This window comes from Prunus avium, chromosome 6, assembly GCF_965620075.1.
Source record: "Prunus avium chromosome 6, drPruAviu1.hap1.1, whole genome shotgun sequence".
Lineage (NCBI taxonomy): Eukaryota > Viridiplantae > Streptophyta > Magnoliopsida > Rosales > Rosaceae > Prunus > Prunus avium.
Window position 1 is genome coordinate 3567278 of NC_142289.1, and position 139407 is coordinate 3706684.

At 37.2% G+C, this 139407-nt stretch overlaps 17 protein-coding genes, 3 long non-coding RNA genes and 2 pseudogenes across 31 annotated transcripts; 8 read left to right on the top strand and 14 right to left on the bottom strand.

The window, feature by feature from the left end:
- The first annotated feature begins 1429 nt into the window (after window positions 1-1429).
- On the top strand, window positions 1430-3966 carry LOC110770602 (uncharacterized). Its single transcript, XR_002528760.2, has 2 exons — window positions 1430-1592; window positions 3611-3966. It is a non-coding gene; the product is annotated as an uncharacterized LOC110770602 (long non-coding RNA).
- Window positions 3967-5553: 1587 nt separating this feature from the next.
- Window positions 5554-9397, top strand: HASPIN (Protein kinase superfamily protein). Its single transcript, XM_021974773.2, has 15 exons — window positions 5554-5631; window positions 5714-5801; window positions 5908-6009; window positions 6352-6454; window positions 6588-7138; window positions 7257-7380; window positions 7464-7573; window positions 7703-7814; window positions 7991-8083; window positions 8166-8227; window positions 8304-8434; window positions 8533-8603; window positions 8687-8739; window positions 8861-8927; window positions 9122-9397. Exons 1-15 carry the CDS (start codon window positions 5616-5618, stop codon window positions 9245-9247), a joined length of 1809 nt encoding a protein of 602 aa, XP_021830465.1. The 5' UTR covers window positions 5554-5615; the 3' UTR covers window positions 9248-9397.
- A 2233-nt stretch (window positions 9398-11630) lies between these two features.
- Window positions 11631-14498, top strand: LOC110770606 (uncharacterized). The gene is made up of 4 exons (XM_021974780.2): window positions 11631-11848; window positions 12064-13521; window positions 13641-13827; window positions 13906-14498. The coding sequence occupies exons 1-4, from the start codon at window positions 11719-11721 to the stop codon at window positions 14090-14092; spliced, it is 1962 nt and encodes a 653-aa protein (XP_021830472.1). The 5' UTR covers window positions 11631-11718; the 3' UTR covers window positions 14093-14498.
- A 1029-nt stretch (window positions 14499-15527) lies between these two features.
- Window positions 15528-19892, bottom strand: LOC110770589 (nuclear envelope-associated protein 2). The gene is made up of 6 exons (XM_021974758.2): window positions 19624-19892; window positions 18470-18691; window positions 18201-18308; window positions 16368-16829; window positions 16170-16271; window positions 15528-15961 (listed from the first exon to the last, which is right to left on the bottom strand). The coding sequence occupies exons 1-6, from the start codon at window positions 19705-19707 to the stop codon at window positions 15797-15799; spliced, it is 1143 nt and encodes a 380-aa protein (XP_021830450.1). The 5' UTR covers window positions 19708-19892; the 3' UTR covers window positions 15528-15796.
- A 1014-nt stretch (window positions 19893-20906) lies between these two features.
- Window positions 20907-24131, top strand: LOC110770554 (uncharacterized). Of its 2 annotated transcripts, none has more exons than XM_021974705.2 (2): window positions 20907-23587; window positions 23672-24131. In XM_021974705.2, the coding sequence occupies exon 1, from the start codon at window positions 21097-21099 to the stop codon at window positions 23281-23283; it is 2187 nt and encodes a 728-aa protein (XP_021830397.1). In that variant the 5' UTR covers window positions 20907-21096; the 3' UTR covers window positions 23284-23587; window positions 23672-24131. The 2 variants fall into 2 exon arrangements, with proteins under 2 accessions (XP_021830397.1, XP_021830396.1); XM_021974704.2 differs by having other exon boundaries at window positions 20907-23549.
- Window positions 24132-25692: 1561 nt separating this feature from the next.
- LOC110770586 (uncharacterized) lies at window positions 25693-29831 on the bottom strand. 2 transcript variants are annotated; one of them, XM_088255225.1, is made up of 5 exons: window positions 29594-29831; window positions 29290-29351; window positions 28505-28851; window positions 26453-28416; window positions 25693-26080 (listed from the first exon to the last, which is right to left on the bottom strand). In XM_088255225.1, exons 3-4 carry the CDS (start codon window positions 28846-28848, stop codon window positions 26466-26468), a joined length of 2295 nt encoding a protein of 764 aa, XP_088111351.1. In that variant the 5' UTR covers window positions 28849-28851; window positions 29290-29351; window positions 29594-29831; the 3' UTR covers window positions 25693-26080; window positions 26453-26465. The 2 variants fall into 2 exon arrangements, with proteins under 2 accessions (XP_088111351.1, XP_021830444.1); XM_021974752.2 differs by lacking the exon at window positions 29290-29351 and having other exon boundaries at window positions 29594-29830.
- Window positions 29832-30490: 659 nt separating this feature from the next.
- LOC110770561 (putative L-cysteine desulfhydrase, chloroplastic) lies at window positions 30491-32623 on the bottom strand. Its single transcript, XM_021974711.2, has 3 exons — window positions 32446-32623; window positions 30881-32323; window positions 30491-30749 (listed from the first exon to the last, which is right to left on the bottom strand). Exons 2-3 carry the CDS (start codon window positions 32318-32320, stop codon window positions 30735-30737), a joined length of 1455 nt encoding a protein of 484 aa, XP_021830403.1. The 5' UTR covers window positions 32321-32323; window positions 32446-32623; the 3' UTR covers window positions 30491-30734.
- Window positions 32624-45074: 12451 nt separating this feature from the next.
- LOC110770583 (putative L-cysteine desulfhydrase, chloroplastic) lies at window positions 45075-47696 on the bottom strand. 2 transcript variants are annotated; one of them, XM_088254208.1, is made up of 3 exons: window positions 47501-47696; window positions 45942-47392; window positions 45075-45814 (listed from the first exon to the last, which is right to left on the bottom strand). In XM_088254208.1, exons 2-3 carry the CDS (start codon window positions 47379-47381, stop codon window positions 45800-45802), a joined length of 1455 nt encoding a protein of 484 aa, XP_088110334.1. In that variant the 5' UTR covers window positions 47382-47392; window positions 47501-47696; the 3' UTR covers window positions 45075-45799. The 2 variants fall into 2 exon arrangements, with proteins under 2 accessions (XP_088110334.1, XP_088110333.1); XM_088254207.1 differs by having other exon boundaries at window positions 45942-47696.
- A 265-nt stretch (window positions 47697-47961) lies between these two features.
- Window positions 47962-49963, bottom strand: LOC110770601 (putative L-cysteine desulfhydrase, chloroplastic). The gene is made up of 2 exons (XM_021974775.2): window positions 48364-49963; window positions 47962-48240 (listed from the first exon to the last, which is right to left on the bottom strand). The coding sequence occupies exons 1-2, from the start codon at window positions 49897-49899 to the stop codon at window positions 48226-48228; spliced, it is 1551 nt and encodes a 516-aa protein (XP_021830467.2). The 5' UTR covers window positions 49900-49963; the 3' UTR covers window positions 47962-48225.
- A 419-nt stretch (window positions 49964-50382) lies between these two features.
- On the bottom strand, window positions 50383-52737 carry LOC110770603 (putative L-cysteine desulfhydrase, chloroplastic). Its single transcript, XM_021974777.2, has 3 exons — window positions 52452-52737; window positions 50946-52337; window positions 50383-50822 (listed from the first exon to the last, which is right to left on the bottom strand). The coding sequence occupies exons 1-3, from the start codon at window positions 52506-52508 to the stop codon at window positions 50808-50810; spliced, it is 1464 nt and encodes a 487-aa protein (XP_021830469.2). The 5' UTR covers window positions 52509-52737; the 3' UTR covers window positions 50383-50807.
- Window positions 52738-54589: 1852 nt separating this feature from the next.
- Window positions 54590-57010, bottom strand: LOC110770576 (putative L-cysteine desulfhydrase, chloroplastic). The gene is made up of 2 exons (XM_021974734.2): window positions 55486-57010; window positions 54590-54859 (listed from the first exon to the last, which is right to left on the bottom strand). The coding sequence occupies exon 1, from the start codon at window positions 56840-56842 to the stop codon at window positions 55490-55492; it is 1353 nt and encodes a 450-aa protein (XP_021830426.1). The 5' UTR covers window positions 56843-57010; the 3' UTR covers window positions 54590-54859; window positions 55486-55489.
- A 1137-nt stretch (window positions 57011-58147) lies between these two features.
- On the bottom strand, window positions 58148-61151 carry LOC110770577 (putative proteasome inhibitor). 5 transcript variants are annotated; one of them, XM_021974738.2, is made up of 8 exons: window positions 60474-61151; window positions 60206-60374; window positions 59993-60094; window positions 59756-59839; window positions 59057-59144; window positions 58796-58934; window positions 58522-58671; window positions 58148-58394 (listed from the first exon to the last, which is right to left on the bottom strand). In XM_021974738.2, the coding sequence occupies exons 1-8, from the start codon at window positions 60652-60654 to the stop codon at window positions 58372-58374; spliced, it is 936 nt and encodes a 311-aa protein (XP_021830430.1). In that variant the 5' UTR covers window positions 60655-61151; the 3' UTR covers window positions 58148-58371. The 5 variants fall into 5 exon arrangements, with proteins under 5 accessions (XP_021830430.1, XP_088110158.1, XP_021830429.1 ...); XM_088254032.1 differs by having other exon boundaries at window positions 58796-58898; window positions 60474-61139; XM_021974737.2 differs by having other exon boundaries at window positions 58491-58689; window positions 60474-61138.
- A 149-nt stretch (window positions 61152-61300) lies between these two features.
- LOC110770579 (uncharacterized) lies at window positions 61301-63206 on the bottom strand. The gene is made up of 3 exons (XM_021974744.2): window positions 63035-63206; window positions 61832-62032; window positions 61301-61613 (listed from the first exon to the last, which is right to left on the bottom strand). The coding sequence occupies exons 2-3, from the start codon at window positions 61977-61979 to the stop codon at window positions 61471-61473; spliced, it is 291 nt and encodes a 96-aa protein (XP_021830436.1). The 5' UTR covers window positions 61980-62032; window positions 63035-63206; the 3' UTR covers window positions 61301-61470.
- An 849-nt stretch (window positions 63207-64055) lies between these two features.
- Window positions 64056-67861, top strand: LOC110770575 (aspartic proteinase). Its single transcript, XM_021974733.2, has 14 exons — window positions 64056-64231; window positions 64681-65029; window positions 65113-65173; window positions 65252-65346; window positions 65454-65566; window positions 65692-65860; window positions 65961-66000; window positions 66220-66284; window positions 66370-66483; window positions 66571-66635; window positions 66976-67132; window positions 67230-67349; window positions 67455-67543; window positions 67639-67861. The coding sequence occupies exons 2-14, from the start codon at window positions 64682-64684 to the stop codon at window positions 67721-67723; spliced, it is 1521 nt and encodes a 506-aa protein (XP_021830425.1). The 5' UTR covers window positions 64056-64231; window position 64681; the 3' UTR covers window positions 67724-67861.
- Window positions 67862-67998: 137 nt separating this feature from the next.
- Window positions 67999-73008, bottom strand: LOC110770578 (D111/G-patch domain-containing protein). Of its 4 annotated transcripts, none has more exons than XM_021974741.2 (9): window positions 72856-72958; window positions 72595-72646; window positions 72016-72094; window positions 70096-70306; window positions 69665-69819; window positions 69292-69435; window positions 69085-69188; window positions 68819-68969; window positions 67999-68303 (listed from the first exon to the last, which is right to left on the bottom strand). In XM_021974741.2, exons 3-9 carry the CDS (start codon window positions 72082-72084, stop codon window positions 68226-68228), a joined length of 912 nt encoding a protein of 303 aa, XP_021830433.1. In that variant the 5' UTR covers window positions 72085-72094; window positions 72595-72646; window positions 72856-72958; the 3' UTR covers window positions 67999-68225. The 4 variants fall into 4 exon arrangements, with proteins under 4 accessions (XP_021830433.1, XP_021830435.1, XP_021830434.1 ...); XM_021974743.2 differs by having other exon boundaries at window positions 70096-70291; window positions 72856-72957; XM_021974742.2 differs by lacking the exon at window positions 72595-72646 and having other exon boundaries at window positions 70096-70291; window positions 72856-73008.
- Window positions 73009-79897: 6889 nt separating this feature from the next.
- On the top strand, window positions 79898-84236 carry LOC110770608 (uncharacterized). The gene is made up of 3 exons (XR_015836799.1): window positions 79898-80104; window positions 83398-83453; window positions 83844-84236. It is a non-coding gene; the product is annotated as an uncharacterized LOC110770608 (long non-coding RNA).
- On the bottom strand, window positions 81409-82396 carry LOC110770607 (agamous-like MADS-box protein AGL80 pseudogene; annotated as a pseudogene).
- A 22146-nt stretch (window positions 84237-106382) lies between the features above and the next one.
- LOC110770584 (agamous-like MADS-box protein AGL80 pseudogene) lies at window positions 106383-107114 on the bottom strand (annotated as a pseudogene).
- Window positions 107115-108757: 1643 nt separating this feature from the next.
- LOC148293503 (uncharacterized) lies at window positions 108758-109941 on the top strand. Its single transcript, XR_015836394.1, has 3 exons — window positions 108758-108896; window positions 109564-109591; window positions 109725-109941. It is a non-coding gene; the product is annotated as an uncharacterized LOC148293503 (long non-coding RNA).
- A 129-nt stretch (window positions 109942-110070) lies between these two features.
- Window positions 110071-111206, top strand: LOC110770585 (anaphase-promoting complex subunit 11). The gene is made up of 2 exons (XM_021974750.2): window positions 110071-110189; window positions 110917-111206. Exons 1-2 carry the CDS (start codon window positions 110132-110134, stop codon window positions 111030-111032), a joined length of 174 nt encoding a protein of 57 aa, XP_021830442.2. The 5' UTR covers window positions 110071-110131; the 3' UTR covers window positions 111033-111206.
- A 1486-nt stretch (window positions 111207-112692) lies between these two features.
- On the bottom strand, window positions 112693-116533 carry LOC110770565 (hydrophobic protein RCI2B). 2 transcript variants are annotated; one of them, XM_021974715.2, is made up of 3 exons: window positions 113548-113926; window positions 113320-113416; window positions 112693-112963 (listed from the first exon to the last, which is right to left on the bottom strand). In XM_021974715.2, the coding sequence occupies exons 1-2, from the start codon at window positions 113635-113637 to the stop codon at window positions 113333-113335; spliced, it is 174 nt and encodes a 57-aa protein (XP_021830407.1). In that variant the 5' UTR covers window positions 113638-113926; the 3' UTR covers window positions 112693-112963; window positions 113320-113332. The 2 variants fall into 2 exon arrangements, with proteins under 2 accessions (XP_021830407.1, XP_021830409.1); XM_021974717.2 differs by lacking the exons at window positions 112693-112963; window positions 113320-113416; window positions 113548-113926 and adding exons at window positions 115779-115970; window positions 116099-116198; window positions 116347-116533.
- Window positions 116534-118347: 1814 nt separating this feature from the next.
- Window positions 118348-119096, bottom strand: LOC110770567 (hydrophobic protein RCI2A-like). Its single transcript, XM_021974718.2, has 3 exons — window positions 118917-119096; window positions 118701-118800; window positions 118348-118533 (listed from the first exon to the last, which is right to left on the bottom strand). The coding sequence occupies exons 1-2, from the start codon at window positions 118995-118997 to the stop codon at window positions 118717-118719; spliced, it is 165 nt and encodes a 54-aa protein (XP_021830410.1). The 5' UTR covers window positions 118998-119096; the 3' UTR covers window positions 118348-118533; window positions 118701-118716.
- Window positions 119097-139407: the final 20311 nt, after the last annotated feature.

Here is a 139407-nt window from a genome sequence, read left to right on the forward strand (position 1 = left end):
TTATTGGTTGAAAATCAATATTAATTATGCTCCAAACGAATTAAAATTGATGAAAATGCGTTCATTTTTAAAGGCATTTTTAATTGCACGATTTGATGGAAGGAGCAAAAGTGCGTGTTGAAGAATATAATAAGTCCCACATTCGAAATTTGACAGAAATAAATATAATATAAGTGATTCCACTACTAATATCACCAAGACCTTTTGAGATAAAATCTCACATATATCAGACTTTGTAAGTGGTTAAGTTGAGAATAATATCGATGTTGTTAGTAGTGGACCACTAATCTATTTCTCTGAAATTTAACATAATACCCATTAAAATCAAGTAATATATATATATATATACACACACATGCATGATATAACATATAAGTAAATTACAAAACACCCTTGAAAAAGAAGAATTTATAAGCAGATATAACCCAACAAATAGAAATGGCCAAAAAGAACCAAACAAATTAGTGAACAAGTTGTGGTGAGGCTTCTAGGATTTGCTAGACAACAAATGGCAAGACAGAGAAGCACAGGGTAGCTAAGCATTACTTAATGGGTTTAAAACTTTAGTGCAAACTGGCCATTTTAGAGAAACTGTCAATTGTGATAGAGATAATTAGATGGCACCAATTTTTTTCCTTCCCAAACAAAGAAAGTGATATTTGCTAATAAATTTCTCAAGCAAAAGGAAATATTGACGCATCATTGTTGAGAGCTGTTCCAATTAAAGCCAATTGAAGAGCTAAAAGACACACTAAATTAAAAACACTAGGATAAGCTTAAGCAACAGGTCTATATCAAATGGAGCTTGGAAAATATATATCTTCTCTGGGGATGGCCAATAACAAGGTTGCTAAAATTTAGTTAATGCAAAGCCATATGAGCATGGAGAGATGCAAATTTGGGGAGCTGAATACGGGAATGTAAAGGATGTCTGAATTTAAAAAAAAAAAAGTTTGAATTGTTTAAATAGAGTTGTTACAAAGAATTTACAATGAGGCAAAATAATAGATCTAAGCCGTTTTCCATATGATCGTGGAAAGGAAAGAAAAGAAAGGCTTAAGTGAGCCAACTTTTTCTATAATCGAATCTTGCGTCATAAATAATATTGGGCTATAACTTACTTATAAGCGGATTTACTTCCTATAGAAGTAAGTTCAATCCAATCCAAGTAATTACTTATCACACATTTGCACATAACAATTGAGTGGAAAGAGATTCTATGGCTACCCTAAAATGTTCTTTGAACACCTTACAGTTTTACTAGGCTACTCAGATTAAAAATGTAACCACTGAAAAAGACCGAAAAAAAAAAAAAAGGAGACACAATCCAGGGCTAAATTTGGGATTTTAAAAATCACGACTTGTTTGGTGGGCCAAATTGGACCACACTTCTCAAGTCCTAGTCATTTTTTATGGGCTTAAGTTTGACTCAGACTGAACATGGCCTCTCGGGTCTAAGCCCAAGCCCGGACTCTGGAACCCAAACGACGACGACGAGGGTGAGGGCGAGCGTCGTCTTCTACATCGATTTGGGGCTTCGCCTTCTTCTCGTTTTCTCTGTTGAACGTCCCGTGGCTCCGATTCTGCCCTAGGTACGTTTCCATGGCTGGTTTTCTCTAGATCTTACAATGATGACAACATTGATTTATATTTTCTGGTATTATATGATGCCTTTGGTGGTTTTAGATTTTGTCTTAATTTTGAGTTGAACTTGATATATTTAGGGCTGATTCGAGATTTTATTATATGGTTTTTTTCTTCTAAACTTGAAATGCAATAATCCTAAATCAAGTTTAGAAGAAATATAAAGCTCCTCACAAAACCAAAGTCACCGTTGTGTTGTGGGTAGTGGCCACTGGGCCAGTGTGGCTGCCAAGCTCATTGCCTTTAACACCCGCAAGCTCTCTTCTTTTCGTGGCATTTCTCTTTTATCATTTGTTTTCTACATTTCCATTTTCTTTTTAGATGCAATGCAAGTCATAATTTTGGTTTATCCATTAAACTTCTATGTTTGCATTTGGTTGCTGTTGAGAAACTGAATAAATTCCTAAAGAATGTTGTTGTGCCAATCTGCATTTTCAAATTTCATTTGTCTGCCAATGCCAATAAATAACATTCTTCAATTAACTTTTGCAAGCCAAAACCTTTCAAATTTAGATTGCAGAAAAAAGATCATTCGAATTCAAAAGGATGACACAACTTGAATTTGAAAGTTGTCATTGGGCATAAGATTGCTGGAATGACAGTTTTGTTGCATTATGCTATGTAATAGCACCCTCAGAGTATGTTTGTTTTGTCTGAATTTTGTTTTGGTGCATTATGCTGTGTAATAGGCTTCTGAGTTTTGTTTCCTGAGAGTATATCTTCGCAAAACTGAAAACAATGAAGAATTATAGAAAGAATTACAGAGACAATTGTAGAAGAAGGAGATTGTTGTTATTTCTGATGATAATGAGAATTTTACAAGAATGATTAACCCTTATACAGTTAACACCTTCATCTTTAACTAATTAACCCAACGAACTCTCTAGCAGACTTCTAACAAACCCATATAAGCAACTAATCACAGAATGACACTAGTCAACATTTTATAATGACAAGTGTCCTTGCTACACTATAAATAACTCATGGAACCAAACAAAGTTTATTATCATTCACTTCTCAGTTCGTTATTCAGTTCCTTTCTTTTAAATGCAATACTTTATACTATTTATAACTATCATTTAAATTTTCCTATTCTTTCACTTCTATGATGTTAACCTTTTTGCATTTATTTAATCACAGTAGAATGAATTTTAGCTTGATGGTATTATTGAATTTAATATGAATTGGCTTCGTCAAGAATTACTGATTTTTTATCGGCTTTAAAATTTTACATTGTGATCTTGTTTGCTAATTCATTTGCCTATACTTGAAACATGTTTGTTGTGAAAGTTATGTATTGCACACATTGTATAGAAACAGTTTTCTCTTGACAGAACTCTATTTTCGAATATACGCTGGGCTTTTCAAACACAATGTCTTCTTTATCTCTTCTCTATCTTTTATATTTGTTAATCAATTTGGAACTAATCAATTGCTGCAGGTGTAAATGTGTATAAATTTAACTCTTAAGTACCCTTTTTTGGCATATGTTCTATTTCGTCTACTTCTCTGGAGTCTGGAGCTCTAATTCTTATCCTTTTTTGGGATATGTGAATGTGTACGAGTTTTCTGTTCTGATTTTTGTGGGGGTCTTGCTTTATTTCTCAATAGTATGCAATATGCAGTTCATTGTTAATTTACAAGCATTGGCATTTGGATTTTCTTTCTTTTTCTTCTATGAACTACCCAAATATGATTCAAATATCTGGAGTCGGGTCTTCTGCCGACACCTTAGAACATCATGTACATAGTCAAACCCTACATTATTGTTCTATTATCAAGAAGGCCAACCAAATTGCTTACCTTACATGCATTGATCCGACTAGATTCGGACATTTCACATTTTGCATTATCAGTCTGATTTGTGTTTCTTGGTTTATAATTTTTATTTGATATTAATTATTCCGTTCATTTTTGGTACAGCTTGATGATAATTCACTAAATTGCTTGTTCATTTATCTTGCAGTTTGTGGGGCATGCAACCGCCGGTTCCATCTTCATTGCATCAATGGGTAAATTCACATGCTTCGCAGGCTTTTGCCCCATGTGTCGCAGGAAGTGACAATTCAAAGATTGAGAAAAAAACATTGGAATCACTCTTAAGTGCAGGGGTTGCAAATGCAGGCTTGCAATTGTTATACTGGTTGATATAAAGCGAACACCTCCTCTGTATATCTATTGAGTATTAGTTGATGTAAACTAAAGTAGCTCCATCTCTAGGTTTCAATTTTTTATCGTTTATTGTATTCCTCCATAAACCGCATTTTTGTTTATTGGGTCTGATAAGCGATCCCCAGTGAGCATAAAAATAAAATTTTGATAGGTAGTCCCTTTAAAATTTGTGATCCAATTAAGATACGGGTGTGGGAGACGAATTTTAAAGTAATGCTGACTTTTAGCGGCGGTTAAGTATGTCGTCGCTGAAAGAGTTTTTACCTACGGTTAGGGGCCAAAAAAACCGTCGCTAAGCTCATTTTGCCTAGATGTAGCATAAATTTTGTCAGTAAAGGTCCGTAAACCGTCACCAATCGCCGCTAAACCTCAGGAACCGTCATTTATTACCAGATTAGCTACAATATGCTGATTAAAATGATTTCTCCTCCTGTTTTTCGCTAGATATTATTTTCTTTCTTCTAGAATACCCCAAGCGATGTAGAAAACTGCGAAAGAACAATTATTTATCATTTACCACAATATAAATTTACAAAATAGAAAAAATTATGGAGTGTTCTTATTTCATGTTACAGGGAAATGCTTGTAAGTTTTGGTATGTTTCTAAGTTTAGACAATGAGTTCCTCCTATATAATGTAATTTTGGGAGTCTTTTCCGGACTGACAAACAATATCATTTCTCAAATGGTTTGTAGATATAAATTACATGAAAGCTTTTTTTGAAACATTTACCGGGAGTTTTTGCGATAGGTCCTTGGGTGTTAGCTGATACCACATCTTGAAAATCTTAGAACTTGAATATGTATATATGGTCTAATTTGATCACACTATTCTCAACATCCATATGGTATATGGTTTGGTTATGTAGGATACTGGTTAGGTGGTTGTGTTGTGTGTAATTGTCCTTTCGAAATTATTTGAGTTTTGATTATAAAGCTTAAAATTTCCCCTTTTTTCTTGCTTGAATATCAATATTAATTATGCTCTCCAAACAAATTAAGATTGATGAAAATAATGCTCAGAGTTGAGCAATATATATCCATGCATGATACAAACATATTAGAAAGTCACAAGAAAAATACTTTTGGAATGAAATATAATAAGCACCTTAAGAAATGGCAAAAAAGAACCAAACAAATGAGTGAACAAGTAGTGGTGGTTTCATTATTGTCTACGCAGAGAGGCTTCTAGGCTTTGCTAACCAACAAATGCCAAGACAAAGAAGCACAGGGTAGCTAAGCATTAACAAGAAGGATGGGTTTAGTGGAAATAAACTATTTTAGAGAAGCTGTCAACGATGATAGAGATAATTAGATGATAGCAATTTTTTTCCTTCCCATAATAGTGAATCCGTCCCCTTACATCCAAGTTCGAATTTCCTTTGCCGAAGATCTAATAAGTTGGGCCAAGACCGACTTTAAGCCTTAAGCAATGGTTCTATATCATAGGGAACTTGGAAAATAGGGTTGAACAACAAGGTTACTAAAACTTTAGTTAATGCAAATCCACAAATAAGTTTCTCTTTCATCTTTATTTGGAGGATTGAAATCCTGGGCTGTAGACTGTAGGGGTTTAAAAATTTTAAATATACAATTGGAGACCCAAAACTCCAAGAAGCACCATCCCAGCCCAGCCCGCTGAATAATGCCATCTACACCAAACGCACCGTTTAAGTCGTAAGAATGGTGACTTATAAGCCATACCTTTTCTCTTTCCACTAAACGCAACATTTCTTTTATCTCTGCCTCGACTACAGTTCCCGCCCAAAAGACGAAGCATTCAAAATCCTTCTCTCTCTAATGGACTTCAACGCAGGTACTGAGAGAAAACCCTAATTTCTTCCATTAGTCTTCTTCATTACCCAAGTTAATTTCCATTATTAAGGAATACATTTCAGGAGGTGAAGTCTCCGATCAACGACAACAGTGTGAAGCGATTTACAGAAGAAGAAAGCCCAACAAACCCACTCAAGATGTAGAACCTTCGTATGTTCAAATCTAATCTCTGTTGTGTTTATGTGTTTTTGTTTTGCGAAACCAAAAAGTTTCTTAATTTGTGCTCTCAATGTGTTTTTGATTTTGCCTATCTCAGAAAGCAGTCATGTTCGGCTCGTTATGTGGGAAGGGTGAGTTTGGCTCCTGCTGCTGGAGCTCTCAACAGGAAAACCAGTTGGACCCGTTCCCTTTCTACAAGGTTCATTTCAAAGCGCCCACCTTTTCTCTATCTCTATCTCTGTTGGACCTGTTCTCTTTCTTCCGAGATTGCTGTTGAACTTGTGTCTATCAGCGCTGTCTTGTGAGCTTTGGGTTTGTGTTTATTATGATTCCTTTTGTTTTCCGCTTCTGGATTTTGTGGTATGAGCTTGATTACTATGTGGTTAGTGGTGAGGGGCTGTTTGGGTAGCACCCATTTACTGAATTTCTTTTTTGATTCTATAGATTGAGCTTGTTATAGTTAGTCACTATTGTAACTTTTGCTTAAATAATGTAGCTGCTATCTCATTCCAGCTTTTGATTGTTTTTTTGTGCTTGATAGAGGGAGGACAAGTGTTGCTGTTGGTGTTTGCTTTGATTATCATCCTCAACATAAGGAGCCTAAAAGAAAAGGAAAGAGAAAAGGAAAAGCTGCTCTTCCCAAAGTGAGCTCCTTTTTAAAGAACAATTGTGTTTCTGTTTTGCATGTTGTTATTAGCATTGCAATGCCTCAATTGCATGTACTCTATTAAAGTTTAAACACAATTGTATGCCGTTTTTAATGTTCGGAATCTCCAGGGGAAGTACAAATTTGAAGAGGAGAAGGCTTACTTTCAAGAGGTTGATGCCTTTGAGTTGTTGGAGGAGAGCCCCTCTCCCAAACCTACTACATGGGTTGCGGGCAACCAAACTGATACTGTTGCATTACCCAAGTTGTGCTCTCCATTAGATAAATGGTTGTTCAAGAAGCTAAACTTCACTTTCGAGCCTTCCAGCACATTGTCTAAGATACTGCAGACTTCAACCATGCGGCCCATACCTTCAGAACCCATTGGTGGTAACAATTTGAAATCTTCAAGTTTGAAAACCCCAAAAAATTCTAGTAAAGTCAATTCTCGTTTGCCTTCTGCGCAAAGCAGATTTGAATTGAGTTTGGTTGATGGAAGTGTGCTTGAAACGGTGCCGGATGTGGGCAATGACGGTTGTGAAGATATAGTAGCTTCTGTAAAGAAACTCTCTCTGGCATCATCTTCATCAGATAGTGAAGATTTGGATCCATTTCGTGCTCTATTAGCAGTATGTGGACAGTCAGTTCCCTTAAAATTTAGGGATGTTTTTTCTTCCTATTGGTAAGCTCCTTGTTTGTAATATGTTTGCCTTTACAATTTGAACTCCCCTTTTCCCGCAATATTTTAGCTGATCCTCTGCTTCTGTAAGCTAACATAACATACAAATTTCTTGAAACAGTGACCTAGACAAGATTACCAAAATCGGGGAAGGAACATTTGGAGAAGCTTTCAAGGCTGGCAACTATGTTTGCAAAATAGTCCCAATTGATGGTAACATACTAGTGAATGGGGAAGTGCAAAAGGTACTAGCTGCAGTACTATGCCTTCTAGTAATGGGATTTCCAGTTTTGTTGAATGATTCTGTAATGAAGTTACTGTGCTCCAGAGATCTGAAGAATTGCTAGAAGAGGTCGTACTTTCCCGCACTCTTAATTACTTAAGAGGACATGAGGGTGATTTTCAAAATGCTTGCACCATGTTTATCGAAACCATAGAGTATGTATTTACTTTAAAGTTCTATCATTCCACAACTGCTTAAGACTTAATAGAATTGATTACTTGAATGATCGTATCAGTTGCAAGATTTTTATTCTGTCATATTTCTGTGATCTGATTCCTTTACAGTTTGAGAGTGTGCCAAGGCTCTTATGATACTGCTTTGATCAGCGCATGGGAGGATTGGGATGAAGACCATGGTTCAGAAAATGATCACCCTAAGGCGTTTCCAGATAACCAGGTTTTTCCTTCTCTACTTAAACTTGTCTAATATTCTTTTTGGTGTATAAGCTATATGTCGTCCTAATAATCTTCCATAACTATGACTTGGTGATCTTCTCAAGTATAAATGATTCACATACTATGAGGTTAACGTTACTTAGACTTATTCAATGCAACTCACAATTTTGCATACAGTGCTATGTCGTGTTTGTTTTAGAGCATGGTGGCAAGGATCTGGAAAGCTTTGTACTTCGGAACACTGATGAGGCACGGAGTTTATTGGTCCAGGTAAAGTATACACTATAACAGAATTCTTGTGGTGATTCCTGAAACTTCAATTTGTTTTTAAATGATTGGATTATCATTTCAGGTTACAGCTGCCCTTGCTGTAGCTGAAGCTGCATATGAATTTGAGCACCGTGATCTTCACTGGTATGGTTGTGTTTGTGAGTATAATGACTTTGGAATCTATGAGTGCTGCTGACTTAGGAATATACATTTTTTACAGGGGAAACATCCTTTTAAGTCGGAATGATTCTGTTACAATGCCGTTCACTCTTGAGGGAAAACAGATGTTTATCCAAACATTTGGATTGGGGATGTCAATAATAGATTTCACTCTTTCAAGAATCAACACTGGTGAATTCTTGTTAAAATACTTTTGTGATGTGTTTGGTATGGTAGAGGATACATTAATTGTTGATGTAGCGTACTTAACAAACATCAAATATGCACAGGTGATGACATACTCTTTCTAGACCTATCTTCGGATCCTGAGCTCTTTAAAGGTCCAAAGGGCGATAAACAAGTAAGGAATTGAAACTAAAGTTGTACCAGTAAATTTATCTTTGTTTTATGAAATAAAATAAATGATAGTTAAATCATTTGCAGTCAGAAACATACCGGAAGATGAAGGAGGTAACAGAAGACTGCTGGGAGGGAAGGTATGGTTGATATATCAAATTTCATTATCATACACAAAAAGGGAAAATGTGTTAGTCAAAATTGAAAAGTAAAGAAGAATTTTTTTAGTGCTGAATCATTGTTAACTTTTGATCTTTATAGCTTCCCCCGAACAAATGCACTGTGGTTGATGTACCTGGTGGATGTCTTACTGCTAAAGAAATCATTTGTAAGTTTTTCTTAATTAATTTTAGAAAACTACTTACTATTGTAATTTTTCTTATACAAATGCTACAACAGCGGCAGGGGTATGCTGGCAACCACAAAGGGGGTGAAAACTGATCAATTTTAAGTCTAATGTTTTAAAACTATGCACTGTAAGAAGAAATGACTTATGCTTTTGACTGATTCATTCTATGCTAGGAACGAACTTCAAAAGACGAGAGAGATTTCCGTTCATTGAAGAAGCGTCTGGACAAATATCAGTCAGCCAGAGAAGCACTTCTTGATCCCTCTTTCAGTGATTTGTTGGTTGAAGGTGGCATTTGAGAAACAACTAAGAATGACAAGATGTTGTAATTTTGCATTAACAACTGTAAATATTTGAGGCTCCAATGAGTAGGAAGAATATTGTGAATATGTAGTGAAGTGTACAAGATACTTGATGGAGTTAACTTTATGAATGAAAGATATAAGATAAGTGCAATAGTTTTGATTTGAAGAAGTTAACTTTATGAGCAACCAAACAAAACCACAAAGCAAATCTGCCATATTGAATATGCTCGTATGATATATCCTGACTTTTGTCACCCCTTTTCCCCTCATATTAATCCGTGGCTCCTTTTCCAAGTTCATATTAAATCTATCAAACTTATATAACAGGTGTGACTGTTCTCTCTCTCTCTCTCTCTTGCTTGCTTTCGGCTTAAGACCTCGTCAGACAAGCTGCTTTTGATTCACTACTTTGAAATTTGAATGCAGCATAATAGCTTATTCCACATGGGTTGTCTTTGTCCACTCTTACGTTGCATGTTCCATCTTATTTTAAATCCGCAGAAAGAAGGTGGCTCTAATGGTTGTGGTTACTTTTTCACACTGTGCTACTTGGAAATATTAGATTTTCTCTTGTGTCCTTATCATGCATTTGAGAACATGGTGCCCTGCATTTTCTTGATAGCTTTCACCTCAAAACGATACATGATAAATATAAAGCAGCAGAAGAAATCTTGCTGTAAATTTCACATGGTTTGTTTGTGTATGTGGCAATGCACTATCCACATTCCACAGCCACAACAAGACCTGTTGTGGTCCGGTTGCATCAAATTATTCATCTTCTTTATTCTGGAAACGATTCGCTGATCCGGATGCCAGTTGAACTCAAGAGCTTCTGACCTTGACAATAGCACGTAACTAAGAAGGAAACCCTTATCCAAGAAGGAAAGGCCAAAACCTAAAAGTGAATTTCTAAGCCTAATCTTCTCTGGAAGACTTACCTTTCAATTAACTTTTGTTTTCCTTTTATTGATAATCATTCATTAGTTTTTGGTTATTTTGTGCTTGGCTGATCTAAGCAAAATAGCTAGACTTTTGTGCCTCCTTCCTCCCTCCTTTATCATGCTCCAACCAAATTCAAATCTTTAACACCCCATTAACTAGAGGCCAGCTGTTTGATGCTGATCACTCCTATTTTATATGCATTTTTTTATCCATAAAATACTTAAGCAGCCGGGGGATATTAATTTTATATGAACTTCTTTAGCCCTCAAAAGAAATTATTCTATTCGGTTCATGAAACGGATTTGAGAGGAAATCACTTTTCATGTCATTTCCCAATATATGAGAAAATGAAAATTTCTTTCCCACGTTTGGTAATGTCGAGAAAATAAATGGGATATATCATTTTATTGCATTTCCCATATTTATTTTGACTAGGAATGGAAAACAAAGATTGTATAATTTTTCAATTATATCCGTAGTAAATCAAATAAAAAAAGAATGCATCTAATGATATATTGTAATTCTAAATTGTTAATGGGGACAAAATGATCATAAAAAATGTGCATTTAATGTTGGCTAATTTTCCCAAACTTTCCCATGAGAGGGGAAAACAAAACCAAAATTAGGAGGATGGCTTCACTTTCTCTCTACTTTCTCATGTGTCAGACAACTATTTACCATGACTGGACTTATCAAACATAGGAAAGCAATTGATTTCCCATCCCCAAACCTCCTTTCCCATGAACTAAACGAGGTAGTGGGATGAGAATATGATATCTAGGGTTATGGGTATCGCATGTGGGGGAGAAAGGTGTAGGAAGGGATTGTGGAGGTCCTCAGATAATTAGGTTAGTTTTTTTTGTTTAATATTTAGTTATGGTGAATTGACGAAATTGCCTTCCAAAAATATTACATACAACTTTACTTAATGTAAATTTTAACAGAGTTAGACATAGGTGTTTAATTTAACACTTTACAAAGTTCAGGTGGTTAATAGTTAAAATTAAAAGTTCATGTGATAATTGTATGCATGCTTAAAAATTCAAGTGATATTTATGCAAATTTCTCATCCATAAAATACTTAAGCAGCCTGGGGATCTTAATCTTATGTGAACTTCTTTAGCCCCCAAAAAGAAATTACCTGTAGTGGGATGGGAATATGATATCCAGGGTTACGGCATGTGTATTTTTACACATCATGTGCCTATGTTTTGCCACTTGTTTAGACTACTTTATATCCTGAGCTTATATCTCTTTGGGAAAGAAAAAAAAAGCACAAAAGCATAGTTGATTCTTTCTACTGTTTTGCAGACACAAGGTTTTCAACCCCATATCCTTAGTGACAAAGCAAACATATTTTCTTTATCATTACAACTCGTCACCTTTCTTTTTCACACTTTCTTTTTTTGTCCTTTTTCTTTCCTGACCTTTATTTTCAACACTCTGCTCTCTCTCTCTCTCTCTAATGGGTGCTTATATTCACTCCAATTCTATCTGCAATGTCTTAAAAGCATTTCCATTTTATGAATCACATTAAAAATCCAGCTTGGTCTCTGCCTAGATTCCCAGAAACACTTCACATAATCATGGCCAATGCAGCTTCTAAGTGCCTCTTCTTGTTCTTCCTGTCTCTTCTCTCTAGCTGTTCATCAGGTAAGTAAAAACTATTACTTATACTTTTTGATCTTCTGCTTTTCTGAAACCATGGTTCTCTTTATGAACATCACACTAATTAATGTGAAGTTGGATCTACATTTTTCATATTCTGATCAGGCTTTTTTTATAAATTGGGTTAAAACTAGTTACAGCTAAAATTACAAGTTAAAAGTAGTTTGAAGTTTCTGTCTATTTTTTTTCACACCTTACAGGAACTCTGGTGGGTTTCTCATATCATGCAAGTGGAAACACTACAACTTCATCACCTAGTAGAACCATATCGTTCTTGAAGCAAAACAAGATCACCCCATCTCAGATTCAAGTCTTCGTTGAAGATCCTAGGATTTTAAGTACTCTGCCCAACACTGATGTTACTGTTGATCTATACTTGAATGAAAATATGATGAGTTCCAAATATTCCTCAATCTCATGGCTGAAAACCCGTGTAATTCCCTTTCTCTCACAAGGAAACATCAAAAGCAGCATAGTAATTAGTGGCAGTGACTATGCAAGAAAATCTAGTCTACCTATGCTTTTATCCACCCTGAAATACATGCACTCAGCAGTCCTTGCCAGTCTTCCTTCTGACAGAAGAATTAAGGTCTCAGTAGCATTTTCTTTGACATCTCTTGAGAATTTGAGAAGAGGACATGAAAGATATCTGCATAGGATTTGTACTTATATCAATGAAGTGAGATCTTCAGTCATTGTAGAAGCCAATATTGATGGAGAATTGAGTATGGGTGATAGGTTTGTTCAGTCAGTGATTGAGAGAGCCAGCCTTGCAAATTCTGTTCTTCCTTGTAAAGATGTCCCCATGGTTTTGACAATCAAAAGTCCAGCAGCTCCCAGTGCATCTGAAGTAGCCGAATTCTCTGTTAAGGTTTTGAAAGCTTTAGAAAGCAACACTCAGATTACAGGTAGGTTAGTTGGGTTATATGCAGAAGTAGCTTCCATGGATGATTTTGCACAGAAAGAGCTCAAAAGGGAAGAGGAACAGATTTTTCCTTCTTCTAGGAGAGAACTCTTAAGCAGTTTCCATCTGAAAACAACTTCACATGACACATTTGACACACCAACAGTCTTCCCTACAACTCCCATATCAACACCACCACTGCCTACCACCCCTCCATATAACCCTACACCAACCATTGTCACTGTCCCTGCTACAAACCCGGTAACAGTAACTCCGGTCAATCCTGCCGCGCCAGTGGAAGTTCCCTCCACCACACCCGTCACCATACCCCCCACAAATCCGGTGAGCTCACCAGTTACCAATCCAGCCACAACCCCCATCACACCCGTCACCATACCCCCGACAAATCCTGTGACAACTTACCCGCCACCATCTGGAGGCGTTCCAGTCACAACACCTGTCACAAACCCAGTCTCACCTCCTGCAACAACTAATAATACTCCTGCAGTTCCAGGACAGAGCTGGTGTGTGGCCAAGAGTGGAGCACAGCAAACAGCACTTCAGGCAGGATTGGACTATGCATGTGGAATGGGAGGCGCAGACTGTTCACAGATCCAACAGGGTGGAAGCTGTTACAATCCAAATTCTCTTCAAAATCATGCCTCATATGCATTCAACAGCTATTATCAGAAGAATCCAGTGTCAACTAGCTGTGACTTTGGAGGGGTTGCCACAATAGTTAATGCTAATCCAAGTATGATCATAAATTTTTGTTTCTTCCATATGATTTAATACACGCTATACGCTAAACAATCATCTAAACCATATAAATATATATGTATATATCTGACACTCTCCTGAAATTTTGAATAGGCACTGGTTCCTGCATTTACCAATCATCATCATCATCCTCAACCCCAACAACTCCAAATCCAGCATCAACAACTCCAACACCCACATCAACAATTCCACCACCAACATCAACAACTCCACCATCAACTTCAACAACTCCACCACCAGCAATAACATCAATTCCACCACCTGGGGAAGGTGTATCAGGGTATAGTGTTCTGTCTCATGACTTTCAATCTCTATACTACATTTACCAGTTTATCACTAACTTCATCTCTACTTGCAGCTCCGGTACTCCACCTTCGGTGTTGAACTCGAGCAACCCGGCTTCAGGATCCATGCCAGAGTTTGGGAGTGACAGCCCTCCTGGTTTTAACACAACAACATCCACTTCAGCTAGTTTGCGACCGTCTGTTGGTTGCGTCTTTTTGGTAACAACCTTAGTTACTAGAAAAATTGTTCTTACCATGTAAAAATATGACCTCTCCATGTAAATTAACGGGTGATCAGATTCCTCAGAAGCACAATTTCTCACGACGAATCACGGTTGTACATAACCGCATATGCAAGCGAAGAAAGCTAGGGGAAACATGATAGTTAGTTACTGTCTTGCATTAGCTTTGGGATGTAGAGATGGTTGTGGGTGAAGTGAAGGTAAGCTTCTCTACATCTAAACCTGAGCTGGTAGGAAACAACAATTTTACTCTGAGGTTGAGAGGTGCAATAGAGATTTGTGATCCTGTATCTCTTTTAGTTGGGTATTGTAGGTCTGTGTTTGTGCTCATACTATTAGAATTAGAGTTCATATTGCTCTTCTATCTAGAAATTTAGTAAAGTTGCATGAACAGAAATTTATGCTATTTATTGGAGTCAATTTCACTCGTCTGATCTGCACTAAGGCAACTGGCATGGTAATGATTTTCGAGACATAATATCCATGAATGGACTGATTTTACTTTCACATTCCATTTACAATATTAAGTTACCTGATCATAACATCATTACACATGGAGCTAAATTCCACATTAATTGTATCCGGATCAAGCTCTTCTGATCATCATGATGTTCGATCCATGCCCGTCATTATCATGACAAGTAATAATCATCAAACTTTATGCATATTTTTAGTGTCATAGATTAGCATTTCAAGCTAAACCCATATACTAATTTCGAATCTAAATTACTAAAATACCATGCATACATAGTAATCGTCAGCCTAAGTTCCATTTGCTACCTTCCCAAGTTTCCATCTTTTTACAAATTGGGTTTTATCAATAAATTAGTTTATGGTTAATTAAACTGAAAATCCACACAAAATCTGGCCTTTCCTTCTCACATTTTGACTGGAGGAGATGCTTAGAGTTAGAACTCAGAAGACAACACCATCTAAGATTTGGTTACTTAACTATTGGGTTGGAGATGAGTGGCCAAATTGAATACTTCATTGTCCTTTTTCATTCATGAACGCATTTCAAGCTAAACCCATATACTAATTTCGAATCTAAATTACTAAAATACCATGCATACATAGTAATCGTCAGCCTAAGTTCCATTTGCTACCTTCCCAAGTTTCCATCTTTTTACAAATTGGGTTTTATCAATAAATTAGTTTATGGTTAATTAAACTGAAAATCCACACAAAATCTGGCCTTTCCTTCTCACATTTTGACTGGAGGAGATGCTTAGAGTTAGAACTCAGAAGACAACACCATCTAAGATTTGGTTACTTAACTATTGGGTTGGAGATGAGTGGCCAAATTGAATACTTCATTGTCCTTTTTCATTCATGAACGCATGTCACGAATTGAAGGTTCCCAACTAGAAACGTTAAACATTAATTAACATGTCAAAAAGAAAAGTCTCCTATAAAATTATATAAAAAGAAAAGAAAAAAGGATAGACATCTAATTATCTACCAAAAAAACAAAGATAAAATAAATCCAATACAACATTGTTGGCAAATACAGTGTAGCCAAGATGCCATACATGGATTCAATTTCCATACACTAATGTGGATTTAACAAGAAAAACAAAATTGCATTCTCTGATAATGTTTACATAATAAGAACCTCTACAATGAGCATTTCTACTGTGGCCTATGCACTATTCCTAATTCCTTGACTAAAAACTACAGATTCATGTTCTTTATACATCAACAGCTCAATAGTGCGACTATTTCATCGCTTTGAGAACACCACCAAGATCAACATGGACATGGACACCACGATTTTGAAACCAGAGCTTTCCCAGAAATTTTGGCTTTCAGCAGCTGAAGCTCCACCGCCACCCTGCTGTAACTGATCTTTGAGCTCTTTCAAAGCTTTGTCTCTTCGCTCACCCATCTGTCACAATGAATATGTTCTTATGCTAGTTCAATATATAGTTGCAGAGAAAAATTGATTGATAAGGACCTAATTATTGCTAAATGAACACCAACACTGGCCCGTGTAATTGCTTAAAGCTCTGCTATGACCATTTGCAGGCACAAGGTTTGAACTAAAATGCAACTTCAATAACACAAACAGAGTAAAACAAAATGTTAGTGATTACCCTTTGAAGCTTTCGTGTTTGAGAACGAGCTTCCTGGAGACAAAACTCTAATTTCAATACCCTCTTTTTCAGTTCCTGATCTGCTCGCCGTTGTTTCTCCAACTGTTCCCAGAAACAGGTTGAAGTTAATAAAAAAATTTATTAACAAGGACTTTATACAAGCAAACTGGGGACAAAGAAAGCATATGATGAATGTACCTGTGATTCAAACTCCTTAGTTTTGAGCTTCCAATGAGCAGACATTACCCTGATTTCATCTCTCAACTTTGCTATTTCTTCATCCTTTGCAACTAAAAGCTTATTAATCTTCTCAATATTCTTTGGAGAAACCTCATCTAATATTTTCCTCAGCTCACAGTCCTTGTTCACCCCTGCTTTTGCAACAGCTTGCATAATGTCATGCTCAATTCTCAAAACTTCATCTTTCAGTTGCTTCTGGGAAAACTCTCGTGCCTGAAGGTCCTTCTGCAGATTATCTAATTGCTCTCCTAGCCTAATTACACGATCATCTTGCTCTTTTAAGGAGCAATTCTTTTCATCTAATTCCTTCAAAAGTGCTAAACACTGAAGGTGTGCCGACTGAGCTGATGCAGCACTAGCATCTGCAGTTGCCTGAGTGGTTGCAAGCTGTGATCTCAGACCATCCAATTCCATGAGGTACTGCAGTCGCATTAACAACACCATAGTCAGGGAAAATTGTACACCAATAAAGTTCACAACCCTAACTACCATAAACTATGCTCTGCAAGCAGTTACCTTGCTAATTAATAACTAATTAGATACTTCAAAGACAGTAGCTACTGTATATGCTCCAAAATACAAACATATCACACTTGTCTATTGGCTAAAAACTCATAAAAGTAAAATAATAAATTTTCTTAATACTCCAACAATTACCCAAATCTTTTTTAACAAATGGTAACAAGCAAAATAAGCTCCAGCATACAGTTATTTTAATTTAAAACAAAATGCACCTGTCTTCATTTTGTTTAATACACATCATCCCTTTAAACTCCAATTTACTTTAGTTATTAACAGTCCACATATCTCACAATGGTATTCTTCACTTCTTTATGTCTAGTCACAAATAGAAATCCAAGTTGAACTTGGTTTTCTGCCTTCAGGACAACAGTTATGTGTTGCATCTTCTGTTTATAAATGCAACTATTATGTGCCTACCTACGTGTACATTTGCAGAGACTTGAAAAAGAAATTATTTGATCTCCCAAGTTTTGAAGACAATTCTATCATTTTATTCAGGCTAAACTATTTAATGTGTTGATATGGGGAATAACACTAATTTAGCTTCTTTTAATCTGAACCCATTAGGACTTAATGCATACAAGGAAAAAGAAATAAAGGTTTAGGGGGAAGTAGATGGTTATGAGAAGCAAATTTTAATCCCATTTGTTTCTCATTCGGAATTTATCACTCCATATAATCACTCAAAACTTCTATTGGGAAAACAGTTAAGAAACCCTAAACTTGGCAACTCCTTAATGCGAGGTCAAGTATGTAACAAAGGTTGCACAAAGTTTAATCTTGAGACTTATGTGGAAGAATTAACATCATTGGTTGTTTACTACAGTTCCCAAAAGTTTGAACTGTTAGGAGGGTGCACTCCCTCACTTTCCTAACTTACCACTATATCTTGGCATACTAGCAAAAATTACTTGAATTGTTCAAGCAACCAAAAAGAAGGAAACAATTATATAAAATCATAAGACCTGGTCACCTTTTCTCCTATGGGCTCCGACAAAAACAAAGAGGAAAAGCCAAAAGGTATCCCCAATGATGTGTATGAGATGTGCGTCTTGTTTGATAATTTCAAAACAGCAAGATGGAATAAAAACAACTAATTAAAGACCTCATCAACTTAGGAAAGAAAAGCTAACAACCGTAATTAGTTAATCATGTCTTAAGTGTGAGGATCTACCTAAAAGAAAATGATAATTTTTTAAACAGGTAGCCAGAAATTAAAAAAGCTAATGAAAAATTATACATAATCAAGAACTGGGATGTGAGTGGGACCTTTTCAGCGGTAGATGCTGAAGCCTCAAGCTTCTCATTTCTATGTTCCAATCTCTTCTGCAATCTACCAATCTCCTCTTCCAAGTTTTTAGCCTTCATCTGTGCTTCCTGTAAAAATCCCCAAAAAGCACTTAGAATTGCATAAACAAACCAAAATGACCCCACAAACACAAACACCCAAAAAAAGAGAAATGATTGATTTCAAGACTCAAACCATGTCATATAAAATACAAAAAGAGCCTAAAGTTATTAAATCAACAACTACTTGCCTGTCTTGTAAGTGTTTCTTTTACAAATGATTGCTCTTGAGAAGCTAAGCGGTTCCGGGCCTCCTTCAACTCCGATGCTAAAGACACCACGTTCCGCCGAAAGCTCTGCTTTTTCTCGTTCAAATCTTTTAACAATGGATCAAACTCTTGGACCGACATCGATGACAATGACGAGGAGGAAGAAGAAGGCGAGCAGGGCAGTGATTTCTCTGAAATTGACATCTTAAATTCCAAATCTTTTTAGCCAAGTGAGATTGATGGTGAAGATCTGTATGGCGTGAATACAGTTAATAAAGTCGTAAGGGCCCAAAGATCAGAGGTTGGTCCTTACAGTGAAAGCTATTAACTTCATAGCTGCATGTGAAAGCGGTCGTTGTGCATTAAATTTTCATGGCCTTCAAGAAATTGAAATTTAAAAAATGATTATTTAAATAAATTGTAACTTTAAAAACACTGTAAATGGTTTGACGGATTCAACTTTTAAAAAAAATGAAAATTCATGCCAATTTTGTTTTGAAAAATGAACAGTTCTACCAACATCATTTTCTCGAGATAATCTAGTCCAAGATAATTGCACATATTTTTGAAATTTTATCATGCAAATAATACAGCTCCTCAGAACGTCAACCCAACTATTATGAAGAGAGAGAAATATTAAGGAAGTGGTAGAGAGAGAAGCATGCCTAAGGTGCGTCAATCTCAGCCAATAAATAATATGGAGTTAAGAGAGAGAGGCATCAACTGGGTCTACTGAATTTAAAGAAATCTGAACTGAAAAGTCTCAAATTTGAAGCTCATACCCAGAAAAATAAAGTAAAACAAAATTCACCATTCAAAAAGTTTAAGTCCATTTGAGTTTACAACTGACCCACATATCAAATTTCGCAGGAAAAAAGAAAGCATAAACAAAACCATAAAAAGTTCCAATCTTTTTCAATAAACTAAAAATTGAAAACCTCCTGACCTCTACATGCAAATGGGTCTGCAAGTAAGTTCCTAAAAATCCCAAAAACAGATCCAAAGACACTAAGAAAACTGCAACTCTTACCAGTCACCAGCATCAACAACATGAGAACACAAAGAAACGTTTTTTTTAAACCAGCAGAAACACGCAGTAGAGAGAGAGAGAGAGAGAGAGAGAGAGAGAGAGATACCAGGTGCTGAGTGACACACCCAGTTCGAACAAAGAGCTGCTGAGCAAAACCCACTTGGGAATCTCTTTGTCTTCTTCCCAACATATGACAGACAGACAGATAGACCTCAATCAAATACTAATACTCTGTTTCAGCCCAAGAACAGAGAAGGTAACACAATCGGACGGCGGTGAATCAGCTTTCGGGCATCATCCAAGGGCTCAAAATGGAAACCAACTTAGCATCAATAAACCCGTGAAATTAGGGTTATTGATAGTGGGATTTTCTTTACAAAATTATAATTTTTTTGTCTTTATTCAGTGGAAGTTGCTGCGTTTAAGCGAAATGTCGACGCCCAGACGGAGGCCTGATTGCTTTGGTTCGGAGCTTCCGAGCCTCGGGTTCGTAAATATGACGATTCTCGAAGCTATCGCTTGGTCCTCCTTTATTTTCAGTTTGACCCACAGCGCGGCAAATCCAAATTTTCTACACCGCCAATGGGGTCTTGACACGTTGGCCCTATTTGGACCATTTTTGGATCTTCCTGTTTTAAACAATGACGGGCTGGTTCGCTTATTAAACGGGCCATGCTTTTGGGCTCTATCTACTTGTCTTTGTTTTTATTTTATTTTTTCGGTTGACTAGTAGTTTAAAATATATTTTCCCACACAAATTTAAATGATCAATTTTCTTTTTAAAGATTTAATTAGGACCCCATGTCAAGTTCACTTTATATATATATATATATAAGTGATATTGGGTTGAGGGAATCAAATCTAGAACTTGGAGTGCATAAATAAGTGTTCTTAACTACGTAAGCTACAAACCCATGACAATTCATTTTCTATATTAGCCCATAAAAATAATATTAAACTCTCCATAAAGAACTTCATCCGAAATTAAAAAGCTCAAATTTATGAACTTAAATAAAGACCATAACAAATATAACAAATTATAATTTTTTTTCCCTAAACATTAGTTAAAACAAAAGGTCAAAGATTAAGAGGCCAGTCGAACACTAATGTGAGAAGTACTAAAAATTACAAGAACACAAATTTAATTGGAAACATATTATACGATAAAGAAGACCCAAAAAAAAAAAAGATAAACAAAAGTAGACCAAAATTGACCAAGCTCACCAAAGTAGTATCAAGACAAGCCCAAGTAGCTCTGCCCTAGACAAGGTCCCAAGGCCCAAAAGTCCCAAGTCAATTATCAGTCCGAAGGCCCAAGAGGCCCAAGTCACTTCTCAGAGAAACAAAACTCTCTGCCCTTCTTCACGGCAGAACCAAGAAGTTCACAGAGTTGACACAACCTGGTTACTTCGCTCTCTCTTTCTAAAATCCTAAGATGTCAGTTTTTCATGTCATTCTCTGCCTTCAGTTTTGTACTTCATTTCTCAGGTCAGTGATCAATCTTTCGTTAATTCTCTTTTACATATAAACTTCTTGTTTTACCGGAGGAAATAGCACAAACTGTTCATGAACTCTTGCAATGCTGGTAAAGCTTCAGCCTTTGACATTTTCCAAGAGAATCCCTTTCTGGGTCTGCTCAGGTGCATGCATTTCTTCAGCTTCATGTGCTAAAACCGTTGAATGTTTCCCGGGAAACAATCAAGACCCACCAAATTCATCCGACTTTGAACAAAATATCCAGTCTTTGAGGAATAAGCTTGTTCCTGATAACTTAATCCGGGTTTTAGATAACACTGATGATTTGAGCTCAGCAGTGAAGGTATTCAAATGGGCTTCCCTCCAAAGACGGTTTAACCACACCGCAGATACGTATTATCGGATCATTTTGAAACTGGGTTTGGCTGGAAAGGTTGAGGAAATGGAAGGGTTTTGTCAAAATATGGTGAAAGATAAATGCCCAGGTGTTGAAGAGGCTCTTTTGGCATTGGTTAATATGTTTGTTAAACATTGTAGGCAAAGTGAGGCAATAAGGGTACTTGTGAATATGAAGGCAGGTGGCTATAGGCCCTCAATTGAAACATTTAATGCTGTATTGGGCGCTCTTGTGAAGGATAAGAGAGATTTTCAAGAGGTCTTGTTTGTCTACAAGGAGATGGTGACGGCAGGGATCTTACCAACTATTGAAACTTTGAATTATTTGTTAGAGGCATTGTTGGAGACCGACCACATTGAGTCTGCTTTGGGTCAGTATAGGAGAATGAAGAAGAAAGGGTGTAGCCCTAATAGTAGGACCTTTGAGATACTCATAAAGGCGCTTATTGCAAAAGGTAGAGTGGATGAAGCTGTTATTGTTTTAAGTGAAATGCTTGAACTTGGTTGTCAGCCTGATTTGAGTTTTTATTCCACCCTAATACCTTTGTTTTGTCAGAATAATAGACCCGAGGAGGGAATCAGACTGTTCGAAATGATGAGAGCTTCCAATTTTATGCCGGATTCATTGATTTGTGGGGTTCTGTTACAGTGTTTATGCAAGAACCTTTGTTTAAATGATGCGATAAAGGTTCTAGAAGATATGATGGAAACTGGATTGACACCAGCTAATGATGTGTTTGCGGATGTAGTAAATGTGTTCTGTAAATTAGGGAAGATAGATGATGCTATGAAGTTCTTGGAAGATAAGCATATCTTAGAAACTTCTGCCTGCAATGTATTGCTTGAAGGTTGCTGCAGTGCTGGAAAATTTCTTATGGCAAAAGACCTACTTGTGAAAATGTCTGCAAGTGATGTAGCTGATTGTAATTCGTGGAATATCCTTATCAGATGGCTTTGCGAGAATTCCAGGATTAGGGTAGCGTTTGAAATTCTAGGTAGAATGGTGGTGTCTTCTTCTCTTCCTGACTGTGCCACATACTCAGCTCTAGTTATTGGAAACTGCAAAATAAGCAACTACAGAAATGCTCTGGATTTATTTCATCACATCCGTGCCAAAAGCTGGGTTTTGGATCCTACATCTTACTCTGAGCTTGTCAAAGGCCTTTGCCTAGTGGAAATGACTCATGAGGCCACTGAAGTGTTCTGTTACATGTCTAGTAATAGGTGCTCTATCCAGTCTTCCTCGTTCAATATGTTGATCAAGGGTGTATGTGAGACAGGAAAGGTTGATGAAGCAACAAGGCTACAAAAATTGGCCTATTATTCTGGTACTTCTTCTACCAGTTCAACTTACTCAGCTATTATGCTTGGATTGTCAAAATTAGACAAGGCAAAAGATCTGCTAGTAGTTCTCTCAAAAATGTTGGTGGAGGGTTGCAATCTTGATCTGGATGCATATTGCATACTCATACAAAGCATGAGTCTGCAGAATCGAGTAAAAGAATGCATATTGCTTTTCCGTATGATGGTCAACGAGGGTCTTATACCTGATTCAGAGAGACTATTTAATCTACTGTCTTGTATAGCCAACCTTTCTCAGCTGCACGTGATTTCAGATTCAATTGATAAGCTTGCTTCTAGTAGCAAAGCTCTGAATTCAGCAATTTATAATGTACTGATTAACGGCCTCTGGAAAGAGGGTTATAAACGTGAGGCCTGTCGATTGTTGGATATAATGTTGGAAAAGGGTTGGGTCCCAGATGCTAAGACTCATGGATTGCTTATTGGTTCTGCTGTTAGCGAAGAAGTAGATTGGAACGTGTTGGACTGTGATAATTGTACTGTCCAAGATACTGTTAGCAACATCCTTGCAGAGGGATTAGATGTGACATGAATCATGATACTTCCAATCCAATAATCAATTCATGACCTGTTCATCGCTCAACTACCTTGGTGAAGTGTGCTTTTGTTACATGTTCACTATTGAAGATTTTGTCTCCAAAATCAGTCACAGCTGAGCTAGTTTGTAGCTATGGTGCCTAGTGCAATGGATCGGGGGTATGATTGTTGCCTACCCTGTTCAATAGTTTTCTTCACCTTCATGTACCATGTGCATTGATCTCTTGTACAGATTCTAACCCTCAACCAAGACCAAGAAAGGTTCGTTGTTATACCAATATGTTCCTACAGCTTCAAATGTAATTCTTTGTCGATGGAATCTCTGTGGAAGTTTTATTGTAAACTGTTTGTTTGTCTCTGAATTAACTTTATACATGTTTCAGCAAAAAATCCTTCAAAAAGTAATGGATGCGGAAGACAGAATGCAGAGTATTTATGTCCTATTTGAGCTAGCTGCTCGGGGAAGCTTTATGTAATCAAAAGAAGTTGAAGCCACTTCAAATGTAGAAGATTGCCAAGTCAGAACCAAGCATCCCTAATGAGACTTGTTCGGACCTCACTTGTTGCGTGGTACTTTACTCGTAGTCCAAGAAGGGTCAAGAATGAAATGATAGGCAAACTGAGGTGAAGGTTGGGATCGAAGATTCAATCTGGGCAGCTTTTCCCTGTGCAAGTGGTTCATGAACCCTCCTTGTTTTGCTTTTAGTACTATAAGTTTGAACTGATAAAAGACATAAAAAATAAGTGTAAGGAGGAAATTTGTAAGTGTCATTCTTCGGATAGACTTTTCAGAAATTTCCTCCCTTTTTAAAAATAAAAATAAAAATTCTTGTTGGTTCAAAATTAGCGTAATTTTCTTTGTTATTTATTGGTTGGTTGGATGGATATCGTTTTATTCTATTTCATTGTGTAATTTTTCCCAAAGAATAATTTTAATGTTGGTTGATTGATTGTATTTTTTCCCTGAATTAGTTGCCTTCAAATGACTCAGTCAATGTTAATTAATACGAGTCTTACCAGAGTTTGCTTAAAAATAGCAGTCAGAGGAAAAAGGCTTTGAACTTCTAGTATTGTGTTACCAAAAACAAACTACTAAACTAAATGCAGTTAAGATCAGTTCTATTTCTTGTTGCAGGCGCTGTTGAGCCTCAAATACACGCACACATATTAAAGGAGAGAACTAAAGAAGAACAAGCAATTTGTGCCGTCATCCCTTATTATGTCATTAATTCCTAATGGATGAAGATCAGAGAGGAATGAAATTCTTAGCAACATGATAGTGATCGGGGTCTCCTTCGTGGTTATCGCTGCGGTTGTGGTGCTTGTCATGGTGGATGTAGATAGCCCCAAGAAGACTACAGAACACCCGATGAACAACACAGGCATCCACATGAGCCTTGACAACATTTGTGGCAAAACTGCTTACAGGGGACTTTGCCAAGACACTCTTAGTCCGGTTGGCAACAAAGCTGATGTGGTAAAATATTTTACAGCGGCTATCAAAGCAACCCTTGCTGCAATGAAAATTGTGGCACACAATAAGCCAAAAGGTGGTGATCACCAAAAGGGAGAACTTGGTTGCTTTAGACTGATAGACTTGGGGATTGGCCAGCTTGAATCTGTGTTAGCCGTTCGATCAGAGGACTTGTTCGGGAGAAAGTCAGCTGATGTTAAGAGCAGCCTGAATTCTGTAATCTCATACCAACAAAAATGCCTTCAACAATTGCCTCCTGGAAAAGCCAAACCAGTTCTTCTTGATCAAGCGTTGAAGAAGCCCATTGAGCTTGCAAGAAATGCATTATGCATGGCACATAGCCGATGAGTACTTTGCAAGAGACGTCAAGAGGGCTAACAGCTTACACAAGCATCAAACAATTCTTTTATATAATTGAGGGAGGCAATGACTTGAGCTTGAACGTTCACCCAATATGCGTTCTAGCTAGGCTGCACGCAGATTCTTTCGTGTACCTTAATCCCAAGAAATCCAAAACAAAACTGATTCTTTTTTTTCTTCTTTTTTCAATTCCTATTGGCCTATTTTCATTTTTCATATTATATAAACATTAATCAGTCACTTGGTATGACTGGTCAGACCCACCAAGTCGCCATTTTTTTCCAAGAGTGGTGGCCATTGCTTTCTGGCGTGGTTGCCGGAGAGTGGCCTTGGGGTTTCTTGGGGGTCGATCCAAATGTTCGTGTTGACACATAATCATCATATAAATAGAGTCCACAGATCACATGTTGGCCTACAATTTGGTACCACTCTCCAGCTTTCTCATTCAACCCACATAATATAACATTTACAACTTTACAAAGGGAACCAGTGCACCGTGGTTTTGTGATCGATTTCCCCTTCTCAGTATCGCTTGTATATCGGAATTAAAAAAACGGGCGAAGCAAAATGTTACACATGGAGAACTTGTATTCAATAAATACAAGTTCAAGTCAGCTGCTTTTATCATTCGTCAACTGACCAAAAGGATAATTTACAAGAGAAAGGACATTTTGGCATCTATTCATGCCATTCCAACTTCCATGGACCTTCAAGTAACTCTAAGAACATGCTCCTCCTACTAACAATGTTATAGTCATCACACTCGTTACACTAAGTCAAACTAGCAAATATCCAAGTTAGCAATACAACTACCAAAAGGGAATGATAATTACAACTACATACGTCAGGTTCCATGGCTTGGTTATTTTAAACTAAGAAACAGGTCCCATTCTGTCTCTGAGGTTCCACTAGTCTAGTACAGATTGTGATGCCCTTGCCTTTGTCTTCTGATGCAAACCTATTAGGGGAAAAAAAAGAGCAAATTTAATTATTAAGGTATATTTAAGCTAAAATACATGTCAGCCAAAAATACATTGAACCAAAAAAAGAAATGTAATCCTTAAAGCCTCATTAGCAGCCAGGGAACTCTATTTGAGACATCAAAACAAAAGCTGGTGCTAGCGCAAATTCAAACAAATGCAAGACTATACAAAGAAGCCATACCTACAATGCACTTGAATACTAATGTGCAGCCACCACGTATACTCATCAATAAACCAGTAAAAACATGGACGCATCGGAACAACATGTTTCTTTTGACAACTATCAAAATTGAGATGTAAACTGGGTAAAACATTGAACATTATTCACAAAAAAGGTTGATACTTACAACGTCTAATACTCTACAATAACTCTTTGCAAGTGGACTTGTTGTGCCCAAGACCCTTGCATCTGCTGCACTGGAGTTGACGCTTAGACATCTCTTGTGGTCCATATTTCTTTGTAGTAGGCCGGCCAGGTGGCCGGCGGGTGGGAGGAGGGGTTACTGTCACTGCTAGCTGAGAAGAAGCCTTCACCACAGGCATGTCTACATTCGGAACAGGATGTATTGACTCTGAGTATGTCAGTCTGTAGCTCTCGGTGGTAAAGTATCTTGAACAATAATCATACGGGCTCCGGCCCATACAACCAATGACAGCAATTGCATGGCAGCATGGTAAACCAGTTATCTGCCACCCTCTACAACTACAGTCCCAGCGATCAACATCAACAACTTCAGTGGAGTCACCACGAACCTCAAAAGTGTTACCAACCAAAAGTAGCACTTGGAGGTTTCGGACCTTCTGGGTTTCCTTATCTAGCTTTTCCTCCATGGATGGAGTCAGCCTTGTCAACCATTGATTAGATTCTGCCCTTCTTGTGTAGATCAATTCCATAATCTTACCCCTGATCACATCAACCATCTGTGTTATTGGTAACTCATGTGCATCTGATGCCCAACTATAGAACAGCTCTCCAAAGTTGGATGTCATATGGTTATATCTAGCACCTTGAAAGAATGAATTTGCCCAGTTCTGGGGCTCACTTTGTACAATCCAATTGTAAGCCTCCAGTGAGATACTTTTAATGCTTTCAAGACAACTTTGGAAGTTTTCAGGCCTAGGTGCATAAGCAGCAGCATAAAGATCCTCAACCATGAGTCGCTTCACCTCATGAGAAAACTGCCCTTTCAAGTCTCTGATAAGTTGCTCGGTTAAGTATCGCAGGCAATAGCCATGGTATGAGTCTTTGAATATATCAACAATTGATTCTTTTAATCCCTTCTGCCTGTCTGCCACAAATGTTATAGGGCAAGTTATTGAGAATGCAGATTTTAGTTGTAGTAAAAACCAATGCCAGTTATCATCAGTTTCTGCATCAACCACAGTGAAAGCAACAGGGAAAACCCCATCATTCCCATCTGCAGCTGTTGCCGCCAACAATGTGCCTTGATATTTTGATTTCAAGGGTATGCTATCAAGGAAAAGGAGAGGCCTGCAACCTTGCTGGAAACCGTACAATGAGGCATGGAATGAGACAAATAGGCGATGGAAACTGGAGTCTTCCTTAGTCGTAAAAGTAGCAAGACTACCCGGGTTTGTCTCCATTATCTTGTCACAGAAGAACGGTAACTGGTTATATGCCTCTTTGTATGAACCTTGAAGCTGCTCCTTCGCTATTTCTTTCCCACGCCAGGCCTGAAAGTAGTTTAGCTGTATTCCATATTCCTGCTTGATGTCGTTCACAATATCCTTGGGCTTATAATTGGGTAAGAATTTTAACTTCTCCTTAATTATACTAGCCACCCAACTCCTTGTTGCCTGATGCCCCGTAGTTGCAACAGCCCCTTCGCATGTATGTGTTGGATTCATCTTCTTGATACATATTAACTGAGTGGTTGATAGCCTTGATGCATGAATTCTCCAAGGGCAGCCTTCAGCCTTGCACTTGACAGTCACGCGATGACTATCATTCTTCTTATACCTAAAGGCAAACTGATGTGCAATGGCATATTTACGCAACGATTCACGAAATTCATGAACACTGCTGAATCTTTGGCCCACACCCGTAATAGCATTCTGCCATTGCTGTGCACCTTTAGCATGCTTCTCATCGTTGGGGCCAAGAAGAGGGAAAATGGGTGATATTTCATTGGGTATATCAATATGTGCATCAATAGGGCTGGCATCATCTACAATATCAAGAGAGGCATCAAGTGGGATATCAGGCTGGGTGGTGTCGCCCACAAAGTCCACAACATCGAGAGATGCATCAACTGGAACCACAGTTTCTGATAGAGTTGTTCTGCTCGACCTAAAAAAATCCATGAAATTCTAAAACACTAAAAAGAAAATTTCCAAAACAGTAGTTAAAATACTAGCATGCATATCAAGAGAACTACCTACTGGCAGGCATGTTGGAGACGTCAGGAGCAACTATTTCTTCTATGACATAAATATCAACGGTTGCAAAATCACTGTGGAATTTGATCATGCGCTTGAGATCCTTGTCATTGGAAACAGTAATCAGGGTCTTCTTGTTGCCAGGGAGGAAGTATTTGATGGACATATTGTCATTGCTGCAACTAAACATTTCAGTCACCTCTGTTTTAAACTCGTTAAATGTCATCTGGTCATCAATGTCAATTGCATGAGCGTCACTGCCCCTATATGACAATGTACCATCTTTCTCAGTCAAGAATTCCCCCCCTGACTGACAAATTGCTATGATTTTCTTTCCCTCCATGATCTGTCTCAGTCAAACACAACAAACAAATTCGTATCAAATCATCATAACAGAATCAGGCAATAGATATTATCTACAGTACATTGTCTGTTAACTGTGCACAGTGTCATAAACAGGAGTGCCTCTCTCACCAGACATCATGTCACTTCATATTACAGCAATAAGGGGAAAAGTACTAGTTTAACTTCAGATTTCATTGCTAAGAAATTTAATTGAGCTTAAACTCAATACATAATGCATACTAAACTTAAGCGATCAGACTTTAACTTCTAATTAAGATAGGGGTGTTTCTGGTTACTAACAAATGCACAAAATGTAAACAAAATTAAAATTTCCAGTCTTTAAAACTCATTATTTCATATTTATTTCTATAAAAAAAAGTAAAACAGTCATACAAAATTGCTCCAAATCTAAGTCTTTGGCAGCTGGGAAGGACCTAACCAGACAAAGGATTAAACTTTGTTGCAGATGCAAACTGAGAAAGGCAGCAACTTTCAAAGGCCCTAAAAGGAATTTAACAATAAACGAAAGCATAAGCAAATGGGTACCTAAACTTCGATCGAAACAAATTGGAATATCAAGTTATACCCTAAAAGAAAGAGCCGATACTCTATGAATACCAAAAATTTAGACTTTTTAAGTGAAAAATTTAATCCTGCAGAAGGTATTCTGAAAACCCTAAATTCTGTAATAACGATAGATCAATATGTGAAAGAAAAAAAAGATCGGAAATTGAGATGATCACCTTTTAGAATTGAGACTGAGGTCTCAAACCCCAATGCCCAATTCGATTTTGAAATTGCGATATTGGAATTGGGCTCGCAGCTACGAATTTGGGGAACGCTTAAGTATGCGTGTGAACCCACAAAATCATACCCAAAGAGGGAGAGAGAGAGAGAGAGAGAGAATGGTGGTTAATATGGTTTGTTTGGCTTACTGTTTCTACGTATTTTGGATATATGAATACGTTACATGTGGAATGTCAATGGCACTGGGCAGGGGATATGTGTGTATATATGTATTCTATTTGGTTTCCCACCAGTTCATACGTCTTCTTACTTCACAACCCAGTTTTTTCTTCCTCTTTTTCTTTTCAAAAAAATAGAAAAAAAATAAAAATTTAAGATTTTTCTTACTCTTAGTGAAATAAAATAAAACCACTACATTTCATACTAAATTTATTGTGAAAACCATGTCAACTTTGTTTGCTTACAAGACCTACCTTGTGAATTAATTAAGCAGAGGATGAAACTTTTTTTTCTTTGTTCATAGAAGGATGAAACTTTTTTTTTGGGGAGGTTTTAGTTTTGTATGATTAGCTTTGTGAAGCTATATCATAAATAGAAACCAAGAAAAATAAGTGAGATGTTAATTTCATAGGTGACACATAATGCACATAACAAGTTATAATCTTCAAACCCTTGGAAGAAAGAAAAGGGTACTTTGGGAGTTGACATTTTAAGTTGAAACCCATTTTCGGTTCATAAACCACAAAGCTAATAGACATTGAAGTTGAACCCCAATCTAAGCTATTGGATCAAAGTTGACACATTCAAGTTTTTAAAGGACACATTTATGTCACATGCTACTTAAGAATTTGAAGATATCATGGCCGTACTACTATAATATTCTTAAGTCAATGTTGTGTTCGAATGGAGTCCATTAGTAAGTGGTTGTCGAAAACATCTCTGGAAATTACATTACTTGAAGCTGACTGACAATTGCTTATGTATTCATACACCAACATTTCTGCATATCAAACCCAAAAAACCAAAAACAAAAACAAGTTCATAAACTTTTCTGCATAGATTGTTTGCGTTTCAACTAGCAAGCATGCAGGAGACAGAGAACTATATATATAGCTCTTTTTTATCGAACGGATTTCTTCAGGCCTCATTGAACTGCAGATTAACATAAAACCCCAGGTCAATAACAAGTAAGCAAACCAAATTCAGGAAATTGCAGTGTGTTGTGTAGTATGTCTAGGCTCTAGCTTACAAACCAATAAAGTGGATGAAGGCAATATGTATACCTCAAGAGCGCAAGTGAACCCGTCATGAACAAGTTGATTAATTGCATCTCTGAGCTTGTAATAGTCATCAACTTTGTTGTAAATCTGATGACAAATTCGAACGTACCCTGTTGTCAACACAACCTCTCCATCTTTGGGAGCTTGATAATGTATCCTGACTTCAACACCAAATTTCTTGCGTAAATGTGCCCATAACTTCATAGCATCATCATCACTTGAAATCCCCAAACAAGATGGTAAACCAACCATGATCATGCTAGCACACATATCAGGAGGGCAGCCTAGATTGGTTCCCCAAGCTTCTGCCAACATCTTCCCCATCTCAACAACAGCATCATGATTCATTTTTCTGATTCCCTCAACACCGCCTTCGAACCTCTTAACGAACTCCATAGCTGAAGGAAGCACCAGATATGGAGTATAATCCCTTGTCCCAACCCAAAAACTTTCTTCAGCCAACCCCATACCATACCTATGAGATACAACAGGGTGATGCAATTGCAAATCTGAATATGTAGCTGACTTCCTACAATACAGAAATGCAGCTGCAGGTGGGCAGAAGAACCACTTATACAAAGTACTAGCATAAAAATCTGCCCCAATTTCTTGCATATCAACATCTACGCACCCAACACCATGAGCTGCATCTATGAAAACTTGTTCAACACCTTCTTCCCTACAGATTTTAACCAATTGCTTAACTGGCATTATAACACTTGGCATGCATGTGACATGATCAATCACAGCCAATCTCACTCTCCTACCATTACCCTTTTCTCTCTCCAATGCTTTGCTAAATTCACTTATAATTTCTTCATTGGAATTCAATGGAAAATTAAATTGAACTTCGATAACATATCCACCAGCACGTGAAAAGTAGGCCTTGATTGAGTTCTTCACCGCGCCATAAGCGCAGTGAAACATAATGACAGCATCCCCTTTGTTAAATTTCCCTTCAGCAAAGGCCCATGTTGCTTGCTGCAGGACTATGGCGACAGCAGTGGAGATGTTGTCTACAATGGAGACTTCATCCACATCTTCTGCGTTGATAAGGTCTTTGATTTTGTATCTTGATTCAAGTATCCTGTTCTCAAGCTCATTAAAGTAGAAATGGTCCGGTTGGCTGAGCAATTTGAGCTGCCATTGTTGCAAGGCAGAGATGACAGAGGCAGGGCAGCAACCGAAGCTGCCATTGTTCATCCTGGCAACACCAGGAGCATGGTGAGCAAATTCAGATTGGATTTCGGAGTCTGTAATGAAGGAAGAAGAGAGCTTTGGCGCAATGGGAACATGGTTTTCGATGCCCTCAGCAGCATCTAGGTTAGAGGCCCTTGAGACTTGAAATGAAAGCTTGTGGTAGATGAATTGGAGGGTTCGATAAGGAAGAAGAACAATAAGTAGAACATAGTAACGGCAAAACATAATAATCTTCTCGGCCATGACCTGCGTTACTCAAAAACACAACAACGCATGCACAACAAAAAACATTAAAAAATGAGGATCAGAGCCAAATGTATGGTTGACGCAAGAATTATTTAAACATGATTTTTAATAATAATAAGTACCCTAAGCCGTTGTCGAAAGTAGTTTTCTTTCGTGGATGATGTTGGAATTTGATTATAATACTAGCTGCAAATTACTCCAAGAGATGCAAAGATAAGAGAAAGAGAATGATAAATAGGGAATAAGAGCTCAGAGGTCTGCTCCAGATTCTGAAGCTCAGACTTGTTTCTCTAAATTTCAATTAGGCCTTTCAGTTGTTGACTTGGAGAGAGCAGCCCTTTCTTGAATATTGCATAATTGTCAACATTTTGGTCTGCTGACCAACTAAAGTCTAAAGTGAAGGCTGAAAACAGCCATTACCAATAATGACCTGGTGTATCACTGCGCCCATTTTTTCCCCGTTGGATCAATTGTAATCAATGGCTATTGACAAATTTTTGGAGCATGAGAGAAAAGCAAAACTAAAAAAGGTTTTTTAAAAGAGCCTAAATAAAATATATCCATTAAAAAAACAATTAAACCCCACAGCTCCCCCAGCCAGCCGTCCCTTCCCATTGGATAATTCCACTTCTTTTTTTTTTTCCTTTTGTTTTTGGGCTTTAAAACATTTTTTTTTTTTTTTGCTACAAGCTTTAAGTGCCAGTTTGGCATTGCTTATTTGGAGTGATAAGTGATTTTTTAAAAATTTTGGGAAGCCCAGTCCATTTTTTGATTATAAAAGAATCAGTTTCGAAGAGGCTCTAGGTTTAATGATTATGCAACAATAATTTTCTAATTATGTGGGAATCAGTGCCAACAACACTTTTAACAAACTTATATTTGTTTGTATTATATTTTCTTTTTCTTTTTCTTTTTATACCATGCTTTATATTTTCTTTTTCTTTTTCTTTTTATACCATGCTATATATTTTCTTCTTTCTTCGGTTGTCATGTGTCGCCATATACCATTTAATTTAATTTTTTCTTTGATTTAATTTCTATAAATTATAATAAATAAATTATAAATCTAAAAAATACACCAAAAATTACTACGAACTCCTTGTGACATTCTATACTCTCTCATGCTCCAAAAATATAATTTTGACATTTCAAAAAAATAAAAACAAAAACAAAAACTCATGTTTGTTTCTAAACAAATCAAAACACTAGTTAGTGTTCTATGAACTAACACTCTTGTTTCTTTGATCCAATCATTAACTCAAATACTTGGAATCATGACTTTAGAACTCCATAATCAAAGATAATGTCGTGGGAAGTTTGTAGCAATTTTATTTATATTTTTCTATTTTTTTTTAATGAATTCTTTAAGATAAAAACACACAAAAATAAAATAAAAATTAAAAAAAGGACACGTGGTACAATCATAGAAGGAAACCCAGCAGAAACACTAACGCCACCCCATTATACGGCTGCCACATGTTGCCATATACCATTTAATTTAATTTTTCCTATGATTTAATTTCTAAAAATTATAATAAATAAATTATAAATGCAAAAAATACCAAAAATTCCAACTCCTTGTGACATTCTATACTCTCTCATGCTCCAAAAATATAATTTTGACACTTCAAAAAAAAATCAAACAAAACTCATGTTTGTTTCTAAACAAACCAAAGCACTAGTTAGTGTTTTATGAACTAACACTCTTGTTTCTTTGATCCAATCATTACCATAAATGCAAGTACGTGGAATCGTGACTTTAGACTTCCATAATCAAAGATAATGTCGAGGGGAGTTCGTAGCAAGTTTATGTATATATATTTTTTATTTTAATTAATTTTTTATGAATTCCTTAAGATAAAAACACAAACAATTAAAAAAAGAAACGTGGCACAATCGTAGAAGGCATTCAATAGAAACACTGATGTCGCCCTCTTAAGCTGCTGCTATGTGTCGCCATATACTATTTAATATTATTTTTTATGATTTAACTTCTAAAAATCATTATAAATAAATTCAAAAATTCAAAAAAAATTACATCGAAAATTCCTACAAACTCCTTGTGATGTGACATTCTCTATGCTCTCATGCTACAAAAATATAATTTTGACCCTTAAAAAATAAAAAAACAAAAACTTATCTTTGTTTCTAAACAAACCAAAACAATTGTTAGTGTTCTATGAACTAGCACTTTTATTTCTTTGATCCAATGACTTTTATGAACTCAAATACTTGTAATCATGTTGTTAGACCTCCATAATCGAAGATAATGTCTTGAGGAGTTTATAGCAATTTTAGGTGTATTTTTATGATGTTTAATTACTTTTTTTTATGAATTCTAGAAGATAAAAGCACAAAAAATTTTAAAAGGACATGTGGCGCAATCATAGAATGACACATGGCCGAAACACAGACGACGCCCCATTAAGCTTCTGCCATGTGGCACCATATACTATTTAATACTATTTTTCTATGATTTAACTTATAAAAATCATAATAAATAAATTAAAAATCCAAAAATTAAAAAAGAACACGTGGCACAATCATAATAGATTTGGGTTCATATTTACAAGTTTTTGCACCATGATTACAACTTTGGGGTTCTTTATAATCCATAATCTTGTAATACTATAATTTACATTAGAAATCATCTCTCTTATAATGTTAATGGAAGGGTGGACCTTAGAGAAGTAAATGCGGTCCTTATTCTTGTAAACACAAGGGTTTACAGTATTAAGGACCTCTTTTACAATGTTTTGGACCTCCATGTTCCATAAACATGTAAAGTGTATCCATAAACTTGTAATATCATAAATTACAATAGAAAGGATCTCTATTACATGGTTAAGGTAATTGTGGACCTTGGAGATGTAAAATTGGTACTTATTCTTGTAAATGCAATGGTTTATAACATTAAGGACTCGTATTACAATGCTTTGGACGTAAGCTTTCCATAAACTTGTAACGCAGATCCTTAATCTCGTACATTACAAGATTTGGGTTCTCATTTATGATTTTTTGCAACATGATTACAAGTTTGAGGTTCTTCCTTATCCATAGCGTTGTAATATCCTGATTTACAATTGAAAGGATCCCTCTTACAATGATAAGGTAAGGGTAGACTTTGGAGAAGTAAATGCGGTCATTATTCTTGTAAACACAAGGGTTTACAGTATTACGGACCTCTTTTACAATGTTTTGGACCTCCATATTCCATAAACTTGTAAAGTGTATCTATGAACTTGTAATATCATTAATTACAATAAAAAGGATCTCTATTACAAGGTTAAGGTAATGGTGGACCTTGAAAATGTAAACTTGGTACATATTCTTGTAAACGCAACGGTTTACAACATTAAGGACTCGTATTACAATGGTTTGGACGTAAGCGTTCCATAAACTTGTAAAATGGATCTTTAATCTCGTAGATTACAATATTTGGATTCCTATTTACAAGTTTTTGCACCATGCTTACAACTTTAAAGTTCTTTATAATCCATAATCTTGTAATACTATAATTTACATTAGAAAGGATCTCTCTTATAATATTAAGGTAAGGGTGGACCATGGAGAAGTAAATGTGGTCCTTATTCTTGTAAACACAAGGGTTTACAATAATAAGGACCCCCTTTACAATGTTTTGGAAATCGACATTCCATAAACTTGTAATGGGGATCCTTTCTATTATAAATTAGGGTATTATAAGATTATGGATTATGAAGAACCTTAAACTTGTAATCAGATTGCAAAAACTAATAAATGAGAACCCAAATATTGTAATCTATGAGATTATGGATCCACTTTACAAGTTTACGGAACTCTTGCATCCAAAGCATTGTAATACAAATCCTTAATGTTGTAAACCATTGTATTTACAAGAATAAGGACAAATTTTACATCTCCAGCGTTCACCTTTACCTTTACTTTGTAATAGAGATCCTTTCTATAGTAATTTATGATATTACAAGTTTATGGATACACTTTACAAGTTTAGGGAACATTGAGGTCCAAAACATTGTAAAAGACGTTCTTAATACTCTAAACCCTTGTGTTTACAAGAATAAGGACTACATTTTACATCTCCAAGGTCCACATTTACCAATTCCTTGTAATGTGGACACATGTCCTTGTAAATATGGGATTTACAAAGTTATGGATCGCATGAACATAAACATTGTCATATAGGTGCCAAAACTTGTAAATGGTTACCCAAATCTTGTAACCTACAAGGTTAGGGAGCCTCTTTACAACGTTATGGTACCCTCGTATCCAAAACATTTTAACACAAGTCCTAAAACTTGTAAACCCTCATATTTACTAGAATATGGACCCAATTTTACATCTCCAAGGTCCATATTTACCAATTCCTTGGAATGTGGATCCATATCCTTGTAAATAGGGGATTTACAACGTTATGGATCGTGTGAACCCAAACGTTGTAATACATGTGCCAAAATTTCTAAATTCTTACCCAAATCTTGTAACATACAAGCTTAGGGAACCTCTTTACAACATTCAAGTAAGCATGGACCTTGGAGAAGTAAATATGGTCCTTATTCGTGTAAACACAAGGATTTACAATAGTAAGGACTCATTTGACAATGTTTTGGATGTCCACGTTCCATAAACTTATAAGGTGTATCCATAAAGTTGTAATATCATAATTTACAATAGAAAGGATCTACATTCCAAGATGAAGTCAAAAACGAACCTTGGAGATGTAAACTTGGTCCTTATTCTTGTAAACGCAACGATTTACAATATATTAAGGACCTATATTACAATGATTTGGACATAGGCGTTCCATAAACTTGTAAAAATTTACCCTTAATATCGTAGATGATAAGATTTGGGTTCTCATTTATGCGTTTTTGCACTGTGATTACAACTTTAAGGTTCTTTATAATCCATAATCTGTAATGTTATAATTTACATTAGAAATGATCTATCTTACAATGTTAAGGTAATGGTGAACCTTGGAGATTAAATTTGGTCCTTATTGTGTTTACAATATTAAGGATATTTTTTACAATGTTTTATACGGCAACGTCCAAAATGTTATAGAACTTATAGACCTTGTGTTTACAAGATTATGAATATACTTTACAAGTTATGGAACACTGAGGTTCAAAGCATTATAAAAAGGGTCCTTAATACTGTAAACCCTTGTGTTTACAAAAATAAGGACCACATTTATACAGCCAAGTACCAAGGCCTTGGGAGAAATTTGAACAAGTTTCACATACTATGCAATTGCCAAACAGGCGATGTTAATTGCATATTGTAATGTAATTGCCAAACAGGTAATGGTAATTGCATACTGTAATGCAATTGCTAAACAGGCAATGGTAATTGCATACCGTAATGCCCTTGGTACAAATTTGAACAAGTTTCACATACTATGCAATTGCCAAACAGGCGATGATAATTGCATACTGTAATGTAATTGCTAAACAGGCAATGGTAATTGCATACCGTAATGCAATTGCCAAACAAGATATGGTAATTGCATACCGTAATGCAAGTGCAATATTGAAAAACATGCAATTAATGTCTCCTGGTTTGGGAAGTGCTCATTATGTTGCCAATCCACCTTTAACTCCTCCCATGTTATCTAAATCCCAAACAAATGGTAAATGACGATTTTGTCTTTGAAGGTTAGTAGGAAATTATAAGTAATTTGCAATTAGCAAACGAAGATAGAGTAATTGCGTTTATTAGCTTGCAATTGCCTTTATTTATGCAATTAGTATCTCCCTGTTTGGCAATTATAGGTTACCTAGAACAAGTTCAAATTTCTTGAAGTCTTTGTATTTTATGCATCGTTATCCCAGTTCAAGTTGGTTTCTAAGTTTAGGCGATTACAAATTTATGAATTGGGGTGAATCATGACGTTCTAATTAGCAGGAAAAACTGTGTAAATTAGGACCGAAGTCTTGTAGCACATGTAATGGAATGAGATTTGGACAGTGATTCCAAACAGAGTGTAATTGCATTTGCGAAGTGGTTACCCGCATGCCATGGCCATTTTGCACGTAATTAGTGGCTCCAGCTTGAAAATTTGACATTATTTGAGAGACATTTTGGACATTTATCACATTGACCGCCCCACACCCTCATCTGCACTTCCCGTATATTATTAATGACTAAACTCATAGAAGGTGATTCCTCGCAATTACCAGACAGGGAGCTAGTAATTGCATATGGAAATAACTTAATACATTGCAAATTGCATTTTTAATGGCATTTTCATTCTTTAACTTGTTTCGATGGTCATATAGAATTTTATGCCGCATAAAAAAAATATAGAACTGATTCCTCCAATCAAGAACTGAAACCATTGAAAGCATTGCATAGATAAATAGATGAAAGAGGTATTATTCAATTAATCACAGAAACATGGAAAAGAAATAATAACGGAAAGGAAATGATAAAAGAAAATTGCTCAATACCCCGTGCATGAGTCAAGAGTATTGATGTCCCAAGCAAGCACTAGCAGAAACCATTTCCAATTGCAGGTAAAACCTCTTTGAAGATTACATAAACACAACCAAATTAAAAGTGATTGATATGGGCATATATAAGCATTTGCACCAAACCTGTAAAAAAAATCTCCAAATTCTCACAATCCAAAATTCAGAGATTCCAAAACCAACTAAAACAATCTCTAAACCATTCCTCAAAATAAAAACAAACAATAACAGACCAAACAAATTTTTTTTTCTTCTTCATATTTCCAGCTATATATCTCTGACAGTTTTTGTATTTTTTTGGTCATTCAAGCTTGCTTCATTAAAGCATCAACCAAAGACACCAAAGGAAAACAGAGAATGACAAACAAACAAAAAATATAAACTCAAGGCACCCTGCACAAGAACACGAGCAGGTTAAGTAATAGCCCAAAAGGGAACCCCTCATGCACACTCAAGGCACCTTGAGAAGCATTGTTGGACCAACATGAGTCATTCTTGGTAGTCCTTCGCTCAGCACACTCCCTCTAATCAAATTAAATTCACCAAATTTTGACAAGAAATACCTAAAAATCTAAGCTTGTTAAGTGGACCTTGGAAGAGGTAATTAGAGAAAAAATTCATATTCAATGGAAATTTCAAAAATTATGAGAAGATCATCGTTATATAATTTAAACACTAGTATAAAGTTCAATAGAGAAACAAGTTATAGATATTCAAACTGACCCACCAAAAATTGGAATTTCAATCTAAAATTGCATACCAAGTGGATGTTGAGAGTTAATTCAACTAAAAACCTCCAGCAAAACATAAAATCTAGAATATACAGCAATAACACATCATACCTGGGCTGAGATGAGATCGAAGATGGCGCGCGCAGTTTGCATCAAGCCGTCTTCACTATCGAGAGAGAAGAGAGCTGAGCAAGCTGTAAATGGGAGGAAGACTCCGTTGTCGAGAAATAGAGGAGTTGACAGTTGAGATGGGTGGATTTTTGGTTGCCGTCGAGAGAGTGATAAAAGAGCAGCTTTAATTGTTTATGCATTCATACATGAACTTTACTGCATATCAAACCCAAAACAAAAAAAACAAAAATATATCAATGGACTTTTCTGCATAGCTTGTTGCCTTGGAAGGATACCTTAAGGACTTAATGGTACCAAAACCATTGCAGCTAGCAAAGGATGTAGGACACAGAGAGCTACAGCCCCTTTTATTCATCGAACGGACTTCTTCAGGCCTCATTGATCTGCATATCAACATAAAATCCCATGTCAATAACAAGTTAGCAAACCAAATTCAGGAAACTGCAGTGTGTAGTATGTCTAGCTTATAAACCAATAAAGTGGATGAAGGCAGAGCATATATATACCTCAAGAGTGCAAGTGAAACGGGCACAAACGAGTTGATTAATTGCATCTCTGAACCTGCAATAGTCATCAACTTTGTTGTAAATCTGATGACAAATTCGAGTTGATTAGTACTATCAACTTCATGCCTTGTTCTAAGTTGTACAATATTTTCGCCCAATTAGTACTATCAGCTTACCATTTCCCATGCCTTAGTTTTTAATAAATTTATCCACTGAAATTTTTACTCAAAATCATATCAGCTGGTTAACAAGTGCAGTCAATAGCAGAATATAAGAGCTGAGATCAATTGGTATATTTCAATAATAATGTTTACAGGTACAGGTCTATGATTATATACAGTTTGAATACAATCCTAATAAGGTAAATACAATCACACTTGAGTGACTGAATCAATCCTAATCAAATAGAATAGGAAAGACAGCTTAGCATATATATCACATTTGACTTTCATACGGAGGAGCCGATTGTGTTGTTGATGGAGCAGATTGAGTTGTTGATGAACTGATCTCCTTTGATATAGGAGATTCCCTAATACGCCCCCGCAAGACGGTGGCACCATCGGAGACACCGATCTTGGAGCGAAGGAGATGGAAACGGGGACGCGGCAAGGGTTTGGTGAGAGCGTCAGCAAGCTGATCAGTAGTAGATACATGAGACACTTGAAGAAGACCACGAGTGACACGATCCCGTACAAACTGAAAATCAATTTCGATATGTTTCATACGGGAATGTAGGACAGGATTAGCGCAATAGAACATGGCTCCAATGTTATCACAGGAGACAACTGGTGTTGTGGGGAGAGGAATGCCAAGTTCAAGCAATAAGGACTGAATCCATGTGAGTTCAGAAGTGGTGGCAGCAATGGCGCGGTATTCGGCTTCGGTGGAGGAGCGAGAGACAGACCGCTGTTTGCGGGAGCTCCAAGAGATCAGATTTCCACCGAGGTAGACAACATAGCCAGTCGTAGACTTGCGATCATCATGATCACCAGCCCAGTCAGCATCGGAAAAGGCATAGAGACGATGAGAGGGGCGGCGACAAAGATGAAGGCCAAAGGAGATGGTACCCTTCAAGTAGCGAAGAAGACGCTTGAGTGCCTGCCAGTGAGTCTCGGAAGGAGAATGCATGAATTGGGAGAGCTTATTGACTGCGAAGGAGATGTCAGGGCGTGTAAGGCTTAGGTATTGAAGACCACCAACAAGACGACGGTAGGGAGTTGCATCCGTTGGGGGGGAGCCATCATGGAGCATAAGTGAGTCAGTTGTGGAGAGGGGCGTACTGACAGCCTTTGCACCATCCATCTTGGCATTGACAAGAAGATCATGAATGTACTTTTGCTGAGAGAGGAATAAACCAGTGGCTGTGGGAAGAACCTCAACACCAAGAAAGTAATGTAATGAGCCCAAGTCCTTGACAGAGAACCGAGTGGCTAAGAGTTGAATGAACTTCGCCACAAGTGAGGAATTATTACCTGTAATAAGAAGATCATCAACATAAACCAAAAAATAAATTACAGTAGTCCCATTTTTGAAGAGAAAGAGCGAGGCATCAGAGATGGCATTGACAAAGCCATGGGAGAGCAAAAATGAGTGTAATTCCTTGTACCACGCCCGTGGAGCCTGTTTGAGGCCATAGAGGGCTTTCCTCAATTTACACACATGAGATGGATTATTAGCGTCAACAAAACCAGGCGGTTGGACCATATAGACATTTTCACGGATTGTGCCATGAAGAAAAGCATTATTAACGTCCAACTGACGTATTGGCCAACCATGAGTCACGGCAAGATGCAAAACAATTCGTATGGTAGTAGGTTTGACCACCGGACTGAAAGTGTCTGAAAAATCAACACCAGGACGTTGGTGAAAACCCTTGGCAACTAAGCGTGCCTTGTACCTGTCAATAGTGCCATCAGGATGCCGTTTGATACGAAACACCCACTTACAACCAATAAGATTTTGAGAGGGGAGTGAAGGAATGAGCTCCCATGTACCATTGCGAATTAACGCATTAAACTCATTGGACATTGCTTGTCGCCAAAGGGGATCCTTAACGGCCTGGGAAACACATGTCGGTTCAATGGAGGAGAGAATGGGGTGTTTAGTAGCAGTCATAGCATATCGGGGATTAGGTTTGTGGATACCTGCTTTGGCACGGGTGACCATGGAATGATCGGGGAGCACAGGGGGTACGGGGGGGTTATAAGGGTGCGGGTCAGAGGATGGAAAGGTGACAACAGTCCTATGAGGGTTTCTAGTGTATGTACGAATTGGGCTGAGGTGGGGAGGTGGCTGGGCTGGGTCAATTTGGGCTGGAGAATGTGAGGTAGGGGCTGAGGCTTGGGGGTTGGGGGATGGTAAGAGAGGAGCAGCAGCAGCAGCAATGGGGGCCAGGGATACTGATGGTGACGGCTCCGAGACGGGGGCAGATGCTGATGATGAGGCTGATGTGACATGTGGTGGCATCGAAGAAGAAACAACCGGTGCAACAGGCATGGTGGGTGAGTGTATAGGAACATAAGTAACTGGAGGAAGAGAGGAGACCCAAGTGTGAGAGTTATCAACAGTGACATGGGGAATGGAGGAAGGGAGGTTGGCAAGAGGAAAAGTGGACTCATCAAATTGAACATGCCGAGAGATAAAAATTTTGTTGGAGGAAAGATCAAGACACTGAAAGGCACTTTGATTAGGTGAGTAACCAAGGAAGAGACATGGGCGGGAACGAGGAAGTAATTTATTTGAATTGTAAGGACGTAACCAAGGAAAACACAAGCACCCAAAGGTACGAAGACGGGAGTAATTGGGCTGTTCATCAAATAGTTGAGTGAATGGGGAGAGATTGTGGAGAAGCGGAGTGGGCATGCGGTTGATAAGATAGGCAGCTGTTTTAAAGGCATAAGACCAATAGGTGAGAGGTAAAGAAGCTTGATGAAGAAGGGTGAGACCGGTTTCAACAATATGACGGTGTCGCCGTTCGGCGACCCCATTGTGTTGCGGAGTGTGAGGTGGTGTAAGAAGATGGGTGATGCCATTGGATGAGAGAAAATGTTGGAGTTTGATGAATTCTCCCCCACCATCAGTGTATAATCTAGTGATTTTTCTTTTGAAGTAATTTTCGACAAGTGCTTTGAAGGTGACAAAAGTGGAAAACACATCAGATTTCTTTTTGAGAGGGTAGAGCCATATGTATTTTGTGAAATGGTCAACAAATATAACATAGTAGGAAAAACCATCAATAGAAGAGTATGGAGCAGGGCCCCAAACATCACTGTAAAGGAGGTCTAATGGACCATGACTAGTGAGAGACGAAGTACCAAACGGGAGCCGATGGCTTTTATTACATAGACACGAATGACAAACAGACTCGGACAATTTGGAAGACACATTAATGGAAGATAAACGAAGGACTTGTTGGAGAGTTTTGTGACTGGGGTGACCAAGACGACGATGCCAGAGGTTGGGAGAGACCACCACACCCACTAGAGCTTGCGGTTGACAAAAGGATTTGGGAGACCACTCGTACACATCATCCTTATTCGGGCCTCGAAGAAGAACCGCCCCGTGCTCAGATCCTTGACATGAAAGAAATCAGGAAAAATTTCAATAGATGTATTATTTTGTTTATTAAATTTAGAAATAGAAATAATGTCTTTTTGCATAGAAGGAACACAGAGAACATTGGATAAGGTGAAAGATTGAGAGGATGAGGAGGGTAAAGTGGTTGAACCGACATGAGTGATACCCAAACCTGAACCATTACCAATAATTATTTCATCAGGACCATCATATGTAGAGGCACCAGAGAGAGTGTTGACGTTGGAGGTAACATGGTGAGAGGCACCAGAATCAAGCAACCATGTTGGAGAAGAGGTGGGCCTACCATGGGTGGTAGGATTGGCCACTGGCTGACTGTGAGGGCCATATTGGAGTTGGGGGCAGCGTTTGGCACTATGACCTTGAGTGCCACACCATTGACAGAAACCACGATAACCTGTGCTGTTCATGTGGGTAGGGCAACGACTATTGTCAGTGAAAGCTGGTTGGGTGGGCCCATAGGAACCACGAGAAGGATTGCGAGAGGCAAAGGACCCACGGTTGGAGTTGGAGTTGTTAGAGCGATAGCCACGGTTTGAGGTGTGGGAGCGAGATGTCTGAGTGACATTGGCAGTGATCACTGGGGCAGCAACAGCGGTATCATCACGCTTGAGAGCGGCTTCATGTTCAACCAGCTTGTCATGGAGGTTTTCAAAAGAAATTGAGGTGTCGCGGGAACGAACCACCGCAGCAATTTCCTTGAAGTCAGATCCAACACCATTAAGAATGTAGAGGAGGAGATCGTCATCGGAGAGGGGAACATCAATGATGGCGAGCTCATCTGCAATAACACGGACTTCTTGCAGATACTCAGAGACAGGCTTGTTCTCACGGCGCAGGAGAGTGAGGCGTTCTTTGAGACCAAGAACGCGGGCACGAGCTTTGCTAGCAAAGAGATGGAGAAGCTTGTCCCAAGCCTCCTTGGATGTCTTGGCAGAGGCGATAAGGGAGATGACCTGTGGTGAGACGGAAGCAAGAATCGCATGGAGGAGGAGTTGATCTTGCCGAATCCAAAAGGTGCGAAGCACGGTTTGAGTGGTTGATGGGCAGAGACTAGAACCGTCCACATAACCCATGAGGTCGTAGCCGTAAAGGAGGGCGTTGAATTGAGCACGCCATGATGGATAATTGGTGGGTGTGAGTTTTACGGGTAGTTGGGCTGTAGCGTTGATTGTGATCAAGGTGGGAGTGGAGGAGTTGATCTCTGGTACAGGGATGGTTGCAGAGGCGTCAGTGGCCATGGATGAAGACAGAGAAGAGAGGAATCAGGAAAAAAAATTTGCTCGTTGGAGTTTTTGGGCTCTGATACCATATAAGAGCTGAGATCAATTGGTATATTTCAATAATAATGTTTACAGGTACAGGTCTATGATTATATACAGTTTGAATACAATCCTAATAAGGTAAATACAATCAGACTTGAGTGACTGAATCAATCCTAATCAAATAGAATAGGAAAGACAGCTTAGCATATATATCACATTTGACTTTCATACGGAGGAGCCGATTGTGTTGTTGATGGAGCAGATTGAGTTGTTGATGAACTGATCTCCTTTGATATAGGAGATTCCCTAATACAGAACAGATAGCATTTGTTGCTGCACCCGCATATAGTACCACACTGCTCAAAAGGACCTCACACTGCCCAAAGTGACAGTTAACACTCTATATTACAATTTCTTTTTTCTTTTTTATTCTTTTGAGAACAGTTACAATTGCTTATTATAAAAATTTAAAGGAGAGAGAGTTGAGGGCATGTATTTTTAGGTCAGTGCTGTGTTCAAATGGAGTCCATTGGTGAGTGGTTGTCTAAAACATCTCTGGAAATTACATTCCTTGAAGCTGACAGACAATTGCTTATGTATTCATACACCAACATTTCTGCATATCAAACCCCAAAATTTCGTCCCAACAAAAAAAAAAAAAAAAAAACCAGTTCATAGACTTTTTTGTATGGATTGTTTGTGTTTCAACTAGCAAAGCATGTAGGAGACAGAGAACTATATGTATAGCTCCTTTTTATTTATCAAACGGATTTCTTCAGGCCTCATTCATCTGCAGATTAACATAAAAATCCCATGTCAATAACAAGTAAGCAAACCAAATTCAGGAAATTGCAGTGTGTAATATGTCTAGGCTCTGGTTTACAAACCAATAAAGTGGATGAAGACAATATGTATACCTCAAGAGCGCAAGTGAACCCGTCATGAACGAGTTGGTTAATTGTATCTTTGAGCTTGTAATAGTCATCAACTTTGTTGTAAATCTGATGAGAAATTCGAACATACCCCGTCGTTGATCCAACCTCTCCATCTTTGGGAGCTTGATAATGTATTCTGACTTCAACACCAAATTTGTCACATAAATGTGGCTGTAACTTCATAGCATCTTCATCACTTGAAATCCCCAAACAAGCTGGTAACCCTACCATGATCATGCTAGCACACATATCAGGAGGACAACCTAGACTGGTTCCCCAAGCTTCTGCCAACATCTTCCCCATCTCAACAACAGCATCATGATTCATTTTTATGATTCCCTTAAGACCGCCTTCGAACCTGTTAACGAACTCCATAACCGAAGGAAGCACCAGATATGGACTATAATCCCTTGACCCTACCCAAAAACTTTCTTCAGCCAACCCCTTACCATACCTATGAGACACAATAGGGTGATGCAATTGCAAATCTGAATGTGTAGCTGATTTCCTACAATACAGAAATGAAACAACAGGTGGGCAGAAGAACCACTTATACAAAGTACTAGCGTAAAAATCTGCCCCAATTTCTTGCATATCAACATCTACGCTCCCAACAGCATGAGCTGCATCTAGGAACACTTGTTCAACACCTTCTTCCCTACAGATTTGAACCAATTGCTTAACTGGCATTACAACACTTGGCACGCATGTAACATGATCAATCACAGCCAATCTCACTCTCCTACCATTTCCCTTTTCTCTCTCCAATGCTTTCCTAAATTCACTTATGATTTCTTCATTGGAATTCAATGGAAAGTTAAATGGAACTTCGATAACGGACCCACCAGCACGTGAAAAGTAGGCCTCGATTGAGTTCTTCACCGCACCATAAGTGCAGCTAAACATAATGACAGCATCCCCTTTGTTGAATTTCCCTTCAGCAAAGGCCCATGCTGTTTGCTGCAGGAAGATGGCAGCAGCAGTGGAGATGTTGTCTACAATGGAGACTTCATCCACATCTTCTGCGTGGATAAGGTCTTTAATTATGGTTCTTGATTCAAGTATCCTGTTCTTGAGCTCATTCAAAAGGAAATGGCTCGGCTGGCGGAGCATTTTGAGCTGCCATTGATGCAAGGCAGAGATGACAGAAGCAGGGCAGCAACCAAAGCTGCCATTGTTCATCATGGCAACACCAGGAGCATGGTGAGCAAATTCGGATTGGATTTCGGAGTCTGTGATGAAGGAAGAAGAGAGTTTTGGCTCAATGGGAACATGGTTTTCGATGCCCTCAGCAGCATCTAGGTTAGAGGCCCTTGATACTTGAAATGAAAGCTTGTGGTAGAATAATTGGAGGGTTCGATAAGGAAGAAGAACAATAAGTAGAACGTAGTAACGGCAAAAAATAATAATCTTCCCGGCCATGACCCGCGTTACTAAAAAACACAACCATGCATGCACAACAAAAAACATTAAAAAATGAGGATCAGAGCCAAATGTATTGTTGAGGCAAGAATTAATTAAACATGATTTTTAATAAGTACCCTAAGCCGTTGTCGAAAGTAATTTTCTTTCGTGGATGACGTTGGAATTTGATGATAATACTAGCAGCAAATTACTCCAAGAGATTAGTATGCAAAGATAAGAGAAAGAGAATGATAAATAGGGAATAAGAGCTGAGAGGTCTGCTCCATATTTTGAAGCTCAGACTTGTTTCTCTAAATTTCAATTATTAAGTTGGAGAGAGCAACCTTTCTTGAAATATCTATTACAATACTGATAGCACTCGTTAAGCTATATTCATTACAAATGCTGACCCACTTCTTGGTGTGCTCACCAACTTATAAAGTTGACAGTTTAACACTATATGATAAAGCTGAAGATTAATTATTTGAACGCCTTTAAGGGTTAGAATTGCTTTTTATAAAATGTAAGGGAGAAAGTGTAAAGGGCAAGTATTTTTAGGTTTATCTTGTTGGTTGTTTAAGTTTTTGGGTTTCACAGATTCTCAAGTGGAGCCCATTGGTCAGTAAACATATCTGGAAATTACATTCCTTGAAGCTGACAGAAAATTGTTTATGTATTCATACATGAAGTTTTCTATATATCAAACCGAAAAAAGAAAAATGAAATGTTCATGAACTTTCTGTATAGCTTTTTTGCCTCGGAAGGAGGACTTTAGGACTTAATGGTACCAAAACCATTGCAGCTAGCAAAGGATGTAGGACGCAGAGAACTACAGCTCCTTTTATTCATCGAACGGACTTCTTCAGGCCTCATTGATCTGCAGATCAACATAAAATCCCATGTCAATGACAAGTTAGCAAACCAAATTCAGGAAACTGCAGTGTGTAGTATGTCTAGCTTATAAACCAATAAAGTGGATGAAGGCAGAGCATATATATACCTCAAGAGCGCAAGTGAAACCGTCATGAACGAGTTGATTAATTGCATCTCTGAGCCTGTAATAGTCATCAACTTTGTTGTAAATCTGATGACAAATTCGAACATACCCCGTTGTTGGCGCAACCTCTGCATCTTTGGGAGCTTGATAATGTATCTTGACTTCAACACCAAATTTCTTGCATAAATGTGCCCATAACTTTATAGCATCATCATCACTTGAAATCCCCAAACAAGCTGGCAAACCAACCATGATCATGCTAGCACACATATCAGGAGGACAGCCTAGATTGGTTCCCCAAGCTTCTGCCAACATCTTCCCCATCTCAACAACAGCATCATGATTCATTTTTCTGATCCCCTCAACACCGCCTTCAAACCTATTGACAAACTCCATAACTGAAGGAAGCACCAGATAGGGACTGTAATCCCTTGTCCCAATCCAACCAGTTTCTTTAGCTAGCCCATTGCCATACTCATGAGACACCACAGGGTGATGCAATTGCAAATCTGAATTTGTCACTAACTTCCTACAATACAGAAATGCAACTGCAGGTGGGCAAAAGAACCACTTATACAAATTGCTAGTATAAAAATCTGCCCCAATTTCTTGCATATCAACATCTATGCACCCAACAGCATGAGCTGCATCTATTAAAACTTGTTCAACACCTTCTTCCCTACAAATTTTGACCAAATGCTTAACTGGCATTACAACACTTGGCATGCATGTGACATGATCAATCACAGCTAATCTCACTCTCCTACCATTACCCTTTTCTCTCTCCAATGCTTTCCTAAATTCACCTATGATTTCTTCATTGGAATTCAGCGGAAATTTAAATGGAACTTCGATAGCATACCCACCAGCACGCAGAAAGTAGGCCTTGATTGAGTTCTTCACCGCGCCGTAAGCACAGTGGAACATAATGACAGCATCCCCTTGGTTGAATTTCCTTTCAGCAAAGGCCCATGCCGTCTGCTGCAGGACTATGGCAACAGCAGTGGAGACATTGTCTACAATGGAGACTTCATCCACATCTTCTGCATTGATAAGGTCTTTAACTATGGTTCTTGATTCGAGTATCCTGTTCTGGAGCTCATTCAGGTAGAAATGGTCTGGCTGGCGGAGCAATTTGAGCTGCCATTGATGCAAGTCAGAGATGATAGAAGCAGGGCAGCAACCAAAGCTGCCATTGTTCATCCTGGCAACACCAGGAGCATGGTGAGCAAATTCATATTGAATTTCGGAGTCTGTGATGAAGGAAGAAGAGAGTTTTGGCTCAATGGGAACATGGGTTTGGATTTCATCAGCCTTGAGGTTGTGGAAATGGTGGTTAGAGGCCCTTGAGACTTGAACTGAAAGCTTGGGGTAGAGGAATTGGAGGGTTTGATAAGGAAGGAGAAGAATAGGTGGAACATAGTAGCGGCAAAACATAATAATCTTTTTAGCCATGATCAGCGCCGATTGTATTGTCGAGGCAAGAATTAATTGAACATGATGATTTTCTTGCGTTAATGATCTCTCATTCATAGTCATTGTTCAACTTATTAATTTGTAATATCCTTGCGGACGTCTTGATATGTCTCAATGCTTGTCTTGACTACAAAAGACAAGAGAGCTACGACCAAAATCACTTGTTTTATATATGACATTAGGGAGGTTTAAATTGATTAGGTAGAAAAATAAAAGATTATGACGTTGATATTAAGATTTGGGTCACTAAAAGACAATCTTATAAAGTTTGGTGTATTAATCTAAAGTCAGCTTCCATATTTTCATGCTTTTGAATCTGGCTATCTACATGTGATGTGCTGGAAATTATGCATGGGAAATGGAATTCAAGAAAACCATGGACTTAGGTTTGCCTTTGTGGCAAGAAAAACATCACTTTATTAAATATATCAGCTTATTAACAAATGCAGCCTATAGCTGAACTGATACCATTTGTAGTAACACTCACATAGTTCAAGTGAGCACGGTAACTTAAAAGTTCTGGGATTAAATCACTGAGCTCAAAGAGACAGTTTAACACACTATATTAGAAAGATGAAGAGTAAATAATTGAAGGCCTTTTAAGGAATGCATCAGTTACAATTGCTTATTATAAAACTGCAAAGGAGAAAGAGTGCAAGTGCTTTTAGGTAAAGTCTTGTTGGTTGTTCAAGCTCACATTGTGTTTCACTTATTGTCAAACTGATTGCATGAGGTGCTGTGTTCAAATTGAGTCCTAATCTCTGCGAATCACAACCAAACCGACAGATAATTGTTAATGTATTCATACATGAACTTTTCTGCTTATCAAACCGAAAATTCATGAACTTCTCTATATATATACTTGTTTGCTTAGGAGCACTTCAGAAGTTAATGGTACAAAATCCATTGCACAACTAGCAAAGTATGCAGGATACAGGACCATATAGCTTCTTTTTTTCATCGAACAGACTTCAGGCCTCATTGATCTACAGAATAACATAAAATCCCATGTCAATAACAAGTAAGCAAACCAAATTTAGCAAGTTGCAGTGTCTAGTATGTCTAGCTCACAAACCAATAAACCGGATGAAGGCAGAGCATATACATACCTCAAGAGCGCAAGTGAATCCGTCACGAACTAGTTGATTAATTGCATCTCTGAGCTTGTAATAGTCATCAACTTTGTTGTAAATCTGATGACAAATTCGAACATACCCCGTTGTTGATCCAACCTCTCCATCTTTGGGAGCTTGATAATGTATTCTGACTTCAACACCAAATTTGTCACATAAATGTGGCCGTAACTTCATAGCATCTTCATCACTTGAAATCCCCAAACAAGCTGGTAACCCTACCATGATCATGCTAGCGCACATATCAGGAGGACAACCTAGATTGGTTCCCCAAGCTTCTGCCAACATCTTCCCCATCTCAACAACAGCATCATGATTCATTTTTATGATTCCCTTAAGACCGCCTTTGAACCTGTTAACGAACTCCATAACCGAAGGAAGCACCAGATATGGACTATAATCCCTTGTCCCTACCCAAAAACTTTCTTCAGCCAACCCCTTACCATACCTATGAGATACAATAGGGTGATGCAATTGCAAATCTGAATGTGTAGCTGATTTCCTACAATACAGAAATGAAACAACAGGTGGGCAGAAGAACCACTTATACAAAGTACTAGCGTAAAAATCTGCCCCAATTTCTTGCATATCAACATCTACGCTCCCAACAGCATGAGCTGCATCTATGAACACTTGTTCAACACCTTCTTCCCTACAGATTTTAACCAATTGCTTAACTGGCATTACAACACTTGGCACACATGTAACATGATCAATCACAGCCAATCTCACTCTCCTACCATTTCCCTTTTCTTTCTCCAATGCTTTCCTAAATTCACTTACGATTTCTTCATTGGAATTCAATGGAAAGTTAAATGGAACTTCGATAACGGACCCACCAGCACGTGAAAAGTAGGCCTCGATTGAGTTCTTCACCGCACCATAAGTGCAGCTAAACATAATGACAGCATCCCCTTTGTTGAATTTCCCTTCAGCAAAGGCCCATGCTGTTTGCTGCAGGACGATGGCAGCAGCAGTGGAGATGTTGTCTACAATGGAGACTTCATCCACATCTTCTGCGTTGATAAGGTCTTTAATTATGGTTCTTGATTCAAGTATCCTGTTCTTGAGCTCATTCAAAAGGAAATGGCTCGGCTGGCGGAGCATTTTGAGCTGCCATTGATGCAAGGCAGAGATGACAGAAGCAGGGCAGCTACCAAAGCTGCCATTGTTCATCATGGCAACACCAGGAGCATGGTGAGCAAATTCGGATTGGATTTCGGAGTCTGTGATGAAGGAAGAAGAGTGGTTTGGCTCAATGGGAACTTGGGTTTTGCTTTGGTAGAAGAATTGGAGGGTTCGATAAGGAAGAAGAACAATAATTGGAACATAGTAACGGCAAAATATAACAATCTTCTCGGCAATGACCTGCGTCACTCAAAACACAACCATGCATGCACAACAAAAACATTAGCAAATGAGGATCAGAGCTAAATGTATTGGTAAGGCAAGAATTAAGTAAACATGATTCTTAATAAGTACCCTTAGCCGTTGTCGAAAGTGGTTTTCTTGCGTGGATGATCCCGCATTCCTGGTCATTGTTCAACTTATACAAGAGAGCTTTTGCCCAAAAAGGAGAAGAAAAAAAACTTAGACGAGAGAGCTAGGAACAAAATCACTTGCTTTATATGTGATATTAGATGATTGCGTTGATTTGAATGGAATCTTAATCTTATCTGAAGATTTAGGACAGCAGAAGCAAGTCTTAGTTTTGCTTACTATATGAATTGTCAGATGTTTAAACTCAAGTCATCTTCAATCTTATCATGTTTTTGAATGTGGCTTGAATTTGGCTATTATGCATGGAGTTGGACTTAAGAATCATGAATTTTATTAATCTCGACAAGTGATAGGTTCGCCTTTGTGGCAAGAAAAACATTATTTTAGTAATTTATAAATATGCATGTCAGCATATTAAAAAAAGAGTTTGCGTCTGCGACTTGCAATTAAGTTTGAATCTCCTTTTTTCGTAGATTAATTTAATTTAGAGTAATTTAGACTATCGCTTATATAAAATTAAATAAAATTTTAAAAATTGTATGGTAGATAGGTTCCTCTGCTGCTGAGCTCGTGATGTATCAATGGTTGTCATGACTCATGACAAAGACCAATCACCAAACTCACTTGTCTTTATTATTAAGTGGGTTTGAATGGGAAATTTCAAACATGTGTGTTGTTTGAGTTTGAGAATATGCGTGCAATGTTGTCTTTTCAAACTAATCCATCACAGGACACAAATATATTACTTCACGAAAATAATGGCGGTGGATAATATAACATGTTCTATTTTGTTGTGTGGGTGTCGATGGAGACAAGGTTTCCATATTCGTGGTGTTTGCGTTGGATAGATAAACATGGGGTCGCATTCATGGGGTGAGAAAAAGAATTCTTCTTCTTCTTGTCTTGTCCCTGTTTGATTCAATTAGTACAAAAGCCGTTTGATTTTCGCTTCATCACTCTTCAACGTTTTCTTTTGCAGAAATGACATGCCGAATGAGTCACGAGTAAATCATCATGATTCATGGTGATTATTAATCCTAGTCCTAAGAATGTTCTCAAATTATTAGATGTCTGGCGATAATGAAATGGTAGGGGCTTTGGTGCTAGATAATGGAATGGAATATGAGTCACGTGGTGGACGACTGACCGTAACGTACCTCTTTATAATAATGGATAATTCGGGTGGGGTTAACAATTTTTTTTCTTGATAAGAATAATCATAAAAATTAAAATTGTCTGTCTAGTCATGTTTGTCAAAGGTTGCTTCATCTAATGGTATCATGAAGCGTAAGAGACTAAAAGAGCCCGCATAGGATTGGCCTACTCAACTCATATATCTACTAAGAATGCTTGCTTCAAACTTACGAAAAGGCCTATGAATTTTGAATAGGCTGCAAATTTTGAGATAAAACATTTGCTTTCTTAAATAGCTGCGCCAGCCGCCGGTGGATGTAGCTGAAAATGAAATGTGGGGAATAAGAATAAATCCTAGAACGACCCAGCAAAGATTTCAAATTCAAAACCCCGTTAACAATTGAATATAAAAGACGAATATGAATGAGAAGAATCCAGAGGAATATGAATATGATCAAACCAAAAAACACAAGAAATCAGAATAAAATCAAGATGGCCAAAAACTGATGGCAGAATAGTGGAGAATCTGGAGACCAGTCGCTTCTTTGTCTTGCCTTTTCAATATTAACATTTTAAAAAACAATTCTTTTCAGATCCAGCATATGGATGGTAGGGGGGGTGGTCCATGGTGGATACAATCTCCTCCAATCAAGTCTTCTCAAGGTGCAAAATTTCAGTACATCCAGTAGCCATATTTACATAAAAATATCCCCCTCAGATAGTTGCAACATGCCCTAACTAAAGAATAGTCATGAAGTGTTACAATAATTTGCAGGAGACAACTGTGCAAATGCTATATTGAAAAAAAAAAACAAAAACAAAAGAAATCAGACAACTAACAATCCCTAGTTGATGATCCATGACAAGGCAATTGCAATTGGCAATATAAGCTGGCAGGTCTTACTCTTACCACAATAAACATTGATGCAACAGATACTAAGTTTGTCTTAAATGGAAACTATGTAAGAGTTAAATAAGCATGCAAATGATGACAAATAGTCATTAAACATTTACAACAACAACAACAACAACAACTCTGACAGCGTTCAACAGACAGTTAACATCTCCAGGAATCCAAAACACCAAAATCCATGAAGAAAATTGTTTCTGCTTTGATACATGCACCCAGCAGTCTATTTTCTACTAATTTTAGGATTTAATGGTACCGAAACCATTGAAACCATTGCAACTACTGAGGCGAGGCAGATAACCATGGATGTTATTCATCAGAAGAACTTCTTCAGTGCTTTGTCAGACTACAAATATACAGAAAGTTGCATGTCAAAAACAACTTAAAAGTAATTAACACACATTCACAAAATACTGCACAAATTTCCAGAGAAAATCTCCAATCACTGGGTGTACTCAAAATGGCTCACCCAAGCAAGCCTCTTAGAGGTACCAAATAATACAAATAAAGCTCCTCCTTGCATATCATAAACTGCAAGCACACATAGGGCAATTCTAGGGATACAAGTTATCCAGAAGAGAATTGTTAAGCAATAAGCCTCATATTTGATAGCTAACAATCGTCATACGACATTAATTTTGCCCTGCAAATAAACATCTTCTAAGTTCTAAACAAATCACCTCATTATCTACCACCATAGCCAATAGACACAAATATACTGACTACCAAAGCAAGAAACACCAGCTAACTATAATTGCACTTCTGGAAATGGTAGTAAGACCACTTGGGTTCATCACAATATTTAACTAGCATTTCAATCTCAGTATAAGACAGGGAGAACCTGATTCTTGATGCAAAAGGGAAAATGGAAAGGATATGGATCTTCATATTGGAAAGCCAAACAACAAAGAAATTACACTCCTTAGTATTTCTTACTTCAAAACAATTAAAATGCTTGAAAGCAGAGCATACCTCATCAGTTAGAAAGTAAAGCACAAGTGAACCCTTCGGAAACAAGTTGATTAATTGCGTCTCTGAACTTGTAATAGTCGTCAACTTTGTTGTAGACTTGATGAGAAATTCGACAATACCCAGTTATTGACTGAACCTCCCCATTCTTGGGTGCTCGGAAATATATTGGGACTTCAACACCAAAATTCTCCCTCAAATGTGTCCTTATCTTTTGAGTATCCTTCTCACTTGAAATCCCCAAACAAGCCGGTAATCCAATCATGATCATGCTGGCGCACATCTCCGGGGGGCACCCTAGATGTGTTCCCCATGCCTTGGCCAACATGTTCCCCATCTCAACAACAGTCTCATGGTTCCTCTTTCTGATGCCCTCAATACCACCTTCAAACCTATTGACAAAATCCAAAACCGAAGGAACAACCAATTGTGGACTGTAATCCCTAGTCCCAATCCAAGCACTTTCTATGGCCAACCCATTACCATACTCATGAGAAACAACAGGATGGTGCAGCTCTGGACACTTGGGGGACTTCCTACAATACAAAAACGCAATAGCCGGCGGGCAAAAAAACCACTTATGCAAATTACTAGTATAATAATCAGCCCCAATTAGCTTCATATCAACATCAGTACACCCAATACTATGAGCAGCATCTACAAAAACCTGGTCAACTCCCTCTTCCCTACAAATCTTAACCAATTCTTGAACAGGTATAACCACACAAGGCATTGAAGTAATATGATCAATCACAGCTAGCCTAACCCTCCTACCATTGGCCTTCCCTTTCTCCAAAGCTTTCTTAAATTCAGTGATAATCTCATCATTAGAGGTCAAAGGAAAAGGCAAAGGGACTTCAATCACATACCCACCAGCACGACTTATGTAGGCCTCAATCGACTTCTTCACAGCACCATAAGCATAATGAAGCATAACCACAGCATCTCCTTTGTCAAATTTGCTCTCTGAAAATCCCCAAGCGGCCTGTTGAAGCACTATGGCGGCTGCAGTGGTGGCGTTGTCGACGATTGAGACCTCTTCGACATGGTCGGCATTGATGAGGTCCTTGATGATGGTTCTGGATTGGTGAATTCCCTTCTTGAGCTCGTTGAAGTAGAAATGGTCAGGCTGGGCCAGGTACTTGAGCTGCCATCGTCTCTGAGCTTCGATAACGGAGGCCGGGCAGCTGCCGAAGCTTCCATTGTTGATTCGGGCGATATTGGGGTCATGGTGAGAAAATTCGGAGGCGATTTCAGAGGCTGTGATGAAAGCAGGGGAGAGTTTGGGCTTTTTGGGTAGGTGGGTTTTGCTGTCCCCGTTGGGAGTGTGGTTATGGTGGTGGTTAGGGGAGGAGGCCATGGGGAATTCGGGTTTGGAGGGTTAGGGTTTGAAGGGGGTGATGATGAAGCTGCAGCTGAAGATGAGCATGGAATGAGAAAAAGGAGAGAGAGAGGAGGAGAGAGTGTATGTGGGGGGGAGTGAGTGTGGTGGTGTGTGATTGGTCAGAGCCTTTGGGAGAGAGAGAGGGGCAGGAAAGAAATTAATTAATTTCCATTTAATTGAAGATTAATTTTGGGGGTGAAATGAAATAGGACAAGTGGGGCTCATTGGATGTGCCATTAACTGAATTAACTAGTCAGGTGGCGCCAAATAAGACACGCTAAATGACTCAGCTGACCATTTCCATTTGTCTGGTTTCTCCCACGTGATATGCACGTGATTTCCCACCTACAATTTCTTTTTCCTTCACTACAGTGATTTTCTGTCTTGATTTCCAAATCCACCAGAAATTTACTATTTATTTCTTTGCTTTTTTTAAAAAGTATGGCTATGGATTCAACCCATTTCACCACTTGACTCTCTGTTCTCTGCTGTGATAGGTCTCCTCTCAGTCTCAGTGTGAAAATCACTTTTTAAGAGGACCCATTAGAGAGAGAATAAAACTCTTCAATGAGGGAGAGGACAGTTACTATGAGTCTATGAGCATCGCCGTAAGGGTAGTCTTTACTCCAGTATCATATAATAATTTTTCTGTTACAAACACGAGCATGAGTTTGATTTTTGTTTGCTCAACCTAAAACACATTATACCAAAGTTCTCTCATTAAAATTGTTATCATCCCTTTGGTGTGTAAGGTTCCAAATCAACTATTTAACTCCTCATTGTATGCATTGAATCTAATAGACCAATAAAAGACACATACACATCCGTGTATAGAACCGCCTACGCAATTTACATGCTTGAATGATGGATAACATTGTCGTGCCAACTAATTTGACATTTTGTGTTACAAAATTGTCAATAAAAGCAACAAATTAATACAGGACCATTGCTAATTTAAGATAATTGGGATTTATATTTTTGTTGATTCCGTCGTCTTATATTTGTCTTATTGTTTTGCAGCTGAAAATTCCAATGTCAATTTGCCAAAACATGAGGACAATATCATTATTCGTCTTTAGTAGTTTAGTTGGGGTATCATTTGCATCCAAGAATTCTATAGTGAGGGTATATGGCCTTTAGTTGAGATTCTATTTTTAAGTCGTTAGATCAAATTGATCCAACGGTTAAGATATAGGACCTCACCTAAGAGACATATATAAGACCCTCACTATAGAATGACTTGCATCCAAGATTTGCGTTTTGTTTTTGTTAGGTCTCAAATTTGTTTTCGTGGAATCAACAACAGCGATGTGTGCCACGTGTCACATTATTATTAGCTTCAATAACTATGGGCTACAAACCCAAAAAAAAATAGAAATTTGATAATATGGGCTAGATTTATGTCTTCATGTTGTGAAACTTGGGCGCAAAGCCTCAGACTAGTCCATTCAAGTTTCAGGCTTCTTTTGGGCTCTTTTCTTCTTTGATTATTTTCCTACATAGCATCACCGTCTCATCCTTTTACCACCTAAAGAATCCAACAAATATTTGCATCAACATCACCTCGTACACAAGTTCAAATCTACCTCTCCCCCGTAAATTAGACTTAAGTTAAGACTATCACCTTGGTATACAAGAGAAAGTTTGGGCCTAACCTCGGTACACTTCTCCATCTTGGAGATGGCGAGGACTTATTTTCTTCAGAGGTGATGGTAGCATCTCATCTGACAAATGATGGAACTGGGTTGCAGGCACAGAGTCAGCAGCCTTAGAAGCAGGGACGGGCTCGGCCATGAGGGCAGTAGCTGGAACATAATGAGGCTCTACATCAAACCACAATCAGATTCAAATAATAAGTTCATTGAAAAGCAACTACAAAATGAATTTCTTGGACATAAAAATAGCTAAAATGCAAGCAATTATACTCACCCTTAATATCCGTTTTCTTGTCCTCAATCAGTATGCCAAGACCATCTGCTTCATCTGACCCTGTACCTATTTTCTGCTTCACTCGCCTTATGCTGTACACATGCTGCATAGAAACTTTATCCTCTTTGAAGTCTTTCAACTTGACACATTAATTTGCAAGAATGTAATGTGAGGAGATGGAGTATTTTTCCGAAACTTTTGAGCAGACAAATGGATGACAATGATAGATTATCAATGGGGGAGAGATGATAAAAGTATTACTTTGACAGAACCGGCCACGGCGACATTGGTGGTGTTAGCTGGAGTTTCCTTCTCCTCACAGAGAGTAAGGAGCTCCTTTCTTTTGCGTCTGTAGAAAGATGTAATGAATTGAGTGGGATGTATAAAAGTGAGCCACTGTGCAAGCATCGAGCTGTTTTATACTAGGGCTTGTAGACCTGCATTTTTCTTTTCTGCGTTGCCTATGCTTATAATCTAATCTTGGGGAAAAGAAGAAAACGTGACAGATATATAGAATTCTGGTAGTTATCTGAGGTGGAACCAGGCAACAATAGTTTGAACCCAACCCAATTCCCATTCTATCTATTTCCCAATTCACTTAGGGACATGAGAGGAAGAAAAAAATTAGGTAAAAGAACCCACCTTACACACTACCCCTCAGTGAAACCCTCCACCACATAATCAAACTAGTAACTAACTTTACCACCAAATGCAGAAGGAAGGACCTACCACCAACCATTAAACTTCAAACAGTCTCAGCCTCTCAGGCCTTACAACCTAAGCTGTTGATTCTTTTTGACTCAATAAAATTATAGAAACAACTCTCAAACATGAACATGCTAGAATCACATTTATGCATGTATAGACATACAAAAAACATCTCGGACTGAAACTGAACTAGTATGGAAATATAAACAAACTGCAATTTTCACATGAGAGACAGAGAGAGAGAGAGCAGACCCTGAAATATGAGTTTGTGGAACAGGACCAGAATGAGATTCAATTTTGATCCTCCTCACACAGTTAGTCTCACTTGTTTCTGAACTTCAACAACAAAAACGACAAAAAGAATCCATAATGAGTAATGCAGTGATAAGTCCCCTTTGTAGGCATAAATTTCGTTTTGTATCAGGGTGACAAAAAGAATCCACAAACATAACCAAAATGCCATCCAAGATGAAACCCAAACCCAAATACCTAAAATGCTGCAGAGACTCCAGACGTGTCACTAGCATCTCCATATTCTTGAACTGTCTGGAGTAATTGCCGCCTCCATTTTCCTCAACATAGTTGCCAACACTGCAAATGGTTAACAAAAACAACACCCAAACGCCATTAACAAGCAAGAATTGATGAAAAATCACCCAATTACTCAGAGACACAGAGACTTATAGGACAACAAAAACTCACTCAAGTTCCACATGCTTAGAAGACCCATCAGTCAAAGCATAATAAACATGCAATTTTCCCTCCATTACAAGACACTTCACAAGCACCTTCCTCGAACCCTTTTCCGGTTTCACATAGATGAAGGCGTACTGGTCGTCAAGCTCGTTCCAGTCCTGAATACCCACTTCATCTGCAACCAAAAAGAAACAGACCAAAACCGATTAATTTGAGAAACTTGTATCCGTTAATTTCCAGAAAGAACACTGCTTTTATAGAGTAGGGTAGGTACCTGTGGAAGCAGAGGTGAGGCCAGAGGGGTTGAAGGCAGGGGTACCTGTGGCGGTGAGCTCGTAGCCAGAAGCTAAGAAGAAAGAGTGAACGGCAAAGGCGACCTTGTCGTTGTTGTTGCCGTTGCGAAATGCGGGCTTCAGGGCTTTGATCAAAGCCATCACCGACTTCCCGCTCGCCATGGCTAGCTACCTTGTAGCTAAAGCTTTCTCTTTTCTCAGCGAGATTGAAACTTGAAAGGTGGGTTTTCCCTAATGTTCTGCAAGGAAAATAAGGAAAACACTAAAGCGTGGCTTTACGGCTAGTTTTTATCTTGGGAAGGAAGCAGTCTGCTGCGGCGTTTCAAAAATAAAGGAAACTCATTTGGAATGTAAAATTGTATTTTTACAAGTAAAACATATTTAAAGCTCAATTACTCACAAGCAAAGCTTTTGCCACCCTAATTTGAAGAGTCTTTTTTTAATATTGTTTCTTTCGATTTTTTGTTTTGCACCTTAGCCTATTGGGATCTATTGTTTTGCACCTGAAATTCCCATGCCAATTTGCCAAAACATGAAGACAATACCATCCAATATGTCTATAGTGGTGTTCCCCTTCAAGATAGAAGGACCAAGGTTTTTCCTTTTCCTCTTAATTGCCAAACTTACAAATTGTTCAAGCCTTCGCAGGCACTCAAGAATCATTTTTGCATTTGCTCATTTTGGAAGGAAAAAATCTTACAAGTTCAGCTGTAAGGGTTTCCTATGAAAATGGCAGGAACAAAGATTTTTTATTCTAAGAAAATTGTTGATCTTCTCAATCGTTTGGAAACATGTTGAACTAGGAAGGTGCAAAGATCTTATGAATCTGTTTATTTCATAATCAAATGGTGCATTCATTTCAAGGAAAAAACATGTAGCATAAAACCAAATATCCATATTTGAATCACTCCTATATGACGATTAACAAACCCAACCGAACTCGCTTAGAATAGCAATACAACTTCCATGAACTTAGTGCTAATTTCCTTTGTCATAAGTAGCTATGTTTTGGGGCTCGCACTCCGGACTAAATAAGCGAACCAGCAAAGCAGTGGTTGAGCTCATAGAAACTGCGCCACATGCTGCCCAACGAAGACTCCTAGGAACTGTAATTCTGGGTCCTGAAAGAGCACAAAAGCAACAACATAAGCTATGGCTTTGTGTTCATCAACTAGAACGGATGAGTACATTTGTTTTCGGCTTAAACTTCGCATATGATCATAATGATCAAGAATCAAACATAGCAGGCACATATCATGGCATTGAATAGAGAAAGTGTATGTACAAGAACAACAGAAGCAACAATAACAACACCATAACTAGTAGAAGTAGGACAGACCATAATGCAGTCTACAAAGGATCCAGAATCCCAATGCTCCGCCAACACTGAAAATACCGGCAGTCTGTCTCATCAATCTGGAACAAGGTTTTGCATCCGACCTCATCAGCTCGCCATCTGAAAACCCTAAAAAGCGCCTCAATGCCATCTGTATAACTTTGTGCTACAATTTAAAGCTTCTTTCCCACCTAGGAAGTTCCACTGAAAATTGGTAAAAGCTTGATTCAGTTGCCAAATTAAACTTTGGAAATTTGAGAGTGGGAATGACACTGACTTGAGTGAATGACACAAACCAAAATACTAGTAAGTCAGTACGTCAAATTGAATGCTACCAAAACCAAATACCATGCTTGTTTCAACAACTTTTATATTGCACAAAGCCTTGAACTTTACGCATACTCATTAATCACAAACACAAAGTTTTTATACAACGGTAAATGTCAACGAATTCCGATGTGAGAATAGAAATTTGTATAACAAACACAGTTTGAGATCACACCGACCCACCAACCATCATTGTACAAAGCATCAACCTCTGAAATGATCAACAACAGTTTCGGGCATACAAGGTCGTATGTGCAGCGTATCAATCTCTTCTCTCAAAAATGCTGAATCATCTTCTGTCCTCAAGCTCTGGTATTCAATAAGGAACTTGTCCTCCCCCACAGCTTCCACTATAGTTGCAGCAAACCAAGTACGATTAAAACCGTCTTCGTCACTGCCAACCTCAACTTGCGTTCCCTTGGTAAAAATCTCATGAGTTGACACTTTTGCAATTTAGAAATCTCACCTTGTCAAATGCGAACTAAAGATAAATGAGATAAAAATGACCAACAGTAAAAAGAAAAAGAATGTGTAAGCTGTGGGGGAGGACAAGTTCCTTATTGAATAGCAGAGCTTGAGGACAGATGATGAGTCAGCATTTTTGAGTGAATTGATACGCTGCACATACGACCTTGCCCGCCCGAAACTTTTGTTGACCATTTCAGTTTGCTTCAAGAGGTTGATTCTTTTTACAATGATGGTTGGTGGGTTGGTGTGATCTTCTAATTGAAAAGCTATCTCAGTGCGTCAATTTATCGAACACAAAAGGGGCAGTTTGAGATGAAGTTTCGCATACAACACAATACAGCACAAATCCGAGCCACTACAAAGAATTAGAAATAAGACTACGGAAAAAGAAAAGCTCGTGTAGGAAATTACCTTTTGGCCTTTTGGGGGAGCAAAACAAGTGTGAAGATTGAGCGACAAAGTGTGGGACTTTCGGAGTGGGTGTGAGACTGTCTGATAATGATTAATGATCGTGAGAGGCGAAGGAAGAAGTGAAGAAGAAGGCTGCATGGGCTGGGCTGGATATTGGGCTCAGCTAGAAGGGCTTGGGCTAGCTAAGGCTTGGCCGGGGAGTGAGTAATGTAATTTTCTTCCTTTCTTTTTCTTTTTCCTTTTCTTTCTCTGGTGGTCAGTGTAATTCATTTGCTTTTCTTTGTGTTAAATTATGGTTATTAGTGTCTAATTATAATAATAAAATGAGGGTTGGTATGGTTTTTTCTCATGGTTCATTGCAGACCACCTAAGCTATCATATATGCCTTGGAGTTGGAGATGATAAAATACCTAGGTCAATTTCATCGTTCACGAATTCGTACATCAAATTAAATTTCGAGTGACAAGATAGTAGAAAAACTTGAAAACCCAATACAAGGCTCAAAATAATTGTGTGTTAAATCGTACTACTACTAGAGAAAGTGTGTCTGGAACATTAGCCCTTTTTGCAAGTGGTGCATGATGATTGCACTTAGAAAGTCTGGTTTTTTAATTGTTTCATTTTTATATATTGTCTTTTGATTTTGAAAATGGAGTTATTTGCAAAAAAGACGAGCTTTGAATTCGAATGCCACCTCGCTCCTTCCTGAAACTTCTGGGTAGCTTCTGTTTCATCAGATATTATTGCATGGCTGTTACATCGTGATCGTACCTACCTTTAGGCTTTAGCCATAACATTTCTCAGTCAGATAATAATTATAATTATTATTTTCTACAAAACTGACAGTGAAATTATCTTTGGCTAATTTACAAGGGAATGTCCTTAACAGGCTTCTATCTATAATGAAAACAATAATAAAATTGTGAAACTTATTCAGCAAGCACAAACTTTTGATTTCACGAGCTAGAAGGGCGCGTGGCCTTGTGATTCTGATGCAGACAGAGTGAGCAACTAATGCTGGACATTGGACCACGTTGTATATAAGAAGGAAGGGATCTCCTGGACTCCTACTTTACTGGATTACATGTTCTTCTGGACACTTCTTGGTTCATCAGTTTCCTACCATCCCAGCTTGTGTTCTGTAGCAGCAGCAGCAGCAGCAGCTCCACCACTTTCCCAAAGCTAAGCTGACCAAAGGTTTGACTAATTACTAAATCTTCATGATCATCATGAACATCATCACTACATCAACCAAAAGATTGATTTCATCACATGGCTTCATGATTTTATGCATAGTCCTTTTATTTTTGCGTAATAATTTGCTGAGTTTTTTTTGGGAGATGGGGTTCTTTGTGAGTGGTCTTGCCTACTTGATCAGCAAACCAGCTTTGTTCTGCTTCAATTATACTCTGTTTTTAAACTTACCCAACAACAGCAATTTACTTCTTGTTATAGTTGAACTCCCTTAAATTTGGAAATTTTAAGAACTTATATCATCAACTCCCAAAAAGACCGATAGCTAGGGCCCTTGAGCCAATGTTCTTGATGCATCCTAATTCGGTTGCTAGATATGGTGATCGATTCATCCTTTGATTCTTATATGACTTCTGCAACATTCAGTTTAATTTTGTCACTCTTTTTAACAGGATGTGGCACAAATACCTCTTGGTGGCTGTCTACTTATGGGCCTTAACATGTTCACTTGTTCCTGCTTATGGCCTAGTGAGAATCGGTCTGAAGAAGCGACCCTTGGATCTTCAAACCATCAAAGCTGCAAGAGCAGAAAGGGAGGCAAATTACAGAGGAAGTCTAAAGGGCATGAATCAGAATCATTACTTGGGTAGTTCAGATGAAGATATAGTACCTCTCAATAATTACATGGATGCTCAATATTATGGCGAGATTGGAATTGGCTCACCTCCTCAGAACTTCACTGTCATATTTGATACTGGCAGTTCCAATCTTTGGGTTCCATCATCAAAATGCTATTTTTCTGTGAGTTTTGGTTAACTTTACCTTGTCATGTTCCATAATCTCCTGTTTACCAAGTAACTAATTGTTTTCATAATTATATGCAGATTGCATGCTATTTCCATACTAAGTACAAGTCAAGCAAGTCCAGCACATACACCGCAATTGGTAATGTGATATGAGTTTAAAGGGGTTACCTTTTGCTAAATGTAAGTTCAGATTTATAATGGTTTCCTTGTGGTTCAGGAACGTCGGCCAAAATAACATATGGAAGTGGATCAATTTCTGGTTTCTTCAGTCAAGACAATGTTGAAGTTGGAGACCTTGTTGTCAAAAATCAAGTGGGGTTTTGCTTTGTTTTGTTCTTCGTTTTCATTTTCAGACTAGATGCCTATAGTGTCTGCAGCCTTTGTGATGCTTGTAACCTTCATCTACTTTGTAAATTCAGGATTTCATTGAGGCAACAAAAGAGGGCAGCCTCACATTCGTTTTGGCGAAGTTTGATGGACTTCTTGGCCTTGGGTTTCAGGAAATCTCTGTTGGGAATGCCACACCAGTGTGGTATTGTTATATTTAAACTTTGTGTTAAATCTATATTGTCTCTTTCCTCAAAATTATGCTTTGTAGGTTTTGTTCTCTATAAAATCTCCAATGCCATGGATAGTTGATTCAGTTTAAGATTACAGGCAAACCATGGCAGAACAAGGTCTTTTAAGCGATGATGTCTTCTCATTCTGGCTTAACCGAGACACAACTGCAGAAGTAGGAGGTGAACTTGTTTTCGGTGGTGTTGACTCAAAGCATTATAAAGGGAAGCATACCTATGTTCCAGTTACTAGAAAGGGTTATTGGCAGGTGCTAGAAGTTATATGTTTGGACTATTTGCATCTTGTTCTGTTCTTTATTCTTGGAGATTAAATATCTAATGAGTTAAACATCTCTTCCCTATTTTCAGTTCGAAATGGGCGATATTGTAATCGGGAACTTGTCAACAGGTGATTCAGTAGCACCTTAAGCATAGACATGCTCTGATACCTTGTTAGATCATGGAGAATTCCTGCTATATCAACTGTGGAGGAGAAACTTTGGGATATTTTTTCTGATCATTGATTGTTCGTGTTGTCTTATAATCTTTAGAAAAGTAGTCTAATATCAAAATTCTGAAGAAAATGCAATGAATTTATGAAACTTCTAAAGTTAGTGCTTGTACCCAGGTGTTTGTGAGGGGGGTTGTGCTGCTGTTGTGGATTCAGGAACGTCCTTACTCACTGGTCCAACGGTATGTGCTTCCATCCATATTTTCTACTTTTTTTTTACTTTCAAAAGGACTCCATGCTTGATTTAATATTGGCTATTCTTTTCAGACTATTGTGACTGAAATTAACCATGCTATTGGAGCGGAAGGAGTAGTGAGTGCAGAATGTAAGCAAGTTGTGTCTCAATATGGAGACTTGATTTGGGATCTTCTAATATCAGGGGTGGGTTGTTTTCTATCTTCAACCAAATATTAACCTTTCATTTCAACTCAATATGTCCAAGGATTATCCATGGTCTGCATTCTGCAGGCACAACCTGACCAAGTATGTAAGCAGCTTGGTTTGTGTGTTTTCAATGGGGCTCAGTATGTGAGGTCAGTATATTCTTATACTTACATGATCCTTTTATTTTTTATGTTTACGGTATGCCTGCAGCATATCGATGCCTTAGACTATGAAGGTTGTTTAATCTTAAGAAAGCAGTTTCATGGAAGGTGTGGCCGTGGTAGTGAAAGTAGGTATTCTAGTGATCAGCCTTACTTTTAGGGGGAGAAGTTATTTGTTTGAAGGTTAAGCGCAGCACAAATACTGGAACTCATAATATCAACCGGGTTTAGTTGAAGGTTTCGTGTGAAAACCCTGTCTGTATCAAGCATATACCCTTCTCTTCTCTTTTTATGTACTGTTGATGGTCTAAAACCCAATTCTGGGCAGCACTGGGATTGAAACAGTGGTTGAGAAGGAGAGCAGGGAGGGCTCATCTGCTGCTGACAGTGCTTTGTGCACAGCTTGTGAGATGGCTGTTGTTTGGGCCCAGAATCAGCTCAAACAAAAAGGAGCGAAAGACAAAGTCCTAAGCTACATCAACGAGGTGAGTTGCTAGTACCATGTCCTGTTCTGGGAAGCCAAAATTATAAATAAATTTCCAAGTTACGCTGAGCATTGATGTTGGTACAAAATTTTAACAGCTCTGTGAGAGCCTTCCAAGTCCACTGGGAGAATCCATAATCGACTGCAATAGCATTTCGAGCATGCCAAATGTGACCTTCACCATTGGAGATAAACCTTTCGTCCTCACTCCGGAACAGGTTAGATTTTGACATTACAGCTTCTTCTTGTAGTTGATACTTTCTTGCCTCTGTAAGCTGTTTTTGGAGAAGTAATTACTGGTACCATTTGCCATATTTTTCCAGTATATTCTGAAAACTGGAGAAGGCGTTGCTGCTATCTGTATCAGCGGGTTTGGGGCTCTTGATCTCGCTCCTCCAACTGGGCCTCTGTGGTACCTTATGAAAACCTTACCATTCATACACTCTGCATCTTTTTTAAGGTTTCTGTTACTGTGGCTTAGGCTTAGCTGACATTATGTGCATGCAGGATTCTTGGAGACGTATTCATGGGGCCATACCACACCGTGTTCGACTTTGGTGACCTTCGAATCGGATTCGCAGAAGCTGCTTAACAGCCTATCATTTTGGTTCTTTGTATCCTGTGATCTTCAGAAACTTTTAAGACGGAGATGATGTACATTGTGATCAGATGATGTTCTCATGTTTGACTCCCTACTTTTAAGCTTTATATAGAAGGTTTTTTATTATTATATTTCCTTTTCTTTTATTACGGATCTTTTTTTTTCCTTCTCACTTTGATTGGAGATGTTTTGCAAGCACGCATACATCACTTGGGTTAACCTCATTTAATCGAATTGTTTCCTTTTATCAATCGGAGCTCTGATACTTTCATAAACAATAGTCAACTTATCATAACAAATAATCTTTACAAACCAATCATTCATAAGCATCAATGTTTTTGACTTGGATTGGGCTATAAAAACACGATGTTTCATCTCGTGAATCACAAATGTCTATAACTGTGGGTGTAGGTCACATAAACTACATAATTGCGAAGGCAATGCAAACTTTATACGGTACAAAGCTGATGGCTGGTTACAGTGGCGCTGTCACTTATTCTTCATCGCTATCATTTCCAAACACTGAGGCCACAGGAACTTTTGGCTTCTTTGCAACACTACCGAACGAGCTCTGTAAAATGGGAGAAAAGTACCAATATTGGGTATAAAATTAATCATTTGGAGCTGATTGCCTTAATAACAAATGCCAGAATCACATTGCCATGAAATATGTGTCCCATGTAATTGTTTAGTCACAAAGCTCAGAGTGTGATATGCAGAGTTCATTGTCTGACAAAAAAGTGTTGGTGGTGGCAGTGATACTTGAAGCATCGGAGCCAAGCAATGAAAGCAAACATCACAACATATTTCAAGTATCACATATACAAACTTACCAAAACAAGAATATCACATATAACCAGATATACTTCGACAGAGTTTAGAAAGGATTATTAGCAACAAGTCATTAAAGGAACTCAAAAAGGAAGATTTCTTAGTCTAAACACCCATGCTTCACAGAATAATCACTCGTGTATGGAAGTTGTATGCTAAATACACCATGAAAAATCAGCTTCCTCTTTAATCAACTCATCTTTAAAACAAACAGTAAGAATCAATACTCTAGATCCATAACATCAGTACGCATACCTTAGACGTGCCACCTTTAGAAGAAAACCCAAATTTCAAAGCCTTCCGTTGATCCTGGTCTGCAAGTGTAGTAGCACTTGTCAGTTCAGTGGAACCCGGGGCTGACCCAGATTCTTCTTCTTGCTGCTGCTGCTGCTTCCTAGCGTCCGCACTACACAGAATTAAAGAAGACAAAGAAAGAGAATGTTATAACAATGAGATTATAAAGAAGCAGATAAAAAAATGAATCGTGAATATAAACCAGGGAAAGGAAAATGATTGTATACATCTGAACAAACTTTGCCATTTCCTTTTCCTGACGCTGCTGCTCTCGTTTCTGGCGATCATCCCGACTACTGGAACCATGCATTTCTTTCATTTCTTTAAAACGCTGCAAGTCTCATTTAAGGATTTGCCGATTCAGACCAAATTGGAAACAACCCCATAGACAAAATTAAGTCAAAGAAATGTATAGATCAACATAGGTCACTTACCTTTCTGTGATTGTGATCATATGAGCTCAAGTGAGCTTCAAATTCCACAGCCAACTTGTATTGTTTGTTGCAAAGATCACAGTAGAACACCTTGTGTATTTCTTTCACCTCAGTTTGAATTTTCTGCTCACGTTCTGCTAACACCTGGATTTTCATAATGTGCACGAAGCAGGCAGTAGAAGCCACCAGGTAATAAAAACTGCAGGAAATTCTCAGGACCTTCGAAAGTTGATGGTCCTATTCCCTTCAAAAGACACACATATATGCTATATGCTGCCTTCTGCTATTAAATTTGGGTTTAAGAAAAAGTAAAGCATCAACCTCAATGCTATCTATAACTTAATACTTATAGCAACTAAGATCAAAGCCATACCTCCCGCTTCTTTGCATGTTCCTCAGTCTCTTCAATTTCAACATCAAGTTTTCTTCTCTGGATATTTTCTTCTGCTGTAAAATAATCATCTTCCTCTTGTTTTCCAACTCCTAATTTTGGATCTCTAATCCCAGATTTTATTGGCTCAGTGATTCCTGTATACGAAACCCCCAATAAAACATTATGAATGTAGAACACCAGAGCTTAAGCAGTAAGACCAACAATAGCAAGAACTAAAAGGAATTACGGGTCAAACTAAGAGTATAATGAGTAAAACCAGCAAGACATGAAGTGTGATATAACTTGAAGGGACTGAAATAAGCTGACAAAGAAGTTATCCATGAAAGAAGGTGGTCACTTTCTATAGATAATAATTAATTACTACAGAACACGAATAGCACACAATCATCAATATTTCACTAATAACAAACCTTGCTCATCCTTCCCAAGCCCCTTCCCTTTCCACCCCATCTTTTGGAGAAGCCTAAAACCAATGTTAGATGATGCTATGTGTGTGTCCAATGATGCTTGTTCCACATTTTCCAGATTGACATTTTCCGTTGGCCTGTGATTAATTGGCAGTCGAAATTCCTCGGCTAGATCATCAACTAGTGAATCCTGATATGCCTGTACAATAAAGTCCTAGTAATGCACCATAGCAAGTTGAGAATTACAAATCCCTATGCACACATTAGCAAATAAATAAGCCAAAATATTAATGCAAAAATTAGCTAAGTACACATTAAAGTAATCCAAATTAAAAATAAGGGTAAATTTCACTTTACTACCCGGAAGTTTCCTGAAATTCAGACTTTGCTACATGAAGTTTTTTTCGTCTCAGTCTCATACCTAAACTTTGATTTTACTACCACTTTTATACCTCCATTAGTTTGACTGTCAAGTTTTCCGTTAAACAATGACATGGCATTCATAGCTCGACGTGTACTCACACATCTTGTGCCACTTGGACTAATAAAATAAATATAAATAAAAAAGTAAATCTAATTAAAATAGAAAAAAAAAATCTAATTAATATATCTCTCTTTTTTTAACCTTTTTTTCTTCTCCCACATCCAATGTCAGACCCCACCATCTTCATCCCCACAACCAAACCCAGATACACCTTAGCACCCTCTCCCCTAACCCTCACCTTTGCAGCCTCCCGCCCTCTCTCTGCAATCACCTCCACCTCCAGCCACAGCCACACCCCAAGATCTCCGTGACCCAACCCCATAAAATCAGATCTGGATTATCTCTCTTCATCTCCATACGACTTCTTTGCCAAATTCATGAACATACTTTACAACGATTCCACATACGACTTCTCGTCGTTGTCCATACATGGCAAGTTGTTGTGGATAAATGACATGGTGTGGATCATCTCGACAGCGCATGCCGCCTGCATGGCCTGCGAATGGGCATGGCCTGCAAGTGGGCAAGGCCTGCAAATGGGTTTGGCTGGTTGAAAGGTTGGGATCTGGATCTGCCTGCTTGGTTGAACATTGAGCAGGTTTAGATTTGAACCCATGTGCTCAGATTCAAGCAGCTCATACATTCTGGAATTTTATTTTTTTTTGGTTTTTTTTTTTCAATCCAATTTGCTCAAAGATGGTTGCTTTGCTCTGAAATTTCAGCAATAGTGGGGTGGATGGATAGATGGACTTACGGTGTCATATTGGTGTGGAGGGTGATGGGTCATAATAGGTCCTTCCAATTTTGCAAGCTCGCATCCCCATTTTGTAATTCCGTAGAGAGAAAGAAAGAGTGGCCGTCTAGAGAGAGAGTGTGCGAGTGATTTTCCAATTTGGCGGGGTTGAGGGTGGGTGCAGTGGTTGAGGTTGATGATTTTCCGATGGGGTTGGAGTGGTGGTGGTGGTGGTGAGGCTTTGGTTTGGGTGGTGGTTGTGGTAACGGTGAAGTTAGAGGAAGGTGAAGAGACCAGAGAGAAAAAAAATTATTATTTATTTAATTATTGGTCCCCGTGGCGCAAATGCAGTGGGTCAATGTGGAACTATGAATGCCATGTCATTGTTTAACAAAAAACTTGACAGTCAAACTAACGGAGGTATGAAAGTGGTAGTAAAATCAAAGTTTAAGCATGAAACTGAGACGAAAAAAACTTTGTATAGCAAAGTCTGAATTACGGGAAACTTCCGGTTAGTAAAGTGAAATTTACCCTAAAAATAATGATTTCTATGAAGAGCTGCATATAACTATTTGAGAATCTTAGAATTCGCAAACCACTTTAGAGTTTGATACAAAAGCTGCTTGTTTGACAAACTAATGATATTAACATTCCACCAGATCTAAAATAAATAGAAAAATAAGGATCCTACAAATCTATTAGTTACCTGATCTTTCTCATTTGGCTGGTTGCCTCGGGTGCTTGTTTCCTGCCTACCTTTATACCGGTAGGCCATTATTTTTTACCTAAACAATCATGAACCAACGAAAATGTTAGCATTCAGTATCAAAACTGAAAGAAAGCACATACTGCAATAATGCTGAGAAGCACCAAACACCACTTTCTAGCTACTCTTGTAAAATTCTAATAATTAGTTTAAGAAGCAGAATAAGAGAAACTTAATTTAACCTATTTTTAGAGAAACAAAATTCCCAGCTATCAAAAGGTGTCTGGCATTCAAGAAAGAATAAAAACTCAAATTAAGCCCAAACTGAAGAACCAATACACAAAATCGAGTTGTTTCTTCAGATTAGTCAAAAACCCATATCAACAATCTTGCAAAGACAAATAATTTTGAATAGTTCAAATGGCAATCAAATAAGAAGCCCAAATTAATATTATAATTAAATAAAACAAAAAACCGCAATGTTCGAAAAATCGCTAGGTGGGCGGCAGGGGCCTAGCGCCTAGAGGAGTAATCGGGGCCTAGGCGGGCGCCTAGGAAAAAAATGGCATAGATAATTACAGATAGAGAGGGTCGCAGTTCGCCGAGCGGGTCGCGGCCTGGTGGTGGTGGTCTGTCGAGGGAGAAGGAAAGGCAGCGTGAGGTAGGTTTTCTTTAAAGTCAGCAAAAAAAAAAAGGACCCGACCCTCCCAGCCGCCCAGACAAGCCTAGGCGGCCGATTTTTCGAGCACAAAAAACCGTGATGAATGATAAATGCCGGCAACAAATTAACAAAATCAAAGCATTATCAGATACCAACCAATTCAATTTAGGCATACATACCTCGAATGAACCAGAAATTGAAAATTTCTAGCGAATGGAAGAACCAAAGATGTTCAGGATCTGGTACCGCCTCCTTCCCTTGTTTCTGACTCTCTTCCATTGGTCAAAAAACAAGTAGTGATTATAAAAAATCAGATGGGCTTGGATAGCCCAAGACTATAGATGGGTCGTTCCAACTTCCAATCCGCATTTGGGCTCAATTGAGCTTGGTCTATACTCTATATCATTCGACGTTTAACATATAATAGAGAAATGCTAACAACCTTCTCTCTAACCTTCTCCTTTGGACCTTCTCCCATCTTTGCTTGACATGTGTCATTCTCTCTACACTTAAAACAATGCCATGAATATATTATACAAGCTAACTTTTGCTTTCCAAGTTTACCCTTATTACATGTATTCAATTTATCCAAAAAAATTCTCAACTTTCTTACCATCTAATTTTTTTTTTTTTAGGGTTAATGACCTAAATGGTCCCCAAATTATTGCCCCAGTATCATTTTGGTCCACCAACTAAAATTTTCAATTCAAACGTCCTTCAACTCTTCATAATATACCAAAATGGTCCATCCGTTACAGAATCCGTGACTTCTGATCACACGATGGCCACGTGACTTGAGTTTTGAAGGGTATATGCGACTTTTTGAGAAGCTAACACAAAACTCCCATTTTCTTCTTCTTCCTCCTCCCTCAATCCCCATCCCCTGCAGACGATTGCCCCTCCGAGACTTCATCTTTGCCAACTTCTTCACCATCGGCCTCTCGATCTCCATCCTCTTCTTCCTCGTCGTCATCCTCTGTTACGGTGTTCCTAGTCCCCTCTCCTTCCACTTCAAATCCAAATCCTCCACCCGTTTCCCCAAGCCCCGAAAGTCCGCTTCTCGCAAACCCGTTTCGGCCGGAGATGTCTTATCTGGAAAGATGGTGGAGGGACTCCTCTGACCTCAAAAGGGAATCATTCACCAATTTGGTGAAGAATGGTCAGCTGGAAATTGTTGGAGGTGGCTGGGTAATGAACGATGAGGTAATAAATATTCATATTCATAGGGTTTCACCTAAAAAGACGGTTTTGTCCCTCGATTTCACGAAATAATAAACAGACTTTGACGGATGGACCATTTTGGTATATTATGAAGAGTTGAAGGACGTTTGAATTGAAAATTTTAGTTGGTGGACCAAAATGATACTGGGGCAATAGTTTGGGGACCATTTAGGTCATTAACCCTTTTTTTTTATAAAGAAAATATCTGTTTTTAAAATTAAAAAAAAAAAAAAAAGAAAAGAGGAAATGTCCTTTTTTTTTTAACGTCAAGTTTAGACTTTTAAAAAAAAAATCTAAACCCTTTGTGTTTTATAAATAAAATAAAAAAAGGGACATTTCCTCTTTTAAGAAAAAAAGCACATATTTTCTTAAAAATAATAATTTACGTTAAAAAAAAATTAATAAGATGGTAAGAAAGTTTTGAATTTTTTTTGGATAAATTGAATACATGTAATAAGGGTAAACTTGGAAAGCAAAAGTTAGCTTGTATAATATATTAATGGCATTGTTTTAAGTGTAGAGAGAATGACACATGTCAAGCAAAGAGGGGAGAAGGTCCAAAGGAGAAGGTTAGAGAGAAGGTTGCTAGCATTCCCCGAATATATTCCCTTGGATGGTTTTAAGTTTGATCTGAACCGTCCAATTACTCAATACTTAAAGGCGTGATTAGTTTAAGATGACAGTGCGTGATTGGTTTAAGATACCGTCACCGGGATGACAATGTGTGATTACTTTTCTCGATGCCAATTTGTTTTTTTTATTATTTTCGTTGCCAACATCTCTTGAAATATCGTCTCTTAACAATTATTTAAGTAGTTAAAGAGTTCTATGCATTGAAATTCCAAGATTTTTCTAGCCTATGAGCAAGCAAGCACCTCAATCTAGAACTCTACTTCCTCCAGCGTATCCTGCCTAACTTCTGTGCTACCACTCATACACCAAATTCACTTTCTTGTTTGCTTAATCAAGAATAACAAACGTGTCAACAACCTAATCACTTAGATATTGCAGGCCCACATTGATCATCAAACAATTTGGCACTCGAAAAATATCAAGCATGATTCTTTGGTCTTGAAGAAATTTAATATTGTATGAACTTTAGTTCATCAATGTGATTACAGCTAGAAAGAAAACCTTGTTTAAGTGACTTGAAAAGATGGAATAAAAGGGTTCTGTGCTTCAAAGAATAAGTTGGGGCATGCCAAACTTTGGCTTTAATTAGTAAATTTTCAGAAACCTTAAAGCTAGACAGCTTGCATGCAACGTTACATAAAAAGGAAACCTTACTTCTGAGCAATATGCACACCATTTGATTGCAATAAGAATTCAAAAACTCTGTGTATTGGGTAGGCTGAGGCCTTCTGAGAAGAAAAAGGGAACCAACCCTTTGATTTTTTAAAACCCTACAAGTACCTACCAATGCATGAACCAAAGCTATTTTCTAAAGAACAAAGGGAACTTTTTGACTCTTATACCTTCTGCATTCTTTACATTTTCTAGTAGCTACTACCTACCACTTTTTTCTTTATCTTATATAATTTCTTGTACGCCTTATCTTTCAAGGAGAAAGAAAGTGAAGATAATAATTCTTTTCTCTAGAAAAACCCCATTAGTCATGCCAATTTTACTGTTAAGCACAAACTAAATCATAATTTAAACACTAGATCGCGAGGGTTTTACCTGTTCTGGTGTCAAAATTCTAGATGGTATCTGTTAATTAAATACATCTCACAGTAAAGTTGATTCCATCCCCCGAAAAAAACAGGTCAGATTTGTTGATGATCATTAGAAATTATATGATGGGGAAGATGAAAGTAGAAAAGGTAGCAATGAATTTTAGGTGGAATATCACTGTCCAAAAGATCTCTGTGTTTTTACCCAAAAAAAAAAAAAAGATCTCTGTGTAAATTTCAACGGAAGGTCCATGGAAGTACAAGTACTTGAGAAAAATGTAAGTGCCAATAATGCCTTAAGTCTGTTTTGGTCAATTGAGAAAGCAGAGGACCATAAGAAATTTGTTATCTCCACCACCCATTACTTCCTTGGAAGTTTGAATCCTTCAAGATTCTCCGCCCACTAGGATCATGTTAACAAAGGCTTCTTCCTACTACTATAAATACAGAACATCTTCCTTCTTGCCACTACAAACCGAAGAGAGTAACATTTGTACTTTCTTCATCTCATTACCTAAAGCCCTGTGCTTAATTTTTTTATTGTCAAAGAAGAGTTATGGGAGGCAACAGGCAGAAAAAATCCTCCTTCTCATTCTTCAGCTTGTTCAAATCGAGGAGGCCTCGCAGAGGAGATGACATGGGGGAGGATTTGTATATGAGTGCAAGAAAGGTGTGGCCTAGTGAGGAGGACAGAGGCGGTTGGGTAGCTGAGCCCGGCATCGACAACAAAGCTACTGCTTTCATTGACAGAATCCACAAGAGCATTGTCTCAGAATCTGATTGCCAAACCTTAACTGTAAACCCTGCGGGAAAGTCCTAAGAAGGAGCTATGCCTGTCTGCATTTCTTAGAGTATCATACTGTTATTTTATTCAAACAAGTTGGATCTAGTTTAGTTTGTGAATCACTATAATATATGTCATCAAGTATTTGTTTCTGTTTATCAAACCTTCTGTTTTTCTCTTTTAAGTACAGATTATGCCTACCATCATGCTTCTGTGTTTTTGTTCATTCTCATCTCTCGGTTTTCAAAATCTTCAAACTAACTGGTTTTGAGTTTCCTTAAAGGTAGTTAATAAATGACAACTTTGGCCTACTTTTCATGACATCATTCATCATGTTTTATAGTAGATTGTTATAATATAAGCACCAAGAAGCAAGGCAGTGTGGAAGTTCTCCAGTGTTTTCTTTATTAAATACAATAAAAAATAGTAGAAGAAACATGAAATAAGCAGAAGTGCAGCAGGTTCAAGATGTAAATTTGTAATGTACAATTTGATACCAATGGTTTACGTTACTTAACCAAATCTTCCCCATCTCTGCAATCAACATCGTGGTTTAAGGTTGCCTTTTGATCTGCAATCTGCAACAATCCCATGACAGGTTGTGTGTAGCATCAAATTTCACTTGATTGATGATACAGCAGCTTGGTTTTTGAGCTTGTTAAATAAACCAAATTAAATTCATGGTTAAATTGTTTGGAGGTGCAAGTACATTAAAATCTTTAAAGAACATGTAGAGTCCTTTAGATTTGTGACCCTCAACATTCCCATCACACAGCATTCTTTCAGGCATTTTCAGAACAACCATATAAGAATAAAGTTGTTGATTGACAAAAAACATAATAATAATAAAGTTGTTGTCCCCTCTAGCTCTTTAGGGACAAAGGAGGCCCGTGGCTTCAAAAATGATTCCATGCAATGGTCATATACAAGAAATTTCTCTATAGATCTTAGGGAGACGAAGGACGAGAACCAAACTCTAATGTCTTAATTCAAGCGAAATACTGGTTGAAGTCCAAATAAAGTGCCCACAAACCTTGGAATCTAACACACAGTTCCTTTAAGCTTTTTACTTTAAATAGTTGTTTTTAAAGCCTAGTACAACATGCAAATATATCTAGGCATAGTGTTCCTTCACAGACAGTAAGTACCGCTGGCAGAAATAAAAGCAGTGGTAGAGAACAAACTCCCAAAAGAAGAGGTCTGATTTGGATGATCATCATTGGAAATTATATGATGGGGAAGATGAAAGTGGAAAAGGTAGCAGTAAGTTTTAGGTGCAATATCACTATCCAAAAGATCTCTGTGTAAATTTCAATGGAAGGTCCATGGAAGTACAAGTACTTGAGAAAAATATAAGTGCCAATAATGCCTTAAGTCTGTTTTGGTCAATTGAGAAAGCAGAGGACCATAAGAAATTCGTTATCTCAACCACCCATTACTTCCTTGGAAGTTTGAATCCTCCAAGATTCTTCCCCCACTAGGATCGTCTTTACAAAGGCTACTTGCAACTATAAATACAGAACATCTTCCTTCTTGCCACTACAAACCAAAGAGAGTAACATTTGTACTTTCTTCATCTCATCACCTAAAGCCCTGTGCTTAATTTTTTTTTTTTTGTGTCAAAGAAGAGTTATGGGAGGCAACAGGCAGAAAAAATCATCCTTCTCATTCTTCAGCTTGTTCAAATCGAGGAGGCCTCGCAGAGGAGATGACATGGGGGAGGATTTGTATATGAGTGCAAGAAAGGTGTGGCCTAGTGAGGAGGACAGAGGTGGGTGGGTAGCTGAGCCCGGCATCGACAACAAAGCTACTGCTTTCATTGACAGAATCCACAAGTGCATTGTCTCAGAGTCTGATTGTCAAACCTTAACCGTGAACCCTGCGGGAAAGTCCTAAGAAGGAGCTATGCCTGTCTGCATTTCTCAGTGTATCATACTGTTTATTCTATTCAAACAAGTTGTATCTAGTTTAGTTTGTGAATCACTATAATAAATGTCATCAAGTATTTGTTTCTGTTTATCAAAGCTTTTGTTTTTCTCTGAAGTTCAGATTATGTCATGCTTCAATTTTTTCGTTCATTCTTATATGTTGGATTGGTTCTCAAAATCTTCAAACTAATGGGTTTTGAGTTTCCTAAAATATGTTAACAAGTGAACACTTTGGCATACTTTTCATGGCATCATTATTTATGTTAGCTCCAAGAAGCAAATCAGTGTGGATAAACACATGAAATAATTATTTTGGTTAATGTCCAATTTGGTACCAATGAATTATAAAATTAAGTTACTTCACCAAATCTTCCCCATATCTGCAATCAACATCGTGGTTTAAGCAATTAAGGTTGCCTTTTGATCTATCTCAAAAACCAAGGTTGCCTTTTGATCTGCAATCTGCAACAACCCCATCACAGACTGTGTGGCATCAAATTTTAATCAATTTATGTTACAGCAGCTTGGTTTTTCAGCTTGTTAAATAAAGTATCACAATAGACAGCGGTCACCTATAAGGTAGCATGTTAGACGACGGTGGTCCACCGTCGTTTAGGAGATTTTTTGTTCTAGTGATGGACCACCGTCGTCTAGGAGATTTTTTGTTCTAGTAATTGTTTGGAGGTGCAAGTGTTCTAAAATCTTTTAACAGCATATAGAGTCCTTTAAATTTGTGACCCTCAACCTCAACATTCCCATCACATAGTATTCTTTCAGGTAGTTTCAGAACAACTATATAATACTAAAGTTGCTGTCCCCTCGAGCTCTTTTGGGACAAAGGACGCCTAGGCTTGAAAAATGATTCCGTACAATGGTCATATACAAGAAATGTCTCTAAAGATCTTAGGGAGAGGAAGGACGAGAACCGAACTCTAGCATCTTAATTTAAGTGAGACACTGGTTCAAATCTAAAGAAAGTGCCTAAAAATTTGGAATCTAACACACTTCCACGAACTGTACAGCTAGCAGAAATAAAAGCAGTGGTAGAGAACAAAATACCAGACCAACCCTCCAAAGAAATAGGAGACAAATAATTGAGATCAATTTGAATCAGAAACATAGCATGTTATGCCCTGTCCAAAAAAAAAACATAGCATGTTATGCATGTTGAGTATGATATTAATAAATATTTTACCACTGTGGCATCGAGTCAAAATTAGAATCCTATGAAACAACTGGTGCAACTTGTTTTGAATCTAAATTAGTTTCAAGTAGTGAGGGCTTGTAGTTCAAGAGAATTTATTCATGCATCCGAAGCGTTAGTTTTGATTCCCTCCATTTTCAATATTGCTTATATTATATAAATAAAAACTAGTGTCAAGTTGGTTAATAGTTGATTAAATAATATTAAAGATGTTCAACCTAAGCCTCCTTTGGTGGACTAAAAGTGAGTGAAGATTGCCACTAATTTTCATGTCGTTTGGTGTGAATATTTACTATTTAGCAGTAACTGTTTTTTTTTCCATTACTATTTAGCAGTATTCGGGGGATTATTTCTCCACTTTTCTGTCCAGGCGTGTTTTATTTTATTTTATAATGACCTGGCCTAAACGACACCGTTTTGAGCCAGGTCATACCAAAAAAGAAAAAGAAAGAACGGAACTCCCCCAACGCCCAACACTCCCCCGCCCCAAAACCCAAAATCCCCAAATCCTCAGCCAAAATCTTCAAACCCTAACCCCCAATCCCGACCCAACCACCTTTGGCCGGGGTCCTGCCGCAGCGAACTCGACCATTATTTTTCAAAATTTCCAATCTTCAAGTAAGTCTTAAACTCAATTTTCCAATTGATGATGATTTATGAGTTTTTTATTTAATTGAAATGGAGTTTATGATTATTTGATTGCATGTGATTTATGATTATGAGTCATAGTTATTAGTCAGCAGAGTCTTCTTTGCATTTTTTTCAAAGTGCATTGTAGAGGATAGTTTAAAATTCTTGCATTTCAAAGTCGTTCTTAGTTAACATATACAAAGTGGAAAAAATCCCACTTCCAATTTGAGGAATTTTAGTTTCTTATAGCCTAACACAACCTCTGGTCATTAATTAGTTTTGTAGCCATCCACTGATAAATAACATCGATATCTATGACTCTCTCTATCACCATTGTGGACAATTACTAGGTGAAAAGATGAATGATAAAAAGTATTGTCATTTTACTGTGTAATATGACAGTAAAATGGTAGGTGTACCATTAGGGTTTAGGGTCCATGGTTTGTAAGACTACGTTTCGTTCCGCTAAGTACAGTTGTATGGTGGGTGCCAATTAAGGCCTAGGAGGGTCATATGACCCTTCTGACCCAATTGTAACACTTACAGTTTAGGCTTTTGTTTGCTCATTATTTTCAACTTGACCTTGAGAAAGAAGGCATGAAGCATATGGAAGTGGGTGGTAGAGCAATTGGTTTGACCTTCTACCACGTAAATGTTTTTATTCATGTTCAGTTTAATTAGCAACATCTTCCAATATTGTCTTAAAACCCATTAAATATTTTTGGAACAACAACCATCAAAGTTTTCTTATATAATTGAACTTATTCTAAAATATTTATGTAGAAAAACAATGGATACTTAAGATTTTAGGTTATTAATCTATTGTCTCATAGTTTTATTCTCTTGGCACATCCTTGTATGCATTTTTCTTCTCCTCTAAACCATCCTAGTCCAAGTCTGGTGGTGGTATGGCTTTTCCATTTATCTTGGCTAATAATGTTGCCCCTCCTTGAGAGAATTCCTGGCTACGCCACTACGTATCGTTCATTGCAAATATATGGTAGGAGTACCTGCCACATACGTATCGTTCAGTGCAAATTGAATGGTTGTCTCATTATTAAGATACTATAATTGGCAAATTGACATCTTGTCTATTGTTATTAACATGCATGTATATCCTTCATACATACCTAAATTAGTTATCGATAAAACTCTTTTGTACAATATGATCGTCGATTATGATTATACTAATAAAAAAATTTCTTACTTGCAACCCTTCTCTCATCCCATGGATGTTTATATATATATATTATATAGATTATATTTGCATGGATATTAAAAAGACTAATAAAACTCAAATACATCAGATAATAAGCCCTCGAAGAATACGAACAAACCCAACAACTACTGGTCATTAAACTTTTTAGTACATAAGATTAAAGAAAGATACACAACCTCCTGTGGTTTAAGACTAAAACCATCAACACATGCACCAAATCACTTAAAAAACACCAAAGAAACAAACGCTAGATATCTCAAGGAAAAAGGGGATTGTTAGACCAAAGACCATGATGGTATTGATCCCCAAAGGGCAGAACCTCAGCCACAGCACCAAACGCCATTTGCTCATTAGGGTTCATCATGTCTGTGAACCATGAAGGCCTCTGCATGGTGTTGCCCATGTTGCTAAGCCCGAAAGCTTGTCTCTCCATTGTTGCCTGCATGTTCAGGTTCAGGGCATGGTCTCCAGCTGCAGGCACAGCTGCTGGAGTTGGTGGGACTGGGACTGGATTTCTCTGAGCCAGCTCCTCCTTCCGGGTCTTGATCTTGTCAACAAGCTCCTTCAAGTTCTGGTCAATGAGCCACCCAAGGTCGTTCAGATCAATCATGGTCAGTCCCTGCAGAGGCTTACCAGTCAGGCTCTGAAACATGACCCTCGACATCTCCTTCTCCCGGTTCTCCTTCCTCAGCTTCTTCAGCTGCTCTTTGGCCTTCACAATCCTCTGCCTCAGAAAGGTCTCCTGGTTGACCATCTTTTTGCTCTGGTCCATCTCTGGCAGGCTCCTGAATTGTGAGACAATGTGTTGCACTCCCAAAGGGGATGGCCAAACTTCAGGGTGAGATTCATACTGGCTATAAATAATAACACATGCTTGAATATCACAAAGGGTGCTAAGTTCATTCGCCTTCTTCATCAAACCCTTCTTCCTTTTCTTGAATGTGGCTTTTCTAGCTGAGTCATTAGTGATGTAGGTCAGGCTGACCTTCTTTCTAGTCATGGCTGAAAGAGAAAAAATTGAGAGGAAAAACAATTGCAAACTAGGGAAGAAGAAGGAAAAGCCTTAGTAGCTTTAGTGGGTTTGCTTGCCCCAAACAGCCTTCGATATATATAGGAGCAGCAAGGGCTACCTAACCAATTCTAGAAGATTACGTCCTAAATAGAAATTTATTGCTCTTACAATGCAGGAGATATGAAAATCAATATAGACCATTTTGGTATATTATTACATTGCTAAGTTTATGACGGCTTACAATGGAAGAGTCAATACAAGAAGATTTGTTGTCCATGTGTGAGGGAATGTGGTTTTCACATAAATGGTAATTAAGATTGAGTTATAGGTAGGATAAATATGAAATCTCGGGTAGGCGATTCTATTTGCACAAATAAAGTAGTAAATGTGATGCAGAAAATTTAGTACTGTGAGTTGGGTGGATGCCTATGTAATATCTTCCTTTTTATTTTTTTGGAATTCATGGGACTTCTTATCCACCCTTGGTTTTATATGGAAGCTTGTCTGTTAAATTAGCGTACATACATGCATTAAAACACAGATTTTGTTGTGGCTCATTCAAATAATTAAAAGAGCTATATTTCATTCTATCTTTGGTAATTATCACTTATAAGGTAATCGAGCCCATTATGGTTTAGATTTTTTTTTGTTTCTGTTTCTCTTTTCTGTCGTGCATCTATTTTGTTGAGTCATGTCCTAACAATTAATATAATAAACGATATATCGATATATAAAGTAGAGAATACATTTTTTCTGCTATTAAAATATATATAAAGTAGAGAATACATTTTTTCTGCTATTAAAACTAATAAAAGAGACCTTCGAATGACTAAAAACTGAGATGTACTATATCTTGACAGTTTATGTTTCTAATTTTACTTTTGCCTCGTTTATGGCGGGCTACTTATGTGGAATGTGTATCAGAATTGCTCTGCTTAAAAATTATGTGGTTCCACATTAAAATCCATAAGCCAAATGTCAAAACATATGGAATCGAACAGAGTCTATTATCATTCACTTCTCTGAAATGAAGGGTTTGGGGTTTTGCAGTTGCAGGAGAAGAGGATGAGTGACAGCCTTGCGTATCCTTCTCACCGTGTTATTTGGTTCCTTTCTTTTAAATGCACTACTTTTCCTTTTCTTTCACTTCTATTGTGTTAACTTTTTTTCCTTTTTGGTAAAGAGGAGGGCTTCTATGGTATTAACTTTGTTGCATTGAATCACAGTAGAAAGAATTTCAACTTGATGTATTGAATTAATATGATTTTGCTTCAAGAACTACTAATTGTCGATCGGCTTGAAATTCTTACATTTGGGAAAGCCTTTATTATTTTGTGCATTGATCCAACTAGATTCCGACATTTCACATTTTGCATTAGCGGTCTAATTTGTGTTTTTCTAGTCTCTAGTTTTTATTGGATATAACTTATTTCGTTCATTGTTTGCACAACTTGATGCTTGATGAGAATTCACTAAACTATTCTTTTATCTTGCAGTTTGGGGTGCATCAAGCATGCAACCATGCGTTCCATCTTCATTGCATCATAATATGTGTAAATTCACAGACTTCTCAGTCACATTGCCCCATAGCAGGGAGTCGCAATTCAAAGGATGAGAGAAAAACTAGAATCACATTTGGGAAACTTGTTTGCTTGCTCCCTCTTCAAGTGCAGGGGTTGCCAATGCATGCTTGCAATTGTTTGATTGTATATGGTTTATATATATCCCTTGTCTCTCTATTGTGTATTGGTTGATGTAAACTGTGAAGTAGCTAAAAGTTTCACTTTTTAATGATTTATTGTATTCTCTATAAACCAATTGTTTGTTTATTCGGATTGATAGGGATCTCAGTGATAATAAAAATATTTATTTACCGGTAGTGCTTTTAAGATGTGGTCTTTATGTTTTGTAGAATTTTGCACCAATTAAAATACGAGGATGAGAGACAAATTGAAAATATTGACTACTTTTAGCGGCGGACAAGCATATCGTCGCATTTAGTGTTTTCCCCCACGGCTAGCGGCGAAATAATCCGTTGCTAAACACAATTTGTCTATAAAGACACTTAATTTCGTCACGAAAGGTCCAAAAACCGTCACTAGCCGTTGCAAAAACTAAAAACCGTCATTTATTACCGAATTAGCAACAATATGCTGTCTCTTTCTGTTTTTCACTAGATTTTTATTTTTCTTCTTCTAGAATACCCCAACCTTTTTAGTAAACTGCGAAAGAATAATTAGTTTCCCTTTACCGCAATATAAATCTACAAAAAAAATATATTATGGAGTGTTTTCAGTACAAAACATGATACATGTTTTTGTTCTCAGTAATCTCTTAAGCATTTTGTTTTACATAGTTGTTTTTAAAGCCTAGTACAACATACATGCATATCTAGCTAGGCATAGTGTTTCTCCACAGACAGTAAGTACAGCTAGCAGAAATAAAAGCAAAGGTAGAGAACAAAATACCAGACCAAATCTCCAAAGTAATAGCAAACACTTGTAATTATAAGATCAATTTGAACCAAAAAACAAAGCATGTTATGCATGCTGTATGTCTTATTAACGAATCTTTACCAAAAAAACAAAGCATGTAGCATTGAATCAAAACTCGAATCGGCTAATCAGACAACTTGGTGCAGCTAATTGTTTTAAATCAAAATAGTTGATTAATATTAAAGATGCTGAACCTCAGCCTGATTTGGTGAACTAGGTTGTACTTTGATTGTACTAATTTATCAGTGCTCGAGGGTACTTTTCTCCTGTCTTCCACTTTTCTCTCCCTCTGAATACCGAATGGCTCTCCTTCAACTAAACGTCCATATTCGAGACATAATTCTGTAAAGTTTAACTTTTCTAAGATCCCTTGTAAGTACCTTTTGACGGGTTCTTGTTCTTTGTTTGGACATTGATTGTTTAAAGTTCGCAGATATTTGTCAGCAGAGCCTTCTTTACATTTTGCGAAGTGCGTTGTAGAGAATAGTTTGAGATTCTTGCACTTCAAAGTTGTTCTTGATTAATATCTACAAAAGTAGAAAAAATCCCACTTCCCATTTGAGGAATTTTAATTTCTTATAGCCCTAACACAAAACCTCTTGTTAGCTAGGTAATAGTACATATGGTCCAGGATTCATGATGGGTCTAGGGTTCGAATTCGTATAGGTAGTCTCCACATCAGATAATAAATTAAATTATGTGCCTCATGAGTAGGTTACTATATATATGAACTTTAAGAGAATATATACTTTAAGTAATAAGAGACGATTTATGAACAACTTCCACAAGAGGAGAACGATAGACTACGATATGTATACCTACCATATGTATGTAACGTTGGGTACAAATATATGGTAGGTATATCTACCCTATGTATGTACATAGTATATGCCTCAGATAATAAATTGAATGGTTGTCTCATTATTAAGGTTCTATATATGGCAAATTTGTTGGCGTGATTTATGGACTATTAACTTTCTTTCCTTACACACCAAGGATTTTCATTATAATTATATTTGATTTACTTTAATTCCTGATTTCCTATTGTAAATAGAAATATGAATTCATTATTCACTTGCCTATTCAGGTTTCGCTGTATTATAAATATGACCTCCTATAAGGAGAAGAATACACAGAAAATTCCCACAAACAAATATTCTCATATTAGGTTTCATATTTTGGCATGGTATCAGAGCTGCAATCTTTGAATGGCTGACTCTAGTTTCAAACCGTCGCTGCTGCTATGGGGGTCGATAATTTTTTCAACTCTCATGTCAGTAGCACCACCGACTTATTCTCTCATTCTCAACCAACCATAGCCTAGTTGAGTGCCCAAGTGGCTCAGCTCTTACAGATACAGACTTTGACCCCGAACCCGATCTTGAATAAGGATCCTATTTTGACGACCCTGACCCCGACCCCGACAACGATGATGACAACCCCGACTTCGACTCCGATGATGCCCCCGACCCCGAATTTGTCTCTGATTCAGACCCAGATCCCGACTTCGACTCCTACTCCGGCTCAGATCCCGATCTGGATTCCTACTGAACCTGTATCCTATGCATCTTCCACTGCACAGATTATGACTTCCAGAGTAACGACCACGACACATGGACGAGATTGCGCATATTGTGGTGATCCGAGACACACTCGTGAGACTTATTTTAAATTGCATGGCTACCCCGAATGGTGGGCTACTCTCAAAGATCGAACACAACGCGATACGACCAGTAATGGTATTGGTTATGGATTCCACACTTCAGATAAGATTGATTCCAGGAGTTGGATAATTGATTCCGGTGCAACTATTCATATGACATTTGATCCTGATGATATTCTGAATACTACACAACCCCGACGAACTTGTATTGCTAACGCCAATGGAGTTACTTATCCTGTGACAGGGGCTAGCACTGTTGCACTCTCATCCTCTCTCTCACTGTCTAATACTATACTTGTTCTATCTTTATCCAACAAATTGATGTCCCGTTAGTCAGTTTATTGAACAATTGAATTGTTGTGTACTCATTTACCCAAGTTTTTATTTGCTTCAGGATATTCACATTAAGGAGATTCTTGGTCGTGGAACTAAGAGAGAGGGGTTATATTATCTAGATGACTTCAGTCCCAACATGGCTGATAGTGTGACGCATCCCTCTGATAGTAAACAAAAGAAAATCTGGTTGTGGCACCGTCGATTGGGACATCCGTCTTTTAGTTATATGAAGCATCTTATACCAGATTTATTTTCAAGTTTCAAGGACTCTGACTTCACAGGTAACACTTGTACTTTGGCCAAGAGTCACTGTGTGCCATATCCGTTGAGTACGAACAAGTGTACTACTCCGTTTGAGTTAATTCATTCTGATGTCTGGGGACCTTCACCTATCACTGCTCTTTCTGGAGTTCGGTGGTTTGCCACATTTGTAGATGATTGTACACAGATGACATAGCTTTATTTACTGAAGAATAAAAATGAAGTGTTTTCCCGTTTTCAGTTCTTCCACAAACAGATGAAAACTCAGTTCAATGCTCAAATACAGATTCTTTGCTCAGACATTGGTGAAAAATTTGTCAATCATGACTTTCAAGCTTACTTCCAACAACATGGAATTATCCATGAGACGACTTGTCCTCAGACACTACGACAAAATGATGTTGCTGAACGAAAGAATCGACATATTCTTGAAACAGCCCGAACACTTCTGATTGGCGCTCATGTTCCTCGCCATCACTGGGATGTTATTGTCACCGCAGTTCACCTAATCAACCGCATGTCTTCTAGTGTATTGACTTTTAAAACTCCTTACAAGTGCTTGCACAACATGGGCTCATGCCCTCTGTTTTGGTACTCACACCCCGAATATTTGGATATGTGGCTTTCGTTTATCTCTACAAAAATCAATGTAGAAAACTTGATCCATGTGCACTTCGTTGTGTTTTTGTGGGTTTTTATGCCACTTATAGAATTGGAGCAACTTGGAAAACGAAGAAATTCTTCTCTGTACAAAAATGATCGATCGTCCCAAGTCTGAAGCACGAGATTACTTATCTGTCGAAAAGCGATCAATCGACCATTCATAGCGATTAATCGCCTGACCCACCTGATCCCTGTGAAGATGTTTCTGATTCGAATCTCACACCTACAGACAATACAGAACAACAAGATGAAGACCCCTCTTCTAGCTCAACAGTACCAACAGACCAATCTCTTGAGAATATCCTTGAGGTAACTACTTCTATTGCACTTATGAATTTAGAGGATAAATTTATTGGATACCAATTACCTTTCAGGCAGAATCGTGGAAAGCTACCAAATCGTTATTCACCTGATATTGGCAAGACATCAAAGTATCAAATTGCGAATCATGTATCCACTGAGAAGCTGTCTGAACCACTCAAGGCCTTTGTGCATCAGTTGTCTGCTATTCATATTCCAACGAAGGTTGCTGAACCATTTAAAGATCTTAAGTGAGTTCAAGCTATAAAGGAAGAGATGAAAGCTATTGAGAAGAATCAGACTTGAGAACAACAAGATGAAGACCCCCCTTCTAACTCAACAGTACCAACAGACCAATCTCCTTAGAATATCCTTGAGGTAACTACTCCTATTATACTTGTGAATTTAGAGGATAAATCTATTGAATACCAATTACCTTTCAGGCAGAATCGTGGAAAGTAGGGGTGGGCATCTAAAACCGAAATACCGAAATCGTACCCTAACCGAACCGTACCGTACTGATTTCATACCGTTTTATTTGGTATGGGGAGATTTTTGGTACCGTACCGTACCGTACCAATAAAGAATGGTACGGTAGCGGTATCAAGTTTTTGATACCGGTTTAAAACCATACCGTACCGAATAGTAATATTGAAATATAATTTTGACAGAAACACGTTGTCTCTCACTCCAAAGCCAAACCCTCTCACTCACTCACTCTGACAGAAAGAAGAAACGCTCTCGCTCGCTCTCACTCTCAAACTCGCTCTCACTCCATACCCAGACCAGACCTAACTCTCTGTCTCTGTCTCTCTCTCAATCTCACTCGATTCAAGCTCTCTCCAAGCCAAATCCTTCTCATCTCATCTCGATCTCTCACACGATTCAAGCTCTCTCTGTCTCTCACTCTCTTGAACTCGATCTGTCTCACTGTCAGTCTCTAGATTCAAGCTCTCTCTGTCTCTCACTCTCTCAAACTCGATCTGTCACTATCAGCTCTCTAGCAGCCCCAAATCGACGAAGGGAGAAATGGTAATTTTGTTGTGATTTTGTTAATTTATTTAGGGTTAATGAAATATTGTTGATTTCTGTTATTTTTGTTAATGTTAGTCTCTGGATTTCTTGTGCTGTGTCTTTAGTTGTAGAGAATTTCCCTTGATCCCCCTTCCCCTCTCCGCAAAATGTAACAAACTATTTAACACCAATCATTTTGTATAAACAAACTATTTTTTATTGTGCTGTGTCTTTAGTTTGTGCTGTGTCTTTCCCTTGATCCCCCTTTCTTGTGCTGTGTCTTTAGTTGTAGATAATTTTAACACCTACTTTTTGGCCATACTTTCCACCATTTTCTGAACACCCATATTATTTTAATCCCATGATTATCTGTTTCTTGCCTTGATCTGTTGGTAGATGTTTTATCTTTATTTCCATTGCCATGCTTTATGATTTTCCAGATATAATTCTTTTGTTCTTCTTGTGGTAGGCTACATTCGAGCATCTATTAGCCATCTACATTCTGCTGCTATGACGTGTGATCGGTTCATAATTGTATATTATTTCTTACCCTTCTAGCTTATGATTTGGTTATGTTTTTGAGTTAAACTTGTGCTTTTAATCCTTTTTGTGTTTATCTTTCAGTTAATTGAGCTTTAGGTAACAATGATGGCTTTGGAGAACATAATTCATGCAATTCAAGCATGTTAAGGCCTAATTTGGATGAATTGATGAAGAGCTTAAAGACAAATTCATTATGGCTACAGCCCCATGCCAGTCCAGTTCCGTAGGTCATATTGAAAGCTTTGTTTCAGCAACCTACATAGCTCGGATGAGGCCACATTCTTCATGAAAGTTGCTCCAATTGGTGTGTACTATAACATATCCAAAATTCAGCCCCATTGGATAAATCTGGAGTCCGTTACCTAGCAAACACAGAACCATGCTCAGGATGGATCTTATCAGCGCGGAAAATGAGTTAGCAATTTGTTTCGGCCTTAACTTCTTCCTCCGACCTTGGATTGGCCCAAATAACATATGGCTGGAAAGAAGACATTCTGAAATTCAATTTAGAGTGCTTAAAGTCCTAATTTGATTAAGATAAGCCCAAGTTGTAAGCCCTTGAAGTTGCTGGTCATGCTGACCTCAGCATGTGCTGGTTGGATGCTTGGTCATGGTGAGCTAGGTATGAGCTATCATTTCTGGTTGGAAGCTTGGTCATGGTGACATGAAGATGAGCTAGGGCTGCTGGTGGGATTTAGTGGTGAAATGCATCACCCATTTCAGATTTTCTAATACAAGTGCATCAACCATTTCAGATTTTATAATTCAAGTGTTGTATGCATTAGTCTTATTGAATTCTGATTTTCACTTCCCCTAGGCCTATAAATAGGGAAGTTCTCTAAGCTTGTAATAACACCCCAAGGGGGGAGAGCTCTCAAACACTTCTCTAGAGCTCCCTTCCCTTCTCTCCCTCAAATTCTCTTAGTTTCCCTTTGTAGTTCTCAATTGTTGTAATAAGATCATTCTATTAAATTTTCTTTGTACTAAATATCAAACACTTTTCCTTTCTCTTCTTCTAATTCTCTAAAGCTTTCAAACACATGTTCTTCCAAAATCCTCAAAGTTCTCAAACATCTCTCTACTTCCCTTCTCTTCCAAAAGTCTCCATGTCTCAAACACTTCACAAACACATTTCTCTTCCTTCCCTAAGTTCTCAAATTCTCCAAGTTCACAAACATCCTCCAAGTTCTCAACCACTCTCTTCCAAATTCTCAAAGTTCCTAAACACTCTCTTCCAAAATCCACAAAGCTCTCAAAACACCTCTCTACTTTCTTCTCCAAATCCTCCAAGTTCTCAAACACTCTCTTCCAAATTCCCCATGTCTTAAACACATTCCCTTCCAAAATCCTCAAAGCTCTCAAACACATGTTCTTCCAAAATTCTCTAAAGTTCCCAAACACTTTCTTCTCCCTCCTCAAAGTTCTCAAACACTTCCTTTCTTCCTCAAAGTTCTCTTAGTTTCCTTAATGTTTTCTTAGTTGTAATTTATTTTTCTTTGTTATGTAAATTCTTTTCTTAAGTTTTCAAGTTGAATTAGTTTCCAAGTTTCAATTATGGTTTTTGTTCTTATTCATTATGCTTATAAGTTAATATGCTAGTTTGAATGATTGATCACCATTTAGGCTTGCATGTTAGCTATCTTGGTTTGAATTAAGAGTATACACCATGCTTTAATTCGAATTGAACTATGAATAGGAAGAGTATGTATGGACATTCGACAACAGGGATTAGATACATACTTGGTTGTTTAAAATGTTCTTCTATGCTTAATGGGTTCCTAATGCTTAATTTTAGGTTAGACAACAAATGATCAAATTAGGGAATTAGGAACACAAGGTTATGACCACACACCATGGCTTAATCATACTTTAGCTAGAATCAATCCATTAATCTAAATTGAACTTGGGAACTTATTTGCTTGAGTTACTTATTTCTTTCTTCCTTGTTTTATGTTCTTTGTTTTTGTTTCTATTTTGTGTAGGGAAACTAAATTGGATCATTCAATCACCAATCCATGTGGAATCGACCTCGCACTTACATATGCTATACTACCAACGGTTCGTGCACTTGCGAGTATCACAAGTTGAGGATGCAGCTTAATCCATTTTGGTGGAGCTAAATCTACGCAACAAGTTTTTGGCGCCGTTGCCGGGGATCGATAACATTGTTTGATTCTATTTGGCTTTCCTACTTTATTTTTTTTTTCTTAACTGGACAATTTCAAGTTTTAAAGTTAATGACATTAATGGACAAGTTGTGTTTGTAGTCCAACAGAAAAGGAAAATTGCCCAACAAGCAAGAGAACTGGGTTTAAGTCCCAGCTTACACAACCCATTGGTGCTTGTTGCTTTGAAGCATGGAATTGGACATGTGTTGATTTTTCCTTTTCATTTTTAGTTTTTTTTTTATATTTCGTAATCCTTTAATTCTGTTTCAAGTTTTTTGTGTTCGTTTTAGCAATTTATGATAGCTTAATAAAAATGGAGAGAGATGGCAACCTCAATCATAAGAATGGGGAGTGTGGAGCAGTGGGAGAAGTCGCGACCTCCAAATGCATCATGCTCGACCTAATCGCTTCAAGGGGGAGTATTCCAATCCTTTCTCTTTAGTTGTTTTGTTATTACTTCAGTAATTTTAATTTTCTATTTCTTTTATTAAAAAAAATTTAAAAAAGATTTTTTATATTAGCTGACTCGTGGTAACTCCAGTGAGCGTCTCCGTCAATACAGTGTCTAGGAGTTCTTTAGGCGACACCTTCGGTGTCTAAGAAGTTTGAGTTTTAAGTGGGACCTTTGTGACCCATCCAACCTTCCCGGATCCCCTGGCTGTGTTTTCTGAGGCCCTTAACTGGTCATCCATGAGTTGCTTGTATATTTGTGTGTTTTTTTTCAAAAAAAAAAAACAAAACAAAACAAAAATTATAAAATTATAAAATTAAAAAGTTTAAAAAAAAATTGAAATTTGAGTTTTTATTTAATTTTCCTTGTAAATTGCAATTTGGAACTTCTTTGTTGTTTTTTTTTTCTTTGTGTGGTCAGTTAGTTGTAAATAATAATAAATTAAAAAAAAAAATCAATTTGGAAGTTCTTTGTTTTCTTTTATGTTCTTTTTTTTGTTTTGTTAGGTTAGTTTATTTATTTACGTGGTGTGGTTAGTTAGTTTATTTCTGAGTGTTAAAAACACATTTTTATTTCATTTCAAACATTACAAACAAAGAAAAAAAAAAGTAAAACAAAAAAAAAACAAAAAAAACAAAAAACAAAAAAAACATTCAAGTAAATTAAAAATAAAAACAACTTCTTCATCTTCATCTTCATCTTCATGGCATGCCTCTATTGTCTCTTACTTGCAGAATCTGCAGCAGCTCCACATGGTCCTCATTTTTTCTCTGCAGTGCTTCCACGTGCTGATTGGCACAGTAGAGCCGCTTCTGCAAGTCCGCCACCATAGCCTTCAAGGAAGTTATTTCCTCGCTCATCGCGGCACACTCCCGTGTTCTCGCCAGCAATCGCATACCCAAATTGGTAGCCGAGACCGCATGGAGAACAGTTAAATTATTGGACTCCTCCACCGCTGCTTTGTCAGACCTCTGTGCCACATGCAGATGATCTGTCGGTGTGAGCTTGCTGCCAATCATGCCTCCAAGCAGCGCTGCTCTGTTCGGCATTGCCTCAGAAAAGTTCGGTATTACCTCAGCAAAGTTTGAGGCCGTACCGTGATGATATGTGGAGTTTGGGAAGACATGGTTTTGAGGAGCCCTTATCTGCGCATTCGGTGGTGCAAGGGACAGTTCAAGGCTAAGATCATCAAGGTGAGTGCATGAGGATGCCATTGTTTTGTTTTTGGATTTTTTGATGTTTTCTCTAAATTTGCAGGAAGAAATGCGGGGTGCTCTTCTACTTCACCGAGATGAGTTTAAATAGACTTATGCAGATGAGGGAGCCGAAAGCACTTCGGATCTCGAGGGTGCTATCCTGTGCTCTTTTCTCTCGGATCCCTTCATTTCTGGCGCAAATTGCGAGCACGTTTTTTTTTTAAAAGGGAGCATGTCTACACTTTCACTTACTTTTGCCTCCCTGTTTTCTGATGTTTGTGTTTTTGCTTTTTCAGTTTTTATTTTATTTTATTTTATTTTATTTTATTTTCAATTATTTTCTTCTTGTTTGACTGGTTTCTTAATAATGTAGTTGGAAGAAGAGACAAAATTAAAGATGCGTCTTGGACACCTGGTGCAAGAATCCCAACTCTTCTTTTAAATTATTGTTTGAATTGCGTGTTTATTTCAGTTTATTTATTTATTTATTTATTTTGTTTTTTATTTAATTAGGTAGTATAATTTAAAACTCATAGGATATTCTTTGAAGGAGCTAAATTTTTGGTAACTCCAGTGAGCAACTGCAGTCTATACAGTGTCTAGGAGTTCTTTAAGGCGACACCTTCGGTGTCTAAGAAGTTAGGGTTTTAAGCGGGACCATTGTGACCCCTCCAACCTTCCCGGAACCCCTGGCTGTGTTTTCTGAGGCCCTTAACTGGTCATCCTTAAGTTTTTCTCTTAAAAGAAGAAGCAGTTATTTGTGTATTTACTTAACTAAAAATAAAAAATAAAAAAATAAAAAAAATCTTGTTTGGGTCTTCGTGTTTTTGTTTGATTGTCGTTCTTTACATTTAGGGTCAATCGTTTCTTTGAGATAGCTAACGTTTTTATTTCCCAATTAAAGAAAAAAAAAACACACATACACTTTAAAATTAAATAATAAATAAAAACTGAAATCATTTCTTCTTGGCGCTCGGTGTCTCGACCATAGGAGCTTTGAGTTTGGCCCTCTGGCTGTCCTCTTCCGGGGCTTCACGCACAGCCTCTTGGGACTCATCACTTGAGCTCCCAAATATCGCAATCTTAGCTTGAGCGTAACTACTCTCGCGATCCGCTTGCTTGCGTTTACCCGGTCGGTCTAGGTCCTCCAGTTGCTTTCTCATGTCGCGAGAGTACAACTCTACCATCTTTGATAGATTTTTATTCTCGTCTCGCAATACTTCTAGCTGGTGTCGATTCACCTCCACAATCCTTGACCTCTCCCTTTTCAAGCTTTTTATAGCACTCTGACAGTCTTCAACCAAACTTCGCTCCGCCGCCAACTGAGCTTTAAGCACCTCTACCTCATGGGACTTCGCAAGTAGGCGATGACCCAAACTTGCGACACATGCTGTACTCTGCACGCTCAGTGCCAGGGCATCACTCGTGACCCGGTTGTCATCCCTTGTCCCGAACACACGTATATCTTTGGGAGTCACTAAATTTCTGCAAACTCCAATGGCAACATCGTTGTCCAGGAGTATTGAGTCATTGACAGTCACAGGCCCCCGTGCGGAGGCAAAGTAGGGCATCCATACTGGTGCTACTGCTTGGCCTCGTGTCTGAGTCGGTGGAGCTAGGTTGAGATCTAACGAAAAGGGGTAGGAAGAAGCCATTTGATTTCTCACTTTTTTTTTTCTTTTTCTTGCTTCTTTTCTCTTTTGTGTTTCTGAGTTTGTGTGTTTTTTGTTTTTTGTTTTTTTCCCTTCTTTTTCCTTCTTATAGATGTAGTCTTTGACAAACAAACCCTAGCCGTTGCAGCGTCTAAGCGTTTTCTGAATATCCAGCGTTCCTCGAGTCCCACAACCTTCTCACTTTCCAACCGTTTCCAACACATTTGTCACGACTTGCTTTGTCTGAACGGACGCGTTCAGCAAAGTTGTCGCGCCTTTCCATGAGCCCGTAATTTTCGCTTGTGGATCTACGGCGCCTCTATGCGTCGACACGTGGCTCCTGCTTTCTGCCCGTGACTATCCATGAAACGACATCAGGGACCACATTCCCTCTTTTTAGAAATCCCGCTTTGCGCTCATAATTCACGTTTTATCTTTTTAAGAAAAAAATTAAATTTAAACGTGTGGGCTTCAGATTTCATGTTGGGTCGGGTTTTACCGTTGTTGGGTTAATTTCATTTTGGGTTGGGCTTTCAATTGTTTGGGTTTCAGTTTGTGTAAGACTATCTGTTAGGGCTTACTGTTTTGAGTGTTTTACTGTTTCGTGTTTTTTTATTTATTTATTTTATTTTATTTTATTTGATTGTTTGTTTTGTAATTTTTATTTTGTAATTGTTTTATTTTATTTTTGTATGTTTTGTGATTTTTATTTGCTTTAATACCCTTCATTTGTTGTTATGACATTGGTTGTGGCTAATTTTTAAACATTGAGGACAATGTTCATTTCTAGGTTTGGGGGTATTGGAGTTTAGCAAGTAAATTTGGTTTTTCTTAAAATTAAAAAAAAAAATAATTGAAAAAAAAAATTATTTATTTTTTTGCTTGTTTTTATTTTAAGTATTGTTTTGTTTTGTTTTTGTTTTGAGTCACTTTCCGAACACTTATGATGAGATAGTGATAAATGTTTGCATGACTTAAATAAAAATTGGATTTCATTTTATTTTAGTGTTTTTTTTTTCTTTATTAAAAAATAAAAAAAAATTTGGCATTGTTCTAGCATGATATGTTTGAAACCTTCTTTACACTTGCCATTTGTTTCATAATTTTCCAATTAAAGGATTTGCATGACCCAAAGAATTGTATCAAGCACAAATTAGACTTATATAACCATATAAAGTGAGCTTTTGAGCCTTGTACTTCAATTCATGAGTGTTATATACATACTCTTATTTTCTTGTCATCAAAGTTGTTGTTTGATCTCATTATTTATTGATTTGGTTGAACACTTAAAAGTCATTCATTCTTATGCAATTTGACTTCACGACATTTAAGAAGTGATATTAAGGCCCTCTTTGGATCGTTTGTGCCTTTCAAGCTAACCTTATGCATGCTTAAGCATGATTTTCCATTGTTAACCATTTTGAGCCTACATGTAAACCTTTTCTTTCATTTAACCAATTATATTTCCTCGCCTTAGCCTGAAAAACAAATATTTACCTTTCTAAAGAACTCATGAGCTTTAATTGGGATGTGTTTTTCATACTAAGTTTGGGAATTTCGAAGAAAAAAAAAATCACACAATTGGTGAAAGAAAAGAGAAAAGTTGTGATTAAGTGGTGGTTGAATGAAATTTCATTTTTGGGCCTTCAAAATAAATTGGTGGTTGTTCAGGAAAGGAGTGAATCAATGTAAATGAAGGGTATAAGGAGTTTTGATCAGGTAAAAGAAAAAAATCTAATCGTGATGATTCGAAGTCTTGTAAACAATTATTTTATGCTCTTGCATTGCGAGTTCCTTGGACTTTGTATTATCCATATCCTTCATTTCTTACTCACCTTACACCCTTGGCCCCATTACAACCCATGTTAAAGACCTAAATTGATCTTAAATGTCATGTGGTTGAATTGCATTCATTTTTCTACTTTTAAGTGTTTGACATCCTTCTTGAGATCATATTAATGCAAGTTCTTCATATTTCTATTGCGAGTTAAGTCCCTTATGGTTTAACTCTATTCTCATGTTTATAACTGAGTGTGCATTATAGCCCTCTTCTGAGTGATTCATTTGTGAGAGGACAACTTTGGTGAGATTTGAAGTTGAACTTATGCTTTGTATGATTTTTGAAATTGTGTGAAAACTAAGATTGGGGAATTTGTTGCATTTGGCTATCACACTACTACACTTTGAGCATATTGTGTTTAGAACTTTGCCGCTTTGTAAATAATGTCTAAAAATTGAGCTTTTATTGTTAAAACGTTTAAGTCATGTGCATGAGTCATTTCTCTTCAGAAAATGTTCGGAAAAATTGTTTTAAGTTCTTTGTGTTTTTGTATTTGTTTTTGTTTTTGGTTTTGCTTAAGGACTAACAATCTTTAAGTTTTCTAATTACTTTGTTTTACAGAGTCAGTAAAACGTTTGTGGGTATCGTATCTGTTAAACCCTCAGGAGACACAACTCCTCCTACTAGGGATGCCTAGAGGTTTAAAGGCTTGTTGCATATGCTAAATGCAATCGAGTTACCTACGAAAGTGGTTTAGTTAACTTCTAGTTTTGTTTTTAACTTTGTTTTGTGTTGTTTTGCTCGAGGACTAGCAAAATCTAGGTTTGGGGGTATTTGATCGGTTCATAATTGTATATTATTTCTTACCCTTCTAGCTTATGATTTGGTTATGTTTTTGAGTTAAACTTGTGCTTTTAATCCTTTTTGTGTTTATCTTTCAGTTAATTGAGCTTTAGGTAACAATGATGGCTTTGGAGAACATAATTCATGCAATTCAAGCATGTTAAGGCCTAATTTGGATGAATTGATGAAGAGCTTAAAGACAAATTCATTATGGCTACAGCCCCATGCCAGTCCAGTTCCGTAGGTCATATTGAAAGCTTTGTTTCAGCAACCTACATAGCTCGGATGAGGCCACATTCTTCATGAAAGTTGCTCCAATTGGTGTGTACTATAACATATCCAAAATTCAGCCTCATTGGATAAATCTGGAGTCCGTTACCTAGCAAACACAGAACCATGCTCAGGATGGATCTTATCAGCGCGGAAAATGAGTTAGCAATTTGTTTCGGCCTTAACTTCTTCCTCCGACCTTGGATTGGCCCAAATAACATATGGCTGGAAAGAAGACATTCTGAAATTCAATTTAGAGTGCTTAAAGTCCTAATTTGATTAAGATAAGCCCAAGTTGTAAGCCCTTGAAGTTGCTGGTCATGCTGACCTCAGCATGTGCTGGTTGGATGCTTGGTCATGGTGAGCTAGGTATGAGCTATCATTTCTGGTTGGAAGCTTGGTCATGGTGACATGAAGATGAGCTAGGGCTGCTGGTGGGATTTAGTGGTGAAGTGCATCACCCATTTCAGATTTTCTAATACAAGTGCATCAACCATTTCAGATTTTATAATTCAAGTGTTGTATGCATTAGTCTTATTGAATTCTGATTTTCACTTCCCCTAGGCCTATAAATAGGGAAGTTCTCTAAGCTTGTAATAACACCCCAAGGGGGGGGAGCTCTCAAACACTTCTCTAGAGCTCCCTTCCCTTCTCTCCCTCAAATTCTCTTAGTTTCCCTTTGTAGTTCTCAATTGTTGTAATAAGATCATTCTATTAAATTTTCTTTGTACTAAATATCAAACACTTTTCCTTTCTCTTCTTCTAATTCTCTAAAGCTTTCAAACACATGTTCTTCCAAAATCCTCAAAGTTCTCAAACATCTCTCTACTTCCCTTCTCTTCCAAAAGTCTCCATGTCTCAAACACTTCACAAACACATTTCTCTTCCTTCCCTAAGTTCTCAAATTCTCCAAGTTCACAAACATCCTCCAAGTTCTCAACCACTCTCTTCCAAATTCTCAAAGTTCCTAAACACTCTCTTCCAAAATCCACAAAGCTCTCAAAACACCTCTCTACTTTCTTCTCCAAATCCTCCAAGTTCTCAAACACTCTCTTCCAAATTCCCCATGTCTTAAACACATTCCCTTCCAAAATCCTCAAAGCTCTCAAACACATGTTCTTCCAAAATTCTCTAAAGTTCCCAAACACTTTCTTCTCCCTCCTCAAAGTTCTCAAACACTTCCTTTCTTCCTCAAAGTTCTCTTAGTTTCCTTAATGTTTTCTTAGTTGTAATTTATTTTTCTTTGTTATGTAAATTCTTTTCTTAAGTTTTCAAGTTGAATTAGTTTCCAAGTTTCAATTATGGTTTTTGTTCTTATTCATTATGCTTATAAGTTAATATGCTAGTTTGAATGATTGATCACCATTTAGGCTTGCATGTTAGCTATCTTGGTTTGAATTAAGAGTATACACCATGCTTTAATTCGAATTGAACTATGAATAGGAAGAGTATGTATGGACATTCGACAACAGGGATTAGATACATACTTGGTTGTTTAAAATGTTCTTCTATGCTTAATGGGTTCCTAATGCTTAATTTTAGGTTAGACAACAAATGATCAAATTAGGGAATTAGGAACACAAGGTTATGACCACACACCATGGCTTAATCATACTTTAGCTAGAATCAATCCATTAATCTAAATTGAACTTGGGAACTTATTTGCTTGAGTTACTTATTTCTTTCTTCCTTGTTTTATGTTCTTTGTTTTTGTTTCTATTTTGTGTAGGGAAACTAAATTGGATCATTCAATCACCAATCCCTGTGGAATCGACCTCGCACTTACATATGCTATACTACCAACGGTTCGTGCACTTGCGAGTATCACAAGTTGAGGATGCAGCTTAATCCATTTTGGTGGAGCTAAATCTACGCAACAACGTGCACACCACCTTGGAAATTTGAATTTTACTGATATGTTTTTATTACATTAAAAGTTGTTTCATAAATTGGTGCCTGTTGTGTTATTATGATTTTTGTTAATTCTTTTCATGCAGTCTCGATCAAGTAAGCATCAGGAGCACAGTGGGCTTGCTGTTTCTTCAACAGCAACATCACCAGCACCACCACAGTTTGCTATGCAGCCGGAAGCCCAACCTTCTGAAGCTCATGTGCCTGAGCCAATGCAAGCCCTTGAGAGTGAAGATACAGAAATGGTTAGTGAACTGAACTCAGATAGCAAAGGTAGAGGTAATAAGAGAAGTTGGGTTTGGGATCATTTTATACCCTATGATGATAAAAAAAACTGTCAAAAGAAAGGATGAGGCCACAGGGAAGATGGTAGATGTAGAATTTGTGAATAAAAGAGCTAAATGCAGATATTGTCCTAAATCTAAACTTGGTCTTGGAGATTATGCATGTGATAGTGGAAAAAATGGGACTTCGGGAATGATAAGCCATATTAGAAAATATTGCAAATACTACCCACCTAACCAAGATAAAACACAAAAGATCATTATTGTTGATAAGAGTCAAAGTAACAAAATGGTTGCTAGGGGTTTTTTGCAAAGTGATGTTATGAATGCATGTGTTGAAATGATTGTGATTGATGAGCTGCCATTTTCTTTTGTAGAAAAGAAAGGTTTTATGAGGTTTTGTAGTGTTGCTTGTCCAATGTTTGCAGTGCCTAGTAGGAGAAAAACTGTGAGGCAGTTTCTTAAAATGTATGATGCACTAAAACAGAAGCTGAATAATGATTTAAGTGCACATAGGATCAATCTCACGACTGACACTTGGACAAGTGTCCAAAACACCAATTACATGGTGCTCACTGCACACTTTATAGATTGTGATTGGAAGATGCACAAAAGGGTTTTAAACTTTTGTGTTATTCCTAATCACCAAGGCAACACCATAGGAGACCTCATTGAGAGTTGTTTATTACAGTGGGGTATAGAGAAGGTTTTAACCATTACTGTGGACAATGCATCTGCAAATAAAGTGGCAATTGATTGGGTGAGATACAAAATGAACAAATGGAACAATTCACAAGCTGTTTTGGGTGGGAAGTACTTACATATGAGATGTTGTGCTCACATCACTAATTTAATTGTCTCTAGTGTTTTGAGGAAGCTGCAAAAATCTGTTTTGGCAATTAGGAATGCTGTGAGGTATGTTAGGTCCTCTCCACAGAGATTGGATTATTTTAAAACCTCTATTGAGAAGGAGAAATTGACCTGCAAAGGTCTTGTATGCATGGATGTCCCCATAAGATGGAATTCAACATACATGATGTTGGATGCAGCCTTGAAATTTAAGAAGGATTTTACTAGAATGTAAGAAGATTTGAACAGCCCATTCATGGCTTATTTCAAAGAGCCAGATGAGATAGTTGATGAGGATGGTGAAGTTCAGACTAATAGTAGGCAGTGTCGGGTTGGACCACCAACTGATCTAGATTGGGATAATGCAACAATGTTTGTGAGGTTTTTGAAGGTGTTTTATGAGGTGACCTTAAAGGTGAGTGCATCTTTGCACCCCACAGTTCATAAAACATTTCACGCAGTTATTTCCATGGAAAAAGAGATTGATAAGTTGTTTGTGGCCCATGAATTTGCCACTGGTTCAGATGCAGAGAAAGTGTTGACTGACATGGCTGGAGCTATGAGAACAAAATACAATAAGTATTTTGTCAAATATCAAGATTTGAACATGTTGGTGTTGATTGCACTTGTTTTGGATCCAAGGTTCAAGTTGAGGCATATCACCCATCTCTTTAAAAAGGAAAAATTTGATGAGGATGATGTGCAAATAAAGACAAGAGAAGTGAAAAATGCGTTAATGGCCCTCTATGACGAGTATGTACCAAAGGTAGATTGTGGCATTCACATGAGGCAGAATATGGTTGGAGAAAATGTAGGATCTGCAAGTGGTAGTAATAATATGGTTGGTGAAAGTGTTGGTGATGATTTTTTAGATGATTGGATTAGAGAGGTGGAAGAGAGTGATGAGGTTGTGGTGTCACATGAAGTTGATTCTTACTTGGCAGATCCTTTGGCATTTGTTTCCAAAGATGCATTTTTTGACATATTGATGTGGTGGAAACTCAATGGGCCTAAGTAACCTGTCTTAGCAGCAATTGTGAAGGATGTCCTTTCAATTCAAACTTCCACAGTGGCATCTGAGAGTTGTTTTAGCACTGGTGGCAGAGTCATAGATGCATTTAGGAGTTCATTAACTCCTAGATCAGTGGAGGCTTTGATATGCATGCAAAATTGGTTGAGAGGAGATGAAATTTCAAGCTTGCAAGATATACCTTCGATTGAAGAATTTGAATTTTATGAAACCATTGAATCAGGTAAATTATTTTAAATCATGTTTGTTATTTATATTAGTTTGCATTGAATTCTTTCTAATAGTTGTTTGGGTAATTTGCAGAATATGCAAATGATGGGGATACTTGAATTCAAATCGTGGGCTGCAAATGAAGCTTGGATTGCACAACTTTCTGTTTTTGAAATTTATGTTTGGATTGTGTTTGTAATTTTGTAAGCCATAAGGCATGAGTTTTAACCATTTGAATTTGATGAATCTGTTGATGAATTAAATATTGATTTGGTTGATTTGGATTTGGTTGATTTGGATATTGAATATGTTGATTAGGATTTGGATATTGAATATGTTGAATATTTGAATTAGGATTTGGATATTGAATATGTTGATTAGGATTTGGATATTGAATTGGTTCTTTTTTTAGTTGTGTCATTTTTGGTACCGAAATGGTACCGATACCGTACCGATATCGATTTGGTACGGTACGGTACGGTACCAATTTTGACAAACGATAATCCCATACCGTACCATACCGATTTAAATTTCCGGTATCGGTAGTGGTATGGGCTCAATACCGTACCGTGCCCACGCCTAGTGGAAAGCCACCAAATTGTTATTCACCTGATATTAGCAAGACATCAAAGTATCCAATTGTGAATCATGTATCCACTGAGAAGCTGTCTGAACCACTTAAGGCCTTTGTGCATCAGTTGTCTGCTATTCATATTCCAACAAAGGTTGCTGAAGCATTTAAAGATCCTAAATAGGTTCAAGCTACAAAGGAAGAGATGAAAGCTCTTGAGAAGAATCAGACTTGGACACTGGAAACTTTACCATGAGAAAAAAAGACTGTCGGATGTAGATGGGTGTTTACCATAAAACACAATGCTGATGGATCTATCAAGCGATACAAGGCATGACTTGTGGTGAAATGGTACACACAGACTTATGGTGTATATTATGAAGAAACATTTGCACCAGTTGCAAAATTAAACACAGTCAGAGTCTTATTGTCCCTCGTAGCTAATTTGGACTGGTCACTACACCAGTTTGATGTAAAGAATGCCTTCCTACATGGAGCATGGAGAACTCACGAAGGAGGTGTATATGGACATTCATCCTGGATATAATACTACTCAGACTGGAACAGTATGCAAATTACGAAAGGTATTATATGGACTGGAACAATCACCACGTGCATGGTTTGGACGGTTCACCATGGTAATGAATAACAATGGTTTCAGACAGAATAACTCATATCATACTTTGTTCTTGAAACTTCAGAAAGGGAAGGTAACAACTTTAATAATCAATGTTGACTACATGATTATTACTGGGAATGATAAACACAAAATATTTCAGCTACAAGACTATTTGAGATGAAGAATCTAGGTGGACTCAAATATTTCTTGGGGATTGAGGTGGCCTGATCACAACAAGGCATATTTCTCTCTCAAATGAAATATGTCTTGGACTTATTGATAGACACAGGAATGCTAGATTGCAAACCTGTAGACACTCCTATTATTATGAATCATCATCTTGGAGAATACTCGGATCAAGTTCCAACTAACAAATAAAGATACCAAAGGTTAGTGGGAAGATTAATCTACTTGTCTCATACTTGGCCAGATATTGCTTATGCGTTGAGCATCGTCAATCAATTTATGCATTCTCCGAGTGAAGGCCACATGAATGCAGTTATTCGAATACTTAGATATTTGAAGTCTGCACCCGGAAAAGGACTTATGTTCTCAAAACATTGTCATCTAAATATTGATGGTTACACAGATGCAGATTGGGCAAGAAGTATAACAGATAGGAAATCCACATCCGGTTACTTCACATTCGTGGGAGGTAATTTGGTTACATGGAGAAGCAAGAAACAAAAGGTGGTCGCCTTATCCAATGCAGAAGCCGAGTTTAGAGGTATGACCAAAGGAATTTGCGAACTCATTTAGTTAAAGAGGTTGCTTATTGAACTTGGGTATAGACCTACATCTGTAATGAATCTCTTTTGTGACAACAAGGCTGCAATAGCTATTGCACAGAATTCAGTTCAACATGATCGCACTAAACATGTTGAGGTAGATCGACACTATATCAAACAGAAGCTCGAAGCTAAAGTGATTCAGTTTCCTTTCGTAAAGTCCGAGTATCAATTTGCGGATATTTTGACAAAAACAATTTCTAGTAAAGCGTTCCACAATTCACTTGACCAATTGGGCATTTGCGACATTTATGCACCAACGTGAGGGGGAGTGTTGGCGTGACTTGTGGACCATTGACTTTCTTTCCTTACACACCAAGGATTCCCATTATAATTATATTTGATTTACTTTAATTCATGATTTCCTATTATAAATAGAAATATGAATTTATTATTTACTTGCCCATTCAGGTTTCGTTGTATTATAAATATGACCTCTTATAAGGAGAATAATACACAGAAAATTTCCACAAACAAATATTCTCATATTAGGTTTCATATTTTAGCAAAATTGACATCGTCTTTTGTTATTAACTTACATGTATATTGTTCTTACGTGCACGTAAAATCTTATAACCTATATGAATATCCTTCATAATCTATATGTATATCGTTCTTATGTATATAAACTCTTTTAAACTAAATGAATATCCTTCATATCTATGCAACTCATTAATAAAACTCTTTCGTAAAATTATAAGACCATCAATTATAGCTTGATTCCTTTTGTTTTGTAATTGAATATGTGTTTCTTCTAACAATAACCGAAAGGATTTTAATTGTAATTTTCTTGCAGATAGTTTTCTTTGATATGTTTTCAATCTATAAAATTAGAGTTAACCAAAGGGTACAAAAGTTTGTCTTCAAATGTTATGAGTTCATCTTTCAAATCTTGTTGGATGTTTAGGAGTAATTCTTAGTGAAGATAAGAACTGCATAATATTGTGATCTATGAAATGTAAATTTTTTTGATAAACATATCCAACTTCATTGACCTTTCTTGTTAATCATTCTTGCTTTCGTTGGTTGGTTCTCAATAACATAGCAACAAATCTTAAATTAGAAAAGTTGATATAGATCCAAAATCCTGTTGAGGAGTTGGGTTTAAACCTCAGATTTGATGACTTTGATTCAAGTCCTTTGACTTTTGTGCTACATAGAATTACATTCCTTTTTAAATTTTTTTTTGATGTAATCTTTTTATTATTTTATTTTTAAAATCATTTTTTGTTCCAATGTTGCCCCTTATGACTTGAATCAGGTAATAATCATTTGTCATATTGCCTATTGCATAGGTATATATATGTTTTTTCATATTTTTGACAGTGTAATAGTATTCTATGTACCTTTTTTTTTTTTATAGGTAACATCCAATTTTATTTTGTCTATTTTTGTATATGACTTATAGGTAGTCTTCTAATTTATATTCCTAACTTACAGGTAACATGATTTATCACTAAGTATTTTTCGTTGCTAATAATAACACAATTTACCTGTATGTCAGGTACATAATTTAATGTGGGTGATTGTCTGATCGATTGGTATAATATGTGGGTCTTTACTTTTTATTGATTAAATTGTATTTTATCCATATATTATGAATATTATCAAGGAAAAAAAATTCAAAATTTAAATTCTGGAATTCAATTACAAGAAAATAATGCATTAAATTTTGATTTTCAATGTGTTTTCCTTATTTACCTCAAAAGGTAAAATCGACATAACAAAAAAAGAGTAATAAATGTCAAATGACCTACATCTAAAACAAAAAACGCGAGGACTAAACCCAATAACAGCTAATCGTTTTGAACCTAGATCTAAGAAGCCCATCTTAATTTCAAAAGGATCTATATATATTTTATATATATAGATAATAGATTATATTTCCATGGATATTAAAAAGATCTAATAAAGTACTCAAATACATCAGAGAATATAAGCCCTCGAAGAATACGATTGAGAAAACCAAACAACTGAACTACTGTTATATAAACTTTTGGGTACATAAATTTAAGAAATTAAGAAACGAAACCCGCTGTGGTTTGAGATGGAGACTAACACCATCAAAACAAAACATCCATCAAAGAAAATCACTTTAAAAAACACCAAAAACTAAACAAACAAACACCAGATAGAGTTCAACGAAAAAAAGGGCTGTTATGCCAAAAAGCAGGATGATTCTGATCCCCGAAGGGCAACACCTCATCGCCACCAGCAGCACCAAACCCCATTGGCTCCTGCGGGGTCATCATATCTGAGAACCATGGAGGCCTCTGCATGGTGTTCTCCATTGCTGGCTGCTGCATGTTCAGGTCCATGCCATGGTCTCCAGCTGCAGCAGGCAAAGCTGCTGCATTTGGTGCTGCCACTGTGACTTCATTGTTCTGAGCCAGCAGCTCCTCTCTCTTGCTCTTGATCTTCTCACCAAGCTCCTTCACGTTCTGGTCGATTAGCCATCCTAGGTCGTTCAGGTCGATCATGTTCAGTCCCTGCAGAGGCCTACCAGTGAGGGTCTGGAACATCACCCTCGACACCTCCTTTTCCCGGTTCTCTTTCCTCAGCCTCTTGAGCTGCTCGTGAGCCTTCACGATCCGCTGCCTGAGAAAAGTCTCCTGGTTGAACATCTTCCGCCCTTGTTCAATCTCCGGCATATTTCTGAATTGCGCGATAACACGCTGCACGCCGGAAGGGGATGGCCATATATCAGGGAGAGACTCATACTGGCTATAGATTAGGGCACACGCTGGAACGTCACAGAGTGTGCTCAGTTCACTTATCTTCTTTATCAAGCCCCTCTTCCTTTTTTTGAAAGTGGCTTTTCTGGTTGGGTCATTAGCTATGTAGGCCAGCTTGACCTTCTTTCTAGTCATGGCTCAAAAGGAAGAAAAAAAATGGAGAGAGAGAAAAATTGCAAACTAGGGAAGAAGAAGAAGAAGGAAGAGCCTTAGAAGAAGATGGCTTAGCCCCAAACAGCCTGGGGTATTATATAGCAGCAGAAGGGCTACCTAACCAATTCTAGAAGATTACATCCTAAATAGAAATTCAATGCTCTTACAAAGCAGGAGATATGAAAATCAATATAGAACATTTTGGTATGTCTCGGTAGATTTTTATTAGCAAAAATAAAAAAGTTGTAATATGATGCAGAAAATTTAGTAAATTGAGTTTGGTGGATGTTTTATGTGTGTTTTTTTTTCTTTTTTTAAATTTATTTTTTAATTCATGGGACTTCTTATCCACCCTTGGGTTTATATGGAATTAATTGTCTGTTAATTCTCATACATACATGCATTACAACACAGATGTTGATGTGGTTCATTCAATCTATATATATATATATATATATATATATATATATATATATATATATATATATCTCTTTGGTAATTATTATTTATAAGGTAATCCAGTCCAATATTGTTGAGGATTTTTCTTTTTCTTTTTCTGTCTCTTTTCAGTCATGCTTCTATTTTCTTGACCCATGCCCTAATAACAATAAATATACTATATCTGGACAGTTTATATTTCTAATTTTACTTTCACCATATTTAGGGTGTGCTACTTAGGTGGAGTAGGTATGTATCAAAATTATTTCTATTCTTAATTTTTTCATGCATTTAAAAAAAGCCTCTCGACTCGAGAACAAGACTCAAACCGCCCAAGCCAAGACCGGCCATCCATCCCTCCTCCTAATGCTCACCGAGCACTCCAAAAATGCGATGACCTATTTGAAATTTATAGTGTGCTATGAGCATTGGAATTATTTTAGTTCCTAATTTTTCACGTGTTTACTAGTTAGTATATGAGAAATCAAAAGTTACATGAGTTTCAAATTAAAATTCATAATTTAATACCTGAAAAATAAGGAATTAGACTTGATTAAGGAGAGTAGCTGACATTTCCTTTCCTTATCTCCCCTATATACCTCGCTTCTCTCATTCATGACGCCGCCCAAGATTGCCCAACCATCCCTCTTCCTAATGGTCATCCGCGCCCACCGATCCAAATCCAATGACCAATTTAAAATTTCATCTCACGTTGACCATGACGAATGTTGAACATACAAAAGTTGTAGACAAAACATTAAGATTGAACTTTTCTTGATTGGAGTGTAGGATGTTGCATAGAGAATAACTTCGGTATTTAATTTCTTTTTTTTACGTTGATACAAACGATATTGCAGGAGGTGAGAATCGAAGTTAAGACCTCAGATGCAATGATAAATGCTCTTAATCACTTGAGCTACAAGCTATTTACACGGTAATATAATGTTTGGCTTCTTATTAGAAATGAAATATATTCATTTTAACGTGCAAATCACACTCATTCCATATAAACGTATAAATTCACAATGATGAATAATAAAAAATCATAAAAATTAACAATTTGGGTTTTTTTAATGGGCTGAATTATATAATTAGATTGAATTCACAAATATAGTCAAATATTTGGAGGCCCAAAAAATCCTGCATTATGTCTATTCCAATTATGTTCAAATTCGTAGCCCTTGTTTGGTTTGGTGGGCTTAGTGTGAGTCAGGAACGTGGTGTCTTGTATCCAAGCCCAAAGCTGCCCGAACTCTGGAACCCAACCTCAGACGAACGACGAAGACTAGGGCTTCGCCTTCTTCCGTTGCTCCGATTCTGCCCTAGGTACGCTTCCATGGCTGCTATTCTCTAGATGTCAAATAATATGATGTGTTTGAGTGATTTTAGCGTTTGATTTTGAGTTGAATTTGGTATAATTGGTGCTGATTCTTGATTTTATTATTTGGGTTTTTAAGGATTATTAGTGAGAAAATTCTAGGGTTTTTTAGGAAGACAGAGACCTGGAAAGGCAGCGATGTTAGACACTGGTCTTCGAAGTAACGCAGAACTTGAGCAAAATCCTATTGGCGTTATGATGACAACTCTGGCCATACCCTACAACCAATAAGGATAGTTCAACCCACTGCTACATGTGTTTTTTCCCCCAATGCCTATGCTTTTCTAAGCTTAGGATAGGCTTATTTATAGTTTGGTTTGGAAGTTTCAAGGATTGCATGTAAAATATGTTGCTTGAATTTGATGGAAAGCACCAAACTTTGATGGCTGGAAAAGTTGCTGAAATGAATATTGGTTTGCCATGAATATACAAGCAGCATGTATTTTTAACAGTTTTCCATGAATATTGCTGAAATCAATAGGCTTCTGAATTTTGTTTCCTGAGTGTATATCTTCTCAAAACTGATGGAACCAAAGAGATTCTATTATCATTCACTAGAGTTTCTATTATCATTCACTTCTCTGAATTGTATGGTTTGGGATTTTGTATTTGCAGGAGAAGAGGATGAAAGTCAACATCTTGCGTATCCTTGTCAATGTGTCTTCAGTTCCTTTCTTTTAAATCCAACCTCTATACTATTTATAACTATCGTTTATATTTTCCTTTTCTTTCACTTCTGTGGTCTTAACTTTGTTGCATTTATTTAATCCTGGTAGAATGAATTTTAGCTTGATGGTATCAAATTCATATGATTTGGCTTCTTCAAGAATTACTAATTGTTGATCGGCTTGAAAATTTTACATCGTGATCTTGTTTGCTAATTAATTTGGCTTTACCTGAAACGTGTTTGTTGTCAAAGGTATTGCACACATCTTATAGAAACAGTTTTCTCTTAACTGACTCTCTTTTCGAATATCTGATGGGCTTTTCAAACAGAGTATGTCCTCTTTATCTCTTCTCTATCTGTTATATTCATTAATCAATTGCTGACCTTGTGAATGTTTATAACTTTAACAATGATGTACTCTTGGAGCTCTAATTCTTATCCTTTTCAACTTGCAGGTGGCATGCTGTTGCTTCATGGACATGGGATGCACAAGATGAAACATGTGGGATTTGCAGGATGGCGTTTGATGGTTGTTGCCCTGATTGTAAGCTCCCTGGGGATGATTGCCCACTAAGTAAGTAGCTAACATTATTCGCTTGATGCCTTGCATAATATTTCATGTTTCACCAAATTCTGATGCCTCTCCTATTATTAAAGATCTAAGTCTGCAACAGAGTTTCAGATTGACCTATAAACCACAATAGATTTTCAGATTGACCTATAAACTTGTGATGTTTGAGTAGTGAAGCACATGTTGTCTCTATACGCATTTGGTTATGCCTTTTTTCACATTTTTCTATTCTGATTTGTGTGGTTCTTGCTACTCATTCATATATAATGACATCAATTCATATCAATGCTTTGTTTCACAATAGTATGGAATATACAGTTCATTGTTAATTTACAAGCATTGGGCATTTGGATTTTCTTTCTTTTTCTTCAATGAACTACCCAAATGATTCAAATATCTAACAGCAGATCTTCCGCCGGCATCTTAGAACATCATTTTACACATGGTTTGCAATGCACAGCTACCATGGTATCCTACCAAACTAACAGTCAAACCCTATATTCTTGTTCTATTATCAAGAAGGCCAACCAATTGCTTACAATGCATGCATTTAAGGTGGGAAAGCCTTTATTATTTTGTGCATTGACTGACTAGTTTCAGACATTTCATCGTTTGCATTAGCAGTCTGATTTGTGTTTCTTTGTTTATAATTTTCATCTGGTATTAATTATTCGGTTCATTGTTTGTACAGCTTGATGATAATTCACTAAATTATTCTTTTATCTTGCAGTTTGGGGTGCATGCAACCATGCTTTCCATCTTCATTGCATCTTAAAATGGGTAAATTCACAGACTTCTCAGGCACATTGCCCCATGTGTCGCAGGGAGTGGCAATTCAAAGGATGAGATAAAAGTTGAATCACTCTTCAAGTGCAGGGGTTGCCAATGCGGGCTTCAAATTGTTTGATTGTATACTGGTTGATATAAAGTGTACACCTCTGTATATCTACTGTGTGTTGGTTGATGTAAACTAAAGTAGCTCCATCTCAAGGTTTCCCATAAACCACTTTTTGTTTATTTGGTCTGATAAGCGATACCGGGTGATCATAAAATTAATTTTTTAACCGGTAATCGTTTTTAGACTCTGTTTATGTAAATTTGTGCTCCAATTGAGATACAGGGAAGGATGGCGAATTTAAAGTAGTTACGACTTTTAGCGGCGGTTACAGGTATCGTCGCTGAAAGGAATTTTACCTACGGTTAGCGACGAAAAAAACCGCTGCTAAACAAATTTGTCCAGATGGGGCATTAATTTTGTCACTATAGGTCCTTAAACCGTCACCAATCGCGGCTAAAACTCAAAAACCGTCATTTATTGCCAGATTAGCTACAATATGCTAATTGAGTGATTTCTCCTCCTGTTTTTCGCTAGACATTTATTTTCCTTCTTCTAGAATACCCTAAGAAATTTGGTAAGCTGCAAAAGAATAACTATTTACCATTTACCACAATATAAATCTAACAAAAAAGAAAGAAAAGAATTATGGACTGTTTTTATGTGGTGAAATATACTTGTAAGTCTTATGTTTAGGACAATGTGCAATTTTGAGAATCTTTTTCGAACCGAAAAAGAACCCCGTTTCTCAGATGGTATGTGTATATATATTACATTAAAATTTAGTTGAAAATTCCACTGGATTTTGTAGTTTTGTAATGGAAAAATTGTGGATGTACAAAGATTTTAGACCTGCCTCTCTTATTATATGCTTCTTCCTATAAACTGGTAAATATTGTTCTTTTTGCTGCTCGTGATCTTATCTTGACGATTTGTTCATGTCAATGTGGAATTGAATATCATAAAGGGTTATCAATTTGGATACGTTAAGAGAGTTGGCTTGAACTTTTCATGGATTCTCGCTTCTATATTTTAACTTGGTTCATACGCAACCACGTAGATTATACACCATCTGTGCTTCCTCTACCTTTTCTTTTCTATTTTGTTTCCACATCACGGCAAAAGTACAGTTGGTCACAATCTTTGAAAATCCAATAGAAAATTGCAGAACAAAGTGTACTATTGACCGAAGAAAGTGACAGATAAACTAAAAGCTTTTGTATTTGAGCCTAAAATAGCTTTTATATCTCAACCTCATTAGTTCTTATCGATAAAATACTATCGCTCTTTTTATCAAAATCTCAACCCCGTTAGTAAAGGTGATTAAACACCTCAGGTTTGAGCTTCAGTATTGTTTTGCCCTAATGAAAGTGCTTGGATTGGATGCAATGCAAGGTAGCTTCCTTCATTGTTCTTTTCTGCAAATGTACAAGCCAGCAGACATGAGATGTCATGTCATGTGGATGAACAATTTCTCTTTTCCACTCTTGAACAGAACCAAAGTAATCCAATATGAGATTTTCTAATCAAATTTTATAATATATATTAAAAACTAATATGCTAATTCTACATAGAAGAAGGAATATGTGGCCTGATTATGATTGGAGGATTTGTTCTGATGTTCCCTTTGCTTAATAATAATAATATATGAAGCAGTCAAAAAGCCACTGATACGTCCAAACCCAATAAATAACTAATGTTTTAAGAGACATGAATCACCAGACCTACCATCCACCTTTACAACAGATTGATAAGGAGGTGGAAGGAGGATAAAATCAAAAGGAAGAAAGAAAAATAAATGAACAATGGACAAAACCACACTACATGAAGTATCAACCATCCATCTGGATACACCAGATGAAGTACTATCAATCAAACGGTTGAAAACAATCCCATAATTCAGAAACCAAAAGACACATGTGCCCTTCACATCTCTACATACCTGTCAAAGCAGAAACGTAAAAGTATCAGAACGATGATGGCATGAATTTAGTGCAGGCCATGTCAATGTGGGGACCAACAGCTACCCATTTTCTCGAATTAAATCATATCTGGCCTGCTGACCCAATGAAAGGTATGTTTCAATGTTTGCCTAATGATGCAGTTTAAAGTACTCCTCTCTTTTTTCTGATTAAGCACAGTAACTTACAGACATATTGACAGTGTGTCTCCTTCCCAACTTTGAAAAAACTCCCTCTTTTCTCTTTCTTTAACAAAAATGAAAAAAAAAAACTCTGTTCTATTGAAATATGAAACAGAAGATAAAATTTTCAGTGAAATAGAGATGTGGGTTCTTACAGAAATTGAAGTCTCATTTAGTGATGGCATAGACAGCATAGATAATCCCAGGGAGCCAACCAAAAAGAGTCAGCAACAAGCAGATCCAGAATTCAACCTGAAAATCACCATTTCACCAAATATAAGCAAAATAATTAATTAGAAGTCACAATTAAGTTTCTATAAACACAAAGAAACACATATTAAATAAATTAATGAGCTCCAAATTAAGTTTTAGAAGATACTAACATGGCAGCCAAACTTGAGGAAGACACCAAGTGGAGGCAAGAGGATGGCTATGAGGATATCTATGAAGTTTGCTGTTCCTTCACTCGGCATGGCTGTAGATGTGGAGGACCCTTTTTTCACACACTTTGTGGGAGTTTACAGTGCAAGAAGAAGACTGCTTTTGTGTTGTGACAAAAACTGAAAGACTCTGAGTGGTTATATATACAGCTGCTCGGCTGCTGAGGAGACACGTGGGTGTAGATACAATTTGTACGCGGTTACTTAGCCCTGTAAACTTTCTATTGTAAATCTTACTTTTGGGGGGGATTCTTTGTTCTCAGATTCATACAGGCTATACAGCCGAATCCGAATAAAGAAGAAAAGAAAAAAGAATCATATACAGCTATGTTTGGTCCAATAGAATCATAAATGTGTGAACAACTCTCCCATGTGCTTATTCTTCTTCCTCCTCTTCTTAAACCTAATCGACCATTCTGTGTACACATGCCAAAAAATGTCAAAGCATATACAGTATAGCTTCCCCTTTCCTCCTGTCTACCGTATAAGTAGGAGCTCCCTACATTCTTATTAATAGCAGTGTGACATATGTGCAAAAGATTTTCTTTGTGTTTTTGATGAATTATTTTTGCATATGTGTGTCAAACTGTAATTCACAGAAAAAAAAAGTATCTCTTTACACGAAAGGAAGCAACCAGTATCCTAAATAAATATTTACTTTTAAACTTAGATTATATATATGGAAAGATGGATATTGTTATAGTATCCAATGGGTGCTAATACCCAAACATAGAATTCACCCTTAAGATCTTATCCAAAGTGTGCCATATGTTGACGATGACATATAAAAATGTGACATATTTGAATCTTTGAAGTAACAATTGACTTCTGCTAAATTTTAGTATTTGGTATGACCCTCAAATTTAAATGGTGAAAATGGGGTCCTCTTTTTTTGTTTGAAGTAGAAATGTGGTCCTTAATATGATAAGCTTTTGCCTTTTGTGCAAGTAGTTAAGTTAGATAATGGAATCGATAAATCCTACTAAAATTATAACCGAAATTGAAGAGTTATTATGTAATTGTAAGCACGTTTGTCTCTACACTCGAGGTCTAATTATCGCTATTAAAAAAATTAAATTGTTTTGACATTCAACATTCTTTCTTTTTCATGCTTGGTTTTCTTGTTGATTGCGGATTTTGGTCACTTTCGATAGTCTTGTAACTTTGTAATTGGCCCAAGTGTTTTTCTTGGTATTCATTTTCCAAAATACTAATACTAGATTATGATAATTAATAACATTTCGTCGGGGGTTCTATACGAAATGTTAAAATAACTTTCCAGGGCCATGAAATGGCGGGTGAGGGCGGGACCACTGAATTGCAATGTCGACCAGGCTGTATCCAAAATCTAACGGCTCGTAGGTTGCCGCGACATGCTGAAACGACGGCGGTGATGGAGGCTTCAAATATGATGCATGCACACTATGCACGTGACGTAACCGTCCTTCTCAAATCTCCATGCATAAGACTTGACCCTTCCCACGTGCGACATATGTGATTGTTTTGAAGGTTTTGATTCCCCCATTATGCTCTCAGTGCGAAAAATACTGTATTTTATTTCTTGATTTGATTAGCTGGCGAATTGCCTTTTGATTAAAGGTAAAAGAATCGCAAAAAAAAGAGATTAAAATAAAATAAAAAAAGGGTAGGGTTTCTCGTCTCGTGGGACATAGGAATTAGTTTGAGAATTTCTTCATTAGATTATTATTACAATTTAATTGTTCCATGTTCTTCTTTTTGGTGAAATAATTGGACATTATTCTTTGTAAAATGGTTGCGCCAAAAACAAAAATGGAGCAATCGTTGGGCCCAGTTGTTACAGTATGAGCTTGCGTAGATGGTATTAGATGCGTATGAGGGAAAAATGTATTACAGGTGGTTGAATGTTTGGTGAAATTAACAATACGACGAGAAAATCTTACGTGTAATCGGTTGTATACAACTAGCGATATTAAATGTTTTCGAATGTGGAATGCCGGCCCAATTCTCAAACATGGCTTGGTAATCTTTGCATATGTGAAGAAGTAATTGTTATTTGTGGAATGTCAACCAAAAGTCACGATTGAAATTAACAGAAGAAGAAACGCTATGCCCAAGTCTTTGCACAAAATTAATTTGACAAACAGAGAAAAATAGGGTAGAGAGTTCATTCATTCTGCAAAGCAAATGGAATGTGAGTCAAATATGAGGCCTCTGATATTTCTTATTAAAATCCCATTAAAAAAACAGAAAAAAAAACAAATGAACAATCCCTTTGGTACATACACCAGATAATTAATTAGTTCTATACATGAACAATTGAAAATACAAGCCCTTCATACAGAAACAAAACACACACACAGAGCTGCCCTTCACATCCCTACCACCTGTCCATTGAAAAAAGACGACAAAAAGGAAGATCATCAGCATATATGTTTGCTTAATTATGCAGTTTCATTCCTGTTTCTTACTTTTCCTTCAAGTAAAAGTAAAAGAAATTAAAGAAAATGCTTACAGAAATTGTTGAAGGATCACTTGGTGAGGATATAGATGGCATAGATGATACCAGGGAGATAACCAAAGAGAGTCAAAATCAAACAGATCCAAAATTCCGCCTGAAATATCATAAATCCGCCGGAACATAAGCATATATTTACAACTTATAGACGGCATATTTATAAGAACCATGCATAGAAACTACATCAAAATTCTGTATATAAAACACACACAAATATGTTATATAAAAAATAAAAAAATACTGACTTCGCAGCCAAACTTGAGGAAGACACCAAGAGGAGGCAAGAGGATGGCTATAATGATGTCAACGAAAGTTGCTGTGCCCATTCTAATGGAGTTTTTTTTTTTCTTCTTCTTCTGAGGAAAAATGTAGAGGAACTTTGAATAAAAAATTCAACTGCTTTGTGTTGTTTGACAGGAACTAGAGAGTGTAGAGTGTGGTTTTATATAGAGTTGCTCCTTCTTCTGCTGGGGGTGCCACCTGGAGGCTGTGTGCATACACAGCACATATTTCCGAATAAAGGAAAAGGATTTACACAGCTAAGTTCCATAAATAAGTGAGCGTGACACGTGTCTGGCTCTTATGTGCTTCTTGTTCTGAATGGACCATTGTATCTACCGACATATTTTATTTATTTATTTTTTCATAAGGACGTGTGTCACGTCACACATGCATAAAATATCTCAAGGTTTTTGCGATATTTAGGAAGCTCACATGATAATAATTAGGGATGACAATGGGTCGAATCGGGGATAGGTATGTCATTCCCATCCCCATCCCCATTAAGCATTTTTTCCATATTCTCGCATTCATACTCGTAATATTCTAAGCGGGGATTCCCTATCCCCGCCTTCATTAGGGAACGGGTTCCCCTACCCGCCTCATTACTGAAATCTCTTTAATAATATATTTATATATAATAAATAAATAGAGAAGATTTCCTGTTATTACATTTATAGAGAGCCCTATGTCGGTTGATTTGATTTCCTATTACTCTATATTCGTATAGTTGAAGTTGAAGAGATTTCCTATTATAACAAGGCGGGTTCGGGTTATGGATTAAAATATCATCCCCGCCCCTCCCCGATCACCATACCCGATAATTTCTCCATACTCGTTTTTTGTCCTTCATACTTGACCCATTAGGGTCGAAGTTTCGTTAAGACCCGTATCCGCGGGGGGAAAATTGCCATCCCTAATAATAATAATAACATTATTCCACTTGATTGTGGGGTTTGCAAGGTGGGACCCACTAGAATGTATCGACAAGTCTGTAAGGAGGATCTAACGGAGCGTACATTTCCACGGCGCGCTGCAACAACGGCCGTGATGGAGGCTCTCCCCAAAACGACAGAAAAACTTATATGAAACAGTGGTCTTATCCAAATGCAAGCACTACGCACATGAGGTAGCCGTCCTTCTCAATCTTCATGTTGATGCCCGTATCCATAATATGCGACGTGGGGTTTTATTTATGGGTTTTGACTAAAAGCCTACCCCAAAAGACAATAATTTGGCATTGTAAAATTGAAATATATATGATAGCTTTGAACATTTTGCCGACGAAGAAAATACCCTTTTTTCATTTGACTAGCTGCCCAATGACAGGATCCCAAAGAAAAAAAGAAAAAAAAGGGTTGCCTTGGTTCATAGGGAATTAGTTTGAGAAATTTTTATTTAATTTATTAAATTGGGCAGATAGTGTTACAATTGAATTGGGCATCTCATATTTCAATGTAGAGTCAAATGTAATGGTTTGTAAACTTGGGGACCAGTTAGTAACGTGGGTTTTGAAGAGAAGTACATGGTTCACAGATTAAATTTTTTGGGAACGAAATTCTCATGTCTAATTACATGAGATAGGTGAGCTTGCGACAAGTATGCAGACATGGACCTTGTCCTTTGTCACGAATTTGGTAGTGATCTCATTGACAACCAATTGAGAGTCAATGTAGATGCTTATTTGTTAAGCGACTATATCTCTTGCTAGTCCAAGGCCGATTAAGAGGGATTCATATTCGGCCTTGTTGTTGGATGCTTTAAATTGGAAGCGAATGACATATTCGATGATGACTCGATCGGGTCCCATCAAAAGCAGGTCGGCAACACTGCCCTGCCGATTGAATGATCTGTCAACACGTAACGTTCACAGGGGTATAGTGGGGTCCAATGTACCATCAGTTGGGGTAGGGTTTGACAAAGAGAGAAAAATAGGGTAGAGAGTTCATTCTGCAAAGCAAAATGGATTGTGAGTCAAATATGAGGCCTCTGGCATTTCTTATTAACATCCAAAACAAAAAAATACAAATGAACAATCCGTTTGGCACATACACCAGATATAATTAATTAAGTTGTATACATGAACAATTGAAAATACAAGCCCTTCATACAGAAACAAAACACACACAGTTGCCCTTCACATCCTCTACCACCTGTCCATTGAAAAAAGACAACAAAAGGAAAGATCATCAGCTGTTAGTGCAGGTCATGTCATGTGGCCCAGTGAAAAGGCATATATGTTTGCTTAATTATGCAGTTTCATTACTGTTTCTTACTTTTCCTTCAAGTAAAAGTAAAAGAAATAAAAAAAATTGCTTACAGAAATTGTTGAAGGATCACTTGGTGAGGATATAGATGGCATAGATAATACCAGGGAGATAACCGAAAATAGTCAAAATCAAACAGATCCAGAATTCCGACTGAAAAATCATAATAAATCCGTCCCGAACATAAGCATATATTTACAACTTATAAACGTCATATTTATAAGAACCATGCATAAAAACTACATCAAAATTCTGTATATAATACTGACATGGCAGCCAAACTTGAGGAAGACACCAAGAGGAGGCAAGAGGATGGCTATGATGATGTCTACGAAAGTTGCTGTGCCCATTCTTATCGAGCTTTTTTTTGTCTTCTTCTGAGGAAAAATTTAGAGCAACTTTGAGAATAAATCCAACTGCTTTGTGTTTTTTGACAGGAACTAGAGAGTGTAGAGTGTGGTTTTATATAGAGTTGCTCCTTCTGCTGCTGGGGTGCCGCGTGGAGGCTGTGTATTGGGTTTACTCACAGCACATATTTCCAAATAAAGGGAAAGGATTGATACAGCTGAGTTCCGTAAATAGGTGAGCGTGACACGTGTCAAGCTCTTATGTACTTCTTGTTCCGAATGGACCGTTGTGTCTACCGACATAATTTTTTATTTTATTTTATTTTATTTTTTCATAAGAAATTGTGTCATTTATGCATAAAATATCTAAAGGTTTTTGAGATATTTGGGGAGCTCACATGATAATAATAACATTCTTCGACTTGATTGTGGGGTTTGCGAGGTTGGACCCACAGGAATGCATCGACCAGGCTGTAAGGAAGATCTAACGGAGGGTTCGTTGCCACAGCGCGCTGCAACAACGGCCATGATGGAGGCTTTCCCCACACGTCGAGAAAAATTTATATTAAACAGGCCAATCACGTTATGTTAAGTGAAAAAATTATTATGTGTGACATGACATGATTGACCGGGAATAACGAAACAGTGTTATTCCCGTTGCACACAAATGTTTCTCCTCAAACAGGAATCTTATCCAAATGCAAGCACTATGCACGTGAGGTAGCCGTCCTTCTCAATCTTCATGTGGATGCACATATCCATAATATGCGACGTGAGGTTTTATTTATGGTTTTGACTAAAAGCCCACCCCAAAAGACAACAATTTGGGATTGTAAAATTGAAATATATATGATAGCTTTGAACATTTTGCCGACTAAGAAAATACTTTTTTTTCATTTGACTAGCTGCTGATCGGTTCATAATTGTATATTATTTCTTACCCTTCTAGCTTATGATTTGGTTATGTTTTTGAGTTAAACTTGTGCTTTTAATCCTTTTTGTGTTTATCTTTCAGTTAATTGAGCTTTAGGTAACAATGATGGCTTTGGAGAACATAATTCATGCAATTCAAGCATGTTAAGGCCTAATTTGGATGAATTGATGAAGAGCTTAAAGACAAATTCATTATGGCTACAGCCCCCTGCCAGTCCAGTTCCGTAGGTCATATTGCAAGCTTTGTTTCAGCAACCTACATAGCTCGGATGAGGCCACATTCTTCATGAAAGTTGCTCCAATTGGTGTGTACTATAACATATCCAAAATTCAGCCCCATTGGATAAATATGGAGTCCGTTACCTAGCAAACACAGAACCATGCTCAGGATGGATCTTATCAGCGCGGAAAATGAGTTAGCAATTTGTTTCGACCTTAACTTCTTCCTCCGACCTTGGATTGGCCCAAATAACATATGGCTGGAAAGAAGACATTCTGAACTTCAATTTAGAGTGCTTAAAGTCCTAATTTGATTAAGAGAAGCCCAAGTTGTAAGCCCTTGAAGTTGCTGGTCATGCTGACCTCAGCATGTGCTGGTTGGATGCTTGGTCATGGTGAGCTAGGTATGAGCTATCATTTCTGGTTGGAAGCTTGGTCATGGTGACATGAAGATGAGCTAGGACTGCTGGTGGGATTTATTAGTGAAGTGCATCAACCATTTCAGATTTTATAATGGAAGTGTTGTATGCATTAGTGAAGTGCATCAACCATTTCAGATTTTATAAAACAAGTGTTGTATGCATTAGCCATACTTAATTCAGATTTTCAGCTTCCTTAGGCCTATATATAGTGAGGTTTCCCAAGCTTGTAAACACACCCCAAGGGGGGGAGCTCTCAAACACTTCTCTAGAGCTCCCTTCCCTTCTCTCCCTCAAATTCTCTTAGTTTCTCTTTCTAGTTTTCAATTGTTGTAATGAAATCTTTTGTGTTGAAATTTTCCTTAATGTTTTCTTAGTTGTAATTTATTTTTCTTTGTTATGTAAATTCTTTTCTTAAGTTTTCAAGTTGAATTAGTTTCCAAGTTTCAATTATGGTTTTTGTTCTTATTCATTATGCTTATAAGTTAATATGCTAGTTTGAATGATTGATCACCATTTAGGCTTGCATGTTAGCTATCTTGGTTTGAATTAAGAGTATACACCATGCTTTAATTCGAATTGAACTATGAATAGGAAGAGTATGTATGGACATTCGACAACAGGGATTAGATACATACTTGGTTGTTTAAAATGTTCTTCTATGCTTAATGGGTTCCTAATGCTTAATTTTAGGTTAGACAACAAATGATCAAATTAGGGAATTAGGAACACAAGGTTATGACCACACACCATGGCTTAATCATACTTTAGCTAGAATCAATCCATTAATCTAAATTGAACTTGGGAACTTATTTGCTTGAGTTACTTATTTCTTTCTTCCTTGTTTTATGTTCTTTGTTTTTGTTTCTATTTTGTGTAGGGAAACTAAATTGGATCATTCAATCACCAATCCCTGTGGAATCGACCTCGCACTTACATATGCTATACTACCAACGGTTCGTGCACTTGCGAGTATCACAAGTTGAGGATGCAGTTTAATCCATTTTGGTGGAGCTAAATCTACGCAACAAGTTTTTGGCGCCGTTGCCGGGGATCGGTAACATTGTTTGATTCTATTTGGCTTTCCTACTTTATTTTTTTTTTCTTAACTGGACAATTTCAAGTTTTAAAGTTAATGACATTAATGGACAAGTTGTGTTTGTAGTCCAACAGAAAAGGACAATTGCCCAACAAGCAAGAGAACTGGGTTTAAGTCCCAGCTTACACAACCCATTGGTGCTTGTTGCTTTGAAGCATGGAATTGGACATATGTTGATTTTTCCTTTTCATTTTTAGTTTTTTTTTTTATATTTCGTAATCCTTTAATTCTGTTTCAAGTTTTTTGTGTTCGTTTTAGCAATTTATGATAGCTTAATAAAAATGGAGAGAGATGGCAACCTCAATCATAAGAATGGGGAGTGTGGAGCAGTGGGAGAAGTCGCGACCTCCAAATGCATCATGCTCGACCTAATCGCTTCAAGGGGGAGTATTCCAATCCTTTCTCTTTAGTTGTTTTGTTATTACTTCAGTAATTTTAATTTTCTATTTCTTTTATTAAAAAAAAATTAAAAAAGATTTTTTATATTAGCTGACTCGTGGTAACTCCAGTGAGCGTCTCCGTCAATACAGTGTCTAGGAGTTCTTTAGGCGACACCTTTGGTGTCTAAGAAGTTTGGGTTTTAAGTGGGACCTTTGTGACCCCTCCAACCTTCCCGGATCCCCTGGCTGTGTTTTCTGAGGCCCTTAACTGGTCATCCATGAGTTGCTTGTATATTTGTGTGTTTTTTTTTTTCAAAAAAAACAAAACAAAACAAAACAAAAATTAAAAAATTAAAAAATTAAAAAGTTTAAAAAAAAATTGAAATTTGAGTTTTTATTTAATTTTCCTTGTAAATTGCAATTTGGAACTTCTTTGTTGTTTTTTTTTCTTTGTGTGGTCAGTTAGTTGTAAATAATAATAAATTTAAAAAAAAAAAATCAATTTGGAAGTTCTTTGTTTTCTTTTATGTTCTTTTTTTTGTTAGGTTAGTTTATTTATTTACGTGGTGTGGTTAGTTAGTTTATTTCTGAGTGTTAAAAACACATTTTTATTTCATTTCAAACATTACAAACAAAGAAAAAAAAAAGTAAAACAAAAAAAACAAAAAAAAACAAAAAAACAAAAAAAACATTCAAGTAAATTAAAAATAAAAACAACTTCTTCATCTTCATCTTCATCTTCATGGCATGCCTCTATTGTCTCTTACTTGCAGAATCTGCAGCAGCTCCACATGGTCCTCATTTTTTCTCTGCAGTGCTTCCACGTGCTGATTGGCACAGTAGAGCCGCTTCTGCAAGTCCGCCACCATAGCCTTCAAGGAAGTTATTTCCTCGCTCATCGCGGCACACTCCCGTGTTCTCGCCAGCAATCGCATACCCAAATTGGTAGCCGAGACCGCATGGAGAACAGTTAAATTATTGGACTCCTCCACCGCTGCTTTGTCAGACCTCTGTGCCACATGCAGATGATCTGTCGGTGTGAGCTTGCTGCCAATCATGCCTCCAAGCAGCGCTGCTCTGTTCGGCATTGCCTCAGAAAAGTTCGGTATTACCTCAGCAAAGTTTGAGGCCGTACCGTGATGATATGTGGAGTTTGGGAAGACATGGTTTTGAGGAGCCCTTATCTGCGCATTCGGTGGTGCAAGGGACAGTTCAAGGCTAAGATCATCAAGGTGAGTGCATGAGGATGCCATTGTTTTGTTTTTGGATTTTTTGATGTTTTCTCTAAATTTGCAGGAAGAAATGCGGGGTGCTCTTCTACTTCACCGAGATGAGTTTAAATAGACTTATGCAGATGAGGGAGCCGAAAGCACTTCGGATCTCGAGGGTGCTATCCTGTGCTCTTTTCTCTCGGATCCCTTCATTTCTGGCGCAAATTGCGAGCACGTTTTTTTTTTAAAAGGGAGCATGTCTACACTTTCACTTACTTTTGCCTCCCTGTTTTCTGATGTTTGTGTTTTTGCTTTTTCAGTTTTTATTTTATTTTATTTTATTTTATTTTATTTTATTTTATTTTATTTTATTTTATTTTATTTTATTTTCAATTATTTTCTTCTTGTTTGACTGGTTTCTTAATAATGTAGTTGGAAGAAGAGACAAAATTAAAGATGCGTCTTGGACACCTGGTGCAAGAATCCCAACTCTTCTTTTAAATTATTGTTTGAATTGCGTGTTTATTTCAGTTTATTTATTTATTTATTTATTTTGTTTTTTATTTAATTAGGTAGTATAATTTAAAACTCATAGGATATTCTTTGAAGGAGCTAAATTTTTGGTAACTCCAGTGAGCAACCGCAGTCTATACAGTGTCTAGGAGTTCTTTAAGGCGACACCTTCGGTGTCTAAGAAGTTAGGGTTTTAAGCGGGACCATTGTGACCCCTCCAACCTTCCCGGAACCCCTGGCTGTGTTTTCTGAGGCCCTTAACTGGTCATCCTTAAGTTTTTCTCTTAAAAGAAGAAGCAGTTATTTGTGTATTTACTTAACTAAAAATAAAAAATAAAAATAAAAAAAAATCTTGTTTGGGTCTTCGTGTTTTTGTTTGATTGTCGTTCTTTACATTTAGGGTCAATCGTTTCTTTGAGATAGCTAACGTTTTTATTTCCCAATTAAAGAAAAAAAAAACACACATACACTTTAAAATTAAATAATAAATAAAAACTGAAATCATTTCTTCTTGGCGCTCGGTGTCTCGACCATAGGAGCTTTGAGTTTGGCCCTCTGGCTGTCCTCTTCCGGGGCTTCACGCACAGCCTCTTGGGGCTCATCACTTGAGCTCCCAAAGATCGCAATCTTAGCTTGAGCGTAACTACTCTCGCGATCCGCTTGCTTGCGTTTACCCGGTCGGTCTAGGTCCTCCAGTTGCTTTCTCATGTCGCGAGAGTACAACTCTACCATCTTTGATAGATTTTTATTCTCGTCTCGCAATACTTCTAGCTGTTGTCGATTCACCTCCACAATCCTTGACCTCTCCCTTTTCAAGCTTTTTATAGCACTCTGACAGTCTTCAACCAAACTTCGCTCCGCCGCCAACTGAGCTTTAAGCACCTCTACCTCATGGGACTTCGCAAGTAGGCGATGACCCAAACTTGCGACACATGCTGTACTCTGCACGCTCAGTGCCAGGGCATCACTCGTGACCCGGTTGTCATCCCTTGTCCCGAACACACGTATATCTTTGGGAGTCACTAAATTTCTGCAAACTCCAATGGCAACATCGTTGTCCAGGAGTATTGAGTCATTGACAGTCACAGGCCCCCGTGCGGAGGCAAAGTAGGGCATCCATACTGGTGCTACTGCTTGGCCTCGTGTCTGAGTCGGTGGAGCTAGGTTGAGATCTAACGAAAAGGGGTAGGAAGAAGCCATTTGATTTCTCACTTTTTTTTTCTTTTTCTTGCTTCTTTTCTCTTTTGTGTTTCTGAGTTTGTGTGTTTTTTGTTTTTTGTTTTTTTCCCTTCTTTTTCCTTCTTATAGATGTAGTCTTTGACAAACAAACCCTAGCCGTTGCAGCGTCTAAGCGTTTTCTGAATATCCAGCGTTCCTCGAGTCCCACAACCTTCTCACTTTCCAACCGTTTCCAACTCATTTGTCACGACTTGCTTTGTCTGAACGGACTCGTTCAGCAAAGTCGTCGCGCCTTTCCATGAGCCCGTAATTTTCGCTTGTGGATCTGCGGCGCCTCTATGCGTCGACACGTGGCTCCTGCTTTCTGCCCGTGACTATCCATGAAACGACATCAGGGACCACATTCCCTCTTTTTAGAAATCCCGCTTTGCGCTCATAATTCACGTTTTATCTTTTTAAGAAAAAAATTAAATTTAAACGTGTGGGCTTCAGATTTCATGTTGGGTCGGGTTTTACCGTTGTTGGGTTAATTTCATTTTGGGTTGGGCTTTCAATTGTTTGGGTTTCAGTTTGTGTAAGACTATCTGTTAGGGCTTACTGTTTTGAGTGTTTTACTGTTTCGTGTTTTTTTTATTTTTTATTTTATTTGATTGTTTGTTTTGTAATTTTTATTTTGTAATTGTTTTATTTTATTTTTGTATGTTTTGTGATTTTTATTTGCTTTAATACCCTTCATTTGTTGTTATGACATTGGTTGTGGCTAATTTTTAAACATTGAGGACAATGTTCATTTCTAGGTTTGGGGGTATTGGAGTTTAGCAAGTAAATTTGGTTTTTCTTAAAATTAAAAAAAATAATAATTGAAAAAAAAAAAATTTTTTTTTTTTTTTTGCTTGTTTTTATTTTAAGTATTGTTTTGTTTTGTTTTTGTTTTGAGTCACTTTCCGAACACTTATGATGAGATAGTGATAAATGTTTGCATGACTTAAATAAAAATTGGATTTCATTTTATTTTAGTGTTTTTTTTTTCTTTATTAAAAAATAAAAAAAAAATTTGGCATTGTTCTAGCATGATATGTTTGAAACCTTCTTTACACTTGCCATTTGTTTCATAATTTTCCAATTAAAGGATTTGCATGACCCAAAGAATTGTATCAAGCACAAATTAGACTTATATAACCATATAAAGTGAGCTTTTGAGCCTTGTACTTCAATTCATGAGTGTTATATACATACTCTTATTTTCTTGTCATCAAAGTTGTTGTTTGATCTCATTATTTATTGATTTGGTTGAACACTTAAAAGTCATTCATTCTTATGCAATTTGACTTCACGACATTTAAGAAGTGATATTAAGGCCCTCTTTGGATCGTTTGTGCCTTTCAAGCTAACCTTATGCATGCTTAAGCATGATTTTCCATTGTTAACCATTTTGAGCCTACATGTAAACCTTTTCTTTCATTTAACCAATTATATTTCCTCGCCTTAGCCTGAAAAACAAATATTTACCTTTCTAAAGAACTCATGAGCTTTAATTGGGATGTGTTTTTCATACTAAGTTTGGGAATTTCGAAGAAAAAAAAAAAAATCACACAATTGGTGAAAGAAAAGAGAAAAGTTGTGATTAAGTGGTGGTTGAATGAAATTTCATTTTTGGGCCTTCAAAATAAATTGGTGGTTGTTCAGGAAAGTGTAGGATTTTCAAAACATTTTTTCAAAGTTCATTTGAATATTAAACATGCATTTAATCAAATTAATCGCAGCGGAAGTCTAAGGTGGTTGTTTAAATTCAAAAACAAAACTTCTTCCAAGTATCTTAAGCCATGAACATTGATATGTTTTTCATAAATGAAAATTCAAGAGAAAGGATAAGATCTAATTACCCTTGAAGCAATTATATGAACCAATTTGTGTTTGGTCTTCTCTTGATGATTTCCTCTTTGTTGATCTCCTCTTTGATCTTTGCTCCTTAATCTTTCTCCTCCATGTGAGCCACAAAAGTATATGGCCTCTAAGTCTCCACACCAATGGAACCTTGAGATGAGAAGAAGTATCTTGAGAATACTTGGATGCTAGTGCAAGATTCTCAAGATTGGTTTCAATCTAAACCACTTTGAAAAATGAAAGTATTTCACTCTTGAAAACTCTCCTTTTTCTCTCTTTGATCTCCCAAACCTATTTGGTTGATTTTGGATTGTGTTTGTGTGTTAATGAGCTTATGGAAACAATTCCCATACACATTCACTTAACCATTTTCGGCCAAATCCCATTGGGCTTCCAAAATTGGGCCTTATGACACTTAAACCATAATTTATAGGTGTCTTAAGCCCTTGGGCTTGATACCCAACCATTTGGACTTCCCTCTAACTATTATCGAGGCCCAAATACGTTTTTACACGTAGTAAATCATCCACATCAAATCAATCAAATTGATTTCCTCATTCTCATTTGTATTACTCAAAGTTAACCATTTAAGGTGTGCGATCCATTAGGTTCTAATTAGCAAGGAAGTGGGAAAATATTAGAACTCTTTCTAACCAACTGGAATTAAAACCCCTTTTTAATTCTTCCTTTATTTGGATCGATCACAATCAATCCTAGGACTTCCACAAGCCAAGAGTGACATCTAGCAATATATCAAGGCTACCCAAGCTAACCAGAATAGATGAAGAACCTATTCAGTTGGAATTGCAATGCAATACGATCCTTCTCTTATACAATGTTTCAAATCATATTATTAGGGTACGGATTGTTTATGTCAAACCCCTAATATGATTTATAACCTCATGTGATTCAAAAGAACATGATTAAGAACAACTTTCTAAATCAAGCTCAAAATACTTTGGCCAAAGATTTACTGAATCACATCTTGAAACATTCTCCTTCTTTATCGAAAGTAGAGATTCCTTATTGTACATTCACATGCCCCTATGATGAATTAAGAGATCCCAACAACACTTAAGACAAATCTTTTACGGCTTGCCTTTAAGAGCTATCAAAGATCAATAACGCATCACAGGACAACCATGATGCCTCAGGTCTAAGGACTAATTTGCATTATTGCAACTATGAATTCTCATTTGACATATAGATAAATGCTCCATATGAGAACTACGGTTGATCGCGTTCAGTGTACTCATTCACTAATGAGCACCCACATACTTGTATTAGTGTCAACTACACAAATGGTTTGAGACTAACCATCCTCCCAATTGAGCATACATAATATGTGCTAATCTTGACGGTTTATCAAGGCCCACTTGATAACCTATGATTAGGAACATTTTGGGATGCTACAGTTAGAGATTAAAGGTCTCCCGAATCTAATCTTCTTTAGATTACTTTATCTCTTATTTAGCATACCCGGGACATTTGTTTCTTTACACGATGTAAAAGATAACAAATAAGTTTGCCCTTTATATATCATATACGAAATGTATTCTAAGGAGATTACATCAAATGTATTGGCTCTTAGGGCACATTTCTAACAATCTCCCACTTGCACTAGAGCCACATAGCCATGTATCTCATACCCATTATCTCTGTATGTCTATCCAGTTGTGACTGTGACATAGGCTTAGTGCGTGGATCTGTTACGTTGTTTGCAGATGCCCCATCTAATGGTAACATTTTTCTATGTGTTTGGATCTTTGATGAGACCTAGGTTCTTTGGCTTGAGCTATCGCCCCATTGTCATCACACAGTAAAGGTACTTGTGACATTATGGTTAGAACCTCATTTAGTTCGGTAATGAACCTTTTTATCCAAACAGATTTTATTGTAGCTTCTAAAGCGACAATGTAATCAACTTTAGTTGTTCTCCAACAACTACGTGTTCATTCAAAATGAAGACGTACCCTTAGGTGGATTTGCAATAATTGATAATAGATATATTACCCAAATCAGTAAATGCTTCCACTTGCTACTCTGATGTTTCTCTCAGATGAGGAACATGTCCTTAGTCCTTCTTAAGTATTTAAGAACATACTTGACTGCTCCCAATTGATCCAATCATGGGCTTGATTTATATCTTCTAGTTATACTCGTATAACCAATATCATGCCTTGTACATGATATGACATATATGAGAATCCCTATTGCATATTCATAAGAGATTTTTACTCATCTACTGTATCTCATAATGAGTTTTTGGACACATGCTCTTAGAAAAGTGAAGTCCATGTCATACTGGAAGTAAACTTTTCTTAGACTGTTCCATATGAAATCTCCTTAGCATCTTATCAGCATACAAGGATTGAGATGATCCAATCATTCTCTTAGATCTATCAAGATAAATCTTTATCTCAAGTATGTAAGATGCTTCTTTAAAATCTTTCGTTAAGAATGATTTTAATGAGTCACAGCTTCACAGAAGATATCATTCCTATATCGTTTCCGATAAGTAGTATGTCATCTACATACATCACTAGGAATACTACTAAACTCCCACTGACCTTTTGTACACTCATTGGTCATCCATGTTTTGTATGAAGTCAAACGATTTGACAACTTCATCAAATAGGATGTTTCAACTCCAAGAACCTTGCATCAACCCATAAATGGATCTATGTAGCTTGCATACCTTATGCTTATCAACTTTAGAAATGAAGCCTTCAGGTCGATCTATATATAGTTCTTCCTGAAGGTGGCCATTCAGAAAAGCCGCCTTCACATCCATTTTGACAAATCCCATAATCATGGTATGCAGCTATTGCAAGCCAAATCCGAATAGACTTTGTCATAGTGACAGGAGAGAAGGTTTCTTCATAGTCAATCCCTTCTCTTTGCTTGTAGCACTTTGCTACTAGCCTTGCTTTGTAGGTTTCTATTATCCCATCTGAGCCTATCTTCCTCTTAAAGATCCATTTATTCCCTATTGGTACAATATCAGGAGGAGGATCAACTAGAGTCTAGACTTTGTTGGTATACGTAGAATCCATTTCGGATTTCATGGTTCCAAGCCATTTCTATGAGTCAATGTTTGACATTGTCTCATTGTAGTTCGAAGGGTCTTCGATATCCTTACAATCACTTAGGAGATTCAACTCTCCTTTGTTGTCATGAAGGAAACCATAATACCTTTTAGGCATTCTGCTAACCCTTCTTGAACTACGTGGAGTCTGTGTTACAACAAGTTTGTGGATCTGGGATTGCACTTAGTTCAGTGTTGATTTCTAGCTCATTGGACAATTCCTTGAGTTCTATCTCATGTCCCCCTTTTCCCATCAAGAGTGTATTCCCTTTTAGGAAGGTAGCTGACCTTGTGACAAACAACTCTTGCTCGTCGATGTGATAGAAGTGATATCCCATAGTTTCCTTTTGGATACCCTATAAATCTACACTTCACTAACCTTGCATTTAGTTTATCCGCATATTGCCTTTACATATGCTGGACAACCCCAAATCTTGATCTAATCAAGACTTGGTTTCTTCCCAAAACACATTTCAAATGGAGTTTGTGGAATGGATTTGGAAGGCACTCTATTTAGCAAATGAATTGCAGTTTCAAGTGCATATCCCTAAAAGGATATAGGTAAATTAGTACAGCTCATGGAACTCATTTTAGAAACTCCATTATGTTGTGGAATTCCTGGTGGAGTCCATCGTGATAAGATGCCGTGTTCCTTGAGGTAATCAAGAAACTATGTGCTTAAGTATTCACATCCTAGATCGAATCTAAGGATTTTAATACTCTTGCTTGTTTGGTTTTCAACTTCATTTCTGAATTCCTGAAACTTTTCAAAAAACATATTTATGCTTCATTAAGTATAAATACCCTAACCGTGAATGATCATCGGTAAAGGTAATGAAGTATGAATAACCGCCATCTGTGTTTGTATACAAAAATCCACAAACATCTTAGTGAATTAATCCCAACAGTTCTGTAACTCTTTCTCCTTTACCAGTGAAAGGAGACTTGGTCATTTTACCATGTAGACAAGATTCACAAGTAGGCATATGAACATGATCAAATGATCCAAAAGGTTCCATCTTTTGCCATCCGGTGAATTCTATCTTGGCTAATGCCTCCAAGTTTAAGGTGTCACAATTTAGTTGATGTATCCACATCTCTAGGCCTCTCAGGTCTAGTTGCATCTTTATCCATATACAGTTAATGCTACCATTCATTTCTTAAATGAAAAGAGACCATCAATCAAAATTGCATAAGCAACGATATGATTGATATGTGAAATAGAACAAAGAATTTTGTCAAACAAAACATTAACTCCATCTCTTAAAATATAGAGACGGATATTAAGTTCTTTACACATCCAGAAATGAAATAACAATTATTTCAAATTCAGGTCTTCTTCAGAGGGTAGTCTGAGATGTTAGGTGCCTATTGCATTAGCAACTACATTAGTGCTACTTCCCACAGTCAGCACCATTTCTTATTTTTCCAAGTCTTCTACTCCCACTAGTCCATGCACACAATTGCATATATGTTGACTAGCTCCGGAATCAACTATTCAGTTTAGAAGCTTTAACTGTAATTACTAATTTTAGAACAAGAGAGTGACCTTCCGAAGGTTTTTTCTCTTGAGGCTTGCAAGGCATCTCTTGCAATTTCTCTTCCAATGTCCATCCTTGCCTCAGTGAAAACAAGTACCTTTAAGTTACTTGTCTTTCTTTTGTATTCTTTCTTCCTTGGGTTTTTAGAAAACTTTTCTTCTTCTTTCCTTTATCCTTACCTTTTGTTTGGATTTGGAAGAAGAAGAACCCTTCTAAAATTGCAACTATCCTTTTAACCCTTTATCTTTTGAGATATTCATTTACGCTACTATAGCCATATTGAGTAGCTCATATAGGGTATCATTCATCTTTCCCATATTATAGTTCATAACATATTGGGATTAACTAATGATAGGGATGAAAGAAAGAATCTTGTTGAACTTCAACATCAAAGAAAAATCCATATTTTCCAATATCTTATGTAATGATATTACATTGAGATCATGTTGATTAACCGGGAACCCACTTACCATTCTTGTCACAACAAGTTCACATATGGTATTGTAAGCTAGGAGTAGCTTCACCTTTTCATGGATGCCAACATGTAACTTTTACCTCGGTTGTCATCTGACACATGCTTCTTATAAGCCTTTGTCTCCTCCTCAATGGCATATGGACCAAGAGGGGTATGTGGTGGGGTTTTCTTATACACAACTAATTTCATCCAATTATAGGACAAGTTGGTGTTTGTGCATCAAACCGGATAGTTCGTGTCATCTTGGACGTTTGAGTCAAGTATCTTTGAGATTGGGTTTGTGATGGTTAATTTGAAATTCTGCAAAACGTAAATAGATTTTAATTTAGATTAATCTTCTACCAAGGACTTAGGGTCTTTAAGTCATGATAGTAGCTCCCACTATTTTTGGCAAATTTCATATCCCTCCTGAAATCCGAGAGTTTCCGTTGAAACTCTTAGTGGGGATGGGAGTCTCACTTTCACATAGTTTTCCTCAACCTAACAGTTTGTTGGATTGCTATGATACTAATGAGAGGATACTCTTATCCAATCACATCATTAATGTGAATACCCATCACTATGGCCTCTAGAGAACTAGACCTCAACCTAACAGTTTGTTGGTTTCGTTCGTCTTAGTTAAGTTATTCCCACCATGCTTGTGGGTATAGGGTTTCAAGTATGACCTCAACCTAACAGTTTGTTGGCCACACTCGTTATCTATCCGCACTACATCAAGTATGTGTAATAGGCTTCCCTTGGATGGTTACAAGTACTGGATGTTGCCTCACTGAGGTACAACAAGGTGTAAATGTGCCACCCAATAAGAGACTACCACGGTGGAAGGCCACAAAATAGCATTCAAAGTGCCATTTCGCTTATCAACTTAATATTGCTTTGAGGGTAGTTAAATTGGTCTCATTTTAATCCAGTTTTAATCCTGTTAAAATTACCTATCTAATCTCATTAAATGGTTCCCAGTGCAATATATTAGTAGCACATAATACTCCCACTAAATGTTTTAGAAACCATTTGCTTGAGATAGTGGGAATACATGATACTACTAATTGATTAATTATCATCATTACCGAACATTCCAATTGCATTGGGCTTGTAGGATGATTATGGACTTTCTTGTTGATCCAACACGAGCCACCATGTTGGATCATGGTCTTGGATGGTGATTCATTTTAATTACGCGCGCATAAAAATAAATTAGGCATGAAAGCCATTTCATTATTACATAGCCAATCAAAATCGAATACATATCCAATAAGCGGCCAATCACATAGCTCAATTGTTTGGTCTAAGTCCATAACCATCCTTTAATTATTTAAACGCTTTAAACAATTAAACTAGCAATGTAAAAACATGCTCTTGGGTTGCATACATATATATGGGTTTAATTCAAGTGGTAACCATATTTAAATAAAATAAATTTACCATGGAGTGAAAACATTTTACTACAATAGTAAATGTAATTGTAGAAACCTTTTAGGCATAGTTACACTTATCATATATTGCAACTATATCCAAAACTATTCAACAATTAATAATGGATTCAAAGTTGATCCACTAGGGTGTGGGGTTAAAGCATGCATTTGTATAATACAAAGTGGTGATCATAATTTTTCCAACTAAGTGAATAATCATGAATGTGACTAGGTAGGCCAACCACACTCACCAAAGTAATCAAAATTAATTTTAGTGTGGTAGGTAAATAATTAGTGATAGGAATAATTTGATCAACTTTTGCATTTTATATCAAATCACCATCATTTACATCTAGATAGTCCCCACACACTCACCAAAGTAATCTTATTAATTTTAGTGTGGTGGGTAAATGTTTATTGAGTGGAAACATTTTTGAAAAACTTTTAATTTTATAATAAAACATCATCATCATCTTTTGACCTATCTTGGTGGAAAATTCCACTAAACACAATCATCAAAATTAGTCACATAACTTATGGATCAAAAAGATCCCATAACAAGAACATCAAGAACACCAAGAACATGCATATGAACTAATATGAATGTTCATGCTATTTCCGGAAAAATCCATATTCCATTTTAACTATCTCATGCTCTTAATATCATATATTTCATGAAGTTAAAATCATGGGAGTTTTAATGCAACTATGCTCTAATATTCATATACATATATGAACACTAAGAGAGCATCAATCATCAAAACACAAATCCGGAAATTCAAAATCCCAAACAACCCCTTTCACTCCATTTGATTTTTATTCAATCAAATCAAAATAAATCAAGTATAACTATTATACTTTTAAATGAATTTACAACCCATATATGCATCTCTAAACCCCAAAAACATATCAAGTTCATGACCTATGGCTCTGATACCAATTGTAGGATTTTCAAAACATTTTTTCAAAGTTCATTTGAATATTAAACATGCATTTAATCAAATTAATCGCAGCGGAAGTCTAAGGTGGTTGTTTAAATTCAAAAACAAAACTTCTTCCAAGTATCTTAAGCCATGAACATTGATATGTTTTTCATAAATGAAAATTCAAGAGAAAGGATAAGATCTAATTACCCTTGAAGCAATTATATGAACCAATTTGTGTTTGGTCTTCTCTTGATGATTTCCTCTTTGTTGATCTCCTCTTTGATCTTTGCTCCTTAATCTTTCTCCTCCATGTGAGCCACAAAAGTATATGGCCTCTAAGTCTCCACACCAATGGAACCTTGAGATGAGAAGAAGTATCTTGAGAATACTTGGATGCTAGTGCAAGATTCTCAAGATTGGTTTCAATCTAAACCACTTTGAAAAATGAAAGTATTTCACTCTTGAAAACTCTCCTTTTTCTCTCTTTGATCTCCCAAACCTATTTGGTTGATTTTGGATTGTGTTTGTGTGTTAATGAGCTTATGGAAACAATTCCCATACACATTCACTTAACCATTTTCGGCCAAATCCCATTGGGCTTCCAAAATTGGGCCTTATGACACTTAAACCATAATTTATAGGTGTCTTAAGCCCTTGGGCTTGATACCCAACCATTTGGACTTCCCTCTAACTATTATCGAGGCCCAAATACGTTTTTACACGTAGTAAATCATCCACATCAAATCAATCAAATTGATTTCCTCATTCTCATTTGTATTACTCAAAGTTAACCATTTAAGGTGTGCGATCCATTAGGTTCTAATTAGCAAGGAAGTGGGAAAATATTAGAACTCTTTCTAACCAACTGGAATTAAAACCCCTTTTTAATTCTTCCTTTATTTGGATCGATCACAATCAATCCTAGGACTTCCACAAGCCAAGAGTGACATCTAGCAATATATCAAGGCTACCCAAGCTAACCAGAATAGATGAAGAACCTATTCAGTTGGAATTGCAATGCAATACGATCCTTCTCTTATACAATGTTTCAAATCATATTATTAGGGTACGGATTGTTTATGTCAAACCCCTAATATGATTTATAACCTCATGTGATTCAAAAGAACATGATTAAGAACAACTTTCTAAATCAAGCTCAAAATACTTTGGCCAAAGATTTACTGAATCACATCTTGAAACATTCTCCTTCTTTATCGAAAGTAGAGATTCCTTATTGTACATTCACATGCCCCTATGATGAATTAAGAGATCCCAACAACACTTAAGACAAATCTTTTACGGCTTGCCTTTAAGAGCTATCAAAGATCAATAACGCATCACAGGACAACCATGATGCCTCAGGTCTAAGGACTAATTTGCATTATTGCAACTATGAATTCTCATTTGACATATAGATAAATGCTCCATATGAGAACTACGGTTGATCGCGTTCAGTGTACTCATTCACTAATGAGCACCCACATACTTGTATTAGTGTCAACTACACAAATGGTTTGAGACTAACCATCCTCCCAATTGAGCATACATAATATGTGCTAATCTTGACGGTTTATCAAGGCCCACTTGATAACCTATGATTAGGAACATTTTGGGATGCTACAGTTAGAGATTAAAGGTCTCCCGAATCTAATCTTCTTTAGATTACTTTATCTCTTATTTAGCATACCCGGGACATTTGTTTCTTTACACGATGTAAAAGATAACAAATAAGTTTGCCCTTTATATATCATATACGAAATGTATTCTAAGGAGATTACATCAAATGTATTGGCTCTTAGGGCACATTTCTAACAATCTCCCACTTGCACTAGAGCCACATAGCCATGTATCTCATACCCATTATCTCTGTATGTCTATCCAGTTGTGACTGTGACATAGGCTTAGTGCGTGGATCTGTTACGTTGTTTGCAGATGCCCCATCTAATGGTAACATTTTTCTATGTGTTTGGATCTTTGATGAGACCTAGGTTCTTTGGCTTGAGCTATCGCCCCATTGTCATCACACAGTAAAGGTACTTGTGACATTATGGTTAGAACCTCATTTAGTTCGGTAATGAACCTTTTTATCCAAACAGATTTTATTGTAGCTTCTAAAGCGACAATGTAATCAACTTTAGTTGTTCTCCAACAACTACGTGTTCATTCAAAATGAAGACGTACCCTTAGGTGGATTTGCAATAATTGATAATAGATATATTACCCAAATCAGTAAATGCTTCCACTTGCTACTCTGATGTTTCTCTCAGATGAGGAACATGTCCTTAGTCCTTCTTAAGTATTTAAGAACATACTTGACTGCTCCCAATTGATCCAATCATGGGCTTGATTTATATCTTCTAGTTATACTCGTATAACCAATATCATGCCTTGTACATGATATGACATATATGAGAATCCCTATTGCATATTCATAAGAGATTTTTACTCATCTACTGTATCTCATAATGAGTTTTTGGACACATGCTCTTAGAAAAGTGAAGTCCATGTCATACTGGAAGTAAACTTTTCTTAGACTGTTCCATATGAAATCTCCTTAGCATCTTATCAGCATACAAGGATTGAGATGATCCAATCATTCTCTTAGATCTATCAAGATAAATCTTTATCTCAAGTATGTAAGATGCTTCTTTAAAATCTTTCGTTAAGAATGATTTTAATGAGTCACAGCTTCACAGAAGATATCATTCCTATATCGTTTCCGATAAGTAGTATGTCATCTACATACATCACTAGGAATACTACTAAACTCCCACTGACCTTTTGTACACTCATTGGTCATCCATGTTTTGTATGAAGTCAAACGATTTGACAACTTCATCAAATAGGATGTTTCAACTCCAAGAACCTTGCATCAACCCATAAATGGATCTATGTAGCTTGCATACCTTATGCTTATCAACTTTAGAAATGAAGCCTTCAGGTCGATCTATATATAGTTCTTCCTGAAGGTGGCCATTCAGAAAAGCCGCCTTCACATCCATTTTGACAAATCCCATAATCATGGTATGCAGCTATTGCAAGCCAAATCCGAATAGACTTTGTCATAGTGACAGGAGAGAAGGTTTCTTCATAGTCAATCCCTTCTCTTTGCTTGTAGCACTTTGCTACTAGCCTTGCTTTGTAGGTTTCTATTATCCCATCTGAGCCTATCTTCCTCTTAAAGATCCATTTATTCCCTATTGGTACAATATCAGGAGGAGGATCAACTAGAGTCTAGACTTTGTTGGTATACGTAGAATCCATTTCGGATTTCATGGTTCCAAGCCATTTCTATGAGTCAATGTTTGACATTGTCTCATTGTAGTTCGAAGGGTCTTCGATATCCTTACAATCACTTAGGAGATTCAACTCTCCTTTGTTGTCATGAAGGAAACCATAATACCTTTTAGGCATTCTGCTAACCCTTCTTGAACTACGTGGAGTCTGTGTTACAACAAGTTTGTGGATCTGGGATTGCACTTAGTTCAGTGTTGATTTCTAGCTCATTGGACAATTCCTTGAGTTCTATCTCATGTCCCCCTTTTCCCATCAAGAGTGTATTCCCTTTTAGGAAGGTAGCTGACCTTGTGACAAACAACTCTTGCTCGTCGATGTGATAGAAGTGATATCCCATAGTTTCCTTTTGGATACCCTATAAATCTACACTTCACTAACCTTGCATTTAGTTTATCCGCATATTGCCTTTACATATGCTGGACAACCCCAAATCTTGATCTAATCAAGACTTGGTTTCTTCCCAAAACACATTTCAAATGGAGTTTGTGGAATGGATTTGGAAGGCACTCTATTTAGCAAATGAATTGCAGTTTCAAGTGCATATCCCTAAAAGGATATAGGTAAATTAGTACAGCTCATGGAACTCATTTTAGAAACTCCATTATGTTGTGGAATTCCTGGTGGAGTCCATCGTGATAAGATGCCGTGTTCCTTGAGGTAATCAAGAAACTATGTGCTTAAGTATTCACATCCTAGATCGAATCTAAGGATTTTAATACTCTTGCTTGTTTGGTTTTCAACTTCATTTCTGAATTCCTGAAACTTTTCAAAAAACATATTTATGCTTCATTAAGTATAAATACCCTAACCGTGAATGATCATCGGTAAAGGTAATGAAGTATGAATAACCGCCATCTGTGTTTGTATACAAAAATCCACAAACATCTTAGTGAATTAATCCCAACAGTTCTGTAACTCTTTCTCCTTTACCAGTGAAAGGAGACTTGGTCATTTTACCATGTAGACAAGATTCACAAGTAGGCATATGAACATGATCAAATGATCCAAAAGGTTCCATCTTTTGCCATCCGGTGAATTCTATCTTGGCTAATGCCTCCAAGTTTAAGGTGTCACAATTTAGTTGATGTATCCACATCTCTAGGCCTCTCAGGTCTAGTTGCATCTTTATCCATATACAGTTAATGCTACCATTCATTTCTTAAATGAAAAGAGACCATCAATCAAAATTGCATAAGCAACGATATGATTGATATGTGAAATAGAACAAAGAATTTTGTCAAACAAAACATTAACTCCATCTCTTAAAATATAGAGACGGATATTAAGTTCTTTACACATCCAGAAATGAAATAACAATTATTTCAAATTCAGGTCTTCTTCAGAGGGTAGTCTGAGATGTTAGGTGCCTATTGCATTAGCAACTACATTAGTGCTACTTCCCACAGTCAGCACCATTTCTTATTTTTCCAAGTCTTCTACTCCCACTAGTCCATGCACACAATTGCATATATGTTGACTAGCTCCGGAATCAACTATTCAGTTTAGAAGCTTTAACTGTAATTACTAATTTTAGAACAAGAGAGTGACCTTCCGAAGGTTTTTTCTCTTGAGGCTTGCAAGGCATCTCTTGCAATTTCTCTTCCAATGTCCATCCTTGCCTCAGTGAAAACAAGTACCTTTAAGTTACTTGTCTTTCTTTTGTATTCTTTCTTCCTTGGGTTTTTAGAAAACTTTTCTTCTTCTTTCCTTTATCCTTACCTTTTGTTTGGATTTGGAAGAAGAAGAACCCTTCTAAAATTGCAACTATCCTTTTAACCCTTTATCTTTTGAGATATTCATTTACGCTACTATAGCCATATTGAGTAGCTCATATAGG

What these genes read in the sequence shown, in the direction of transcription:
- LOC110770565 (XM_021974715.2), bottom strand. Translation starts at nt 113,637, where the DNA reads ATGCCGAGTGAAGGAACAGCAAACTTCATAGATATCCTCATAGCCATC. An exon ending in TCCTCAAGTTTGGCTGCCAT is followed by an intron (nt 113,417 to 113,547) that starts GTTAGTATCTTC and finishes GGTGATTTTCAG; the next exon opens with GTTGAATTCTGGATCTGCTT.
- LOC110770585 (XM_021974750.2), top strand. Translation starts at nt 110,132, where the DNA reads ATGGCGTTTGATGGTTGTTGCCCTGATTGTAAGCTCCCTGGGGATGAT. An exon ending in TGGGGATGATTGCCCACTAA is followed by an intron (nt 110,190 to 110,916) that starts GTAAGTAGCTAA and finishes TTTATCTTGCAG; the next exon opens with TTTGGGGTGCATGCAACCAT.
- HASPIN (XM_021974773.2), top strand. An exon ending in ACTCAAGATGTAGAACCTTC is followed by an intron (nt 5,802 to 5,907) that starts GTATGTTCAAAT and finishes TGCCTATCTCAG; the next exon opens with AAAGCAGTCATGTTCGGCTC. An exon ending in GAGCACCGTGATCTTCACTG is followed by an intron (nt 8,228 to 8,303) that starts GTATGGTTGTGT and finishes CATTTTTTACAG; the next exon opens with GGGAAACATCCTTTTAAGTC.
- LOC110770583 (XM_088254207.1), bottom strand. Translation starts at nt 47,429, where the DNA reads ATGTTTTTTGTTGTGCATGCATGGTTGTGTTTTTTAGTAACGCGGGTC.
- LOC110770589 (XM_021974758.2), bottom strand. Translation starts at nt 19,707, where the DNA reads ATGTTGGGAAGAAGACAAAGAGATTCCCAAGTGGGTTTTGCTCAGCAG. An exon ending in CAGCATCTACCGCTGAAAAG is followed by an intron (nt 16,830 to 18,200) that starts GTCCCACTCACA and finishes ATGCGACTGCAG; the next exon opens with TACCTCATGGAATTGGATGG. An exon ending in CTAAGGAGTTTGAATCACAG is followed by an intron (nt 16,272 to 16,367) that starts GTACATTCATCA and finishes TTCTGGGAACAG; the next exon opens with TTGGAGAAACAACGGCGAGC.
- LOC110770577 (XM_021974736.2), bottom strand. Translation starts at nt 60,654, where the DNA reads ATGGCGAGCGGGAAGTCGGTGATGGCTTTGATCAAAGCCCTGAAGCCC. An exon ending in GAGTCTCTGCAGCATTTTAG is followed by an intron (nt 59,840 to 59,992) that starts GTATTTGGGTTT and finishes TTGTTGTTGAAG; the next exon opens with TTCAGAAACAAGTGAGACTA. An exon ending in AGATGGAGAAGTGTACCGAG is followed by an intron (nt 58,395 to 58,521) that starts GTTAGGCCCAAA and finishes TGGATTCTTTAG; the next exon opens with GTGGTAAAAGGATGAGACGG.
- LOC110770576 (XM_021974734.2), bottom strand. Translation starts at nt 56,842, where the DNA reads ATGGCCTCCTCCCCTAACCACCACCATAACCACACTCCCAACGGGGAC.
- LOC110770601 (XM_021974775.2), bottom strand. Translation starts at nt 49,899, where the DNA reads ATGACTATGAATGAGAGATCATTAACGCAAGAAAATCATCATGTTCAA.
- LOC110770579 (XM_021974744.2), bottom strand. Translation starts at nt 61,979, where the DNA reads ATGGCATTGAGGCGCTTTTTAGGGTTTTCAGATGGCGAGCTGATGAGG. An exon ending in CCTTTGTAGACTGCATTATG is followed by an intron (nt 61,614 to 61,831) that starts GTCTGTCCTACT and finishes GTGCTCTTTCAG; the next exon opens with GACCCAGAATTACAGTTCCT.
- LOC110770554 (XM_021974705.2), top strand. Translation starts at nt 21,097, where the DNA reads ATGCTGGTAAAGCTTCAGCCTTTGACATTTTCCAAGAGAATCCCTTTC.
- LOC110770561 (XM_021974711.2), bottom strand. Translation starts at nt 32,320, where the DNA reads ATGGCCGAGAAGATTATTATGTTTTGCCGTTACTATGTTCTACTTATT.
- LOC110770606 (XM_021974780.2), top strand. Translation starts at nt 11,719, where the DNA reads ATGAATCACATTAAAAATCCAGCTTGGTCTCTGCCTAGATTCCCAGAA. An exon ending in TCTCTCTAGCTGTTCATCAG is followed by an intron (nt 11,849 to 12,063) that starts GTAAGTAAAAAC and finishes CACACCTTACAG; the next exon opens with GAACTCTGGTGGGTTTCTCA. An exon ending in CCTGGGGAAGGTGTATCAGG is followed by an intron (nt 13,828 to 13,905) that starts GTATAGTGTTCT and finishes CTCTACTTGCAG; the next exon opens with CTCCGGTACTCCACCTTCGG.
- LOC110770603 (XM_021974777.2), bottom strand. Translation starts at nt 52,508, where the DNA reads ATGACCAGGAATGCGGGATCATCCACGCAAGAAAACCACTTTCGACAA. An exon ending in ACTTTCGACAACGGCTAAGG is followed by an intron (nt 52,338 to 52,451) that starts GTACTTATTAAG and finishes TGAGTGACGCAG; the next exon opens with GTCATTGCCGAGAAGATTGT.
- LOC110770567 (XM_021974718.2), bottom strand. Translation starts at nt 118,997, where the DNA reads ATGGGCACAGCAACTTTCGTAGACATCATCATAGCCATCCTCTTGCCT. An exon ending in TCCTCAAGTTTGGCTGCCAT is followed by an intron (nt 118,801 to 118,916) that starts GTCAGTATTATA and finishes ATGATTTTTCAG; the next exon opens with TCGGAATTCTGGATCTGTTT.
- LOC110770575 (XM_021974733.2), top strand. Translation starts at nt 64,682, where the DNA reads ATGTGGCACAAATACCTCTTGGTGGCTGTCTACTTATGGGCCTTAACA. An exon ending in GGGATCTTCTAATATCAGGG is followed by an intron (nt 66,484 to 66,570) that starts GTGGGTTGTTTT and finishes TGCATTCTGCAG; the next exon opens with GCACAACCTGACCAAGTATG. An exon ending in TCGTCCTCACTCCGGAACAG is followed by an intron (nt 67,350 to 67,454) that starts GTTAGATTTTGA and finishes ATATTTTTCCAG; the next exon opens with TATATTCTGAAAACTGGAGA.
- LOC110770578 (XM_021974740.2), bottom strand. Translation starts at nt 72,084, where the DNA reads ATGGCCTACCGGTATAAAGGTAGGCAGGAAACAAGCACCCGAGGCAAC. An exon ending in AGCCAAATGAGAAAGATCAG is followed by an intron (nt 70,307 to 72,015) that starts GTAACTAATAGA and finishes GTGCATTACTAG; the next exon opens with GACTTTATTGTACAGGCATA. An exon ending in AACATGCAAAGAAGCGGGAG is followed by an intron (nt 69,436 to 69,664) that starts GTATGGCTTTGA and finishes ATGAAAATCCAG; the next exon opens with GTGTTAGCAGAACGTGAGCA.
- LOC110770586 (XM_088255225.1), bottom strand. Translation starts at nt 28,848, where the DNA reads ATGGAGGGAAAGAAAATCATAGCAATTTGTCAGTCAGGGGGGGAATTC. An exon ending in TCCAACATGCCTGCCAGTAG is followed by an intron (nt 28,417 to 28,504) that starts GTAGTTCTCTTG and finishes GGATTTTTTTAG; the next exon opens with GTCGAGCAGAACAACTCTAT.